Genomic DNA, 144,179 nt, shown 5'->3' with positions numbered 1-144,179 from the left:
ACACCCAAAGATCTGGGATGTGATCGGCTTCACTATCATCACTTTCTTCTGTGTTTCACACCCAGAAGGGAATCTCTGTAATAGTTAGGGTAGTTAATTATGTGTTTTGGCATTTGAAACGCGAAGAAATTTTATGTGCAAACAAATTCTTTCATGCCTTTACTGATTTTTAAAGTTAAGTTATTCACAAACTAGTGATTCACACTAATTTCAAATAATTCAAAATTTAAACTATTCAAATTTGAAAACTACGGGCACTAACAGAAAGTTTGTAATTTTTTGTACCTAAAGCAAAAATATTCACAAAGAAACTCTAAATACACAAAAAACAACTCAAAAATAAATAAAGCAAAAATAAAAAAAAGCCCGCCTACTAGGCCAGAGCGGCCTGCATACGACTAGAAACCCAACCTGTTGTTGGGCGAGGATGCAGGCCCGCAAAGGCCCAGTAGGCCAACAGGGCAGCACAGAACATGTAGGCCCAGTAGGCCTGCTTTGGAGAGGAGCTCGAGAGAGCTACCGCACGGGGGTTTATAAACCAGTGCGGTCGCCCCTCGGCTAGCGAGGTGGGACTAAACTTACACACCGCACCTGCGCCAGTGCACCCCCTTTAGTACCGGGTCGTGGCACCAACCGGTACTAAAGGGGGTCGCTTCCCGCCGCTTGGCCTGGCCAAAACAGGCCTTTAGTACCGGTTGGTGGCTCCAAACCGGTACTAAAGGCCCCTCCTATATAAACAACACTTACGAAAATTTCAGTTTCTCATCTGCTTCTTCTCCTCTGCACCGTCGCCCGCCGCCCCCGTACGTCTCCATCCCTCGTCGCCGCCCCCGTCGCCGCCCCGTTCCCGTCGTCCCCGTCGTCACCGCCGCCCCGTCCCGCGTCGTCCCCGTGCCCGTCGTCGCCGCCCCGTACGTCCCCGTCGTCATCGCCGCCCCGGCCCGTACGTCCCCGTCCCCGTCATCGCCGCCCCGTCCCTGTCCCCGTCGTCGTCATCCCCGTCGTCGCCGTGCCCGTCGCCGTCCCCGTCGCCGCCCCCCGTCGCCTCTCGCCTCGCCGGTGAGCGCACACACACACACATACATTTTTTGTTTTTTAGTTATACAAATAGTTAGAAATTTTTCTGTTTTTTAGAAATTGTTAGAATTGTTAGAATAGTTAAAAATGTTAGAATTTTAGAAATTTTTCTGTTTTTTAGTTATAGAATAGTTATAAAAAGTTAGAATTGTTAGAAATTTTTCTTTTTTCTAGAAATTGTTAGAAATTTTTCTGTTTTTTTAGAAATAGTTAGAAATGTTAGAATTGTTAGAAATTTTTTTGTTTTTTAGTTATAGAAATAGTTATAAAAAAGTTAGAATTGTTAGAAATTTCTGTTTTAGTTATAGAAATAGTATAAAAAGTTAGAAATTTTTTTGTTAGAATATGAATGTATAGAAATGTTAGTTATATAGAAATGTTAGAAATTTTAGTTATCAAAATCCAATCATTAAAAAATGTTACTTTTTGCGGGCATATAGCTAGTATTTGTTCTCGACGATGCCCGGCCCGCATCCTCGCCGTCGACCCGTCCGCGACGACGTCCGACTGACCCATGTCCGGGACTGGGCTCCGCCGGGCTGGCACTGGGAGGTGCTGCCTGGAGGGGCGCGCCGCTTGATGAGGAACCCGTCCCCGGGTCCCGTCGTCGACCCTGATCTCGTTTGGTGGCGTTCGCGTGGGCCAGTTTCGGTGCGGAGGGAGCCGGCCCCGCGGGAGGTGGTACGTCGCCGTGTCAGGGAGGAGGACGAGCACGTCCATCGCTACATGGTTGCGTTAGAGGGCGGCAGGTTCTCCAATCCCTGGCAGTTTCTTCAGGGATCTCACTTCAGCTATGATCCTGTGAGGGTTCCTTCTCTTTGGGTGTCCACCGCCCGCGCCGCAGGAACCGCGAGTGTCCTAGATTCTTCTGTAGTATTCGATCTTTAATTAGCTACCTAGCCAGTGATGTACTATTCAATATTATATATTATTCGAGATTATATCTATTATTCGATATGATGTATTCGAGATTATATCTATTATTCGAGACGATGTATTCGAGATTATATCTATTATTCGAGACGATGTAATTTGAATATTAAATTGTTTTATATTTCTTTTGGCATAGTTAAATAAAAGCTATGGCGGACAATACCGACAAAGAGGGAGAACAGACCATGTTCGATATAATACGCGGGCGAGATGATGATCAGAATGAAGAAGAGTATGATGGCTCCGAATTTCTAAACAACAGCGGAGAGGGTGATATGATATTCGATCACGACGACCGAATTGATGAAGTCATGAACTACGATTATGACAACACCGGAGAGGTATATATATTTATATAAGTAGGCATCTGGTGATCATCACATGTTTTAAATGAGTTGAAGATATATTAACGAATCGATCTTTCTTCTTTCAGCCATCCGGATCGAGCAAATCTTCAGGCAACAGGACGAAACGAGGCCCGAACAAAAAGTTGAAGGAGGGCGTAAAGTATAATATCGAGGCAATCAAACCTAATGGCGAATCATTATCACCTAAGAAGATTGCGGACAAGTTCGTTCGTCAGTGCGGAGTTCTTGTGAAGGACCAACTCCCGATCTCCCTTCAAGAATGGAGAGAGCCAGCAAAGCCACGTCCAGATCTTACTTTTGTCGACGACAGACAAAAAAGTCTGCTTTGGGATACTCTCATGGAACATTTCACCCTACCAGATCATTTCACAGAAGCAGATGTGCAGAAAGTCAAGGACGCTGCTCTTAGGAAGATGGCGGTTGCATTCAAGAACCACAAGAATCGTAAATGGTACAAGTACGTCAAGGGAGGAAGGAAGACTCCAGTATTCGAGGGAATACTAGAGAATCAATGTGCTCATTGGAAGATTTCATGAAATTCAAGGATTCAGAATTATCTAAGGAACGGTCAAGAATAAACAAGGCCAATGCCGCAAAAAAGGATAAGTTCCATAAGCTGGGGCCAGGTGGCTATGCGGTGGGAATGCCTAAGTGGGATAAGTCTGAGAAAGAGATGCTGGATGCAAGTGTCACTCCAGAAACATTGAGCTGGCCCCCAGGTGCAGGACTTGGTTCTATGAGCATGGGGGGAGTTGGACCCGAAGACAGGCAAAGTTTCCAAGAAGGCATGTTTGGACGGAGCCGAAGATAAGCTACTTGTTGCAATAGAAGAGGCTCGATCCGGGTTGTTTGAGCCCAACAGAGAGAACGACGAGCTTACGCGTGCCCTGGGAAATCCTGAACACCCGGGAAGAACACGAGGCATGGGCGCTATTCCGTGGTATGAGGGGTTTTCGGACTGGAACGCCGACTACAGAACCCGTGCGAGAAAGAAGATTGCGGAGCAGAAGAAGAGGAAGATGGAGGAGGAGCAGAGGAAGCTCGACTATGAACGCCTTCAAGGCCTAGAATCAGCGCACGCGGACTTGGCAATCAAATTCCAGCGGCAGCAGGAGCAGATCGACTCACTTAGCCAGCAAAGGGGGTCTCAGCAGCTGCAGCAGCGGATGATCCAGCAATTGGATACCACCGCCCCATCCATGCCGAGAAACAGCATGGGTTCCGCCCCGGTTGACGCAATGCTGGATAGATACCCCGTGGATGACATCGCGGATAACACTAACTGCGAGCTACACTTCAAAATTAAGAACATATCCTTGAAGGTGGCGGACGGCCTTGCTTTATACAAATCCCCCTGAGGCAACCTTCCATTGCAACCCGATTCCAGCAGGCTATGCTCGTGTCTTGGTTGATGAGGTGGTGGACCAATATTCGGGGCTAGAGCTTGACATTACCTGGAGGTGACAATGAGCACACACTAGGAGAGGCCAAACATCGTATCATCCTATGGAGAAAGGATTGCATCATCTTTCGAAGGCCACCGACACCACGTCACCGACTCCTCGTCGAAGTCCGCCACTGAGTTAGCAGACTCCCGCTCCTCCAAGTCCACCAACGCGTGAGGCCACTCCTCCTCCTCGAAGTCCGGCAAAGTGTCAGACCACTCCTCCTCCAAGTCCGGACACAGCGTCAGACGTCCACTCCTCCTCCAGTCCGGCACAACCTCAGGCCACTCGCAAGTCGGCACAGCTTCAGGCCACTCCTCCTCGTCCAACTCAGCCCCGTCAGCCGTCTCCGTCGCCTCAGCAATCGCAGAAGAGACACCCCACAGCTATGGTGCGTAGCGGTACGAGTCGAGGTCATAGTACAGGAAGTACAGGCGGAGGCAAGCGATATAAATATGGTCCAAACCTCACTACTCCTCTTCCTGAGAGGGCTTACGACAGGACCGAGGAGCAAACCAATGCCATAGTGCGGGCAGAAGTCGACGCCCATTTTGGACCGAAACCGCCACCGCCGCCAAGGGAGAAAGTGCCTGTGGAAGTAGTTGACCACTTCATTCGTATGGCTCAACCACCAGCTCCTAAGCTTGTTGACACAGACTATGAGCGCCACATCAGGAAGTTACATCGACAACATCTACAGAAGGAGGCGAGATCGAGCTCGAGCAAACAACAAGCATCTGTCAAAAAATGCGGGAAAACCGTTGCCTAGCTGGGAGAACAGGCGGCGCAATCGATCCCCCCGCTTGTTGTGCCGCCAACAATACGTGACAGTACGCGCGCCCAATATTATTATGGCTAAACAGTTTACGTTCCCGAGGTGGGCGATGTGGTAATAACCCAGGAGCATATAATGCAGGCTGAAACTCTCAAAATCACTGTTGGACAACTCCTCGAGATCGAGGACATGCCTGTGCTTACAGAGGAGGAAATAGAACGGAAATATGCCCGGGGCCAACCTTTGGTCAAGCCAGAAGAGGTCAAGAAGCTCCCAACGAGAATGTATGAATTTGATCAATGGTACATGGACATTACCAAGAGATCCGATCGAGAGTCCCTCATGGTGCAAGTCAAGAAGGATCATTACTAGCATGAGAAACCTGTGACCGTTGAGTATTCTGCACTATTTCAGTTATACAATCAAGACGCACTCGACAAATCTATCGTCAGTTGCTATTGTCTGTAAGTGATTTCTTTCTGTAATTTAAGTCTCAAGCTAGCTGTAGCGGTCCTTTTGATCAATCATTACCTGTAATTATCCTCACTATATTCTTTTCTGTGGTATTATACAGGATGAAGATGTATGAAATGAGAAAAGGTGGACGCTATGGCATTGGGTTCATTGACCCAAACACCATTAATGAATACACATGGACAATAAACAAGCATCATGAAAAGCAGGTAGAGGACAGCATGCTAGAGTTCTTGAAGCGCCTCAAATACAATGAAGATATACTACTTCCTTACAACTTCCAGTGAGTCACACTTTCTTGTACTACCAATTCTCTGTTTTTGCCTACTAGCTAGCTACATGTTTTTCTTACATATGCCCGCTTAATTAAGACATGCAAACGTGTGTGCATACATATTTCACTGGATCTTGTGTATCATTAAAGTTGACGCTGGAACAGTTCAAATACTGGACTCACTACTCAAAGCAAATAGAGAATATAACATCTTGTTTGGGATAGTCAACAGGTAATTTCAATCATTATTAACTATATATCTCGGCCTATTTAGTTTGTCATTTTATGATATGAACTATTTAATAACCCCTTTATTCATTTTCTTTGTCGGCGGGCAGGACTTGGGCAAGGTTCATCAGCGTCATGGAAGGCGAATGGAAACGACAGCTGAAATGGTTTCGACCCAAGGTAAGTAATTAAGTAGTACTAGCTAGCTAGTTAGCTGCCACCTCTTTAATTATCATGCTTGATTAATTATTAATTATCTGATCAAATTAAATTCCATTCTCGTAATAAAGGCCCTGAAGCAGGCGCAGGGGACTAATCTGTGTGCATTCTGCGTTTGCGAGAACATTCGCATGATGGCGTCCGAAAGGAGCAGATCTCTAAGACAGGAATGAGTACGCTTGTCAGAACACTATTCACAATTTTTACACCATTATCGATATCTAGTCACACAACTAATACACATGCATATTGATCTCCTTCATAACAGTTCAAAGAGGTGCGAGACAAGCTCCTAGAAATGGAGCGCGTAGAAGCACTTCAAGAGGAAATAGCAGGATTTTTGCTCGACCAGGTCATAAATCCGAAGGGAGAATACTATTACCCGCTACCGCCCCCATCGACCAGGTCATGAACCACTTCCAATTGTCATCGTGCTCCGAAGGCACCAATTAGGCTAATGCCACTGGCTCCCGAAGGCAACATGCATATGTAGGAGAAATTGTATATAGCTATACATGTGTGTATGTGTGAATTATATGGTGGTTTGTGAGACATTTGATGATATATATATGATTGGTTCTACTAGAAATTCTATTTATATATAAACCTAATTCTATATAGCTAATGTGTACAAATTAGTAATAATGGAGGAAAAAAACTTACTGGGTAAACAAAATCTTAAAGGAAAAAAAAATCAACCCCAAAACAAAGGGTTGGGACAGCCAATGGACTAAGGGCACTCCCCCGAAGTTCATTGCAACTTGTTGCCCACAACCTAATGCTACCAGGAAAAGGGGAATCAGTGACTTTGTCGTCCGATCCGGCTACGTGATTCTGTAGGTAGGATAAACACGTTTAATCAATGGTGGATATTAAGATCATAGCTTTAGCGCGAGGCCCCTGCAAACACAATAGCACCGAGATAACGTGCTACTTAAAACTATGATTGACATGCTATATCTTTAGGCGGGAAAACAGAAGGTGGGTGGTAACTCGAAATTCAAAACTGGTGTATTCATTATAGTAATATAGATCGATGTTATTATACATAGAACACATATGACACTGCAATGATCAAGTAATACTTATGTAGCTCCATAGCATACAAAGAATTGAATAATAATCCAGTGATCTAAGTCTGAATTCAGAGGTTCAATACAGATCTAACGAAATTTAGCATAGTAACATACAGTGCATTATTAAGTTCAGTCACACAGGCAAATTAAATTATGAATTCAAAAAATTTCACTATAAATGATTAAGTTCAGATCAAACCATAAATGATAAATCTAGGGAAGGGACTGATTTACTTAATTAAGTTGACAATTAAGCCTTTAAACTGTTTGACTCAGGAACACATCTCCCAAATCAACCACGCCTCAAATAGAAGAAACTCGTACTGACCTTGCGCCATTTACACCTAAATAAATATAGCCGAACCATTGTTCTACATCTATCCACTCGGGAACTCAACCCGAGAATCATCATCAGATATGCAACAGGAGTCCTAAACATGGGGTCCGTCTAATCCTAACTAGCAGGCTACTTTACGCTCACACTAGAAAACACGTACTCCCTAGGTCTAAGGGCGTAAGGCAGAATGCACCTGCGAGCAGGGGGGCGTTGAACGCGGAAGGACGGACGGACGACGCAGAAGGAGTATCCGTCGGCGAGGAATGGGGCATTTGCGGCGAACACGAGGCCGTCATGGGCACCACGGAAGAAGGGGCGCGCAGCCCTCGAGACCGCCATCGCGGCCTCGGCGGTCACCATGCTAACGCTGTGGGCGTCGGTCGCGCGCGGTGAGGGTCGAGGAGCGAGGGTGAGAGGCGGTAGCAACAGGGGTCGTCCGTCCGTGCGCTCTGTCTTGGTCTCGCCGGGTTTCGGGGTTCTGGAGAAGTGCATGTTTATTGACGAATTGCTCTCAACGTTAGGCTTCTTGGGTAGCAATAGGCAGCGTCCTTACCAACCAAATAAGAAATTCCATGTTACCAGGCGTGGATCCGGCGGCAAGCAACGGAGGGAGCAAGGGCGGGTCGGGAGTCCAGATGCGGTGACCAGCGGAGGCAGTGACGCTGGGTCATCGGACGTCGGAGGAAGGTCCGGAGACTGCGGCGATGGGAGGGTGTCCTGGGGGCATCGACGCCGCGTCGGACGGTGCGGCGGTGGGGCGACGGCGCTCTAGAAAGAAAGGGGACGAGCGAGAGGAGGCTGCATGGGGGGGGGGGTGATAAAACAGGCTACCATTAACTGAGATCTGGCAATATCTTTTTTCTTATTTCTGAGAATGACTCGGGTTGAAATGAAATGACTCTGGGGACTTATCTGTCCTCCAACCTAGATCCAGCGGTCAATAAAGAGTCAAAGAGAAATATTTAGTTTCAGTTCCCAGCGCGTCCATCGTCACCTTGAACTAGCAGTGTTACCCGCACAGTTGCGTCGTTAAACTTTTTTTTACATATGTGTTATTTGTATGTAATTGAACATCAAGAAATCATTACATCAAGCATGGACATTTACTTTTGCACATTAGTATAGTGTTCTGTGGAGATTGAAAATATGGGATTTTTTTAGTTATTAAGTCAAAATTATATGCCAAACAGAAGCTTGGTCTGATATATTGTTTTAGTTGGACAATATAACCAACAAAAACAACATTCATCTAGAAAAAATAATTATGTGACAACATTGACATACTATGTGCTATACGTAGTGACCAATGAAGAAACTCCTATTCATGTGATAGAAGTGAAGAGAAATCAAAATTCCAGTACTCTAGTTATCCAGATCTAGTATGTGAATAATAGAAGAATGATTACAACACATTTGAAAACATGTCCATTTGAAGATAGGAAACTATACCCCAAATGAGTTTAATCAATACTCTTCTGAAAATCAAACATGATTTATTTATATCTCATACATAAGCACAAATGATCTTCATTTATAATTTCCACTAACCTATAGATATCTTTCTATTATAGAAGAATGATACGTGGATATTGATAAATCAGTTACCTACGAATGTACATAAGTCTATACTCAAGTAGAATCTGCAAGACAAAAAACATTTTCAGCTCCATCAATAGTTTGGACCAGACTGGCCGCTAGACATAATTGTGTTATACACATACACTAGTAGAAAACAGGGCTATGGTCCAGGCCGGCTCAGCCCATTAGTCCCGATTCAGTGTAGAACCGGGACCAATGTGGGCATTGGTCCCGGTTCGTGAGCCCCGGGGGCCGGCCGGGCCACGTGGGCCATTGGTCCCGGTTCGTCTGGACCATTTGGTCCCGGTTGGTGGGACGAACCAGGACCAATGGGCCTCGCTCCTGGCCCACCACCATTGGTCCCGGTTGGTGGCTTGAACCGGGACCAAAGGCTCCCCTTTAGTCCCGGTTCATGCCACCAACCGGGACCAATGAAGTGCCTATATATACCCCCTCGCGCAAGAGCAGAGCACAGTGCTCTGTTTTTTCTGGCCGAGGGGGAGAGGGCTTTGTGGTGCTCTAGCTCACCTCCTATGCACATGAGGTGTTCGATGGAATGCCCGAGCCACACTACTTAAGCTTTCTCCTCTCGAAGCTCGACCTCCAAGCTCCATTTTCCTCGAGATTTGTCTAGATTTAGCGGTCCGTCACGCCCCGTCCCCGTCTTCACCGCCGTCGATCACCCGCGCCGATCTCATCACCGACACCACCGTGGTGAGCCTCTTGTTCTTATCTTCTTTCTGAAAGGAAAAATATTCTTACTTGTATGTTTAGATAGATACTTGTATCATTTTCTTACATTTATTATTGCATCTTATATAGTGCGATGGTTTTGGTATCCGCCCCCGTCGGCCCTCGTCCTGTCTATGATTCGGATTTGGTATGTATATTATCTTTATAACTATTGGTTCATTTATTGTTTATGAAAATTATGCCGACCAACGTGACATAGATTTTATTTATCTAGGATGTATGTGAATCGGAAATGCCAACCGACCCTATTGTCGAGAGGTTAAATTTAGTTGAAGAAGAAAACAATTTGTTGAAGGAAAAAATAAAAAAAATTGAGGAGGAGAAGATGATATTGGAGTTGCATGTTGCGGATGTCGTCGATGATCACAAGATCAAGATGGATGCAATGCGCTTGAAGATTAGAAAGATTAGAAAATATGCCATTCATACCGAGGCTTGGTATCATTATGCCGTTGGATCAATTGTTACCTTGGTTGCGATTATGATCGCATTTGTTTTCGCATTGAAATGTTTTACATAGTTTCAATGTATGGTTTAATTAATTAGATGCTCTGGAGAGCTATATGTTGTTAGATGAGAACTATGTATGCACTTTGGTTTTAATGTGATGATGAACTTCTATTAATTTGGACACTTAATTATATATAATGCACGCAGATGAACCGGCAATGGATGTACGGTGACAGACACACCCGCGAGTACATTAAGGGCGTGCATGAGTTTCTCGATGCGGCTGAGGCAAACAAGCAGAATGGTTTTATGTGTTGTCCATGCACTGAATGTGGGAATACGAGGTCTTACTCTAACCGGAAAATCCTTCACTCCCACCTGCTTTACAAGGGTTTCATGCCACACTATAATGTTTGGACGAGGCACGGAGAAATAGGGGTTATGATGGAAGACGGCGAAGAAGAAGAGTACGATGACAACTATGTGCCCCCTGAATACGGTGATGCTGCAACGGGGGGAGCTGGTGAAGATCAAGAGGAACCAGACGATGTGCCCAATGATGCTGCCACGGGTGAAGCTGCTGAAGATCAAGAGGAACCAGACGATGTGCCCGATGATGATGATCTCCGCCGGGTCATTGTCGATGCAAGGACGCAATGCATTAGTCAAAAGGAGAAGCTGAAGTTCGATCGCATGTTAGAGGATCACAAAAAAGGGTTATACCCCAATTGCGAAGATGGCAACACAAAGCTCGGTACCGTACTGGAATTGCTGCAGTGGAAGGCAGAGAATGCTGTGGCTGACAAAGGATTTGAGAAGCTACTGAAAATATTGAAGAAGAAGCTTCCAAAGGATAACGAATTGCCCGACAGTACATACGCAGCAAAGAAGGTCGTATGCCCTCTAGGATTGGAGGTGGAGAAGATACATGCATGCCCTAATGACTGCATCCTCTACCGCGGTGCATACAAGGATCTGAACGCATGCCCGGTATGCGGTGCGTTGCGGTATAAGATCAGACGAGATGACCCTGGTGATGTTGACGGCGAGCCCCTCAGGAAGAGGGTTCCTGCGAAGGTGATGTGGTATGCTCCTATAATACCACGGTTGAAACGTCTGTTCAGAAACGAAGAGCATGCCAAGTTGATGCGATGGCACAGTGAGAACCGAAAGAAAGATGGGAAGTTGAGAGCACCCGCTGACGGGTCGCAGTGGAGAAAAATCGAGAGAAAGTACTGGGATGAGTTTGCAAAGGACCCAAGGAATGTATGGTTTGCTTTAAGCGCGGATGGCATTAATCCTTTCGGGGAGCAGAGCAGCAATCACAGCACCTGGCCCGTGACTCTATGTATGTATAACCTTCCTCCTTGGATGTGCATGAAGCGGAAGTTCATTATGATGCCAGTTCTCATCCAAGGCCCTAAGCAACCCGGCAACGAAATTGATGTGTACCTAAGGCCATTAGTTGAAGAACTTTTACAGCTGTGGAATGGAAACGGTGTACGTACGTGGGATGAGCACAGACAGGAGGAATTTAACCTTAAGGCGTTGCTGTTCGTGACCATCAACGATTGGCCCGCTCTCAGTAACCTTTCAGGACAGACAAACAAAGGATACCACGCATGCACGCACTGTTTAGATGACACTGAAAGTATATACCTGGACAAATGCAGGAAGAATGTGTACCTGGGCCATCGTCGATTTCTTCCGACCAACCATCAATGTCGAAAGAAAGGCAAGCATTTCAAAGGCGAGGCAGATCACCGGAAGAAGCCCGCCATGCGCACCGGTGATCACGTGCTTGCTATGGTCAATGATTTACACTACGTAATCTTTGGAAAGGGTCCCGGTGGACTAGCTGTTCCGAATGACGCTGAGGGACACGCACCCATGTGGAAGAAGAAATCTATATTTTGGGACCTACCCTACTGGAAAGACCTAGAGGTCCGCTCCTCAATCGACGTGATGCACGTGACGAAGAACCTTTGCGTGAACCTGCTAGGCTTCTTGGGCGTGTATGGGAAGACAAAAGATACACCTGAGGCACGAGAGGACCTGCAACGTTTGCACGAAAAAGACGGCATGCCTCCGAAGCAGTATAAAGGTCCTGCCAGCTACGCTCTTACGAAAGAAGAGAAAGAAATCTTCTTTGAATGCCTGCTCAGTATGAAGGTCACGACTGGCTTCTCGTCGAATATAAAGGGAATAATAAATATGCCAGAGAAAAAGTTTCAGAACCTAAAGTCTCATGACTGCCACGTGATTATGACGCAACTGCTTCCGGTTGCATTGAGGGGGCTTCTACCGGAAAACGTCCGATTAGCCATTGTGAAGCTATGTGCATTCCTCAATGCAATCTCTCAGAAGGTGATCGATCCAGAAATCGTACCAAGGCTAAGGAGTGATGTGGCGCAATGTCTTGTCAGTTTCGAGCTGGTGTTCCCACCATCCTTCTTCAATATCATGACGCACGTCCTAGTTCATCTAGTCGACGAGATTGTCATCCTGGGGCCCGTATTTCTACACAATATGTTCCCCTTTGAGAGGTTCATGGGAGTCCTAAAGAAATATGTCCGTAACCGCGCTAGGCCAGAAGGAAGCATCTCCATGGGCCATCAAACAGAGGATGTTATCGGGTTTTGTGTTGACTTCATTCCTGGCCTTAACAAGATAGGTCTCCCTAAATCGCGGTATGAGGGGAGACTGACTGGAAAAGGCACTCTTGGAAGAGACTCAATAATATGCAGGGACGGATATTCTTGGTCTCAAGTACACTATACAGTTCTACAGAACTCTACCTTGGTGACCCCGTATGTCGATGAACACAAGAACAGTCTGCGCTCCAAACACCCGGAGCAGTGCGACGACTGGATTACATGTGAACACATCAGGACTTTCAGCAGTTGGTTGGAAACACGTCTCAGAGGTGACAACACTGTTTGTGATGAGTTGTACTTGTTGTCCAGGGGACCATCTTTGATTGTATTGACTTACAAAGGATACGAGATAAATGGGAATACATTTTACACGATCGCCCAAGATCAAAAGAGCATCAACCAAAACAGCGGTGTCCGCTTTGATGCAGCAACCGAGAGCGGAAAGGACACATATTATGGTTACATAGTGGACATATGGGAACTTGACTACGGACCTGATTTTAAGGTCCCTTTGTTTAAGTGCAAATGGGTCAATCTATTAGGCGGCGGGGTACAGGTAGACCCACAGTACGGAATGACAACAGTGGATCTGAAAAATCTTGGGTACACTGACGAACCGTTCGTCCTAGCCAATGATGTGGCACAGATTATCTATGTGAAGGACATGTCTACCAAACCGAGAAAAAGAAAAGATAAGGAAGCAAATACATCATCCGATGAGCCAAAGAGCAACATAGTTCTTTCAGGAAAAAGGGACATCCTGGGAGTGGACGGCAAGACAGACATGTCTGAAGATTATGAAAAGTTTCATGAAATTCCTCCCTTCAATGTCAAGGCTGACCCAAGCATCCAGATAAACAATGAAGATTATCCATGGTTACGGCGCAATAAGCAAATGACACAAGCGAAGAAAAAGTGAAGACTTTCTCCCGCAACTATTATGATGATACCATGCCAAATTTGTAACAGACGAACATGCTACCATTGTCCGTTTTGTACATGCACATGCTATGTGGGTGAAATTATGATACCATCCCAACTTTCAACTTTTTCAGAGTTCATTTGAAATGCTTTCATGTCTTATGGTTCGAAACTTTGATACTTCGAAAGTGATTGTCCATTTTGTACACGAAGTGCATCAAGTTTTTGTCATAACCCTCTCTACTTTTTGGAACATTCTATGTGGGTGAAATGATGATACCATGCCAACTTTCAACCTTTTCAGAGTTCATTTTGAAATGCTTTCCAATTTCAGAGTCATTTAGCTCAAAGAATGAATTAATAGCAAACAGAATGAACTACAAAACTTTTATGAAAATAAAAACAATCAATTAAAATATTATGTTATGATCAACTAAAATAAAACTATAATATTCTTCAATAGCAAAAAGAATATAATTTTTGTGACCTAAAATCAAACTATAAGTATTTAATTGTAAGTATAAATAAAAAATAAATAGCAAAGAAGAAAAAAATTCTATTTTTATAGTAAAGTTATTCATAAACTAGTGATTCACACAAATTTTTAAAAATTCAAATTTAAACTATTCAAAATTTAAAACTAATGGCACTAACAGAAAGTTTATAATTTTTGTGACCTAAAATCAAAAAGAAATCACTAAAAAACTATAAGTATTTACTTGTAAGTATAAATAAAAAATAAATAGAAAAAGTTCTATTTTTCTAGTAAAGTTATTCATAAACTAGTGATTCACACAAATTTTTAAAAATTCAAATTTAAACTATTCAAAATTTAAAACTAATGGCACTAACAGAAAGTTTATAATTTTTGTGACCTAAAAGCAAAAAGAAATCACTAAAAAACTGGAAGTATTTAGTTGTAAGTAGAAATAAAAAAATAAAAAACCAAAAAAAATGTAGAAATAAAAAAGAAAAAACCAAAAAAATGCCTCCTACTGGGCCTCCACGGCGTGAATACGACTAGAAATCCTACATGGGCCAGGATTCAGGCCCGTAGAAGGCCTAATAGGCCCACAGGCAGTAGCAAGTTTAGGCCCGAAAGCCTGCATTAGAGAGGAGCTCGAATGGGGAGGCACACCCGCGCTTATAAACCAGTGCCGGCGCCCTTCAGCTAGCGATGTGGGACTAAACTTTTGGGCGCGGGGCAGCAAAGGCCATTGGTCCCGGTTGGTAGCACCAACCGGGACTAAAGGGGGCATTGGTCCCGGTTCGTGGCACCAACCGTGACCAATGCCCCCCTTTAGTCCCGGTTGGTGCCCCCAACCGGGACCAAAGGCCGCCGCTTCCCGCCCTTTCGGCTGCTGAAAATAGGCCTTTGGTCCCGGTTCGTGGCACCAACCGTGATCAATGCCCCCCTTTAGTCCCGGTTGGTGCCCCCAACCGGGACCAAAGGCCGCCGCTTCCCGCCCTTTCGGCTGCTGAAAATTGGCCTTTGGTCCCGGTTCGTGGCACCAACCGGGACCAAAGAGGGGCATTAGTCCCGGTTGGTGTCACGAACTGGGACCATTGCTCTGGCTATATAAGCCAACACTTGTGAAATTTTGGCCAACCGCTCCCATTCGCCCCCAGGCCGTTCGTCGTCGTCGTCGCCGCCCCGAGCCCGTCGTCGCCCCGCACCCGCCGCGCGCCGCCCCGAGCCCGTCGTCGCCCCGCGCCGCCCCTTCCCTGTCCCCGTCGCCGTCGCCGTCGCCCCGCGCTCGCCGCCGTCGCCCCGCCCCGTCCCCCAGCCTGTCGTCGAGCCCGTCGTCGCCCCGCCCCGTCCCCAAGCCCGCCCCGCCCCGTCCCCGAGCCCGCCCCGAGCCCGTCGTCGCCCTGCGCCGCCCCTTCCCTGACCCCGTCGCCGTTGCCGTCGCCCCGCACCCGCCGCCGTCGCCCCGCCTCGTCCCCGAGCCCGTTGTCGAGCCCGTCGTCGCCCCGCCCCATTCTCGAGCCCGCCCCGCCCCGTCCCCGAGCCCGCCCCGTCCCCGCGCCCTCGCCCCGCCCCATCCCCGCGCCCTCGCCCCGCCCCGTCCCTCGCCTGCCCCCGCGCTGTGAGCCGCCTCCCGGCTTTGTTTTTTATTTTTATTACTTTAATTTTTTTGTTCATATGTGATGTATATGTGTATGTGGCTATAATGTATATGTGTATGTGAACAATGCAAAATATTGTTTTTTAGAAAAATTAGGATTTTTTTCTGTTCATAGATTTTTTTGGTGATATTAATTATTGTAAATATGCAAATGTTTGTATATTCATATGAACAATGAATTAGGCAATACTACTTCTTGTATTTTTAAGAAGGAAGAAGAAGAAAAAGAATGAGAGGCGAGGAAGAAGGGGAAGAAGAGGGAGAAGAAGAGGAGAGGAAGAAGAGGAAGTCTTCTCCTCTATTCTTTCTTCTCTTCTTTTTTCTTCTTCTTCTTCCTCTTTATTTTATCGGGAACGAGGGTCGTCGAGAGGTCGAGGAGCGGTAGAGGAGAAACCCTAAATAGAAAGTATCGTCGGTGTGAGATACATGCACCGTCGGTGTCGGACACTACACCCACATCCCACAAGTGGCGCGGGCTTCGACGCCCACGTCACTTGTGGGACGTGGATGTAGTGTCCGACATCGAAGGCCACATGTATCTCACACCCACGATACTTGCTAGCTATTTAGGGTTTCCTCTACCGAAAAGAAGAGGAGAAATAAATAAGAAGAAGAAAAAAGAAGAAAAAGAAGAGGAGAAGAAGAAAGGAATAGTGGAGAAGAAGAGAAAATAGAATATATTCTATTTTCTCTTTTCTCCACTATTCCTTTCTTCTTCTCCTCTTTTTCTTCTTCTTTTCTTCTTCTTCTTCTTCTTCTTCTTCTTCTTCTTCTTCTTCTTCTTCTTCTTCTTCTTCTTATTCTTATTAGCCGGAAGTAGAGAGAGGTTTCCTAGTGTCAAAGTATTGAAGAAATCCATGCCTTCATCATTAGCCGGAAGTAACTAGGGCATGTTGGTACGAAGTTCTACAAAGTTGTTCTGGAATGGAGTCCCGGATAGAATAATCCGCCTTTTGGTACGAGTTCAGCAAAGGCCTTCCAAATAGCGATATTCAGAAGGCTCTTGCTGAACTTTGTACCAAAAAGCGAATTATCCTATCTGGGACTCCGTTCCAGAACAACTTTGAAGAGCTTCGTACCATCATGCACATGTTACTTTCGCCTAATGATGAAGACATGGTTTTGTTGAATCCCTTGACACTAGGCAACCTCCCGACCCCTCGGCGATCCTATCGAACATTAGAGGAAGAAGAGGATAAAAAAAGAAGAGGAAGAAGAAAACAAAAGAAGAGAAGAAAGAATAGATGTAGTGTCGTTGTTGTCGATATATACCCCCTCCCGATAGCTTACTATGATTAGGTAGCTAGTTCTACGTTTGGCACTAATATATCCATCTGTCATGTTTGAATAATAATTGCCATGTTGTAAATATTTGTAGAAACTATGGACACCGCCCTAGACGAAGCAACAAAAGAAGCATTGTTGAGGGACATAATCGCAGAAGGAAGTGATGCCATCTCGTTGTTTCTCAACGAAACCGATGGTCTGGAAGGAGAGGGTGAACAAGCTGGCTACGGTGACCTAATGCCGGTGCAAGAAGAAGAACATGAGGACGGCTCCGGTGACCCAATGCCGGTGCAAGAAAGAGACCGTGATGACGGCTCCGGTGACCGAACCGAGTCCGGCCAGGTATATATATTAGTTAAGCCTATGTTGACTAGTTGATTGATGCATTCATTGTTTTGGTATGTACACATATTAATTAAGTCTTTGTTCTTTTTTCTAGCCCTCCGAATCGAGCACAACTTCGGTAAAGAGACGAGGCCCGAAGAAAAAGTTGAGCTCGGATGAAAAGTTTGAGATCATAGCAATCGCGCCCGACGGCCAACCTATTGAACCCCTCCGGACAAAGAGCGCATTTGTTGCTCAGTGCGGGGTTCTGGTTAGGGACAAGATCCCGATAAGCATCCAGCAATGGTTTAAGCCGGCTACAGAAGACCCTGAGGTGTCTTATGTCAATGATATGCAGAAAAATGATCTTTGGACTGAGCTGAAGTCAAATTTCACCCTACCGCTTGAGGATAATCCAGAGAACCCAGTTAAAGAGAAATTAATCAAGTCTTTTGCTCTGAAGAGGATGGCAGAACTATTCAGGAGGTGGAAGAAAGAGCTGAATAAGTTTGTCAAAAATAATGAGACACCAGAATTCAAGGGCAGATATGAGAAGATCAGAGATCACTGGCCCGTATTTCTGGCCCACAAGACATCAGAAAAGAGTAAGAAGATGTCAGCGACAAACAAGCAAAGTGCTGCGAAGAAGAAGCTTCACCATCGCACGGGGTCAGGTGGCTACCTCGTAGCCCGGCCTAAGTGGTCCAAGACTGAGAATGATCTGGTTCATAAAGGGATCGAACCAGAGACAATTAACTGGCCAGACCATTGCCGGACTTGGTTCTTCGGGGCTGGCGGAACACTAGACCCTGTAACAGGGAAGTGCATTTGGACGAACGATCAAATGGACATACCAGTCAGTAAGCTTAAGCAGTATATCGAAGCAGCGCAGGAAGGGACGTTCTTTCCAGACAGAGAGAACGACGAGCTCACAATGGCCCTCGGGAATCCTGAGCACCCTGGACGGACACGAGGCATGCCAGGCTCCATTCCGTGGAAGGTTGGGTTTCCGGACGCAGGCGGTTACAAATCCCATGAGAGGAGGAAAAAAGTGCAGCAGACCCAAATACAGGTGCTGCAAGAAAGGGTAGACGCGATAGAGGAACGAGAAGCAAATCGTAGCAAACGTACTGCCGAAGCCTCCCCCGAAGCTACCCCGCCATCTCAGCGCAGAAGCAGCATGGCTTGCACCGAGCTGCTTCAGCTGGAGCATGCCTTGACGGCTCCTGCCAGCTATCCCGTGGATGCTATAACGGAGTCTCAAAATTGCCACCTTATGACGCAATGGATGAATTTGAAGGTCAAGGCGGCTGTTGGCTCTGTTTATCCTACTGAACCCGGTGCAACTTTTCACTGCCGGCCGATTCCAGAAGGATATGCTAGGGTGATGGTGGATGAGATAACGGAGGGATTTGAGGACCTCCAGCTTGACCACCCTACCGGTGAAGGGGAGACTCAGCTGGGGTCTGCTCTGAAGACTCCATGCCTATGGTGGAAGGAGCTCATCAACCTTCCGAACTGGAGGCCACCGCCTCCTCCTCCTCCTCCGGCGAGTCAGGGCACTCCGCCTCCACCGCCTCCTCCTCCGGCGAGTGACGATCAGGGCCCTTGGCCGGCTCCTTCTCCGGCGCGTGGCGGCACTCCGCCTCCTTCTCCGCCTGCGCCGACGCGCCCGAGTAGCCAGCCTCCTCCTTCTCCGCCTCGTCAGCAAGGGCGGAAGAGACCTGCCGCCGCTTCAGCTGCTCCGGCGCGTCGTAGTCCTTCTCCTCCGCCGCTTAAGCAAGTAAAGAAGACAACCGCTCCGTCTGCTCGGTCGGCGTCTAGCAGTACAACCAGAGGCGGGAGGACATACAGATTCGGTCCTTCTCTGAAGACTCCAGAGAAGTTACCATATGAGAGGACCCTGGAGGAGAACGCCGAGATCGCGCGAGAAGAAGTGAGGAACTTCTTTGAAGGGGTGAAAGCAAAGAAACATCCACCTCCGGAGGAGAAGGTAGATCGGGTGAAAGTGAAGCGCACTCTGGCTGCCCTGACAAAACCACCGAAGTCTGATCCGCCGAAAGGAAACTATGACCGCATTATTGGAAAGGAATTTGCCGAAGCGGAGCGGTCGGGAAGTACTGTCAGTGATCAAAGGCTGAAAGAACATCGAGCTGGGAAACAAATTGCCAAGCTCGGCGAACAAGCAAAGCAATCGTGCCCCCCGCTCAAGGTGCCTAGCCACAACGTCGATAATGATCCGAGGATGGTGCCCGGTTATAGCAATCTTGCAGATTACCTGCCCGACGAAGTACATTATGAACCCATGGAGGTGCAAATACAAAGATACGAGTAAGGGAAGCCTCTCGTCAAAGATGAAAGATCTCTATCAACGATGATGCGAAGATTGCATGATTGGTACTTGAAAATCTGCAGAGACTCTGGGGGAGGAGTACTTTGTATGTGAAAGTTAAAAAGGAGCATGACCTCGTTGGAATTAATCTGTTGCCTGTTCCATTTGAGGAGTTCTATCAGTTTTTCAATCAATTGGCCCTCGATAAAACAACGGTCGCCTGCTACTGTCTGTAAGTACTACTACTTCTGTCATTAAGTTTCTCTATATAGGTTAGCTCTTTCATTGCATGTATTTATAATCATCCTCACTATATTATGCAGATTGAAGATCGCCGAATTGAAGAAAAAACAAGTCGGTGATATTGGGTTCATTAACACACATCTCATAGATGCAACTCAGGTTAAACTTTATGCCGCAGCTACCGAGGCCAACTTGCTATGATCGTTCGTAATAAATCAAAACAAAGATATAATACTCTTTCCTTACAACTTCAGGTGAGTGTTACTGTCTTGTGCGTATTCGGTTTCCCTTATATATTAGTCAAGGTTATAGTAATGTAATTCATGAGTTATGCATGTGTGTGCAGTTTCTACTATATTCTCCTAGAGATTAAGCTTGAGCAGGGAGTAGTAACCGTCTTGGACTCTAAATGAAAAGATCCCAAGGAGTATGCGGACATGACTGAAATCCTCAAGAAGTAAGTTAAATCGATCATTATCCACCATATCAGCAGCTTTGTTCATTTCCTGATATCAAGTAATTGTTTTCTTTGTCCGGCAGGGTTTGGAGAAAATTCACCAAAATAGTTTCGGGACTGCCGAAGGAGCTGGAATTTAGACACCCGAAAGTAAGTACTATAGTAGCATGTTCCGCGCATCTCCTAGTGATTCAAGCGCTAGTTTCATCAATACCATTTAGCATTCTTGCTTATCAGTTTGATTGACCTCTATTTCTTGTAAAGTGGTTGTGGCAGGAACAAGGGAATGATTTCTGTGGATACTACATCTGCGAGTCCATCCGCCACACGACCTGTGAGCGGGGCGGGTACTCTAACGAACAATATGAAGTACGTAAATAACAACATTCACAATTTTATTTTATTACCATCATTTGTGTTGAGTTTCATTCATTTATATATATATATATATATATATATATATATATATATATGTATTGACCCCCTTCTTCAAATTAGATGTTTCGGAAGCGGGATGAACTCCTAGCACCAGCTCGCATGCGAGCAATTCAAGAGAAATTGGCGGCATTCTTTCTTGACCACGTGATCCCTGAAGACGAAGAATTCTATGTGGACCCTGAGTCCGTATGATTATATTTGTAAGAGATAATTATTGTATATATGTAGCCGGTAGTGTCAGATAGATATACGAGAACTTGTTGTTCGACCAATCTCTCGGAGAAGGAGAGGTGGTCGATATCACTTCTCTCTGTATATATGCATATATGTTCATGACGATCTTCTGTTTCCTTCGTTTGCTTACTAGCTAGCTAGCGTGTCTAGTCCTCTCTATATACGTATGTATAGTACGTAGCATCGACCAAGCACGGACATAACAGAGGACACTTCTCTCTATTAATTATAACTAGCTAACACAATATATGAAACACCTAAATTAACCCCCCAAAACCCCCAAACCCCCCCCCTTTCAAAAAAAAAACAAAAACCCCAGCCACAGAAGTGCTGACGCGTGGATGCCTATTGGTCCCGGTTGGTGCCACCAACCGGGACCAAAGGGTCTCCACGTGGGCAGTGCGCAGAGCCCAGTCAGGAGACCCTTTGGTCCCGGTTGGTGGCTCCTGACTGGGCTCTGCGCACTGCCCACGTGGAGGGCCTTTAGTCCCGGTTCTGGATTGAACCAGGACTAAAGGGGGGAGGCATTAGTACCGACACTTTAGTCCCGGTTCCGGAACCGGGACTAAAGGCCCTTACGAACCGGGACTATAGGCCCTTTTTCTACCAGTGATATGCATGGACATTCTAAAGGCTTCACGGGTACTATATGAATAATTTAGAATATATGTCATCACCCATAGGCATAGAAGTTTTTTGCTACCTTTTTCTGAAGCTTCAGCACAAACAGCGGTTTCAATAAGTAAATTTAATGGCAATGCATATATATTTCTGATTATGTAATCTTGTCTAACATTAAATATTTCCTTAATATTTCACATAGCATAAATTTTTCTCGTATTTCTTTAGACCATGTTTAATAGTTTATAATATATCATGGTAGATATGTCTGTTCGGTTGTAATAATGTCGCAGCCTATGCAAAAATATAGATTGCTATCTAGAGTACTATGTTCTACAAAAGATTGGCTACATATAATGATTTCTTCAGTATAAAACAAAATTGTTATCTAACTGAATAATCCGTTTTCCCTGAAGTATTCTAAATATTTCGAACAGTTGGAATTCAGACCTGTAGGCAACAATATAGTAATGTATTTTTCAAATATCATCTATCAAGTGCCCTTTTAACTATTGTGCATAATAAATAGAAGCGAGTTTTGTAGATTGACAATGGTCTATATACTGTCAAGTAAATATGTACACACCCAATCAGTAGATTTATGACTTAGATATACCATGATGATAATCACAAATTTATACTTCATATTCGGTAGATACACATTTAAACATCCAAATCAATTCCACACACTAAGGACTCCAAAAGCAACTAATTCGTTTGTTGATTACAGGAGAAGTGGAGTCTTAAATAACTGAAAAAGTAGTAGTTCACATCATCCCTATATTCAGATTGAAGTGTAGTCAAAGGGAAGATGTAACGTGTGGTTACTCTAGCCTGAAAAGGCACATGCATCAAAGGATTACACAAAAATCATCCATCGGATAAGAATACCATTAATTAGTGTATGTATTGCCATTATGAAAATTTCCCTTTAACTGATATAAGTATTCCCATGGCGGAGATTACCGGGATGAAGGACTTTATTCCTTCTTGAGAATAAAAGGCCATGAAAGCTAGCCATCATGATTATGTCTCGGCTACCAGATGTAATAGCATCAGATATGCTTCTTTAGAGAATGATGTTAATTATATTCAAAGTATAGTAATATATAGAGAGGTTTCCTGCAAAAACATATAGAGTTAAATATTTATCTTTAGAAAGTAAGAAAACTTACAAATGTCATGCACCACTACAGTGTCTTCTAACATATAATAGGATGGGGGGTTAGACCACCTCTACATGCAATTGCAAGGAAATATTGGAAAGAAATGTTTCAAAGAGAATTATCGAAGGGGGAAGGATCAATACATTCCTTAAAAATTATTGCATACATATATAAATAATGTATGCACCTTGATGCTCAGAAAATGTAGAAGAGTAAAAGTTACGACGTCTTCTATATGTTAATATGAAAAAAACCTGGCCAATTTCAAGTGTGGTGCAGACACTTTAAAATTAATTCAATTAAGAAAGACCTCAAGCACTTCATACAATTACCCAGAAATTGCCCAACCCTTCATCTGCCCAAACCTCACACTTTGTATTACATTTTTCCTGTGCTTTTCCATCTCATCATCAAAGGGAATGACAAGAGCTGTCATGGATACACCATCACTCTGGGACATATCAAATGGTTGCACATTACCATCTCTACCATGTAGGATGAAATCGAGGAGTTTCTTGCGGCATATCTTATCTTTAGTTCATGTTCTTGTCAACCTAATAGCCTCTATTTCTTCTTTAGTCTGAATTTCCTTGATTTTGACAAATGAAGCTTCTTCAGATAAGTCAATTGCCTTCTCTTTGAAATTCAGGCAAACAACAACTCTTCTTGGTCTCTTGCTGGCAATTTCCTCATGACCAATGTTTGGGTAGCATTCAGGCAAACAACCTAATAACTCTTCTTGGTTTGATGCATGAGAAAAGTTAAGGCCGAGAGGGCCAGAGAAAACAATGTAGCGTGTGTGTGCTCATCGGGAGAAACATAGCAAAGCTGGCTTTCTCCACGGTGAGGTGTGTGTATGTGTGGTTTTCTCCTTCTTGTGGGTTCTTGAGAGAAGCAACCAGAGAAGATGAGAGAGTTGTGTGAGACAAGTGAGAGGTGAGAGGTGGAAGAAGAAGAAGAGGCGCTGCGAGGAGGCGGCGCCAACACTCCCGACAAACACTGAGTAGCCACCCAAGTGGGTGACGGCATCCCAACATGGTTGGCGCTCGGGATAATATGTCAGAACAAATATTACATTCTGCTCTACCCAGCGCTGACCACTGCCCGTTGGCAGCTGCAAATTGACCCTGCAGCTCGCATTCCTCCCGATTTGATAGAGGTTGGCAGGTTGCCCTCGCAGAAGACAAGGTGCTTGGCGCAATGGCGCTAGTGAAACCTGACAGTTTGCCGTGGAACGGTGTAAAAATGGTGGCGGGGTCGAACGGAAGGTTATTGGAAGACAATAAAGGCTCGACCATGGTCGCCGGTGCCGGTCCAATCCGGCGCCGCTGGACATCTCCACACCAGGTGAGGTAGTATACCGTGTTGGGATTAACCATGACGTGGTGCCCCTGTCCGGCACGGACTAGTAGCAGTCACCGAGTAGGTATAGGAATTCATGTACGAGTAGGTTACTTGCATGTATCGTGTAGGACTAGGATTAGCAGACCGAGTAGTAGTGCTCACGTAGCTATCCTAGGCTATATATACATGTAGCCTGTACCCTGTAACAACCAGACCGTGGATCTGATTTGAAGCAATAAAGTAGGAGGAACGACACGTTCCTGTAGCCATCAAACAAGCTATTCTAGTGTGCGTGCGTGTGTTCCGGCCGGCTGGCCGTTGTGTACGTACAGGAGGCGTTCTACAGATCGATTAGCTAGAACAGGCTAGCTTTGGTCTGTGCTTGCTTGCGGAGGCTTTGTGTGTGGATCGATCAAGGTCTGGTGCTAGCTTTCAACGTGAGTTGAGACTAGCTTTGCACTACGGTGCATCTCGGCGTAAAGGAACTTCGTTGAGTTTGTCAGCGAGCTTCGTTTGTCTTCGTCGTTCGTCGTCAGTCGTATCGCCGTCGTCAGAAAGTACTTGATGCCGGGTCTGGGCCAACAATTGGTATCAGAGCAAGGTTGATCTTCTAGTAACGAAGGATCATGACGGATGACGAGAAGACCAAGCAGCTGGCGGAGTACTCCGGTGCGGCTAAAGTATTTGCTGCTCCGGCGAGTTCGTCATATCCACGGTTTGATCGTGAGAACTTCGGGGTCTGGAAGGCCCTCATGGAGTGTGGTCTCCGCGCCAATGAGCTATGGGACGCGGTGGATCCCGGAGGCGACGCATTCAAGAAGGAGGGAGCCGAGCACCGGAAGGATCGGCAGGCGGCGTCGGCGATTTACTCGGTGATGCCGATGGATGTCCTCCAACACCTAATCGCCAAAGCAACGACGAAGGAGGTGTGGGATAGCTGAAGCTCATGTTCGAGGGACACACCCGTGTCAAGCAAGCCAATCTCCAAAATCTCCTAAGGAACTACGAGACTTTGGTCATGGGCGACAATGAGTCCGTGGATGCGTTCGCTTCACGGGTGGCTACTCTCGTCAATCGGATCCGCGCGCTTGGAGAAAACCTCACGGAGACCTCGGTTGTCCGGCGGTTCTTACGCGCGGCCCCTCCCCGGTACCTGCAAATTGTCACAGCGATCGAGCAGTGCGTCGATCTCGCGACTCTCTCCATCGATGATCTTGTCGGACGGTACAAGGCTCATGACGAGCGGATGCGGTACAGTCTTGGGGACGGGAGGAACGACGAGCTTGTGATGCTCACAAGGGCGCAGTGGGTCGCTTTGTCAAAAGAAAAGCAAGGCAGATCCACGAGCAGCAGCAAGAAGAAGGGGAAGCAGCGTTCGGTGAGAAAGAACTTCGCTGACTCGGACGACGAGTCAGACAATGAGGCTGCACCACCACCGAGGGAAAAGTTTGACATCAGAAAAGTGAGATGTTATAATTGTGGACTCCTCGGCCACTTCAAGGCTGACTACGAGGAAGCACCGAAGCAGAAGGCGCTCATGGCCCAGCAAGGAGATGATAGTGACATGATGTTGATGTGCGAACTCGTGGATAAGAAGGATCCAGTTCTTCGAGTGCCGGCTAAAGAAACTGTCGCGCTCGTGGAAGAAAAAGTTTGCATTCATGATCATGATTCAGAAACTCGTGTCGATAATATAGATGCGGGAGGTGATTCTAAAGTTTATGTCTATGCTACGGACGTAAGTGCTAACTTTGCTGGAGCAGATGCGGCAAAAGCTGCCTGTGCACAACCATGGAGAAGCAGTCAGTATCCTGATCGACTGAAGGATTCTGAAACTCGTGTCAAAGTTATAGACACGAAGATGGATGCATGTGCGTCGAAAGAAGACCAAGACGTGGTTGTCGCGACTGTCAAGCCAGCGGGAAAAGGCAGTCGAGGCGCCGAAGGAACAGGAGCACTTGGTCTCCCGGTGAACGAATCTTGGAGAGCTGCGCCTAGTAGCGCAAGTGCGCACAATTCGAACTTGGTAGGAGGCTGGCCAGTAAGCAGCCCGACAGAGGGTTTTTTTTTGGAGGGATTAAGCCTAATCTTTATTGCTCAAAGTTGACAATGAGTGGGATTTTGTTTACATCATGTGGTTGGCCAAACCATACATGACGCCCAGGGCCTAAATTCAAAGCGTATCTAGCTAACTTATGAGCTTCCATATTACATGCACGACCTTCATGAATAAAACTACAAGAAAAGTTGATGGACCGAAGCTTGATCTCGTTGATAATTGCGCCATGCCTTCCCTGCGTACCTCGGTTGATGTCTTGGACTACCCCTTTTGCATCTGAGGATACTACAAAGCGCTGTAAGAGGAGGTCATCGGCAATGCAAAGTGCCTCCCTGCATGCCAATGCTTCCAGCGTCATCGGGTCATCTACGCCTTGCACCACCAGTGCACTGCTGCCTAGATAGTTTCCTGCTGAATCGCGGCATACTACTCCAGCAGAACCCCCCAGGCCTGTCCTCACTGCTGCATCAACATGGACCTTGGCGTAAGTTGCTGGTGGGGCTCGTGATCGGGTTCGCCTGTTTCTTTCCACATGTGTCCTTGGGGCCCCTTCCGGTTTGCTTTCCTTTATTTGATCAAGCTCACCAATGAACCTTGTTGTGAACGAGTACACCGTTTGTGGGCTCTGGAAGATCCCTTCATGAATGGACTTTCTTCTGGACGTCCAAATTGCCCATAACGTGACCTCCAGTTTAACAAAAAGGGCATGTGATAACGTTTCCATCTGTGCAAACAACCAGTATTTTGCGTTGGGTTTCATATTTTCCACAAGTGACTGCCGGATTTCATTCTCTACTAAAGCCCAAACACACCTGGATGTCGTGCACTCAAGTAGGGAGTGTCGCCATGAATCCGGTGATCCACAGAATCCGCATGTCTAGGAGTCAGACATGTGTCGATGAGACCGAACATCTTCGGTTGGTAGGGATTGTTTTGAGAGCCGCCACAGAAACATACGGATTTTCCCGGGAACTTGGGTCCTCCATAGTGTTTTCCACTCCTTCTCTTCCTCCCTTACGCCTGACGAACCTGCGTGACCATCCAGCCAGGCTTCCCGGCGTTGCCTCGTCGCTACAAGCATATTGTATGCCGATCTCACACTGAAAAGGCCATTTTTCTCAAAATGCCAAGCCCAGAAATCTGACATGTTGCGGGTGCATAGGGGTATGCTGGTTATTACTTTGGCATCAAACGGCAAGAAGACTTGTCGTACCTTCTGAATGTCCCATGTGGCTGTCGTTTCATTGATGAGTGCTGAAACGAACTGGGGAGGATTCGCTGACAAGCAGCCATTAGGGCGAAGCATTTCACTTCGCGGAAGCCAATTTTCTGTCCAAATTCTGGTGCTTTCTCCGTTGCCTATTCTCTTGATGATTCCCTGCTTTAGTGTGTCTCGGCCTTCTACTAAGGATCTCCATATTTGGCTCGGGTGGGATCCCAAAGTAGCTTCCAAAATTGTCACGTTAGGGTAGTATACAGCTTTCAAAATGCGAGCACTCAAAGAGTCAGGGTTTTGTAATAAACGACATGCTTGCCTGGCTAGCATAGCAATATTAAAAAGCTCAAAATCCTTAAAACCCAAACCCCCCATGCTTTTTGGTTGAGTCATATCCTTCCAAGATACCCAATGTGGTTTGCGTTTGCCTTCCTTGTTGCCCCACCAAAACTTCCTTATGAGTATATTTAGTTTCTCACACAACCCTCTCGGCAGCTTGAAGCATGACATGGAGTACACTGACACCGCTTGTGCAACCGCCTTAACCAAAACCTCTTTCCCGGTCGTGGAAAGTGATTTTTCAATCCATCCTAGGATCCTACTCCACAATCGATCCTTTAAATACTTGAAAGCACCATTCTTTGAGGAACCAATGTCAGAAGGCATCCCCAAATATTTTTCATTCAAAGTCTCATTTGGAACATTCAGCGTAACCTTTATCTCGTTGTGAGTCGATTCCGGAACCCCTTTGCTAAAAAAGATGGATGATTTTGCATAATTTATTCGCTGGCCGGAAGCTTGACAGTAAGTATCCAACACCTGGTTTACCTCTGTAGCACCCATACCATTCACCTTGAAAAACAGCAGGCTGTCATCCGCAAATAATAAGTGATTGACCGGGGGCGCCGAGGCTGCCACCTGAAGCCCACTTAAGTTTGATGACTGACTTCTTGATTTTAGGAGGCACGAAAGGCCCTCTGCTGCTAGCAAGAACAAGTACGGAGACAGTGGGTCCCCTTGTCGGATTCCTCGAGATGGTTTAAACTCTTCCAATTTCTTCCCGTTGAACAGAACAGAAAAATTTACTGAACTCACCATATTCATAACAATGTCCACCCACTTGGTAGTGAAGCCCACCTTTAGCATTATTGCATGCAGATAAGGCCATTCAACCCTGTCGTACGCCTTCATCATGTATAGTTTTAAAGCACCGGACTGATGTTTCTTTGCCTTGTTCCGTTTCATGACGTGGAGGCATTCGTATGCTGTGATGATATTATCCGTAATGAGTCTGCCAGGCACAAACGCAGATTGCTCCTCCGAGATTATATCCGGCAAAACTTGCTTCAAACGATTAGAGATCACCTTCGAAACTATCTTATATAACACATTGCAAAGGCTTATAGGGTGGAACTGAGACAAAAGTGTGGGGTTTTTTTACCTTAGGGATAAGAACCAGGGTTGTTTTATTTAAGCACTCCGCCGTCTCAGTCCCTTCTACTATCCTCAGGACTACCCTTGTTACCTCCTCGCCACACATGTCCCAGTGACGCTGAAAGAAATGAGCTGGAAACCCGTCGGGGCCCGGAGCTTTAATCAGAAACATCTGGAACAACGCCGTTTTTACTTCCTCCTGGCTATACGGGGCATTCAGCAAATCATTCATGGCAGGCGTGACCTTTGTTGGGACGGTATCCAATACGTGCTCCATATTTTGGACCCCCTCTGAAGTGTATAAGGCTTTGTAAAAATCGGTTGCCAAACTTCCATCTCCTCCCTCTTGTCTGTCATATTTCCATCCGGGAGCTGTAATTGTTTGATCTGATTCTTCCGTCGTCTTCTACTGGCTCGGAGGTGAAAAAAGTACGTGTTTTTGTCTCCATGTACCAACCAGTCTAGCCTAGTTCGTTGCCGCCATAAAATCTCCTCTCGGTGGAACAACTCCACCAGCCGATCCGATATTTTAATCTCCGCATGTGACGGGCCCGTGCGACCTGGGAACAGGCGCAAGGTTTCCAACTCGTTTTTTAATCTCTGGATCTCTCCTCGTACACTGCCAAAGTGCTGTTTGTCCCAGTCAGACAGGTCACCCGCCAATCGCTGCATCTTCGCATGCAGATCATCCACAGAATTCCCCGCCGTCGCTGTCCAGCTAGCCCCCACCAACGCCTGTAGCTCAGGGTCTCTTTCCCACATTAATTCGTATTTAAAGCTTCTTTGGACCCGCTTGCATGCGCCATGCACGCCGGCCAGGTTCAGCTGTATTGGAGCGTGATCAGATGAGGCAGCCGATCTGTGAATTAGCTCTGATCTTGGGTACGCTAACGACCACTCCTGATTTACAACACATCTGTCCAGCCGAACCCTTGTGAATGTCCCACCTGCCACTTTCTTTTCGAAAGTCCAGCTAGTGCCCAAATAACCAATATTAGACAATCCGCAGATGTCAAGAGCATCTCTAAAGGCATCCATTTGTGCTTGGCTTCGATTGCCCACTCCATCGTATTCATGAGAGTGTAGTACCTCATTAAAATCATCAAGAACAGCCCATGGTGTATTAGCCCGACAGAGGTGGCTGGGGCGCCATCAGCTGAAGGTCCATCAAGTAGCGCAGAGTGCAGGCCTAACAGCAGCAGTCCAAGCGCTGGGCTTCAAAGTCTAGAGTTCAGTAGCGAGAGGAGCCTAGCAGAAGAAACGTTGGAAGGCTCACGTGGTGGGCTAGGCCAACCAAACCAAAGGACCGTGCTAGAACGGCCAGAACATGGAGGATGCAGCCCATGTGTTACGGCTGGATTTTTTGCTTCGCCAAAAGAAACGCGTGCAGCAGAAAACTCCTCGTCAACTATGGTAATGAAGGAAAAGGCACTAGAACCTACACCCGTACCGCTACAACCGGTGTCCGACATACATCCGGAGAAGTCTCTTCGGACAATTGATCCGGAAAAGGTGAACGGGAGTGGATGGCAGTGTCTATCAAGTGCCGATGAACTGGCGGAATTTGTGGACACAAATATGAAGGAGTGTTGGCGTCATGCTATGAAAGAAGAATTGGGGTCGATCCATGATAATAATTCATGGGAGCTTGTGGATCTCCCCAACAATGAAAAGGCTATGGAGCTCAAGTGGGAATTCAAGGTCAAGAAAGATGTTGAAGGGTGCATGAAGCACAGAGCAAGGTTTGTGGCCAAAGAGTACGTGCAAGAGAAAGGTGTGGACTTCGAAGAAGTGTCCGTTCCCGTTGCAAAGATGGAATTGGTGAGTTTACTCATCGCTCTCGCGGCTCAGGAATCATGGAAAGTACATCACATGGATGTAAACTCCGCGTTTTTGAACAACGAGATATATAGAAGGAGATGTGTATGTGAATCAATCAACGGGTTTCATCAAAAAGGGGGAGGAACACAAAGTACTGAAGCTACACAAAGTCTTGTATGGGCTACCGCAAGACCTCAGGAGTGAAACATCAAACTTGATCGGACATTAATTTCTCTTGGATTTGAGAAAGCCCCACTAGAATATGCAATGTACAAGAGAGGTGAAGGAAGGGATCGTCTACTAGTTGGCATCTATGTCAATGACCTGCTAATAACTGGAGCAGATGAAAAGGTGATTGCAAAGTTCAAGCTACAAATGAAGGAGCTTTTCAAGATGGATGATCTTGGTATTTTGAGTTACTACCTCGGGATGGAGGAACATCAAAAGCCGGAGAGGATCACACTATGCCAGGAGGCATATGCAAGGAAGGTACTTGAAAGCAGTGGCATGAAAGATTGCAATCACATTGTCGCTTCAATGGAACCTCGTCTTGAGCTGAACAAGAAGGAGATGATGAAACTACTTGGCTACAGTGGTAGTGACAAGGAAGGAATTGTCGACGACCGTAAGAGTACTTCGGCCGTGGCATATTTTCTTGGTGGAAGCGTAGTAAGTTTGCTATCACGAAAGCAGAAAATGATGACATCGACTTCAAGTGAAGCAGAGTGTCAAGGTGTGTGGCTAGGGAGGCTACACGGTGATCTCATGGAACGAGAACCGGAACAAGTGGTGCTCAATGTTGACAGTGAGTCTACAATCTTTCTACTTGAGGATCCAGTGCGTCGTGAAAGGAGCAAGCACATTGATACAATGTATCACTATATAAAGGACTGCGTGAAAGAAGGGAAGACAAAAGTCAACTACATTTGCACCGATGATCAGCTGGCGGACATCCAGACCAAGGCTTTGGATCGAGAGAAGTTCTTGGAGATGAGAACAAGGATCGGCGTCCGAGCTGTGACATGACGACGTCGTGTTTAGGGGGGCGATTGTTGGGATTAACCACGACATGGTGCCCCTGTCCGGCACGGACTAGTAGCAGTCACCGAGTAGGTATAGGAATTCATGTACGAGTAGGTTACTTGCATGTACCGTGTAGGACTAGGATTAGCAAACCGAGTAGTATTGCTCACGTAGCTATCCTAGGCTATATATACATGTAGCCTGTACCCTGTAACAACCAGACCGTGGATCTGATTTGAAGCAATAAAGTAGCAGGAACGACACGTTCCTGTAGCCATCAAACAAGCTATTCTAGTGTGCGTGCGTGTGTTCCGGCCGGCTGGCCGTTGTGTACGTACAGGAGGCGTTCTACAGATCGATTAGCTAGAACAGGCTAGCTTTGGTCTGTGCTTGCTTGCGGAGGCTTTGTGTGTGGATCGATCAAGGTCTGGTGCTAGCTTTCAACGTGAGTTGAGACTAGCTTTGCACTACGGTGCATCTCGGCGTAAAGGAACTTCGTCGAGTTCGTCAGCGAGCTTCGTTTGTCTTCGCCGTTCGTCGTCGGTCATATTGCCGTCGTCAGAAAGTACTTGACGCCGGGTCTGGACCAACATACCGTACACCTTTGCCATGGAAGAGGAAGTCGGTGAGCTGATATCTTGCGTGAAGGCAGAGGGGATTGATGATTGTCCACGCCTTGTCCCCTGCGACGACGTAACCAAGCCTATTGACCCATGCACCCAACAAATGGCGGCGGCGGTGAAGTCGTCCTTGGCGGGGCTGGGTGTGAAGACGACCTTTGGTGACGAGCCTGCTCTCCCACCCGAGTAGCAGCAGGGAGATATCGACGGCGGTCATGGGGTTGAAGAGGCTGAACACGCAGAAGCCGAGCCACGACCAGGGCCAGCAATCAGAGAGGTAGGCGATCCACCCGGGTGATCTAGAGTTTCCTTCTGAAGGTTCTAGAGGACCAGGGTGATCTCCACCTGCCATATTCGGCTCGGCAGGACGGCGGTAGGCTTTAGGTCCTAGATCGAGAAACGCCCAGCTAGAATTGAGATGTACGAGTGGAAACGCTGCAGACAAATAACAAGAGCTAGCTTGTTTCCTCAAAAGTGTGGCTTACACAAGTTGATGTCGGAGCGCAGATTCCTAGATTTGTGGCCCCAAAATCATCCAGAACATGGTGGGCGCCCCATACTGAACATAGCACCTAGTGAAGGCACGGTTGGGCAGGATACATTGCAACACTATTTCGTTGAGGAGTGATGGTGTGTGGAAGGGGTGTCAGCGACATCCCTAGAGTTGTGGCACCAAAACCATTCTTTTCACAGTGTACTGCCCCTGTTGGTGAAGCTTGTGAACAAAACTGAGGAGGCATTTATTTTGCCACCAAATAGGTCTCTAACGCCGAAGATTCTCTCATGATTAGACAACAAAGCTTTGTGTGGAGCAATTAAATAGCATGCGAAACAAATGTCCTTCGCGGTCCGAGAGAAAGACGTTGCCACATATTTATAGCCTCAACCACACCATCATGAAGACTGAATTAATGAGCACATAAAATATGCAAGGAGATTATTGAGGATGGCATCTTACAACATTAAACGACAACCGGAGAATAGCATGAGATCATGCCTCATAAGAGGTAACAATCGAATCAACTGATAAGAGGACCAAAGGCATAGACAGGAAAATTAACAGGGAGAGAGGGGCAAGCCGAGGTACGATTGAGGGAAGGACACTGGGCTACTGAGGGTAGTGTTGTCACCAAGTACACTATCATAACCTTGTTGATTTGCTTGTCCGTAACACTTATAATGAGGCTTGCAATTGCAAGACATGTTGGAATAAAGCCATGGTGTCAGACGAGCCGGGCGCGTGGGCGAGTCGGGTGCGCAGCGGGACGTGCTGGGCGTGCGCGTCGTGGGCACGAGCGGATCGCGGGGCAGCATAGGAGTAGGGGGCGTGGGTTCGTACCCGGCTTGGGCTCCTGTATAAAGCTCGTGTTGGTCGCCATTGTAACGTGTGCTGAGTTGTGTGGAGGTAAACAGAAAACAGAGGTGTTTGTACTCCGGCAAATCTTGTGTCCACCTTGTCTCGCTAAACCGACGTGTCTCCGGTGATCACCGGCGTTGGGGGGTTCCATTTTTGCACCAACATTTGGTACCAGAGCCAGGTTCTGAGAAGCTCGCCGGCGATGGCGCTCGTCCCGTACAGCGGCGGATCGGGGAGCACGGTGTCGCAGCCTGTCCCGTTGCTCACCGGTGACAATTACACCACTTGGGAAATCAAGGTGGAGGCCGACCTGGACGCTACCGGGCTGTGGGAGGCGGTGGAGCCGGCGGAGGACGCGGCGGCGGCCGTGACTGCCAAGAAGGACAAGCAGGCGCGGGCGTACCTGTTCCGCGCGCTCTCTGAGGATCTTCTGCTGCAGGTTTCGTCCAAGAAAACGGCGGCGGAGGTGTGGGTGGGCCTCAAGGCGAGGTTCGTCGGGGTGGACCGAGTCCGGGCGGCGCGGCTGGGCACTCTTTGAGGGGAGTTTGAGAGGCTGCGCATGGTGGAGGGCGACACGCTGGATGGTTTCGCCGGCAAGCTCGGCGGCATGGCGGCACGCTTCGCGGGACTCGGGTCGACACTGGACGACGCCGCGATGGTGAAGAAGCTCCTCGACTCCGTGCCGGATCGCTTGTACGCGGCGGTGGCCGGAATCGAGCAGTTTTGCAACGTCTCCACCATGCCGTTCGAGGACGCGCTCGGTCGCCTGAAGGCCTTCGACGAGCGGGTTCGGCGCCGTGGACAAGACGGCGGCGAACGTGGGGGCGAGCAGCTGCTGCTGACCATGGCGCAGTGGCGGGCGCGGGAGCGGCAGCGGGGAGGAGCTCGCCATGACGACGACGGGCGGAGCGTGGCGTCGGGCAACGGCGGCGACGGGAAGCGGCGCGGCCGCTGTCACAACTGCGGGGAGCACGGACAATTCCGTCGTGTGTGTCCGCAGCGGCGCAAGGAACCGGCGGCGGAGCAGGCGGAGCTGGGCGTCGCTGGGATCGAGTATGAAGGACTCCTCTAGGCCATGGCCATGGCTTAGGGGGTGTGTTGGAATAAAGCCATGGCGTCAGACGAGCCGGGCGCGTGGGCGAGTCGGGTGCGCAGCGAGACGTGCTGGGCGCGTCGGGTTGCACAGCGGGACGAGCTGGGCGCGGCTGGTTCGAGCCAGGGATCGACCGTGGCGTGTGTGTGCGTGAACGTGGTGCATGGGGGTGTCCGTGCACGCACGGGTGCGTTGGGTCTGCGTTGGCGAGATGTGCGCGAGTACCTGCGGGGCGATCGGGTCAAGCTCACTGTGGACGGGGCGCGTACGGTGTGCGTCGTGGGCACGAGCGGATCGCGGGGCAGCGTAGGAGTAGGGGGCGTGGGTTCGTGCCCGGCTTGGGCTCCTGTATAAAGCTTGTGTTGGTCGCCATTGTAACGTGTGCTGCGTTGTGTGGAGGTAAACAGAAAACGGAGGTGTTTGTACTCCGGCAAATCTTGTGTCCACCTTGTCTCGCTAAACCGACGTGTCTCCGGTGATCACCGGGCGTCGGGAGGTTCCATTTTTGCACCAACAAGACAGTTGTCTGGTGTTTCATCCTTGTGTTTATCTGAACCAGCTTGCTCATCGTCACAAATCCACTTCCCTTTATTCTTTATTGAAGCAGGCGCCTTCCTTGCCAGGGTGAGCTTAACATTGGTCAGTAGCTGGTTCATAGACAAGGCAAACTCAATCAACTATATGAAGAAGTTTGTCAACAAGATGAGATGAACACAAAATTAAATTTGGCAATATCATTCTGACCTGCTCGAGAGCCCCAGTGCCAGGATCATATAAATGTTCACAGTAAAAGGCGTGCTGAACTACTACTAGAAGATTCGAATTTGGAAGGTCATCCTTGTTAGGTTTAATCTTGATTTCATATCTGCATGTGTTTTTGCTTTTGCAGTGCATGTAGTTCATTAGGTGAGTCGTGGGTAGGAGTCTTGGAGTAGCAAGTGTGCAAGGCGAGATGCCAGATCGTGTGAAGCGATGTAGATGGTGAGATGCCCGGTGTCGTGTGAATCGGCATGCCGCCGTGTGAAACGGCAAGCTGAAGCCAAGGCCCTGAGGAGTAGACGGGTGAGTTTGTTAGTATTGCGTGCCAAGTCTTTACGACCCTGGAGAGAATCCAGGAAGAAGATTAGCCGCATGGGTTAGTTGGTTAGTGGTGCATGGGTTAGTGCCACAAAATCGAGGCGGGTTTGCCCCGGCTGAGTGCGTGCGTATGTTTTTTTAAAGAGCGTATATTAATATCGCGGAGATACCAATTATACCCAGCCTCCGCACTAACAAAATGTCACAAACGACATCTAGGATGCACACAGCCTGAAAGCGTGCGTATGTATGTGTTTTATTTAAGAGTTGTACGCCATGTTTTCTTTGAGAAAGAGAATACGGAGAAGAGAAAATGGTCGGCTGTGTGATACAGCGGTCACCAAATAACTCTGTTCTTGTTCTTCCGTGAGCTTTGAGAGGAAGCTAGAGGAAGAAGAAGAGGAGATGGCGATCAGCTCCAACAATTTGCTGTAACCTCACATTTTTCCTCTATCATCGCAACAGGCACACTAACTATATTTTCACAATAGTACACCTGGATCAAACAACAAAGAAAACTAGATTAAAGTCCAAGTGTAAAAAACATAAAGTTAGGTGGAAACACAGGCACAATATGATGGTAGTGATGCACATAAAAAAAGTGGTAAACATAAGGCAGAGTGCCAAACCTCTCTGATATCTGAAGAGTAAGCTTTATCCAATGAAATATCATTGGGCCTGTATAGCCTTCTTGCACTGACTTTTGTTGATTTCCGATTAGCTTTATGAGATCCAGCAGCAGCATTGACACTCTACAAACGACATACCATATAGGGCTTCAGGCTCACATTTCTTCCAGCCCTATAGTGACATTCTTGACGGGAGAGAAAAACTCAGGCCTGATATACAGGAAGTCATGAACATTGTATGTGACATTCTTGAGGACAAAGCTGGTCTTTGACAGTATTTTGAACTCATCACGGACCGCTTCTCGCTCCTCAAAAGAACTGCAAGCGCTGGTTCCGGCGCCCATTTTCTCATAAGGGAGGGAGAAAAAGGCACCTTTCTCAGGACAGTACAGGCTTTTGCAAATGTACTCCAATGGCAAACCCTTCTTCATGTCCTCTGCCCTGGCCCTTTCCATCCTAATAGCTTCCAACTGCTCTTTTCTGCACTTGTGGCCCCAGGGAATCAGCTGGATATTGACACTCAATGATTCTCTCATGTCACCTACTTTGGAATCTAATCAATCATTGGTAAACAACACCTCTCGTTCATTTGCAGCATTGGCGAGGACAGTGTGTGAACCATTTTGCATAACTCTACCATGGATCATATGTGTGCCATCATGTGTCTCATACTGATATACTCAACAAAACACATGATGGCTTCTCCTGAATCACTTTCCAATGTGAGTGCCCCACCAACAGCAACACTGAGATCTCCAACTCTCACACTTCTGTACAGAGCTTCTCCAGATGGTGTTTTCCCAAAGGCTTGACCTTCCCATTCTATTTCTTCACAAGCATCTGAAGATGTATTTCTAGACCTTGTTGATGGCGAGGTCCTCGAAACATGTTCCCCGCCAACTTCAATGTCTCCCTAACATCATCTTCCTCATTTTCTTCCTGTTCCTCCTCGGATACATTTTGCTCATCATTCTCATCCCCCTCCTTTGAATCCTCTGGGAAATGGGTTGCACAGTAATCACCCCATATCCTGCTGACCAACTTTGTGGTTGTCGCACGCATAGGATTTCGTTTTCATATTGGGGCCATTTTTTGCACTTGGGTTCAGATTCTCTCACTTGAGATTTCTTCTTCATTGCTAGCTTCGTGCCCTCTTTCTTACCTCTTCTCGACAAGGCTTGTGACGAAGGCGCACTGTCGAATGGACTCATCTGGATAATTTGCAAACTGTTGAAGGACTATCCGTCCATGCACCACAACATATCTTTCAACATGTGTTGCATCTGTTGAAATGAATGCATGGCGCCCTCTCTCAAATTCTGCTACTCTCTTGGTAACATCAGCGAAAGAAAGTTTTGAAGCGCGAGTTTGTTCTTTCAAAATGGTGATGATACTAACGGTCAATCTTGCTGTTTTAAGGACAGCGTCACACCATGGCGCATACTGCTTCGTTGGCTGAAGTAACTTGTACTTGACATAATTGAAATTCATATGTAATTTAGAGGGAGGTTTGATATCAAGGAATCGCAAGGTTTCATGCATAAATAAAATGCAAATTTCAAAACATGATAAGATCGGAAATGCAAGGCAAGTAATTGTAACATGTGTTCATATAGTATACATAATGGATTAGAGCTGCAGGAGTACTTACCAAGCTATGTCGGTTCGAATAGATATGCAGATCATCAAGCCACCAAAATCTACAAGCCATTCCTTGATTGGACTTAGAGGAACTGGAATCCCTTGATCTTCCTGGTCAAATTTACTCGAGGAAGAAGATAACTCTGATGGCTCAGCTGTTGAACAGAAAGTACCATTATCGTCTCTCATACAACCAGACCCAAAGATAACAGTATCATTTTCAGCACATGGTTTCATAGGGATGAGCTCCAAAGACATGAATTTGGAATCTGAATTATATAGAGCCCAATTGTTGAGTATTCTTACTCACAGCCTGCCATTTCACTGTCAAACATGTACTCATCCATTTCTATATCGCATGGTCTATAGTATGCTGGCAGTAGGTAGTCATTGGCAATCTCAGCTTCACTGATCTTGATGTAGGCATTTTTATTTTTCTGTGAGCTTCCACTCTTGGCACTCGTCTTCTTCATTTTCCACTCTTCCTCTTCTTGCAACAACCTTGCCAGTTTCTCCTCTTCATCCTCGTTCTCGGTCACCTGCACCTCCTTGCACCGCCCATGGTGGCGGTCAGTTCATCAAGCACCGGCAGCTGCTCGTGGACGCGGGTCTGGTCCACGCGACGCCATGTTGCGACGGGACCGAGTTCATGGGTTCTGTGGAGTCCGTGGTGTCGTTGTTAATCTGCCGTCGCAGCACATGAATCGCCAGGTGATGAGCCATTCGTGGACGTACGTCTGGTCCACACAACGCAGAGTTGCGACCGGAGTGAGTTTGTCGGTGCCAGAGGTGTCCGTGGAGTTTCCAGCAATCAGCTGCTGCAACACATGGACCGTCGGGCGTCAAGAGTGATCGTCCCCAACAACAGGGGCAGACTCTGATTTGTCGACACCATGAGTGGATCTCGATGGCTCATGTGGAGTTTGAGATTTCAAGTGACGACGGAGGCAAGTTTGGTTGTGGTGAATATTGTGGATCAGATGATCGGTGTTTTGCAAGAGTACCGGCTAGCAGGCGCAACAACACATGTGGACTTCTTATTGGTGGTGCTCTTTGGGCACAAAGTCTCGACTTCCGGGGTGAAAACCCTTGGTCCGACCTTCACTGGTTGTACCTGGCAATGGCGGATCTCTATTCGTCTCCTTGTTGAAGGCATTGCTCTGAGTTCAGTTAGACTTTATTCAGGGTGAAAACCCATGATCTGTGATCAGGCGACGACTGTGTTGGTGCACGGTTTCCTTCTTGGAGGCGTCGTTCTTGAAGAACCTTTTTTGCAGTCCTTGTGTGGTCTCTGGTCGTGGTAGTTCCTCCTACTTCACTGATCTGTTCGGCGTTTTCCTTTTCTTTTTTGTTTTGACCGTGTGCATCCTTGATCTCTCGACTAGTTCTTGACATTATGTTGTTGCAGAGGCCGGGTATAATTAATATCCGCTTGATATTAATATATTCCCATTATCGAAAATGTACGAACTCTCCGATGGATATCACAAAGTCCTTTCTTACTGTTCCATTGAAGCCATTGCTCAAATTAATGGAACGGACTACACTGACAAGCAGCTCTTCTAGGCTCAGCAAAGGGTTTTCACTGACCGATCTAGCTAGCTTCCTGTAAACTTCAACACAAACATGAGCTTTCTGGCCAAAAAGATCAAAATGAGACCTGTAGCTTCTTGTGGGCTTCACACATATATAGTCAGCTAGTTCTGTTTAGAGCCAAATTACGGCAGCGCCTTCCTTATAGCCGGAAATTGCCCATCCCTTGATCCGCCAAAATCTGACACATCATATTCCCTTTTTCCTGTCCTTTTCGATATGAGCATCAAATGGCATGACAAGAGCTGTCATGGAGACACCATCACTCCGAGACATTTCAAACGGTTGCAAATTACCATCTTTACCATGCAGGATGAAATCGATGAGTTTTCTGCAGCATTGCCCATCTTCAGGTCCTGTTCTTGTCAACCTAACAGCCTCTGTTCCCTCCTTAGTTCTGATTTCCTTGGTTGTGACAAGTGAATCTTCTTTCGATAAGTCAAATGCCTTCCCACTGAAATTTGAACGGGCAACTTCTCTCTTTGGTCTCTTCCACCCAATGGCATCATGACCAATGTTGGTGGTAACATTTCTCTCCTCAATTATATTCTCATTATCGCTTTTAGGCTTTGCTGGGCGCCTCTTTGTTCCTGAAAGCGACAAAAATGTTGGACACATTTTTGATTGAAATGTTAGACACATTTTTTAACAAAAATGTTGGACACACTGAATGAACTAAATGCAGTGCAAGTATGTATGCATCAGATGAATCCCATACATAAAATATTAAAATGGCGGTTTAACTACTCATTCTTTGATCGACCCAATATGATTATGCTCTCTTACTGCACACAATGGCCTTGTCAAATATATTGTTGAATGATTAGTTAAATGCATGAGATGGCAAATGTACCAATAAATAACAATGGTGTCCTAATCCATAGTTTCATATACTACACCGCACATCCAACTTATAAAAATAATAATATTATGGCCGTGTAATTTGCTAATGTGGAGAAGTGCAATGTTTTGGAAACTATAGCGTCCCCAGGAATAAGTTTATCTAAAATTTGGGAACCAAAATAGCAAGGTAAGCATATATACCTGCAGTACCAGCAGAATGTGGAGAGTTCGACATAATTCCCCTGTAAAGTTTAGAATCAAGTAGATGTGTCAGTTAGAAGTTTAGATCAATATAGCAACCAAATTACATAATCAAGAGTTTAGTGGTTACACTGCAAAGCAACAATTCGGTAACACATTTTCAAACAAGGACATATATGGCTGACCTAGACAAGGTGAAGATATAGCGGGGGATCTGGCGGGGTGGCGGATCTAGCGAGCACAGCGCTCGCGACAACAGATCTAGTCGGCTCATGGCGGCGCAACCAGCAGGCGTGCGTGAGGCGGTGGAGGTGGAACACCGCTGCTGCACCGCTGGCTGGTGCATTCGGTTTTTTTATTTTATAAAATTATACCAGTGGACGGTGAATATTGACGTCCGCCATTGGTAGTGTGTGCGGTTAGTGCTGTCAGTGGTCATTACTAGTGGCAGGCGCTAGGTAATGTCCGCCACTTCTATGGCTTTACAACTAGAATGCCCTGCTAGCGGTGACGGGAGGTCAGTGGCGGGTTGCCCTGAGAGCCTTGCCCGCCACTGCTGGGCTTTTGGCGCATGCCACTAGTAGCCATTCCTGAAGTAGTGTGGCTCAGGAACAGACGAACTATATGCTATAGTGGTCTCCAGAGACACTGTAGTAGACGGCGGCGACCAGCTCAACGCAGTGGAGCTCCTAGTGGCGGTGGCTACCGTTGGGGACGACAGAGTCGATGGCTAGGGCTCGCCGAAGTTGGGTGCGGCGCTGGGTTTCCTTGGGTGCGGATGCGTCACTCCATTGTGTGCTCTCCTGGTCGTGCAAAAGGGTTAAACCGGCGCAGTGGTGCACGAACGACAAGGTGGCACGGTCGAACTCGTGCTTACCTCGCCGGGGACAATGGCGTGACAGTGGTGGGGTTCGGTCGACGAACTCGAGGTTCCAGGATGATCCAGTCGTGTGGTGGTTGTCTAGTAGGTACACACGGGTGCACACTTGCATTGGTGGTAGTGCCATAGTATGTGGGGTACGAGCTTGCCGGAATTTGGCCGGCGTTGGAGATGACAGAGGTGTAGATGGTGTGTAGTTTTGGCAACAGTCTGGTGGTGATGTGGCGCACTAAGTGGGGCAAAAATGGAGAGGGCTATCAGGGTTATTTATCGGGCATGCACGGGAGGTGGAGAACATACGTGTGTGGTCATGCGTGCGAGGTCGTGGGTGCGGGCCTTGCGGTTGGAGGTTGACCAAGATGGAGCCTATAGGTGGGCCCCGTCGGTCAGCAAGAGAGGGAGAGAGAGAGAGAGAGAGAGAGAGAGAGAGAGTTGCGGGTGCGTACTGGCCGTTGGATCTTGATACACCACCTCAAGGACTCAGAGCCAAGACCCAATAAGGATCACTAACGATTAGATTTTGTTATGCACTATGGGGCAATTGTGGAGAAGTCTCAGAGTAAGTAATATATTATGTTACACAATAATAGCAAAAAATAGAAGAAAAAAAACATTGCAGTGTGGCGGGCATAATCTAGGGCCCGCCACTGGTACCGCTTGCGATCTGATTGGCCAATCCAATATCCCAGGAATTTATGAGGTGGCTATCATCCAGCCATCCACGCCCAACATGAACGCACAGATCGTCACCGTCAATCCCTTCTCTTATCTCTCCCTTATCCTCTCTCTCTCTCTCTCAATCCCTTTGATTTACTTGACCTCCGGCATGTCTCTTCCCATGGACGTCTACAAGAGTTCAGCATCTACAAGCAACAGAGTTCGAAGCCACCTCTCCCGCGGAGTTTCTTCCTACCAGCGAGGGCGGCGACGAGTGTAGCGGGCGTGGCAGATCCGATGGACGAGACGGCAAATGCGGCAGGGTGGCAGATCCAGCGAGTTAATTACACGGGCCAGTGGATCCAACGAGCTTGCGCGGGGCGGCAGATCCAGCGCGTGCGATGACCGATCCAGCGGGCACGACGGGGGATCTAGCGGGGTGGTGGATCTAGCGGGCGCATCGCTCGTGATGACAGATCTAGTCGGCTCGTGGCGGCGAAATAGTAGGCGTGCATGCGCGGTAGATCCAGCGTGCGCGGGGTGGACGACCGCTGCTGCGCGGCCGGCTGGCACATTCGTTTTTTTATTTTATAGAATTATACCTGTGGTGGGTGAATATTGACGCCCGCCATTGGTAGTGTGTGTCGTCAATGGTCATTACTAGTGGCGGGTGCTAGGTAATATCCGCCACTTCTAGATCTTTACCACTGGAATGCCATGTTAGTGGTGGCGGGAGGTCAGTGGCGGGTGGCCCTGAGAGCCTTGCCCACCACTGCTAGGCATTCGGTGCACGCCACTGCTAGCCATTCTTGCAGAAGTGTGGCTTAGGAACAGACGAAATCCATGCTACAGTGGTCTCCGAAGACACTGGAGTAGACAGCGGTGAGCAGCTCAACGCGGTGGAGCTCCTAGTGGCGGCAGCTACTCTTGGGGATGATGCAGTCGACGGCTGGGGCTCGTCGGAGTTGGGCGTGGTGGCGGGTTTCCTTGGGTGCGGATGCATTGCTGGATTGTGTGCTCCCCCGGTCATGCTAAAGGGTTAAACTGATGCGGTGGTGCAAGACGATGCCAAGATTTGAATTAGGAAAGTCATCCTTTGGAATAACCTCACATTTTCTCTCTATTATCGCAACAGGCACACTCACTATATCTTGGATGTAGTATACCTGGATTGGAACAAAAAAAATACATATTAAAGATGACATGTATAAAACAAAAACGGTGGAATCAAAAATTTGTTGATTCTAGATTAGCTTTCTTAGATCCAGCAGGAGCAGCATTGATACACTGCAAATAGCATACCACATAGGGCTTCAGGCCCACATTTCTTCCAGCCCTATAGGTCACATGCCTCTCGAGGGGAGAGAAAAACTTAGGCCGGATATATCTTGAGGACAAATCTAGTCTCTGATAGCATTTTGAATTCATCACCAACCACTTCTCGCTCCTCGCAAGAACTACAAGTGCCAGTTCCATTACCCATTTTCTCGTAAGGGAGGGAGAAAAAGGCTCCTTTCTCTGGGCAATATAAGCTCTTGCAAATATACTCTACCAGCAAAACTCTTTTCTTCCTATCCTCTACCTTGTCGCTCTCCACCCTAATAGCTTCTAACTACTCTTTTCTACACTTTGTCCCCTAGGAATCAGCTAGAAGTTGACATTCACTGATTCTTTGATGTCACCGACTTTGAATTCCAAATAGTCATTGGTAAAGAATGTTGGAAATATTTCCTTGTTCATGATAATTGTCTATTGTTCATGCTATAATTGTGTTATTGGGAAATCGTAATACATGTGTGAATACATAGACCACAATATGTCCCTAGTGAGCCTCTAGTTGACTAGCTCGTTGATCAATAGATGATTATAGTTTCCTAACCACACTACTAGGAAAAGGCCTACTAATGGCACACCAGTTTTGCCTACTAATGGCGCATCACTGGTGCGCCATTAGTATCACGCTACTAGTATTTATTACTAATGGCGCACCACTGGTGCGCCATTAGTATACTCATTAGTATCTGGTATACTAATGGCGCACCATCCAGTGCGCCATTAGTATATAACACCATGCGCCATTAATATGCCTCCCAAGGGCCATATTTAACCATGTGCTTTGGCACACTAATGGCGCACTGCGGATGGATGTGCCATTAGTATACTTGGTATACTAATGGCGCACTATTTGGTGATGCGCCATTAGTATACTTTGGCATACTAATGACGCACTCTATAGTGATGCGCCATTAGTATGAATATTAGGGTTTTTTTACTTTTCTGATTTTTGCACAGGTTACAAAATATATTATTTGACAGAATATAGACAGTAGCACACAACAACAGTAGATTCATCGAATACAATAGAACATTAGTCTCCGAATATAATTCATCATATTAGTCTCCGAATTCAAAAGACCGAACAAAGATAAAACATTACAAGTCTCGAGACCGCGAGTATCGAGTTTGTCGGAAGTAATACTAATCCTAACAAGTCCTACTAATCATCATCATACAACTTCTACTCGTTATTAATAACAAGTCATACGATCATCATCTTGATAGTCATCGAACCAACCCTACTTAATTGTTCTTAGCACATGATCATCTTAGTATTAGGCAGGACCTAAATACCCTATTTAAGCTAAAATAGCATAAAATAATATAGACCCTGATTCTCCATTATGGAGAATGGAGAACATCCTGTCTCCAATTCTTGCGCTTCGCTTCCTTTTGCTTCCAAGAACCTCCTTACGACTGTCCATACATTTTTTCTATCCTTTGATTTTCATGTCTCAACTTTTTTTAGAAATCTCGTATGGACAGTTGAGATTCGTAGGATGATCTGGCTGTATGTTCAAAACATTAATACTACCTTTTTTATACATCAAATGAGGCACACAATTCTCTGGGATTATCTGTTGAAAAACATAGTAATAACTTCATAGTTAGCAATGATGTACTAGTTTTAGAAGTATGCAAAAGATGCACGGATGTCGTAATAGTAAAAATCTTACCAGGGTATCTTCATGGTAGTTACCGTAGTTGAACACATGCACTAGTGGCACGTATTTACCATAATGTTGAGGAGTTTGATTGTGGATATTGTAATTCTCAATGTCAGTACAAAATCCGACCAGATGATTTTTCTCCTTGTAAGTTGTTAATTTGGAGCCATCGGTGTAGTGGGTTTTGTCTACCATCTCCCACACATTCTTTGAACAATAAAAATAAGCTGTCAATGGAAATAAGTTGTCAACTATTTTGAAATAAACAATATAAATTAGTTAATAATTAATTATGTTTGAGAAACTCACATAGCGGTAGAACTGGAGGCGTATCAACAAGGACCCAAATGTCCATATTGTCTTGGTTGATGTCGAGATTACCAAGATCCATGGTGATAAGCATACCCTCATCAAAACCATACATCTTGCAAAATGCTTCCCAATTTTTGCAACCAAAATGGGTTACGCTCTCAGAATTATATAGATTTACTTCAAAGTCCACATCGTGATGAGTCCTTAGGTGAATTTTCTTTGTTTCAGAAATTTCATGGTCTTCAAAATCCATCCTCTCCAAGACATAGCGTCTTGCGTGGCATGGGATAAGCTATACTCGAATTGTAAAAGATGAAAATTACACGTTGAAATAGTTTAAGTCATGCTTAATTATGAAAATAACACTTGTCGTCGTTGTGTACCATTTCAACTTCGAAGGTCTCCTCGAGCTTAATGTTGAAGCACCGATCATCGTCCAGGTGAGGCATATCGCACAGACTTCGATCGTCGTGGCACCAGTCGCACTCCTCCGGGAGACTTTCGTCGTCCGATGACGACATATCCTACGTTCATAATTCAAAACTTCATCATTTAGGGTTTGTCGACACCGAGGCATCCTAAAAGCTAAGCTTTTATCATTTAGGATTTGTCGATGCCGAGGCACCCTAAAAGCCTAAGCTTTCATCATTTAGGTTCTTATCGACACCGAGGCACCCTATAAGCCAAGGTTTTATCATTTAGGGTTTGTCGACGCCGAGGCACCCTAAAAGCCTAAGCTTTCATCATTTAGGTTCTTATCGACACCGAGGCACCCTAAAAGCCAAGGTTTTATCATTTAGGGTTTGTCGATGCCAAGGCACCCTAAAAGCCTAAGCTTTCATCATTTAGGTTCTTATCGACACCGAGGCACCCTAAAACCTATGGTTTAATGCAGCAAGAATAAAGGGGCAGTTGATCCTACTTAATTAAGTACTAAGATACCCCGGCCCATGCATTAGTCACAAGTAACCCATATGTCCTATTTTTAGCAAAATCATGCTAAAATTCACGGGAAATTTCAGCATGACCTTTGCTGAAAATAGGACATATGGAGTACCCAAATTTGCCGGAACAGAAGTTAATCGACATTCCAGCAAACTCAAGGGCCTCTCGGGGTACCTGCAAATTCATCACGACACGATGGTCGGAGACAAAACCCAGCAAACTAGCAAAGTTACTGACGTGTTTACAGAAATTGTTTTCTGTAAAAGATGATCATCATCTTTACAAGTCTTTCTCAATGTGATCACAAGTAATTCAGAGGCATCACAAGTAATTCCCTGTCCATTTGTCCCTCCCCAACTAGATACTAGAGTAGCACTGTTGATGCCCTGTTATTGCTGAACTTTATGACAGTATATACAACAACTTATCCTAAATGTGGCTAGAACTGCAGATTTACAAATTAAAGGACACAAACTCAAGCAAGCTTCCTGAACAATACCCTGACAGAAAACATAGGACAATCAATGAATTTCTATAACCAGTAAGAACAAGGGGATGATTTTAGCAAGTTAAGTGCAGCTCTAGCACCCTGTGCATGAAATGTATCATGTATCAAACCATCAATTAACTGCTGAACCTAATTGGCTACTACTCCCTAATGCACTCCAGGCTGTCAAAGTATAGCACAGGAGCAACGATATTAAACCTAGTAGCACTACTAAACCTAATTGAACCTAGGCAATACTCCAACTGAATGATGGACCATGCATGTTCTATCTCACTACTAAACCCCAAGAGAAAAATTCAGTAACAAATGGAGTAATAGATTAACAAATTACAATACACAAGAACTAAATTTGGTTAACTGAATGCATTAGCTACTGAGTTGTCCAGATTAACAAACTACGGTGCACAAATCGCATGTCATCATCAGTAAGAAAATTCAGATTAACAGATTACTTCCACATGTCAATTTTAGAAGAAAAGGAACGAATTACTGGCATTGCATCTCTACTGAACTGAACATGTGGCAAATGACAAATGTTGTCTGATGTTGAACAAATGGCATGAAAGACATTGTCTATCTAAACCTAGGAACACAGTCATTACTGTCTGTCTATCTAAACCTAATTGAACCTAGGCATTACTGTCTGTCTAAACCTAGTGCACAAACCTAATTGAACCTAATCGAACCTATGAACAAATGGCACTACTGAACCTAATTGAACCTAGGCATTACTGTCTGTCTAAACCTAGTGCACAAACCTGAAGTGTTGAGACACAAGACACGGTCGAGGGTAGCTAGGGAGGGATGGAATGGGGAGGAAGGGTGGAGAGGGAGGAAGGAGGAAGGAGGAGAGGTACCTGGGCGGGCGCGGCCGGTCGCCGGAGGGGTCGGGGTCGGCGGCGGCGGTGGCGTCGAATGGATGGCTCGAGGGCGTCCGAGCTCGTCCGGGTCCTCGTAGTCGAAGAGGAAGACGGTGAGGGGCCGACGCGGGGAGGCTGTCGGCGACGGCAGGGTCGTGAAGGCGTCGGCGATGGCGGAGCTGCAGTGGTGGGGAGCGCGGGGGCAGCGGTGGGTCGGGGCAGCGCGCGGGGGAGGGAGCTGGATTTGGCGAGAGGGAAGGACGAAGGGGTCGGGCGAGTTGGAGCTAGGGGGAAGATTACTAATGGCGCACCCCCGAGCGGTGCGCCATTAGAATGTTTTTTTATTTTTTATTAGAATGTTTTTATTATTTTTATACTAATGGCGCACCGTGGCATAGTGCGCCATTACTAATTTAAACTAGTAATGGCGCACTATGCAACAGTGCGTCATTAGTAGTTTTGCAAAAAAGTAAAAAAAATACAGTAGTGGCGCACTCTATGGATGGTGCACCATTAGTAGTTCTAACTACTAATGGCGCACTCTGCCCGGATGCGCCATTAGTATGTTTGAAAAAATGAAAAAAAAAACATTTTGTTACTAGTGACGCATCGTGTGCCTGGTGCGCCATTAGTGTCTTCCACACTAATGGCGCATCTTCACATGGTGCGCCATTAGTATATACTAATGGCGCACCACATGTCTAGTGCGCCATTAGTGTCATTTCCATCTATAGCCCTTTTTCTAGTAGTGCCATGGACATAGGATGTCATTGATAATGGGATCACATCATTAGGATAATGATGTGATGGACAAAACCCAATCCTAAGCATAGCACAAGATCATGTAGTTCGTCTGCTAAAGCTTTTCTAATGTCGAGTATCCTTTCCTTAGACCATGAAATTGTGAAACTCCCGGATACCGTAAGGGTACTTTGGGTGTGCCAAACGTCAGAACGTAACTGGGTGGCTATAAAGGTACACTACGGGTATCCCCGAAAGTATCTGTTGGGTTGGCATGAATCGAGACTGGGATTTGTCACTCCGTATGACCGAGAGGTATCTCTGGGCCCACTCGGTAGGACATCATCATAATGAGCTCAATGTGATCAAGGAGTTGTTCACGGGATGATGTGTTACGGGAACGAGTAAAGAGACTTGCTGTAACGAGATTGAACAAGGTATCGGTATACCACGATCGAATCTCGGGGAAGTATCGTACCGATAGACAAAGGGAATTGTATACGGGATTGATTGAATCCTCGACATCGTGGTTCATCCGATGAGATTATCATGGAGCATGTGGGAGCCAACATGGGTATCCAGATCCCGCTGTTGGTTATTGACCGGAGAGTTGTCTCGGTCATGTCCACGTGTCTCCCGAACCCGTAGGGTCTACACACTTAAGGTTCGGTGACGCTAGAGTTGTAGAGATATTAGTATGCGGTTAACCGAAAGTTGTTCGGAGTCCTGGATGAGATCCTGGACATCACGAGGAGTTCCGGAATGGTCCGGAGGTAAATATTTATATATAGGACGTCCAGTTTCGGCCACTGGGAGAGTTTTGGGGGTCACTGATATTGTACCGGGACCACCGGAAGGGTCCCGGGGGTCCACCGGGTGGGGCCACCTATCCCGGAGGGCCCCATGGGCTGAAGAGGTATGGGAACCAGCCCCTGGTGGGCTGGTGCACCCCACCCAAGGGCCCAAGGCTCCTAGGGTTGGAAACCCTAGGGGGCCGTTGCCCCCCGAGGGGGCATGGGCCCCCTGGTTGGAAACCCTAAGGGGGTCGTTGCCCCCCGAGGGGCCGCCCCCCCTCTAGATGGGATCTCCAAGGGGGCATGCCCCCCTAGCCCCTATATATAGTGGAGGGGAGGGAGGGCAGCCGCACCCTAAGCCCTGGCGCTTCCCTCTCCCTCCTGTGACACCTCTTTCTCCTCCAGTAGCGCTTGGCGAAGCCTTGCTGGAATCCCGCTGCTTCCACCACCACGCTGTCGTGCTGCTAGATCTCCATCAACTTCTCCTCCCCCCTTGCTAGATCAAGAAGGAGGAGACGTCTCCGCTCCGTACGTGTGTTGAACGCGGAGGTGTCATCCGTTCGGCGCTAGGATCATCAGTGATTTGGATCACGGCGAGTACGACTCCATCAACCCCGTTCTCTTGAACGCTTCCGCTCACGATCTACAAGGGTATGCAGATGCACTCCTCTCTCTCTCGTTGCTAGATGACTCCATAGATTGATCTTGGTGATGCGTAGAAAATTTTAAATTTTTGCTACAATCCCCAACAGTGGCATCATGAGCTAGGTCTATGCGTAGTTTCTATGCACGAGTAGAACACAAGTTGTTGTGGGCATCGATTTTGTCAATTTACTTGTCGTTACTAGTCTTATCTTGATTCAGCGGCATCGTGGGATGAAGCGGCCCGGACCGACCTTACACGTACACTTACGTGAGACAGGTTCCACCGACTGACATGCACTAGTTGCATAAGGTGGCTAGTGGGTGTCTGTCTCTCCACTTTAGCCGGATCAGATTCGATGAAAAGGGTCCTTTTGAAGGGTAAATAGAAATTGGCATATCACGTTGTGGTTTTGGCGTAGGTAAGAAACGTTCTTGCTAGAAACCTATAGCAGCCACGTAAAAATTTGCAACAACAATTAGAGGACGTCTAACTTGTTCTTGCAGCATATGCCGTGTGATGTGATATGGCCACAAGGATGTGATGAATGATATATGTGATGTATGAGATTGATCATGTTCTTGTAATAGGAATCACGACTTGCATGTCGATGAGTATGACAACCGACAGGAGCCATAGGAGTTGTCTTAATTTATTGTATGACCTGCGTGTCAATGAAAATGCCATGTAATTACTTTACTTTATTGCTAACCGTTAGCTATAGTAGTAGAAGTAATAGTTGGCGAGACAACTTCATGAAGACACGATGATGGAGATCATGATGATGGAGATCATGGTGTCATGCCGGTGACGATGATGATCATGGCGCCCCAAAGATGGAGATCAAAAGGAGCAAAATGATATTGGCCATATCATGTCACTGTTTGATTGCATGTGATGTTTATCATGTTTTTACATCTTATTTGCTTAGGACGACGGTAGCATAAATAAGATGATCCCTCATTAAAATATCAAGAATTGTGTTCCCCCTAACTATTCACCGTTGCTAAGGTCCGTTGTTCCGAAGCACCACGTGATGATCGGGTGTGATAGGTTCTAACGTTCGCATACAACGGGTGTAAGCCAGATTTACACACGCAATACACTTAGGTTGACTTGACGAGCCTAGCATGTACAAACATGGCCTCGGAACACAGAAGACCAAAAGGTCGAACATGAGTCGTATAGAAGATACGGCCAACATGAAGATGTTCACCGATGATGACTAGTCCGTCTCACGTGATGATCGGACACGGCCTAGTTGACTCAGATCATGTATCACTTAGAGGACTAGAGGGATGTCTATCTGAGTGGGAGTTCATTAAATAATTTGATTAGATGAACTTAATTATCATGAACATAGTCTAAAACTTTGCAATATGTCTTGTAGATCAAATGGCCCATGCTAATGTTGCCCTCAACTTCAACGCGTTCCTAGAGAAAACCAAGCTGAAAGACGATGGTAGCAACTACACGGACTGGGTCCGTAACCTGAGGATTATCCTCATAGCTGCCAAGAAAGCATATGTCCTTGAAGCACCGCTAGGTGATGCACCTGTTTTCCCAGCAACTCAAGACATTATGAACGCCTGGCAGTCGCGTAGTGATGATTACTCCCTGGTTCAGTGCGGCATGCTTTACAGCTTAGAACCGGGGCTCCAAAAGCATTTTGAGCAGCACGGAGCATATGAGATGTTCCAAGAGCTGAAAATGGTTTTCCAAGCTCATGCCCGGGTCGAGAGATATGAAGTCTCCGACAAGTTCTACAGTTGTAAGATGGAGGAGAATAGTTCTGTCAGCGAGCACATACTCAAAATGTCTGGGTTGCACAACCGCTTATCTCAGCTGGGAGTTAATCTCCCGGATGATGCGGTCGTTGACAGAATCCTTCAGTCGCTCCCACCTAGCTACAAGAGTTCTGTGATGAACTTCAATATGCAGGGGATGGAAAAGACCATTCCTGAGGTATATTCAATGCTGAAATCAGCGGAGGTGGAGATCAAAAAGGAACATCAAGTGTTGATGGTGAATAAAACCACTAAGTTCAAGAAAGGCAAGGGTAAGAAGAACTTCAAGAAGGACGGCAAGGGAGTTGCCATGCCCGGTAAGCCAGTTGCCGGGAAGAAGCCAAAGCATGGACCCAAGCCTGAGACTGAGTGCTTTTATTGCAAGGGAAACGGTCACTGGAAGCGGAACTGCCCCAAGTACTTAGCGGATAAGAAGGCCGGCAATACCAAAGGTATATGTGATATACATGTTATTGATGTGTACCTAACCAGTGCTCGTAGTAGCTCCTGGTTATTTCATACCGGTGCAATTGCTCATATTTGTAACTCAAAATAGGAGCTGCGGAATAAGCGGAGACTGGCGAAGGACGAGGTGACGATGCGCGTCGGGAATGGTTCCAAGGTCGATGTGATCGCCGTCGGCACGCTACCTCTATATTTACCTATGGGATTAGTTTTAAACCTCAATAATTGTTATTTAGTACCAGCTTTGAGCATGAACATTGTATCTAGATCTCGTTTAATGCGAGATGGCTACTCATTTAAATCCGAGAATAATGGTTGTTCTATTTATATGAGAGACATGTTTTATGCTCATGCCCCGCTAGTTAATGGTTTATTCTTATTTAATCTCGAGCGTGATGTTACACATATTGATAGTGTGGATGCCAAAAGATGTAAGGTTGATAATGATAGTCCCACATACTTGTGGCACTGCCGCCTTGGTCACATTGGTGTCAAATGCAGGAAGAAACTCCATGCAGATGGACTTTTGGAGTCTCTTGATTATGAATCATTTGACACGTGCGAACCATGCCTCTTGGGCAAAATGACCAAGACTCCATTCTCCGAAACAATGGAGCGAGCAACCAACTTATTGGAAATCATACATACTGATGTGTGCGGTCCAATGAGTGTTGAGGCTCGTGGTGGTTATCATTATGTCCTCACCCTCACTGATTACTTAAGTAGATATGGGTATGTCTACTTGATGAAACACAAGTCTGAGACCTTTGAAAAGTTCAAGGAATTTCAGAGTGAGGTTAAGGATCAACGTGACAGGAAAATAAAGTTCTTACGATCAGATCGTGGAGGGGAATATTTGAGTCACGAATTTGGCACACACTTAAGGAAATGTGGAATTGTTTCACAACTCACACCGCCTGGAACACCTCAGCGTAATGGTATGTCCGAACGTCGTAATCCCACTCTATTGGATATGGTGCGATCTATGATGTCTCTGACCGATCTACCGCTATTATTTTGGGGTTATGCTATAGAGACTGCCGCATTCACTTTAAATAGGGCTCCGTCGAAATCCGTTGAGACGACAATGTATGAATTGTGGTTTGGGAAGAAACCTAAGCTATCGTTTCTGAAAGTTTGGGGATGTGATGCTTATGTCAAGAAACTTCAACCTGAAAAGCTCGAACCCAAATCAGAAAAATGCGTCTTCATAGGATACCCTAAGGAAACTATTGGGTATACCTTCTACCTCAGATCCGAATGCAAGATCTTTCTTGCCAAGAATGGATCCTTTCTAGAGAAAGAGTTTCTCTCAAAAGAAGTAAGTGGGAGAAAAGTAGAACTTGATGAAGTATTGCCTCTTGAACTGGAGAGTAGCGCAACTCAAGAAAATGTTTCTGTGGTGCTTGCACCGACTAGAGAGGAAGTTAATGATGATGATCATGAAACTTCAGATCAAGTTGCTACTGAACTTCGTAGGTCCACAAGGACACGTTCCGCACCAGAGTGGTACGACAACCCTGTCCTGGAAATCATGTTGTTAGACAATGGTGAACCTTCGAACTATGAAGAAGCGATGGCGGGCCCGGATTCCGACAAATGGCTTGAAGCCATGAAATCCGAGATAGGATCCATGTATGAAAATGAAGTATGGACTTTGACAGACTTGCCCGATGATCGGCGAGCCATAGAAAATAAATGGATCTTTAAGAAGAAGATAGACGCGGATGGTAATGTAACCATCTATAAGGCTCGGCTTGTCGCTAAGGGTTATCGACAAGTTCAAGGGGTTGACTACGATGAGACCTTCTCACCCGTAGCGAAGCTGAAGTCTGTCCGAATCATGTTAGCAATTGTCGCATTCTATGATTATGAGATATGTCAAATGGATGTCAAAACGGCATTCCTTAATGGTTTCCTTAAGGAAGAATTGTATATGATGCAGCCGGAAGGTTTTGTCGATCCTAAGAATGCTGACAAGGTATGCAAGCTCCAACAGTCGATCTATGGGCTGGTGCAAGCATCTCGGAGTTGGAACATTCGTTTTGATGAGATGATCAAAGCGTTTGGGTTTATGCAGATTTATGGAGAAGCCTGTGTTTACAAGAAAGTGAGTGGGAGCTCTGTAGCCTTTCTCATATAATATGTGGATGACATACTATTGATGGGAAATGATATAGAACTCTTGGAAAGCATAAAGGCCTACTTGAATAAGTGTTTTTCATTGAAGGACCTTGGAGAAGCTGCTTACATATTAGGCATCAAGATCTATAGAGATAGATCGAGACGCCTCATTGGTCTTTCACAAAGCACGTACCTTGACAAGATATTGAAGAAGTTCAATATGGATCAGTCCAAGAAGGGGTTCTTTCCTGTATTGCCAGGTGTGAGATTGAGCACGGCTCAATGCCCGACCACGGCAGAAGATAGAGAAAAGATGAGTGTCATCCCCTATGCCTCGGCCATATGGTCTATTATGTATGCCATGTTGTGTACCAGACCTGATGTAAACCTTGCCGTAAGTTTGGTGGGAAGGTACCAAAGTAATCCCGGCATGGAACACTGGACGGTGGTCAAGAATATCCTGAAGTACATGAAAAGGACTAAGGATATGTTTCTCGTTTATGTAGGTGACGAAGAGCTCGTCGTAAAGGGTTACGTTGATGCTAGCTTTGACACAGATCTGGATGACTCCAAGTCACAAACCGGATACGTGTATATTTTGAATGGTGGGGCAGTCAGCTGGTGCAGTTGCAAGCAAAGCGTCATGGATGGATCTACATTTGAAGCGGAGTACATGGCAGCCTCGGAGGCAGCACATGAAGTAATCTGGATGAAGAGTTCATTACCGACCTAGGAGTTATTCCCAATGCGTCCGGCCTGATGACTCTCTTCTGTGACAACACTGAAGCTATTGACCTTGCCAAGGAGCCCAGGTTTCACAAGAAGACTAGACATATCAAGCGCCGCTTCAACTCCATTCATGAAAATGTTCAAGATGGAGACATAGAGATTTGTAAAGTGCATACGGACCTGAATGTCGCAGATCCGTTAGCTAAACCTCTTCCACGTGCAAAGCATGATTAACACCAGAACTCTATGGGTGTTCGATTCATCACAATGTAACTAGGTTATTGACTCTAGTGCAAGTGGGAGACTATTGGAAATATGCCCTAGAGGCAATAATAAAATGGTTATTATTATATTTCCTTGTTCATGATAATTGACTATTGTTCATGCTATAATTGTGTTATCCGAAAATCGTAATACATGTGTGAATACATAGACCACAACATGTCCCTAGTGACCTCTAGTTGACTAGCTCGTTGATCACTAGATGGTTACGGTTTCCTAACCATGGACATAGGATGTCATTGATAACGGGATCACATCATTAGGATAATGATGTGATGGACAAGACCCAATCCTAAGCATAGCACAAGATCGTGTAGTTCGTCTGCTAAAGCTTTTCTAATGTCGAGTATCCTTTCCTTAGACCATGAGATTGTGCAACTCCCGGATACCGTAAGGGTACTTTGGGTGTGCCAAACGTCACAACATAATTGGGTGGCTATAAAGGTACACTACAGGTATCCCAAAAAGTATCTGTTGGGTTGGCACGAATCAAGACTGGGATTTGTCACTCTGTATGATGGAGAGGTATCTTTGGGCCCACTTAGTAGGACATCATCATAATGAGCTCAATGTGATCAAGGAGTTGTTCATGGGATGATGTGTTACGGGAACGAGTAAAGAGACTTGCCGTAACAAGATTGAACAAGGTATCGGTATACCGACGATCGAATCTCGGGCAAGTATCGTACCGATAGACAAAGGGAATTGTATACGGGATTGATTGAATCCTCAACATCGTGGTTCATCTGATGAGATTATCATGGAGCATGTGGGAGCCAACATGGGTATCTAGATCCCGCTGTTGGTTATTGACCGGAGAGTTGTCTCGGTCATGTCTATGTGTCTCCCGAACCCGTAGGGTCTACACACTTAAGGTTCGGTGACGCTAGAGTTGTAGAGATATTAGTATGCGGTTAACCGAAAGTTGTTCGGAGTCCCGGATGAGATCCCGGACGTCACGAGGAGTTCCAAAATGGTCCGGAGGTAAAGATTTATATATAGGAAGTCTAGTTTCGGCCACCGGGAGAGTTTCGGGGGTCACCGATATTGTACGGGACCACCGGAAGGGTCCCGGGGGTCCACCGGGTGGGGCCACCTATCTTGGAGGGCCCCATGGGCTGAAGTGGCATGGGAACCAGCCCCTGGTGGGCTGGTGCACCCCACCCAAGGGCCCAAGGCGCCTAGGGTTGGAAACCCTTGGGGGCGTTGCCCCCCTCGGGGCCACCTATCCCGGAGGGCCCCATGGGCTGAAGTGGCGTGGGAATCATCCCCTAGTGGGCTGGTGCACCCCACCCAAGGGCCCAAGGCGCCTAGGGTTGGAAACCCTAGGGGGCCGTTGCCCCCCGAGGGGGCATGCGCCCCCTGGTTGGAAACCCTAAGGGGGCCATTGCCCCTCGAGCCCCCCCCCCTCTAGATGGGATCTCCAAGGGGGCATGCTCCCCCCTAGCCCCTATATATAGTGGAGGGGAGGGAGGGCAGCCGCACCCTAAGCCCTGGCGCCTCCCTCTCCCTCCCGTGACATATCTTTCTCCTCCAGTAGCGCTTGGCGAAGCCCTGCTGGAATCTCGCTGCTTCCACCACCACGCCGTCGTGCTGCTGGATCTCCATCAACTTCTCCTCCACCCTTGCTGGATCAAGAAGGAAGAGACATCTCTGCTCCGTACGTGTGTTGAACGCGGAGGTGCCGTCCGTTCGGCGCTAGGATCATCGGTGATTTGGATCACGACGAGTACGACTCCATCAACCCCGTTCTCTTGAACGCTTCCGATCGTGATCTATAAGGGTATGTAGATGCACTCCTCTCTCTCTCTCGTTGCTAGATGACTCCATAGATTGATCCTGGTGATGCATAGAAAATTTTAAATTTCTGCTACAATCCCCAACAATGAACACCTCCCTTTCATTTGCGGTGTTGCCAAGAACAACATGTGAAACATTTTGTAGAACTCTTCCATGAATCATTTGTGTGCCATCATGTGTCTCATACATATACTCAATTAAGCACATACTATCTTCTCTTGAATCTTCTAATTTGAGTGTCCCACCAACAGTAACACTGAGATCTCCAACTCTAACACTTTTGTTTAAAGCTTCTCCAGATGGTGTATTTCCAACTATTTGACATTCACATTCGATTACTTGACTAGCATCTGGGATTCCTAGACCATGTTGATGGCGAGGTCATCAAAACATGTACCTCGTCAACTTCAACCTCCCCTTCAACATCATCTTCTTCATTTTGTTCTTCTTCCTCCACAATTTCCTTCGGCTCATCATTTTCGTCTCCCTCAATTGAGTCTTCCGGAAAATGGGTTGCATATGAACCACCCCATATCCTTCTGATCAACTTTGTGTTTGTCGCACGCATAAGTGTTTGTTTTGATATTAGGGCCTGATACGTCTCCAACGTATCTATAATTTATGAAGTATTCATGTCATGTTTACAATAATTTTATATGGTTTTGGTATGATTTGGATGGAACTAACCTGGACTGACGTTGTTTTCAGCAGAACTATCGTGGTGTTGTTTTTTGTCCAGAAATAAAAGTTCTCCAAATGCAACGAAACTTTTTGATGGTTTTTTTGGAGCAAAAGAGGCACTAGAAGCTTCGTGGTAGGGCCAGCAGAGCCACGAGGTGGGCATAACCCACCAGGGCGCGCCAACCCCCCCCCCCACCCCTAGGCACAACCTGGTGTCTTGTGGGCCCCTCATGGCCCATCTTCGCGTGATTATAACGCTGAAAAATCCTATAAATATGGAAACCCCCAGAAATAACCCTAGTTCAGAAGTTCCGCCACCGCAAGTCTCTATTGCCATGAAAAACCAATCTAGACCCATTTCAGCACCCTACCGGAGGGGGAAATCATCACTGGTGGCCATCTTCATCATCCCTATGGCCACCATGATGGGGGGAGTAGTCCACCCTCGGGGCTGAGGGTTTGTACCAGTAGCTATGTGTTTAATCTCTCTCTCTCTCTCTCTCGTGTTCTTGATTTGGAAAGATCTTGATGTATTGTGAGCTTTGTTAATACAGTTTTTTTTACTTTTAAGACAGTAGGAAAGGCTCCTACTGCATGTATATTAATATAATGGTGTGGTACAATTTACATGATGGAATGTTACACAGGGGAAGATAGCTTGAGTATTCAGAACTATCAACTAATGTATGGAATCTAGGAGGGCAGTAATAAACTGCACTTTGGAGTGTTGCACTCTATATCTAAGATTGGAGAAGTCAGACTTCAATCTTTGTTTCCATGCTGCTACAGTGGGCTTCACTTTTCTGAAATGGTGGTTTTTGCATTCTTTCCAGAGGCTCCAAGCAGAGATCAACAAAATATCCATCCACATCTTTCGGGGGTGAAGGTTTTTCTGGTGACTTATCAGCTGTAGTCTACGGTTATGTGTGGACCAGTGGAATCCGAGAATTCTCCAGCATTCTTGGATAAAAACACAATGAAAGAATAAGTGTTCCACAGTCTCTTCTACATGTTGGCCACAAAGAAGGAAGCCTAGGTTGGTACCAATGTTGTAATGTCTTCTGTTGAGCATGTTTCTGGTGTTGAGGCGATCAGACGGTAGGAACCACCGAAAAACTTTGATCTTGGGTATACATTTGGCTTTCTAGAGCCACTTGAATGCCTCATGAGCAACCACCTCTCTAAAGAAGAAATTGTAGTAGAAAATGGTTTTAAAAGTGTCACCCCCCAGACGCATTTCAAAGTGTCATGCATGTTAAGTGGGGCGACTGTGGCCACCTCAGATTGAATTTGCCTCAGCTCTTCTCTTGCCTGTATTGAGAGTGGAAGTTGAAAGTTTGCATGCAGGTCAGCAGATTTCAGGAGTTCTTTAACCGAGATGTCTTCATTTAATGTGTAGGACAAGCCCCTGGGATATTCCTCGGCATAAATTGATTGGTTCCAATTGTCTTCCAGAAGAGGGCCGAAGACCCATTCCCTATTTGAACTTTTGTCACTCCTCTGTAGACGGGATGAGTTGGGTCAGATCTTTCCACCAAAAAGTACCACAAGGGTCTTTGGCATGAGGGACTGTGTTGTTGTAATAAGACTCCCAAATTAAATTTACCCAGGGTATATCTTGTCTGTTGTAGAACTTATGCAAGAACTTGAGCAGCAAGGCATTGTTTTGAACACGTAAATTAATGATCCCCAAGCCTCCACTCTTCTTCGGTCTGCACACCATGTCCCAGGCCGCAAGAGAGTTGCATTTTACCCCATCATCAGTCTTTTCCTCCACAAGCAGTGTCTTTTGATCTTATCTAGTTGAGCCACAATTTTTGGGGGGAGCCTAATGGTGCCCATCGAGGACATAATCAGAGAGGTGATCATCGAGTTCATGAGGGCCAGTTTGCCAGCATATGACATCAAGGACATGGCCGCTATAATATTTCTCTCTGCTTTGCAAACCAGTGGTGTCATGTCTTGGACAGTTAGTCTGGTGGTGCCCAACGGGACCCCGAGGTACGTGAAAGGCATGGCGCCCATAGTACAACCAAATAAAGTAGATAGATCATTACACTTGTCAGTTGGAGTCTTGATTGGGATGAGTGTGGACTTATGAAAATTAATCTTGAGCCCAATGGACGTGGCATAGTCATCAAGTATCTCTTTTATCGTTTGTGCTTGGTTCAGACAAGCCCGCGTGATTATGACTGTGTCATCGGTGTACTGTATAACCAGATAGTCACCATTATAAGATGGTCTAATGGGGTAGTCCAAGAGGTTCCTACACAGAGCATCATTGATTGCAGTCTGAAAGATCCGCGGCAAGGACAAAGATCGGAGGAGACAGCGGATTGCCTTGCCAGCCACCACACAAGCAGTGAAAGATTTTTCCAGGGGTGCCATTGAGCAGTATCGAGGATCTTCCTGAAGAAAACATGCATTGAATCCATTTGATCCATGTGTCATTGAAACCCATGTTATTCATAATTTGCAGCATGGTAGAGTGTTGGATGGTGTCAAAGGCTTTGGAGAAATCTAGTTTGAGCATAATCACTTCTTTTTGCGACGTCTGGCATTGATGTATGTACTCGAACGCCCACGCCAGATAGTCATGGATAGATCTCCCTCAAAGGAATCCGTATTGGTTGTGATGAACTATCTGCAAAATAACTATCTGAAGACGATTTGCCAGAATCTTGGTGATCATTTTAAGGCAGCAGTTGAGCAATGTGATCGGGCGAAAGTCATTGATTGTTTCTTGCAAATTATTCTTCGGTATTAGTGTGATGTAGCCATAGTTCAAACTTTCTAAGTCAAGTTCTCTTTTATGGAATTCATCACATAATCGGTAAAAATCAGATTTGATGATCAGCCAGCAAGCTTTCAGAAAGGCCCCATTGAAACCATCGGAGCCAGGAGCCCTGTCAGGAGGCATTTCATTTATCGCAGCATCCACTTCAGTATGGGAAATGGGGGTGGTGAGGCTGTCAAAATCCATATTTTGTCCGAGAAGGGCCGACAGGTTAAATTTCATGTGTGGAGTGGAGCGAGTGCCTAAGCGTTGTTTAAATGCCTCAAACAGGATGGCTTATTTTCCCGCGTGGTCGTCCACAAGAATTCCATGATATGATTTCAGTGTTGCAATACAATTACGCTTGAATCTCTCTTGCCACTATCTGAAAGAATTTCGTGTTCTCATCTCCAAATTTGATCCATCGAATGGTACATCTTTTATTCCAAGTACTCTTTTTGATATTGAAGTAATCTAAGGAGATGATGCTTGAGGATGTTTCTAGAATTACCTTTAGGTAATGTGAGAGTTGTGTTCCTCAATGGAAACAAATTCAAAAATAGCTTTATTGGTGTTTTCTATAGCAACCTTGAGACGAGAGATCTTCTTGCTCCAGTGACTGAGGGCTTGTCGCACTGCTTTGAGATTTTGACAGAGAATGGCAGCAGAGTTCTTGTTTTTGCCAAACTTGATTGGTTTATTCCAGGCCCGTTCAACTACATCCATGAAGCCCGGATGAGCAATCCAATATGACTAAAATCTGAATATTTTTCTCTTAGGTATTTTGGTTTGTATAACAATAGTGCAGGGAATATGGTCAGACATAGGGCGACCCAAAGGATTTACCATAGTGTTGGGGGAGGAGATGGTCCAGTTCAGAGTGGTGAAGAACCAATCAAGCTGTTCGAGTAGAGGGTTTAGCTGCATATTGGACCAGGTATATGCTCGACCTTTAATAGGTAGTTCAGTGACCTCTTGGGCACGTATGAAATCATTGAAGGTAAACATGTCTTGGGAATTTCCGCCGGGCATATTACGATTATCAGGGGCGCAGATGTAATTGGAATTGCCGAGAAGTAACCAGTCTATCTTGTTTTCCCTTGTTAATATAGTTGGATCATATGGTGTTTTCCCCTCTCTATCTTGTTGTGACGAATTGAGTTTCCCCTTTGAGATTTGTTTTATCGGATTGAATACTTTTATGGATTTGAGAGCACTTGATGTATGTCTTGCATATGAATACCCGTGGTGACAATGGGGTATTATATTGATTCACTTGATACATGTTTTGGCACTCAACTCGCGGATTCCCGAGGTGACATTGGGGAAATCTATGCATAGGCGTCGATGCATGTTTTCGTCTTACTTTCTCCGGTAGAAATCTTGGGGCACTCTTTGAGGTTCTTTGTATTGGATTGAGTATTACGAATCTGAAATTGTTTGATGTGTATCGTATAATTAACTCATGGGTACTCATGGTGACATTGGAGTATCTAGGTGACATTACAGTTGGTTGATGTGTATCATATGGTGTTATTTTAGTACGAACTCTTGGCTAGATCGATCGGAAAGGATAACTTGTTGTTATTTTAGTATGAACTCTTGAATAGATCGATCAGAAAGAATAACTTTAAGGTGGTTTCATACCCTACAAACAATTTCTTCGTATGTTCTCCGCTAGATAAGAACTTTGGAGTGATTCTTCATCGCACGTTGAGGGATGGTTATATGATCCAATTATATTAGCATTGTTGAGAGATTGCACTAGCGAAAGTACGGACCCTATGCCTTTTTTCAAGCATTGCAATACCATTTGTGCTCACTTTTGTTACTTGCTACCTTGTTATTTTTTATTGTTCCTATTACAAAAATAAATATCTACTATCATTACTACACTTGTATCACCATCTCTTCACCAAACTAGTGCACCTATACAATTTACCATTGTATTTGGTGTGTTGGGGACACAAGAGATTGATACGTCTCCAACGTATCTATAATTTTTACATGTTGTGATATTATCATTGTTGGATGTTTTACAATCATTTTATAGCAACTTTATATAATTTTTTGGGACTAACCTATTAACATAGTGCCCAGTGCCAGTTGTTTTTTTCTTGTTTATTACTTCGTAGAATATCAGTACCAAACGTAGTCCAAATGCAGCAAAACTTCTTGGAGATTTTTTCTGGACCAGAAGACACACAGTGGGTCAAAGAAGTACCAGAGAGGAGGCCCATGGGGAGCACAACCCACCAGGGCGTGCCCAGGGGGGTTGTGCCCCACACGGAGCCCCCTGCACCACCTCTTCGCCCTATAAATTCCCAAATATTCCAGAAACCCTAGGGAAGTCGAGGAAACACAATTCCAGCCGTCGCAAGTTACAGAACCACGAGATCCAATCTAACATAATTACGGAGGGGTTCATCATCCTCATTGGTGCCTCCGCGATGATGCGTGAGTAGTCCACCATAGACCTACGGGTCCGTAGGCAGTAGCTAGATGGCTTCCTCTCTCTCTTTTGATTCTCAATACAATGGTCTCTTGCAGATCTATTTGATGTAACTATTTTTGCGATGTGTTTGTCGGGATCTGATGAACTTTGAGTTTATGATCAGATCTATATCCATGAATATTATTTGAGTCTTCTTTGATCTCTTATATGCATGATTATATATAGCCTCGTATTTCTTCTTTGAATCTTTGGTTGAGTTAGGCCAACTAGATCGATTTTTCTTGCCATGGGAAGAGGTGCTTTATGATGGGTTCGATCTTGCGGTGTTCTTTCCCAGTGAGAGAAGGGGCAGAAAGACACACACGTATAGTTGCTATTAAGGATAACAAGATGGGGGTTATTTAGGGCTGGAAAAAAAGCTCGAAGCTCGTGAGCTAAACGAGTAGCTCGTGACTCGGCTCGAATCGACTCGAACTCAAAGAATAACGAGTCGATCCGAGCTTTAGTTTAAGATCGTTTATAGAGAAAGTTAGACAAGACAATCTCATGAGTACTCGTGTAACTTGTTAGGCTTGGTACAAAAGATCAGCCACTTCCAATACAAAAAAAAGACCAGCCACTCAGCACCCTATGTCCCAGGCGCAGAACACAAGGCTTAGCCATTGAAGGTCCAACCTCCTAGGAGACTCATGCGTTACAGGGAAATTACTATTGTTTAGTGGTATATATGTTTAATATATACATAATAATTTTTATAATATTTGAGGGTTTTATGTTCATATCTTTAATGAGCTTAACAAGCTAAACGAGCCAGCTCGCGAGTTATACGAGTCGAGCCAATCTTGGATTTGAGCTTGTTATAATAATGAGTCAAGTCGAGCTAACTCGTTAACGAAACAAGCGCTGGCGAGTCCAGTTGAGCTGGCTTGACTCGACTCGAATTCCAGCCCTAGGGTTATTCCTACATGAATAGATCTTTTCTACATCATGTCATCATTCTTATTGCATTACTCTGTTTCTCCATGAACTTAATACACTAGATGCATGCTGGATAGCGGTCGATGTGTGGAGTAATAGTATTAGATGCACGCGGGAGTCGGTCTACTAATCTTGGACGTGATGCCTATATATTGATCATTAACTTGGATATCGTCATAATTATTCGATCTTATATCAATTGCCCAACCGTAATTTGTTTACTCACCGTGTGCTATTTCTTGAGAGAAGCCACTAGTGAAATCTACAACCCCCGGGTCTATTCTTTATCATATTTGCTTTGAGATCTATTTTTATTCACTTTTGTTTTCAGATCTATTATTCCAAAACCCCAAAAAAACCTTGCAGCACTTTTTATTACTTATTTTATTCCATGTTTTTATCGAGATCTATTTATCCAATCTGCCATAAATTTTATCCCGTCAACTTGACAACTTCTAGCGCCGTTACCCGAAGAGGGATTGACAACCCCTCATACGCTACGGGTTGCAAGTATTTGTTCTTTGTGTGTACGTACCGTTTACATAGTGTTGATTGGTTCTCCTACTAGATTGATACCTTGGTTTCACAACTGAGGGAAATACCTACCGTAGTTGTACTGCATCATCCCTTCCTCTTGGGGGAAATACCGATGCGGTTGCAAGAGACATCATTGGGCAATTGATAGAAAAGCAAATAATTATGAAGATATCCAAGGCAATGATCATGTATATAGACATCATATACGAGACAAGTAGACCGACACGATTCTGCATCTACTACTGTTACTCCACACACGGGCCGATATCCAGCATGTATCTAGTGTATTAGGTTCATGGGAAAACGGAGTAACGCCTTAAACAAGATGACATGATGTAGACAAGATAAACTCACGTAGGAAAAAAATTCAATCTTTTTACCCTGCTACCTTCTTGAGCACTGCGTTGGTTTTCCCCGAAGAGGAAGGTATGATGCAGCAAAGTAGCGTAAGTATTTCCCTCAGTTTTCGAGAACCAAGGTATCAATCCAGTAGGAGGCTACGCGCGAGTCCCTCGCACCTGCACAAAACAAATAAATCCTCGCAACCAACGCAAATAGGGGTTGTCAATCCCTATAGGGCCACTTACGAGAGTGAGATCTGATAGATATGATAAGATAATATTTTTGGTATTTTTATGATAAAAGATGCAAAGTAAAATAAAGGCAAAGTAAATAGCAAAGGAAATAACTAAGTAGTAGGAGATCAATATGATAAAGATAGACCCGGGGGCCATACGTTTCACTAGTGGCTTCTCTCAAGAGCATAAGTATTCTACGGTGGGTGAACAAATTACTGATGAGCAATTGACAGAATTGAGCATAGTTATGAGAATATCTAGGTATGATCATGTATATAGGCATCACGTCCGAGACAAGTAGACCGACTCCTGCTTGCATCTACTACTATTACTCCACTCATCGACCGCTATCCAGCATGCATCTAGAGTATTAAGTTAAAAACAGAGTAACGCCTTAGCAAGATGACATGATGTAGAGGGATAGACTCATGCAATATGAAGAAAACCCCATCTTATTATCCTCGATGGCAACAATACAATACGTGCCTTGCTGCCCTTACTGTCACCGGGAAAGGACACCACAATATTGAACCCAAAGCTAAGCACTTCTCCCATTGCAAGAAAGATCAATCTAGTAGGCCAAACCAAACTGATAATTCAAAGAGACTTGCAAAGATAACCAATCATACATAAAAGAATTCAGAGAAGATTCAAATATTATTCATAGATAGACTTGATCATAAACCCACAATTCATCGGTCTCAACAAATACATCGCAAAAAGAAGATTACATCGAATAGATCTCCACAAGAGAGGGGAAGAACATTGTATTGAGATCCAAAAAGAGAGAAGAAGCCATCTAGCTACTAACTATGGACCCGTAGGTCTGAGGTGAACTACTCACACTTCATCGGAGGGGCTATGGTGTTGATGTAGAAGCCCTCCGTGATCGATGCCCCCTCTGGCGGAGCTCCGGAACAGGCCCCAAGATGGGATCTCGTGGATACAAAAAGTTATGGCGGTGGAATTAGGGTTTTGGCTCCTGTTCTGATCGTTTGGAGGTACATGGATATATATAGGAGGAAGGAGTACGTCGGTGGAGCAACAGGGGGCCCACGAGGGTGGAGGGCGCGCCTGGTGCGGGTGGGCGCGCCTCCTACCTCGTGGCCTCCTGTTTCCTTTCTTGATGTAGGGTCCAAGTCTCCCAGGTCTTGTTCGTTGAGAACATCACGTTTCCGAAGGTTTCATTCCGTTTGGACTTTGTTTGATATTCCTTTTCTTCGAAACCCTAAAACAGGCAAAAACAACAATTCTGGGCTGGGCCTCTGGTTAATAGGTTAGTCCCAAATATAATATAAAAGTGGATAATAAAGCCCAATAATGTCCAAAATAGTAGATAATATAGCATGGAGCAATCAAAACTTATAGATACGTTGGAGACGTATCAAGCATCCCCAAGCTTAATTCATGCTCGTCCTCGAGTAGGTAAATGATAAAAACAGAATTTTTGATGCGGAGTGCTACTTGGCATAATTTTAATGTAATTCTTCTTAATTGTGGTATGAATATTCATATCTGAATGATTCAAGACAAAAGTTCATATTGACATAAAAATAATAATACTTCAAGCATACTAACAAAGCAATTATGTCTTCTTAAAATAACATGGCCAAAGAAAGTTCATCCCTACAAACTCATATGGTTTAGTCATGTTTCATTTTCGTCACACAAGAATGCTCTCGTCATGCACAACCCCGATGACAAGCCAAGCAATTGTTTCATACTTTAGTAATCTCAAACCTATAAACTTTCACGCAATATATGAGTGCGAGCCATGGACATAGCACTATAGGTGGAATAGAATATAATGAGGGGGGTTATGTGGAGAAGACAAAAGAGGAGAAAGTCTCACATCAACGAGGCTAATCAATGGGCTATGGAGATGCCCACCGATTGATGTTAATGCAAGGAGTAGGGATTGCCATGCAACAGTTGCACTAGAGCTATAAATGTATGAAAGCTCAACAAAAGAAACTAGTGGGTGTGCATCCAACTTGCTTGCTCACGAAGACCTAGGGCACTTGAGGAGGCCCATCGTTGGAATATACAAGCCAAGTTCTATAATGAAAATTCCCACTAGTATATGAAAGTGACAAAACAAGAGACTCTCTAACATGAAGATTATGGTGCTACTTTGAAGCACAAGTGTGGCAAAGGATAGTAACATTGTCCCTTCTCTCTTTTTCTCTCATTTTTATGGCCTTTCTCTTTTTTTAGCCTTCTCTTTTTTTATGGCCTTTCTCCCTTATATATATATATATATATTCCTCACTTGGGACAATGCTCTAGAAAATGATGATCATCACACTTTTATTTATTTACAACTCGATACTAGAACAAAGTATGATTCTATATGAATGCCTCCGGCGGTGTACCGGGATATGCAATGGACCAAGAGTGACATGTATGAAAGAATTATGAATGGTGGCTTTGCCACAAATACTATGTCAACTACATGATCATGCTAAGCAATATGACAATGATGAATGTGTCATGATGAACGGAATGGTGGAAAGTTGCATGGCAATATATCTCGGAATGGCTATGGAAATGCCATAATAGGTAGGTATGGTGGCTGTTTTGAGGAAGATATAAGGGGGTTTATGTGTGAAAGAGCGTATCATATCACGGGGTTTGGATGCACCGGTGAAGTTTGCGCCAACTCTCAATGTGAGAAAGGGCAATGCACGGTACCGAAGAGGCTAGCAAGGATGGAAGGGTGAGAGTACGTATAATCCATGGACTCAACATTAGTCATAAAGAACTCACATACTTATTTCAAAAATCTACAAGTCATCAAAAACCTCGGTACTACACGCATGCTCCTAGGGGGATAGATTGGTAGGAAAAGAGCATCGCTCATCCCCGACCGCCACACAAAAGGAAGACAATCAAATAACACCTCATGTTTCAAATTTGTTGCATAACGTTTACCATACGTGCATGCTACGGGACTTGCAAACTTCAACACAAGCATTTCTCAATTTCATAACTACTCAACTAGCACGACTTTGATATTATTGCCTCCATATCTCAAAACAATCATCAAGCATCAAACTTCTCTTAGTATCCAAAACACTCTTAAGAAAATTTTACTAATCTTGAATACCTAGCATATTAGGATTTTAAGCAAATTACCATGCTATTAAGACTCTCAAAATAATCTAAGTGAAGCATGAGAGATCAATAGTTTCTATAAAACAAATCCACCACCGTGCTCTAAAAGATATAAGTGGAGTACTAGAGCAAAACTATATAACTCAAAAGATATAAGCGAAGCACATAGAGTATTCTAAAAAATTCCAAATCACGTATGGCTCTCTCAAAAGGTGTGTACAGCAAGGATGATTGTGGTAAACTAACAAGCAAAGACTCGAATAATACAAGACGCTCCAAGAAAAACACATATCATGTGGTAAATAAAAATATAGCTCCAAGTAAAGTTACCTATAGAAGTAGACGAAAGAGGGGATGCCTTCCGGGGCATCCCCAAGATTTGGCTTTTTGGTGTCCTTAGATTATCTTGGGGGTGCCATGGGCATCCCCAAGCTTAGGCTCTTGCCACTCCTTGTTCCATAATCCATCAAATCTTTACCCAAAACTTGAAAACTTCACAACACAAAACTTAAAGTAGAAAATCTCGTGAGCTCCATTAGCGAAAGAAAATAAAAGATCACTTCAAGGTACTGTAATGAACTCATTATTTATTTATATTGGTGTTATACCTACTGTATCCCAACTTCTCTATGGTTTATAAACTATTTTGCTAGCCATATATTCATCAAAATAAGCAAACAACACATGAAAAACAGAATCTGTCAAAAACAGAACAGTCTGTAGTAATCTGTAGCTAGCGCAAGATCAGGAACCCCAAAAATTCTAAAATAAATTGCTGGACGTGAGCAATTTCTCTATTAATCACCTACAAAAATAATTAACTAAATAGCACTCTCAAAATAAAAATGAAAGCAGTTCTCGTGAGCGCTAAAGTTTCTGTTTTTTACAGCAAGTTCAACAAGACTTTCCCCAAGTCTTCCCAACGGTTCTACTTGGCACAAACACTAATTAAACACAAAAAACACAACCAAAACAGAGGCTAGATAAATTATTTATTACTAAACAGGATCAAAAAGCAAGGAATAAAAATAAAATTGGGTTGCCTCCCAACAAGCGCTATCGTTTAACGCCCCTAGCAAGGCATAACAATCACGAATAGATCTAGGTATTGGCATCTTTGGTTTTCAACTTTTTAGCGGAATCAAGCTCAAATCCGGGAGGTTGTTTACGTTTCCCTTCATATTCTGAAATTTTTAGATCTAATGAATCCAATCGCTTATTGCAAAGGTTAATCAACATATTCATGCGGTGAATATTTCCACTAATGTTCTTAAGAGGTTCAAGAGATTTCTGCAAGATTTTAGTAACTTCACAATTTTTTTCAAAAACTTGTGCCTCTTCCTGAGTAGGATGAGGCCCCTTTTGTTGAGGTAGTGTTCCCACTATACCTTCTATAATTTCAAGTGCAATATTGGGATCGATTTCTATAAAATTGCCTTTGGCAACGCAATCCAAGAGTTGTCTATGAGACATATTTAATCCAACATAAAAATTGCGAAGAAAAATTCTCAGGTTTATTTCAGAGGTACAATTACGATAAGACTCCATTATTCTCAACCTAGCATCTTTTAAGTTTTCTCCTAGTCTATGTTTAAAGTGAAAGAATTCGAACTCAGGAGTCAGCGGAGAAGATAAGGGACTAGCCATAACGACAAGCAAACAAACTAACACACAAGTAAACAAAAATCAAGCGGGCAAAAAGAGGCCAATAGAGAGGGAGGATAGAGAGAGAGGGAAAATAAAACGGCAAGGGTGAAGTGGGGGAGAGGAAAACGAGAGGCAAATGGCAAATAATATAATGCGGGAGATAAGGGTATGTGATGGGTACTCGGTATGTGACTTTTGCGTAGACCTCCCCGGCAACGGTGCTAGAAATCCTTCTTGCTACCTCTTGAGCACTGCGTTGGTTTTCCCCGAAGAGGAAGGGACGATGCAGCAAAGTAGCGTAAGTATTTCCCTCAGTTTTTGAAAACCAAGGTATCAATCCAGTAGGAGGCTACGCGCGAGTCCCTCGCACCTGCACAAAACAAATAAATCCTCGCAACCAACGCAAATAGGGGTTGTCAATCCCTATAGGGCCACTTACGAGAGTGAGATCTGATAGATATGATAAGATAATATTTATGGTATTTTTATGATAAAAGATGCAAAGTAAAATAAAGGCAAAGTAAATAGCAAAGGAAATAACTAAGTAGTAGGAGATCAATATGATAAAGATAGACTCGGGGGCCATAGGTTTCACTAGTGGCTTCTCTCAAGAGCATAAGTATTCTACGGTGGGTGAACAAATTACTGTTGAGCAATTGACAGAATTGAGCATAGTTATGAGAATATCTAGGTATTATCATGTATATAGGCATCACGTTCGAGACAAGTAGACCGACTCCTGCCTGCATCTACTACTATTACTCCACTCATCGACCGCTATCCAACATGCATCTAGAGTATTAAGTTAAAAACAGAGTAACGCCTTAAGCAAGATGACATGATGTAGAGGGATAGACTCATGCAATATGAAGAAAACCCCATCTTTTTATCCTCGATGGCAACAATACAATACGTGCCTTGCTGCCCTTACTGTCACCGGGAAAGGACACCGCAAGACTGAACCCAAAGCTAAGCACTTCTCCCATTGCAAGAAAGATCAATCTAGTAGGCCAAACCAAACTGATAATTCGAAGAGACTTGCAAAGATAACCAATCATACATAAAAGAATTTAGAGAAGATTCAAATATTATTCATAGATAGACTTGATCATAAACCCACAATTCATCGGTCTCAACAAACACACGCAAAAAGAAGATTACATCGAATAGATCTCCACAAGAGAGGGGGAGAACATTGTATTGAGATCCAAAAAGAGAGAAGAAGCCATCTACCTACTAACTATGGACCCATAGGTCTGAGGTGAACTACTCACACTTCATCGGAGGGGCTATGGTGTTGATGTAGAATCCCTCCGTGATCGATGCCCCCTCCGGCGGACCTCCGGAACAGGCCCCAAGATGGGATCTCGTGGATACAGAAAGTCGCGGTGGTGGAATTAGGGTCTTGGCTCCTGTTCTGATCATTTGGGGGTACGTGGATATATATAGGAGGAAGGAGTACGTTGGTGGAGCAACAGGGGGCCCAAGAGGGTGGAGGGCGCGCCTGGTTGGGGTGGGCGCGCCCCCTACCTCATGGCCTCCTGTTTCCTTTCTTGACGTAGGCTCCAAGTCTCCCGGGTCTTGTTCTTTGAGAAAATCACGTTTCCGAAGGTTTCATTCCGTTTGGACTCTGTTTGATATTCCTTTTCTTCGAAACCCTAAAACAGGCAAAAAACAACAATTCTGGGTTGGGCCTCCGGTTAATAGGTTAGTCCCAAAAATAATATAAAAGTGGATAATAAAGCCCAATAATGTCCAAAACAGTAGATAATATAGCATGGAGCAATCAAAAATTATAGATACGTTGGAGACGTATCATACCCTTAATATCAACGATACATACGTGTCACGTCCCTTTCTGTCACTGGGATTGAGCATCGTAAGATCGGACCCATTACAAAGCACCTCTTCCCATTGCAAGATAAATCAATCTAGTTGGCCAAACCAAACCAACAAATAGAAGAAGAAATATGAAGCTATAACAATCATGCATAAAAGAGTTTAGTGAAAACTCAAATAATATTCATGGATAGATTTGATCATAAACTCACAATTCATCGGACCCCAACATACACACCGCAAAATATCATTACATCGAATAGATCTCCAAGAACAACAAGGGGAACATTGTATTGAAGATCAAATAGAGAGAAGAAGCCATCTAGCTACTAACTATGGACCCATAGGTCCGTGTTAAACTGCTCACGCATCATCGGAAGGCAGCAAGGATGATGTAGAGCCCCCTCCGTGATCGAATCCCCCTCCGGTAGAGTGTCGTAAAAGGCCTCCAGATGGGATCTTGTGGATCTGAAACTTGCGGCAAAGGAAAATTATTGGGTTTTTTACATCTGTGCCCCTGGTTCCTTAGCTCTACTCATTCATCCCCGTGGTCTTAACTTCTGCTCAGTTTTCCCCACTCCCTTGCCAAAAACCCTCAGAACTGGTCACAACAGATGTTGCCGTCAGGTCAATGGCTTGACCGTTAACTCTAATGAGTTGGGCCGCGTTGGATTGTGTCGTCCGTTGGCCTGACAAGTGGGGCCACGTTGGGCGGTGTTGTTGTTCGACCATTGGGTCGTGGTTTCATTGGGCCGTCCCTTGCATTAAACACCTGCGCGCGCCGCTTGGACAGAAGCATGATATGCATGCACCCAGCAAAGCCTGCATGCATGTGTCGATGCGCGCCACCACGATGCGCCGACCAAGCATGCATGTGCTGATGCGTCCGCCACAATGCATTGACCGAGCAGATTTCTTGCACACCAGCTGATACGTCTCTGTCGTATCTATAATTTTTGATTGTTCCATGCCAATATTATACAACTTTCATATACTTTTGGCAACTTTTTGTACTATTTTTGGGACTAACATATTGATCCAGTGCCCAGTGCCACTTCCTGTTTGTTGGATGTTTTTTGTTTCATAGAAAATCCATATCAAACGGAGTCCAAATGGGATAAAAAGATGGAGATTTTTTGGAATATATGTGAATTTTGGGAAGTGAAATCAACGTGAGACGATGCTCGAGGGGCCCACGAGGCAAGGGGAACGCCCCAGGGGGGCAGGCGCGCCCCTGACCCTCGAGGCCACCTCGTAAGGCGGTTGTTTCCCTTGTTTCGCCGCAACAAACCTAATATCCGGATAAAAATCATGTCCAAAATTCAGCCCAATCGGAGTTACGGATCTCCAGGAATATAAGAAACGGTGAAAGGGAAGAATCTGAGAACGCAGAAACAGAGAGAGACAGAGAGACAGATCCAATCTCGGAGGGGCTCTCGCCCCTCCCATGCCATGGAGACCAAGGAACAGAGGGGAAACCCTTCTCCCATCTAGGGAGAAGGTCAAGGAAGAAGAAGAAGAAGAAGGGGGGCTCTCCCCCCTCTCTTCCGGTGGCGCCGGAACACCACCGGGGCCATCATCATCACCGCAATCTACACCAACAACTTCACCGCCATCATCACCAACTCTTCCCCCCTCTATGCAGCTGTGTAACCCCTCTTTTACCCACTGTAATCTCTACTTAAACATGGTGCTCAATGCTATATATTGTTTCCCAATGATGTATGGCTATCCTATGATGTTTGAGTAGATCCGTTTTGTCTTATGGGTTAATTGATGATCGTGATTGGTTTGAGTTGCATGTTTTATTATTGGAGCTGTCCTATGGTGCTCTCCGTATCGCACAAGCGTGAGGGATCCCCGCTGTAGGGTTTGCAATATGTTCATGATTTGCTTATGGTGGGTGGCGTGAGTGATAGAAACACATACCCGAATAAGTATGTTGTTTCCGTATGGGAATAAAGAGGACTTGATGCCTTATAATGCTATGGTTGGGTTTTACCTTAATGATCTTTAGTAGTGGCAGATGCTTGCTAGAGTTCCAATCATAAGTCCATATGATCCAAGAAGAGAAAATATGTTATCTTATGCCTCTCCCTCAAATAAAATTGCAATAATGATTACCGGTCTAGTTATCGATTGCCTAGGGACAAATAACTTTCTTGTGTGACAACAAGCTCTCTACTAAAGTAACTTAGTTGTGCCTTCATCTAAACAGCCCCTAATTTTTATTTGCGTGCTCTTTATTATTTTGCAAACCTATCCAACAACACCTACAAAGTACTTCTAGTTTCATACCTGTTCTAGGTAAAGCGAACGTTAAGCGTGCGTAGAGTTGTATCGGTGGTCAATAAAACTTGAGGGAATATTTGTTCTACCTTTAGCTCCTCGTTGGGTTCGACACTCTTACTTATCGAAAGAGGCTAGAATTGATCCCCTATACTTGTGGATTATCACCAGCCGCCATGGATGCAGCGGCGGTCGCTGCCGCTTGTTCCTCTCTTCTAGCTAGGTGGCTACATATTTGTGGATTGTGTAAAAAAAGAGAAGTGTTCGTTGTGTCTGCATGCACTAGCTGGTTACTAACAAGGGAACCCTACTAACAAAGCGAGCTCTCTAAGAAAATAATCAACAAATATGTAGTCCCAATATGTAGATAGGGCCAACAAGGCCATAACACGATCACATAGTTCAAACTAGGAAGAACTTAATAATAGAATAGATAGCAAACTTAATAATAGAACTTTAGACCTTAATAAAAGGGCCAACAAGCCCATAGAAGCTCCAACATAGTTCAAATACAACTTAACATAACATAGACTAAAAAAGATAGAGGGTTTAGAACCCTAGCCGCTACCTTCTCCACCTCGCTCCTCCTCCGGGCGCCCTTTTCACTGCTCCTCCGGGGCGTTGTCGATGGGGTATGGAAGAGTGTGCATGCGCGTCGCGGTGGGGAAGATGTTAGTTTACTCCATGAACCTGATGTGGGTGGTGAAAGCGATGAACTCGGAGCCACACCAAAACACCCGGCCGAGGAGGTAGAAGGCGTCGAATGTGTTGGTGAAGTGGGTAAGGAGAGCAACCACCACCCCCTTTTTGGATGACCTCCTCGACGCGGAACATTGTAGGAGATCCCCGCGGGATGTGGTGGTAACCGGATGCGAGGAAGAACTCGGTGAAGTTCCTTGCAGTCCTCAACCTTGATATCGCCCACACACGTAGTGTGCGATCAACGTACACGCCGGTAGAGTAGAGCCTCTCCGGCACGATGGGTGGGAAGCGGTAGGTTGGTCTGGTGTACTGCATGGCTGAGGGATGTGTAGAAGAAGGAGAAGGGGTCGAAGAGCAAGAAGAGCAGATGGCAGAGGATGGGAGATGGATGAAGGATGGCAGAGGCAGAGGGTGGCTTAAATAGCCATAGTGCTAAGTGTTATTTAGTCGTGGCAATAACGGGGTCAAATGTGAAGTAGCTCATTTTCAAACCCACCGCAACATCGGGAGTGTTCGTGCGTGGGAAACCGTAGTTTGAAAAGAAGAAGAAACAGAAGCTAATTGCATGCGTGAGAATTTGTGGTCATATATATTATATGAACAAAAAGAGACAATTTTGAATAGTTTGTGGCCATTTTGCATGATAAAACTAAATTTGGCCCTTATAAATTTGGTCATTTTGCATTTGTATAGAACAAAAAGAACTAAATTTTCTACGCAATGTCAATTGTTGTGTAATGTCAAACGATGCAAAAAACAGAGCAAAAGTGAGCAAAAAAACAGAGCCAGCACGTTCACAAAAAACAGAGAAAACGATGCAAAAAAACGACGCAATTCGACGGCCCAACTAGAGCTTGGTTTCCTTTTGGGCCCAATAACAATGTTTTTTTCACAGAGTCAGTGGTGGGCAAGCAGCTGAGCACAACCAACAGGATCGCCTCGCATGGATCGCCCCATGATCCAATGATGCGGAGCCGTCGTTGTGATCGAATGGCGTGGAGCCTGCATGCAGCCTGCCCACCGAATTCCTTCTAGAAGACCACATCTAAGGGTTGTCGCTTGGCGCCAGGGTATGATCGGATAGCTGACATTCGGAGCTAGGGTAAGGCGAAACCCTGTGGGGTTTTGAGGGGTTTTGAGCTGGTCAACGGGGTTTCCAAGGCTTTGACTGAGCATAACTAATTTAAAAAATTCGAAAAAATATGAAACCTTCGTCGTTCATCGTTTTATAAGACACACTAACGAGGAAAAATACTAAAGTTGGTCTATGGTCATTTTCATGAAAAAACCCTAGCTGGCACGACCGAGGTCAAATGAGCACCATTAATTTAAAAAAATCAAAAAAATAAAAAAACTTGCGCACAATGTTGTCTTATGTGATATGTTACCAACCAAAAAACATAAACTTGGTATATGGTCATTTTCATGAAAAAAGTTTCACACATATGAGCTATCACATACAAGATTTCATAGAGTTCAAGTAGAGGAGGTAGGGTTACCATCTGTTTTTGAAAAATTAAAAAAAATCAAAAAATCACCAAAGCTTTATTTCAAAGTTAATAAGAAGGATCTAAACTTAGTTTTCCGTTTTCATATTTTAAACGTGTTTTAATAGTTTTTATATTAAAGCATATTTCTTTACAAGAGAATGTAAAAATATGAAGATTAATTCAAAAAATAGTGAGACTTCGAATCTACAATTTATAGATTGGATAGGTGTTCATAAAAAACATTTGGATCATTTAGAGTAGGTCCAAAAAACTTGATTACAAATGGGTTGTTTACCCTAGTCTGGGAGCTCATTTGGAGCACATTTCTCAAATTCAAATTTCTTTGACCTCCTCTAAATCACCTTAAATTTTGCACACATGATCTCCTCCACAAACAAAGATAGTTTGCCAAGGTTTTATTTATTTATTTTTTGCATTTTTTTTGAATTTATATTGTCCTCTCGAATGTCAGTTCAAAACATCGGATAATGAAACATGCTGGTGGGAAAAAGCATGCATTTGATTTGATTAATAAACATTGAAAAAGCAGCATGTCTAATCAGTGAAGCAACACTGAAACAACATGTGTGATCATTACAGCACCTAAACTGGTGAGAAAAAGTAACATGTCTGATCAGTGAAGCAACACTGAAACAACATGTGTGATCATTGCAGCACCTAAACTCATAGTTCACAACATCTAAACAGAACTAACCATACACCATAGGCAAAATTAAGGACAGACAAATATAGATAGCATAATACATCACTACCATCACCATTGATTCAGTTCACACACCATAAACAACCACATTCAGTTTACCAAAAGTAACCCAAAAGATAAAGATAAAACATGGGGTCTGCCCCATTCAGTTCATCACATCATCACATCACACTGGAGTCAGGGCCTTCGCGAGGGCAGCATGTTGCCCCCTAATCATGTAGTCCTCCCCACGAATCGCTACATCCTCTGCATGAGACACATGGTGATTGAAGTAGCCATCCTTTGGCTTTGGCTTGGTGGTGCAGTAGGGGCAGTACCACTTCTTGATCTTGCGGTTGTAGAAGGAAGCAACTCCCTTGGCCTTGATCTTCTCCACCTCCTTCGTTGTGAAGGATGCGATGTTGCCCTTGTACACATCATCTCCAGAATCATACTGCACACATGAATGAATTACATCAATACATTATAGTTTCATATACACCATGTAAAAGGAACTAAATGAACAATCTAAATTTCAAGTAGGCTCACCTCATATTCTGAGTCGTCACTAAACTCTAGATCGTACGATGGGATGTTTCGGGCATGTCCCATGGACACGTCCTACCCCACGACCACGGTAAGTTGCATGCGCCCATGTATATGAATACCGCTGTACGGTCAGCATACAAAACCACTATATGGGTAAACGGTCAAAGGTGGACTCGACCCTACGCGGCCCCACTCGTCAGAATTAACGGTCAAAGGCATTGACCCCGACGACAATGTCCGTTGTAACCTATTATGAGGGTTTCGGGCAAGGGTGTGGGAGTGGGGAAAAGTGAGCAAAAGTTAACATAGTGTGGATGAATGAGTACAACTAACGAACCAGGGGCACAAAAATAAAAATCCCAAAATTATTTCGTGGACTCCTCTGTTGGTTTCACAATTTTAGAGAATTTATAGAGGCAGAGTTATGTCAAACAGAGCCACATGGGCTCCACAAGCCACCATGGCGAGCCTATCCCCCCTAGGTGCACCCTGGTGCCTCGTGGGCCCATGGTTCATCATCTAGTCTTCTCCCAAAGCTTCTAGTGTCTCTTCGGTCCAGAAAAAATCTCTAAAAAGTTTCGTGGCATTTGGACTTCGTTTGGTACTGATATTTAGCACTGGGCACTAAGTTAATAGGTTAGTCCCAAAAATGATATATAATTGCTTGAGAGTGTATATAAAACATACAAGATTGATAATATAATAGCATGAAACAATAAAAATATATAGATATGTTGGAGACGTATCAGGCTCGCTCTTGGGATCGAGCTCATGGAGAAGTAACTCCTTTCCCTTTTTGTTGTGATGTTGCAGCTTTCTTTCCATTCTTGTTGGCGACCACCCTCCCTCTCTGAACAAATGTGCACTACTAGGAAAAATCCTAGCAGTAGCACGGGTTTTCGGTGTATCAGTAGCGCGGGTACCCACGCTACTGATACGGTGCTACAGCTAACGCTTACCAGTAGTGCGTTTTGACACGCGCTACTGCTATACCTACTTACCAGTAGCGCTTTCCATACCAGTGCTGCTGCCAAGTACTTTAGCAGTAGTGTTTTCCGGTCCAGCGCTAAATAGCGCTACCACTACATTTTCTCATATCTTTTTTGCTACGTATTTGCAATGTTTTTGTACAGGTTTTATACAGTATTCTAATCATATCATAAACATGCAATATGCTCATCATATCATATATATAATAGTCTCATCATATCATCCAACACAAATCATGTCGTCACATCATAATCACAATATAGCGATACAAGTTAACTGACATGTCATACATAATGTAGTACTTCTTGAGGCATTGGTTCGGATCCCTCTGTCGCACTACCGTGAACCTAAACTAACTACTGGTTGTTGCTCGGAAACTGGAAACCGGTACACCTGGGCCTGACACTCCGGCCACTCGTTGTATACTCCTGGCCTAGCACTTCTTCGACATCGATGATCTATGCACCTGCATCGTCACATGAGTTGATGATATGCAACATATATAGTTGAGCAACAGAAAGAGACAGACTTGGCAAAAATAGAAGCAACATATCATAAGCATAAATAACAAAGTTCATCGTACCCAAAATGCCCTAACTAGAGTGATGTTTGCTAGTTGAGGAGGACGGTGTAATTACATCACAAATAATGTTTCATCGAGCATAACTCAATGTTTCGTCATAGAGAAAGTATGGACTAAACGGACACATTGTCATATATCGTCAATCATTCCAACATGTCGTGCCATCCATCCATGTCAGGGAGATAGTCCCCGAGTGAAGTGAAAGGCTTCAGGTCAAGACGCTGAGCGGCTACACGTGTTCGGACGTCTTCCCGCGACATTTTCCCTTCTTCGTAGAACATCCTTGTTTTTTTGAGGTCCTCCTTGCTGATGATTTGGCCAAGTTCACGCTGGATGTTATAGAACTTAGCTCGGAGTTGATGATCCGGGATATCTCCTAGGTTCTTTGCCCATTGCAGAATATGGGCATCGCTAGATCTAGGTGACATGCAAAGGTTCTGCTGATCTCGTCTATACTCCAGCATGTGGTGGAGGACATAGAATCCATCACTGAGAGTACCACTTGGTTGCTGGATGCAGCAGAAGTCGGTCTAATGGCCGAAGCAGGGCTTGCGGTTCCTTGTCTTCCTGGTCGTGATCTCTCCACCCCATATGTCGTATGTAAAGATAGCACTGTCGAGAACAGACTTGATGTGTGTGTAATCCTTTTTCGCCATGTTCTTCGACGAGTCCAAGTAAAGAGTGTGGGAGAATTGGGGGTTAAGGATGATGAGGACGGTGCACCCATCGCTGCACAAAATAAGTACACCTCAAATTAGCCTCCACGCGTGCAAATGAAAGGATTGAAATCGAAGGAAGGATATCCGCACGGATGACTTACATGGGATGATAAGGCACGAGAATCGTCTCCTTGTCCTTATTGCCGACCATGAAATTGGCGATGTAGTTACTCGCGTATTCACGATGCTTTTCACAGACTTACAAGAAGCTCTCGTGCATGAAGTATGGGTCAGCGACACAGATATAAGGTATCTGCTCAATCCTGATGATGTAGTTCATGTACAATGCAAAACGGCAGACAAACGTAAAATCCAGCTTTTTCAAGTGAAACATGTCGAAGATGTAATCAAATCAAAGGAAGAACTTCTCCGCGGGGAATGTGTCGACGTACAACCTTTGCTGCGGCACGTTTACCACATAGAGCGGGTATCCCAGATTTTTCAAGGTGATGAAGCTTTTCTCTCTCCGCAGCACATCATCATCAAGTCTTCTTAGATCGCCGTATATGGCCTCTACCACTGCCTTAGGCAGGATTGGATCATTGGGGATATGGAATTTCGCAGCACCCATGACAGGTATACAGTCTTGAACCCGAGGCTGCGGAGGCGGTTCGATCATAGAAGCAACTTTGTTGCCTTTCCTCGCTCTCTTCTGATACGTCCATTTTGCATCATGCTTTTATATCGATATTTATTGCATTATGGGCTATTATTACACATTATGTCACAATACTTATGTCTATTCTCTCTTATTTTACAAGGTTTACATGAAGAGGGAGAATGCCGGCAGCTGGAATTCTGGGCTGGAAAAGGAGCAAGTATTAGAGATCTATTATGCACAATTCCAAAAGTCCTAAAACTCCATGGAAGTCAGTTTTGGATTATATAAAAAATATTGTGCGAAGAAAGCACCGGAGGGGGGCCACCCACCGTCCAAGGGGGGTGGGGGCGCGCCCTACCCTCTGGGCGCGCCCCCTGCCTCGTGGGCCCCCTGGCAGGCCTCCGGTGCCCATCTTTGGCTATATCAAGTCTTTCGCCCTGGAAAAAATCATAAGCAAGCTTTCGGGACAAAGCACCGCCACCACGAGGCATAACCTTGGCGGAATCAATCTAGGGCTCCGGCGGAGCTGTTCTGCCGGGGAAACATCCCTCCAGGAGGGGGAAATCATCATCATCGTCATCACCATCAATCCTCTCATAGGGAGGGTGTCAATCTCCATCAACATCTTCACTAGCACCATCTCCTCTCAAACCTTAGTTCATCTCTCGTATCCAATCTTTGTCTCAAAACCTCAGATTGGTACATGTGGGTTGCTAGTAGTGTTGATTACTCCTTTTAGTTGATGCTAGTTGGTTTATTTGGTGGAAGATCATATGTTTAGATCCTTTATGCATATTAATACCCATCTGATTATGAACATGAATATGGTTTGTGAGTAGTTACGTTTGTTCCTAAGGACATGGGAGAAGTCTTGCTATAAGTAGTCATGTGAATTTGGTATTCGTTCGATATTTTGATGAGATGTATGTTGTCTTTCCTCTAGTGGTGTCATGTGAACGTCGAGTACATGACACTTCACCATTGTTTGGGACTAGGGGGAGGCATTGGGAAGTAATAAGTAGATGATGGGTTGCTAGAGTGACAGAAGCTTAAACCCTAGTTTATGCGTTGCTTCGTAAGGGGCTGATTTGGATCCATATGTTTCATCTATGGTTAGGTTTACCTTAATACTTCTTTTGTAGTTGCGGATGCTTGCAAGAGGGGTTAATCATAAGTGGGATGCTTGTCCAAGGAAGGGCAGTACCCAAGCACCGGTCCACCCACATATCAAATTATCAAAGTAACGAACGTGAATCATATGAGCGTGATGAAAACTAGCTTGACGATAATTCCCATGTGTCCTCGGGAGCGTTTTCCTTTATATAAGAGCTCGTCCAGGCTTGTCCTTTGCTACAAAAAGGATTGGTCCACCTTGCTGCACCTTGTTTACTTTTGTTACTTATTACCCGTTAAAAATTACCTTATTACAAAACTATCTGTTACCAATAATTTTAGTGCTTGCAGAGAATACCTTACTGAAACCCGCTTGTCATTTCCTTATGCTCCTCGTTGGGTTCGGCACTCTTACTTATCGAAAGAACTACGATAGATACCCTATAATTGTGGGTCATCAAGACTCTTTTCTGGCGCCGTTGCCGGGGAGTGAAGCGCCTTTGGTAGGTGGGATTTGGTAAGGAAAAATTTATATAGTGTGCTGAAATTTACTGTCACTTGTTACTATGGAAAGTAATCCTTTGAGGGGCTTGTTCGGGGTATCTTCACCCTGAATAGTAGAGCAAAGAGTTGCTCCTCAACCTACTGAACCTACTGAAAATGTTTATTTTGAAATTCCTTCGGGTATGATAGAGAAATTGCTAACTAATCCTTTTTACAGGAGATGGAACATTGCATCCCGATTTGCACCTAATCTATGTGGATGAAGTTTGTGGATTATTTAAGCTTGCATGTATGCCCAAGGATGCTATCAAGAAGAAGGTATTCCCTTTATATTTGAAGGGAAAGTCATTGACATGGTTTAGGCTATGTGATGATATTGGATCATGGAACTACAACCGATTGAAATTGGAATTTCATCAGAAGTTTAATCCTATGCATCTGGTTCATCGTGATCATAATTATATATATAATTTTTGGCCTCGCGAGGGAGAAAGCATCGCTCAAGATTGGGGGAGGCTTAAGTCAATTTTATATTCATGCCCCAATCGTGAGCTCTCAAATGAAATTATTACTCAAAAAATTATGCTCAGCTTTCTCTCAATAATCGCTTCATGCTCGATACTTCTTGTACTGGTTCTTTTATGATGAAGACTATTGAATTCAGATGGGATTTATAGGAAAGAATTAAATGCAACTTGGAAGATTGGGAACTCGACGAAGGTAAGGAGTTAGGTATAACATGTAAGTTTGATTGTGTTAAATCTTTTATGGATACCGATGCTTTTTGTGAATTTAGCACCAAATATGGACTTTACTCTGAGATAGTAGCTTCTTTTGGTGAATCATTTGCTACTCATGTTGATCTCCCTAAGGAGAAGTGACTTAAATATCATCCTCCCATTGAAGTAAAAGTAGTTGAACCTATTAAAGTTGAAGAAAATACTATCACTTATAATGCTGACCCTATTGTTCCTACCGCTTATATTGAGAAACCACCTTTCCCTGTTAGAATGAAGGATCATGCTAAAGCTTCAATTGTGGTCAACAAAAGTAACATTAGAACACCCAAACCCTCTAAGCAAATTAAAGTTGAACCTAGTATTGCTATGGTTAAAGATCTTTTGGTCGATAATATTGATGGGCATGTTATTTACTTATGTGATGAAGCTCCTAGAATTGCTAGACCCGATACTAATAATAAACATAAACCTATTGTAGGCATGCCTGTTATTTCTGTTAAAATAGAAGATCATTGCTATAATGGCTTATGTGATATGGGTGCTAGTGCGAGTGCAATACCTCATTCTTTATACGAAGAAATTATGCATGATATTACACCTGCTGAGTTAGAAGGTATTAATGCTACAATTAAGCTTGCCAATAGAGATACTATTTCACCGATTGGGATTGTTAGAGATGTTGAAGTCTTGTGTGCGAAAGTTAAATATCCTGCTGATTTTCTTGTTCTTGGTTCCCCACAAGATGACTTTTGCCCCATTATATTTGGTAGACCCTTCTTGAATACTGTTAATGCTAAGATAGACTGTAAAAAGGATATTGTTTCTGTTGGTTTAGGGGACATGTATCATGATTTTAATTTTGCTAAATTTCATAGACAACCCCATGATAAACAATTGCCTAGTAAATATGAAATTATTGGTCTTTCTTCTATTGCTGTGCCTCCTAATGATCCTTTAGAACAATATTTGCTAGACCATGAAAATGATATGTTTATGAATGAAAGAAGGGAAATAGATGAAGTATTATTTAAACAGGGACCTATTTTGAGACACAACTGGCCTGTTGAAATTCTAGGGGATCCTCCTCCACCCAAGGGTGATCCCATGTTTGAGCTTAAACCATTGCCTGATACTCTTAAATATGCTTATCTTGATGAAAAGAAGATATATCCTGTTATTATTAGTGCTAACCTTTCAGAGCAAGAAGAAGGGAAATTATTGAAAACTCTGAAGAAGCACCATGCTGCTATTGGATATACTGTTCATGATCTTAAGGGCATTAGTCCCACTCTATGCCAGCACAAAATAAAATTGGAAAAAGATGCTAAACCGGTTGTTGATCACCAACAACGGTTAAATCCTAAGATGAAACAAGTGGTAAGAAAAGAAATACTAAAGCTTCTTGAGGCAGGTATAATTTATCCCGTTGCTAATAGTTAGTGGGTAAGTCCTATCCATTGTGTCCCTAAGAAAGGAGGTATTACTGTTGTTCCTAATGATAAAGATGAATTGATCCCACAAAGAATTGTTACAGGTTATAGAATGGTAATTCTCTTCCGCAAATTAAATAAAGCTACTAAAAAGGATCATTACCCTTTACCTTTTATTGATCAAATGTTAGAAAGATTATCTAAATATACACATTTTTGCTTTCTAGATGGTTATTCCGGTTTCTCTCAAATACCTGTGTCAAAAGAGGATCAGGAAAATACCACTTTTACTTTCCCTTTCGGTACCTTTGCTTATAGACGTATGCCTTTTGGTTTATGTAATGCACCTGCTACCTTTCAAAGATGGATGATTGCTATATTCTCTGACTTTTGTGAAAAGATTGTTGTGGTTTTCATGGATGATTTCTCCGTTTATCGAACTTCTTTTGATGATTGCTTAAGCAACCTTGACCGAGTTTTGCAGAGATGTGAAGAAACTAATCTTGTCTTGAGTTGGGATAAGTGCCACTTTATGGTTAATGAACGTATTGTCTTGGGGCATAAAATTTCTGAAAGAGGTATTGAAGTTGATAAAGCTAAAGTTGATGCTATTGAAAAGATGTTGTGTCCAAAGGACATTAAAGGTATAAGAAGTTTCCTTGGTCATGCCGGTTTTCATAGGAGGTTCATTAAAGACTTCTCAAAAATTTCTAGGCCTCTGACTAATCTCTTACAAAAAGATGTTCCTTTTGTCTTTGATGATGATTCTGTGGAAGCATTTGAAATACTTAAGAAAGCCTTTATTTCTGCACCTATTGTTCAGCCTCTAGTGATTATTCTGTAGGGACTATTCTAGGACAAAGAGTTGATAAGAAATTAAATGCTATCCAATATGCTAGTAAAACTCTGGACAGTGCCCAAACAAATTATGCTACTACTGAAAAAGAATTTTTAGCAGTTGTATTTGCTTGTGATAAGTTCAGGCCTTATATTGTTGATTCTAAAGTAACTGTTCACACTGATCATGCTGCTATTAAATATCTTATGGAAAAGAAAGATGCTAAACCTAGACTTATTAGATGGGTTCTCTTATTACAAGAATTTGATTTGCAGATTATTGATAGGAAGGGAGCTGAGAACCCCGTTGCAGACAACTTGTCTAGGTTAGAGAATGTTCTTGAGGACCCACTATCTATTGATGATAGCTTTCCTGAACAATTAGCCGTCATAAATGCTTCTTGTACTACTCCATGGTATGCTGATTATGCTAATTACATTGTTGCTAAATTTATACCACCTAGTTTCACATACCAGCAAAAGAAAAAAATTCTATGATTTAAGACATTACTTCTGGGATGACCCACACCTTTATAAATAAGGAGTAGATGGTGTTATTAGACGTTGTGTACCCTGAGCATGAACAGGAACAGATCCTACGCAAGTGTCACTCTGAGGCTTATGAAGGACACCATGCCGGAGATAGAACTGCACATAAGATATTGCAATCCGGTTTTTCTTAGCCTACTCTCTTCAAAGATGATCGTAAGTTTGTCTTGTCTTGTGATGAATGTCAAAGAATTGGTAATATTAGTAGACGTCAAGAAATGCCTATGAACTATTCACTTGTTATTGAACCATTTGATGTTTGGGGCTTTGACTATATGGGACCGTTTCCTTCCTCTAATGGGTATACACGTATTTTAGTTGTTGTTGATTACGTTACTAAGTGGGTAGAAGCTATTCCAACTAGCAGTGCTAATTAAAACACCTCTATTAAGATGCTTAAAGAAGTCATTTTTACGAGGTTTGGAGTCCCTAGATATTTAATGACTGATGGTGGTTCACATTTTATTCATGGTGCTTTTCGTAAGATGCTTACTAAGTATGATGTTAATCATAGAATTGCATCTCCATACCACCCATAGTCTAGTGGTCAAGTAGAATTGAGTAATAGAGAGATTAAATAAATTTTGCAAAAGACTATTAATAGATCTAGAAAGAATTGGTCCAAGAAACTTGATGATGCATTATGGGCCTATAGAACTGCATATAAAAATCCTATGGGTATGTCTCCGTATAAAATGGTTTATGGAAAAGCATGTCACTTACCTCTCGAACTAGAACATAAGGCATATTGGACCATTAAAGAGATCAATTATGATTTCAAACTTGCCGGTGAGAAGAGACTTTTTGACATTAGCTCACTTGATGGAAAAGCATGTCACTTACCTCTCGAACTAGAACATAAGGCATATTGGGCCCTTAAAGAGCTCAATTATGATTTCAAACTTGCCGGTGAGAAGAGACTATTTGACATTAGCTCACTTGATGAGTGGAGAACCCAGGCCTATGAGAATGCCAAACTGTTTAAAGAAAAAGTTAAAATATGGCATGATAAAAGAATACAAAAGCTTGAGTTTAATGTAGGCGATTATGTTTTGCTATAGAACTCTTGTTTAAAATTTTTTTGGCAGGAAAACTCCTCTCTAAATGGGAATGTCCTTACGTTATCGAGGAGGTCTATCGTTCCGATGCCATAAAAATTAACAATTTCAAGGGCACGAATCCGAAGGTGGTGAACGGTCAAAGAATCAAACATTACATCTCGGGTAATCCCATAAATGTTGAAACTAATGTTATTGAAACCGTAACCCCGGAGGAATACATAAGGGACACTTTCCAGAATGTTTAGGACGACCATCTCTTCGTTGTCTTCGGCTGAACGCGGTCGGCACTCTGTGAATAGGCCACACGATTGGGACAGGAATTTTACCAAGCTACTACTGCTTACTATGCTTCTGTTTCTGAAACATTTCTTCTTCTTCCAAAAGCTGCGTCGGCGCCAGCGTGCTCTAGGGTGGTGACCGCGCCGGCCGGCTGGCGCGCCCTTGATCGGTTCACCGTTGTCTAGTTAGTTTTTTTGGTGTGTGTGTGTGTGTGTGTGTGAAGAGTGAGCCAATGATTATCCGCCCATCTGACCGAGACAGCTAATCGGGTCAATAGTCAACCCATCTCCTGCGCCTGATTGGAGCACATAGCGTGCAATGCATCGTCTGTTTATCAATGCACCGTGACGGAGCATGCAGTGCATGTGCAGAACACACGCTGAGCAAGTGACAGTAAGTAAACCGACTCCAAAATAGTTCTAATAGCAATTTTTCTCCATTTTGGAATATTTAAGAAAATAGGAAAATAAGAAGTAGTCCGAAGAGGACACGAGGCATCCACAAGGGTGGAGGGCGCGCCCTACCCCCCTGGGTGCGCCCCCTACCTCGTGGGCACCTTGAGTGCCCTCCGGACTCTGTTTTCTTGCACGATACTTCTTTTGGTTGGTAAAAATTTACTATATAATCTCCCAAAGGTTTTGACCACCGTACCACGCAAATATCCTCTGTTTTTGTTTTGATATATTTTCTGCCAGAGTTGTCAAGGCCAAGCATCATGTCATCCCCCTCCCCCAACATTGAGGGCGACGATGCTTGGCTAATGAAGATAGATCTGAAGAGAGAAGAACCCGGGGAGATCAACAAGGATGATAGGATCAAGAAGGCAACGGAGGATCAAGCTCTGGCAGCGGAAGAAGAAGACATCCTTCAACCTCATTATAATCTTCTTACCCCACTGAGATTGAAGCTTCCAAGATGATTGAGTTAGCTCGCATACAAAACAAGTATCTCACACGTGAAAATATTTTGTTGAAGGAGCATATCACCACACTCAAGGGCATTATTTGCAAATTGGAGGATATCCTACGCTCGATGTGCGACACTACATCATCAACAACTCCTTCATCACCACCTCCGAAGAAAGAGTCATAAACACATGGGTTTGGGCACTCCCCTTGGCAACTGCCAAGCTTGGGGGTGGTGCCCCAGTATCATATCACCATCATATTTCTATCTTTACTATTTTTCTTAGTTCAATCCTTTTGGTAATATCTTGATCTAGTAGAATAAAGTTTTAAATATGATCTAGTTTTGAGTTTTGCTTTATGTTCTTTCTATGTAATAGAGTCTGTGAGCTATATACAATAAAGATTAGTTTTAAGTCAAGGGCTTGATTATCTTGCTATGATCTTGAGGGAATAAAAATAAAAGAGAAGAGAAAGAATAAAAAGAATTAAAGAGATCATAAGGATCTTATGGAGAGTAATGACTTCACATATAAAGAGTATGATGAGTAAAAGTTGTTGAGAGTTGACAAACATAGTTTTGGTCATCGTTGCAATTAACAGGAAGTCATAAAGAAAGAGAGGTTCTCACATATAAACATACTATCTTGGACATCTTTTATGATTGTGAGCACTCATTAAAATATGACATGCTAAAAAGTTGATGTCGGACAAGGAAGACAACGTAATGGGTTATGTTTTCTTATATCTGAGATAAAATATATTGTCATGGATCATCCAACATGTTGAGCTTGCCTTTCCCCTCATGCTAGCCAAATTCTTGTACTTCCGAATATCCTTAAACCCAGTTTTGCCATGAGTGTCCACAATAACTACATATGGATTGAGTAAGATCCCTCAAGTAAGTTGTCATTGTTGCGTGGAATAAAAATTGTCTCTAAATATGTATGATTTATTAGTGTGGAGAAAATAAGCTTTATACGATCTTGTGATATGGAAGCAATAAAAGCGATGGAGTGCATAATAAAGGTCCATATCACAAGTGGCAATATAAAGTGACGTTCTTTCGCATTAAGATTTTGTGCATCCAACCATAAAAGCACATGACAACCTCTGCTTCCCTCTGCGAAGGGCCTATCTTTTATTCTTGTCTTGTACCTTATACAAGAGTCATGGTGACCTTCACCCTTCCTTTTTATATTTTATCCTTCGGTAAGCACATTGTGTTGGAAAGATCCTGATATATATATCCAATTGGATGGAAGTTATCATGAACTATTATTGTTGACATTACCCTTGAGGTAAAGGTTGGGAGGCAACACTATAAGCCCCTATCTTTCTTTGTGTCCGATTAAAACACCATACCCATAAGTATTGTGTGAGTGTTAGCAATTGTCAAAGGCTAAATGATAGTTGAGTATGTGGACTTGCTGAAAAGCTCTTATATTGACTCCTTCCGATGTTATGATAAATTGCAATTGCTTCAATGATTGAGATTATAGTTTGTTAGTTTTCAATGAAGTTTCTGATTCATACTTTACATTGTGAATAGATTATTACTTTAGCATAAGAAATCATATGACAATATATATATATATGTTGCTATTATAAGAATGATCATGATGCCCTCATGTCCGTATTTTATTTTATTGACACCTCTATCTCTAAACATGTGGACATATTTTTCGTTATCGGCTTCCGCTTGAGGACAAGCGAGGTCTAAGCTTAGGGGGGTTGATACGTCCATTTTGCATCATGCTTTTATATCGATATTTATTGCATTATGGGCTGTTATTACACATTATGTCACAATACTTATGACTATTCTCTCTTATTTTACAAGGTTTACATGAAGAGGGAGAATGACGGCAGCTGGAATTCTGGGCTGGAAAAGGAGCAAATATTAGAGACCTATTCTGCACAACTCCAAAAGTCTTGAAACTCCACGGAAGTCAGTTTTGGATTATATAAAAAATATTGGGCGAAGAAATCACCGGAGGGGGCCACCCACCGTCCAAGAGGGTGGGGGCGCGCCCCTGCCTCGTAGGCCACCTGGCAGGCCTCCGGTGCCCATCTTTGGCTATATGAAGTCTTTCTCCCTGGAAAAAATCATAAGCAAGCTTTCGGGACAAAGCACCGCCGCCACGAGGTGGAACCTTGGCGGAACCAATCTAGGGCTCTGGCGGAGCTGTTCTGTCGGGGAAACATCCCTCTGGGAGGGGAAATCATCATCATCATCATCACCATTGATCCTCTCATCGGGAAGGGGTCAATCTCCATCAACATCTTCACCAGCACCATCTCCTCTCAAACCCTAGTTCATCTCTTGTATCCAATCTTTGTCTCAAAACCTCAGATTGGTACCTGTGGGTTGCTATTAGTGTTGATTACTCCTTGTAGTTGATGCTAGTTGGTTTATTTGGTGGAAGATCATATGTTCAGATCCTTTATGCATATTAATACCCCTCTGATTCTGAACATGAATATGGTTTGTGAGTAGTTATGTTTGTTCCTGAGGACATGGGAGAAGTCTTGCTATAAGTAGTCATGTGAATTTGGTATTTGTTCGATATTTTGATGAGATGTATGTTGTCTTTCCTCTAGTGGTGTCATGTGAACGTCGACTACATGACACTTAACCATTGTTTGGGCCTAGGGAAAGGCATTGGGAAGTAAAAGTATATGATGGGTTGCTAGAGTGACAGAAGCTTAAACCCTAGTTTATGCGTTGCTTCGTAAGGGGCTGATTTGGATCCATATGTTTCATGCTATGGTTAGGTTTACCTTAATACTTCTTTTGTAGTTGTGGATGCTTGCAAGAGGGGTTAATCATAAGTGGGATGCTTGTCCAAGGAAGGGCAGTACCCAAGCACCGGTCCACCCACATATCAAATTATCAAAGTAATGAACGTGAATCATATGAGCGTGATGAAAACTAGCTTGACGATAATTCCCATGTGTCCTCGGGAGCGTTTTCCTTTATATAAGAGTTCATCCAGGCTTGTCCTTTGCTAAAAAAAGGATTGGGCCACCTTGCTGCACCTTGTTTACTTTTGTTACTTGTTACCCGTTACAAATTACCTTATTACAAAACTTTTTGTTACCAATAATTTCAGTGCTTGAAGAGAATACCTTACTGAAACCCGCTTGTCATTTCCTTCTGCTCCTCGTTGGGTTCGACACTCTTACTTATCGAAAGGACTATGATAGATCCCCTATACTTGTGGGTCATCATCTTCCTATGCTTCTTTGCTACTGGAAGGTCGTCCATAATACTTTCAGCCGCCGGCAATTTAGGCACCGACTCATGACGCTCAAACCCTGAGTACTCATACTGCTGAGCCATCAATCCTCCATCGTCATAGGCGCCAATCATTGTTAAGGAGATCATTAACTGGTAGTTGCTCGGTTGGCTAGTGAGTAGGGGATCAATCCGCTAATCGGCCATTTAATTAATTAATCGGACGATTTTCCGGTTTATCGGCTACTCGGTGACCCTATGAGTAGGGATTAATTGGCAAGTTAACTGGTTAATCGGATGAATTCTTGAACAGGGGCGCCAATATTTAGATACTGTAGAGTGTCATCATCATCCTCATCGATGGCATCGATATCATGCATTGCTTCTTCGATGGCGGTGACGTCATTAGTGACTTATGGAGCCTCTTCCTCACCCCGTCTGCTATCACCCGGCATGACAGGCGATGCTAATTGGGTAGGTGGGGTGTTGATGTTCATACCTTGCTAAGGCTGCATGGTCGTGGGTGTGCTCCTGGAAGCCTCCAGATGAAGCATACTCTTTGGCCACAACAGGACCCACCTCTTACAATCGCCAAGCCGCCGTGGGGTCTCGTCGTCATCTCCCCCTAGTACCGGAGGAGCCAAATTCTTATGGCCCAGTTTGACACTAGCCACGGAAACCTTGAAGACGTCAGGGGGATCGGCCGGCTGTGGAACAATTGTTCCTTCGGCTTCACTATCATCGCCTTCCCCACGTCCACCTTCTGGCCGCTAATGGTGTACAATATGGTGCACGGGGTTACGTCGGCCTACAAAGACATGTCCGCGACGTGATACATCTGAAAGGCAACAAAAATGGGAGATTATCCATCTATTGAAGAGGGCCGGTGTGACAGGTACCGTGAGGGCTTCGAGCTCAGCCAAATATGAAGCACCGCCGAGCACGTCCGAGACGGAGGATGGGCTGCTATGAGCAGGTGTGGGAGCCGATGTAGGAGTTGGTGCGGGAGCCAGTGCAGGAGCAGGTGCTGGAGCAATGCTAGTCGAGCTGCTCCCGAAGAAGTTTGCAAGGGGAAAGTCCGCTGCATCTTTATTTGGATTTTGCCTGCTCCAATTGACGATAGCCGGAAGCAACACACCATATGAAGCTGCAATCTCCTATTTTGCAGTAGCTACCGCTGCTGCGACTATCTCGGTTGATTTCTTATCAACCGCAATCGCAACCTTCTTATCGATGTTTTCTTCATTTTAACCTCCGTCTTTCCTTTCTCTCCTCCGTGGTCTCACGGTAGTACTTCTTCCACGTGGCGCCATCTCCGACGCCATGCACGCGTCCATGCATACGACGACCAAGTGTCCACCGAGAGTCCTTTCAATATGTTCAAGGCCTGGTTGAATGGGGTGTCCCACTTGGGCCTCGCCAACACCTCAGACAGCGAGTCGCTTTCGGCTGCGATCCTATGATGCTCTCTCTGCAAAAGGAACAAGGATCGTTTACAAATATGATTAAACATGCAGTTGAATTGATCAGAAGCTAAAACTAGGGGGTAAATTAAAAATTACCAGCAATCTCATGAACTCCGTCGTGACCGCGTCCATATCGAAAACCTTCTTGACTGGGTCCCAATGGTACCAGTCCCTAAGGATGTCACACTCTTGCGGGACGGTGAACTCTGCCAAGGGGTCTGGGATGCCTAGACTTTTGCGTTCCGCGTCCTCGTTGGCCCATATGGACCTCTTCCCCGTGTAACCACGGCTTCCGAGGTGGTGGCACCCCATGTTCCTCTCTTGAAGCCCCTTCATGTACTCCAACTTTTCTTTGGCAGCTTTGGCATCACAAGCTGCCTTGAATATTTCAAACTGCTCTTCCATAATTCTCGGATTATCCTTTACAATCTCGGAGTGGGGTTCTGATACATCTCCGTCGTATCTACTTTTCCAAACACTTTTGCCCTTGTTTTGGACTCTAACTTGCATGATTTGAATGGAACTAACCCGGACTGACGTTGTTTTCAGTAGAATTGCCATGGTGTTATTTTGTGCAGAAATAAAAGTTCTCGGAATGACCTAAAAATCAATGGAGATTATTTTTGGAATATATAAAAAATACTGGAAGAAAGATCCACGTCAAGGGGGCCACACCCTGTCCACGAGGGTGGGGGGCGTGCCCTACCCCCTGGGCGCGCCCCCTGCCTCGTGGGCCCCCTAATGCTCCACTGCGTCCACCTTGACTCCATATATTCACTTCGGGGAGAAAAAACCAGAGAGAAGGATTCATCTCGTTTTATGATATGAAGCTATCGCCAAGCCCTAAACTCTCTAGGGAGGGCTGATCTGGAGTCCGTTCGGGGCTCCGGAGAGGGGAATACGTCGCCATCGTCATCATCAACCTTCCTCCATCACCAATTTCATGATGCTCACCGCCGTGCGTGAGTAATTCCATCATAGGCTTGCTGGACGGTGATGGGTTGGATGAGATTTATCATGTAATCGAGTCAGTTTTGGTAGGGTTTGATCTCTAGTATCCACTATGTTCTGAGATTGATGTTGCTATGACTTTGCTATGCTTAATGCTTGTCACTAGGGCCCGAGTGCCATGATTTCAGATCTGAACCTATTATGTTTTCATCAATATATGAGAGTTCTTGATCCTATCTTGCAAGTCTATAGTCACCTATTATGTGTTATGATCCGTTAACCCCGAAGTGACAATAATCGGGATACTTACCGGTGATAACCGTTGTTTGAGGAGTTCATGTATTCACTATGTGTTAATGCTTTGGTCCAGTAATCTCTGGAAGCATCCTCTTAATAGCCCATCCTGAAACTGTTATGATTTCACTGTTGATCCTGAGATAATTACTTTGGTTGAATCTAATCCTTTTTATGGCTATGAATCTGAAATTGTTGTGGCACATCTTACTAAATTAAATGATATAGCTACCTTGTTCACTAATGATAAGAAAACTCGCTATTATTATATCCATAAATTATTTCCGTTCTCATTAAACGGTGATGCTAAGATATGGTTTAATTCTCTTGATCCTGGTTGTGTGTGTAGTCCCCAGGATATGATTTACTACTTCTCTGCTAAATATTTCCCCACTCATAAGAAACAAGCTGCTTTAAGGGAAATATATAATTTTGTGCAAATTGAAGAAGAGAGTCTCCCACAAGATTGGGGGAGGCTTCTCCAATTACTTAATGCTTTGCCTGATCATCCTCTCAAGAAAAATAAAATACTTGATATCTTTTATAATGGACTAACCGATGCTTCCAGAGATTACCTGGATAGTTGTGCTGGTTGTGTTTTCAGGGAAAGAACAGTTGATCAAGCTGAAATTCTATTGAATAATATGTTGACCAATGAAAATAATTGGACACTTCCTGAACCAACTACTAAGCCAACTCTGAAGAAAAGGGGTATTCTATTTCTCAGTCCTGAAGATATGCAAGAGGCAAAGAAATCTATGAAAGAAAAAGGTATAAAAGCTGAAGATGTTAAGAATTTACCTCCTGTTGAAGAAATACATGGTCTTAATTCATCACCTATTGAAGAAATACACGGTCTCGATAACCCGACACGGGTAGTAAAGGTAAACTCTCTCTATATATATGATAAAGCTGAAATCCCTCCTGCTAAGTTTGCTAGCCAATGTTTGGATGAATTTGATAACTTTATGGTTAAGCAAGAAGATTTTAATGCTTATTTTGGTAGATAGCTGAAACGCCATGCTTATATGATTGAACACTTGAGTGATTATATGGCTAGTGTTAAAGGTGAACTTAAACTTATTAGTAAACATGCTTCTATGGTTACCACTCAAGTAGAACAAGTACTTAAAGCTCAGAATGATTTGCTCAATGAATTGAATAGTAAAAATAATGACTTTGCTGTTAGAGTTGCAATGAGGTGATAAAGTGACTCAGGAACTTTGTATCCTGAGGGTCATCCTAAGAGAATTGAGCAAGATTCTCAGAGAATTAATATTGATGCACCTAGTCCTTCTAACAGGAAGAAAATGAAAAATGATAGGACTTTGCATGCTTCTAGTGAACCTGTTGTAGACACACCTGAGAATCCCAATGATATTTCTATCTCTGATGCTGAAACACAATCTGGTAATGAACATGAACCTAGTGATAATGTTAATGATGATGTTCTTGTTGATGCTCAACCTAGTAATGATAATGATGTAGAAATTGAACCTGTTGTTGATCTTGATAACCCGCAATCAAAGAATCAACGTTATGATAAGAGAGACTTTGTTGCTAGGAAGCACGGTAAAGAAAGAGAACCATGGGTTCAAAAACCCATGTCTTTTCCTCCTAAACCATCCAAGAAAAAGGATGATGAGGATTTTGAGCGCTTTGCTGAAATGATTAGACCTATCTTTTTGCGTATGCGTTTGATCGACATGTTTAAAATGAATCCTTATGATAAGTATATGAAGGATATTGTTACAAATAAGAGAAAGATACCGAAAGCTGAAATTTCCACCATGCTTGCTAATTATACTTTTAAGGGTGGAATACCAAAGAAACTTGGAGATCCAGGAGTACCAACTATACCATGCTCCATTAAAAGAAACTATGTTAAAATTGCTTTATGTGATCTTGGAGCCGGTGTTAGTGTTATGCCTCTCTCTTTATATCGTAGACGTGATTTGAATAAGTTGACACCTACTAAAATATCTTTGCAAATGGCTGATAAATCAACTTCTATACCTCTCGGTATTTGTGAGGATGTGGCTGTTGTGGTTGCAAATGTTACTATTTTAACGGACTTTGTTATTCTTGATATTCCCGAGGACGATAGTATGTCTATTATTCTTGGAAGACCCTTTTTGAATACTGCAGGGGCCGTTATTGATTGCACCAAAGGCAATGTCACTTTTCATGTTAATGGTAATGAGCATACGGTACACTTCCCGAGGAAACAACCTCAAGTCCACAGTATCAATTCCATTGGAAAATTTTCATCGATTATTTTTGGAGGTTTTGAATTTCCTCTTCCTACTGTCAAGAAGAAATATGATATTCTTATCGTTGGGGATGTGCATATCCCCGTTGAGGTAACCTAGTGTTATTCGAAAATTCTCTGGTTTCATGTTATTTGAAATGAGTTAGTTAACAAGACCTGATCAACCTTGTTAGTGGATTCCTTTTGATGAGCATGAGATGGATGAATTTAGAAAACACAACTCTCTGTAACCTCTTTTTACTTTCTGATATTTATATTAAATAAAGCAAAAATAGTATTTTTTTCTGTCTGTTTTCTGAATTATCCATGCAATAAAAATACCCCAAAAATAAAAATTCTCCAAATGCGCTGAAAATTAAATATGTTTTTTCTAGAATATTTGAGAATATCTGGCACTAAGAACACACCAGGGGGAGCAAGAACCTGGCCATGATGGTCCAGGGCACGCCCACCCCCCTGGGCGCGCCCCCTGCCTCATGGGCCCATGGTGGCTCCCATCCACTTATTCCAACCACCACACACTCCTTCCTCCCAAAAAAATCACCAGCCAGCTCAAGCACGATTTCTAGCTCATCTTGCTGCCATTTTTGATCTCCTAGCTCAAAGCTCCATTCACAAAACTACTTTGGGGGATTGTTCCTTGGTATGTGACTCCTCCAATGGTCCAATTAGTTTTTGTTCTAGTGCTTTATTCATTGCAATTTTTGCTGCTTAGGTGACCCTGTTCTTGAGCTTACATGTCAAATTTATATGGTCAAAAGTAGTTTTAATGCATGATATTGCCTCTAGGCACTTCTAGGAGTAGTTGCTATCAATATTGTTGAGTTTGGTTCACTTTTATTTTGAGTTACTAAAAATTTCAGAAATTTTTCAGAGGAAGAAATATGTTTAGGAAAATGTACCAAGGTGGTTCTTCAAGGAAGCAAGGACCCAGACCCGCAGTACGCGATGCGGACGATGAACCACCAAGATATGCTCAAGTGCGTCCTTGTGAATGGCCGTCAGAGGACTTCATGGTTCAAGCAGGAATCAAGGAGAAATTTGAAGCATATGTGTGTAATGCCGATCTTGATATCTTCATGGCAGATAAGTGTCATCCGCACTACTACCTCACTGATTCCTTTGTGAGAAGGTTTGAATTTTCATCATCACGCAATTCTCAAACTGTCCTGTTTGACCTTTATGATAAATCTTATACCATGGACTTAGAAGATTTTAACACTGCTTGTAAACTCCCATAGTGGGGTAATGTTAGTGAACCTCGCAAATCAGAATTTAGAGATTTTCTTGCTAGAATTACAGTGGGGGAATCTAGAGATATAACACAAGCCACCATAGGGAGCATTCATTTTCCTGCTATACATTATTTTGCTCTTTTCATAGGAAGGTGCATAAACGGTAAAGATGAAACATGTCACATGTGTGTACTTGATCTTAGCGTTCTCAAGAGCGCTGTTTTAGGAGATAAACAATACAACTTGGAGGCTATTGTTGCACGTAGGTTGCATAATAATCATATTCATGGAGATTTCTTTGGTGGAATTTATGCAACTTGTATAGCTAACTTTCTTGAGATACCCATACGTGGAGACGATATTGAGTTGCCTCCTTCTTATCTAGATTATGATGCTATGGTTCGTCATCAGTTTGTTGAGAGGAATGATCAGTTCCTCCAGTACTGAATAATCTTTGACAGACGACGCACCTATCATGTCGCTCTCCCTGCTCCTACTTTCTTTGACTTTTAGGCAAAGGGGAGATATTTCATAACCAGGGAGGAGGCGACCGAGTACGAAAGAAGGGCGGAGACAGCTCGCCTCCAAGCTATAGCTCATCAGGCAATTGCCGCTGCATCTCAGTATGACCCCAGCTACAACTTTGGATATCTGCCAGACCAGCCGTGGCCATAGGCCAACTTAGGCCAAAAGCCTAAGCTTGGGGGAGTACGTATCTCTCACTGACATTACATTCCTGTTCACACACTCATGCTAGTTGTCGGTGCTCATACTTTTTCATTGTATCATCCATGCTAGTTTATTTATCTTTTATGCTTTCTTCTTGTGTGTTTGATAAACCTTAAGAAAAACCAAAAAAATTAGTTGTAGCTTTTATTTAGTTTACTTTCCATGCCTATAGTGGTAGTAATTAAAAGAAAACCCAAAAAGATTTCTCGTTCTTCTTTTGCTTGTTGGGAGCTTTCCCGTGTAGATAGTTTTGTTTCTTTTCTTTGGGGCTTGAGAGGAGAAGACCATAATGAAAATGTTGAGTGGCTCTCATATGCATTATTGTTGATCTAACAAAGAGCCCATATTACCTTGTCTTCTCTCTTGAATTGAATGCTTGCAGATTCCAGCTTAGTCCAATGCACGTGCACTATTATTATTATCCACACTATTCGGTCGTGCAAGTGAAAGGCAATAATGATGATTATATGATGGGCTTATTGAGATGAGAAAAGCTGGTATGAACTCACCCTCTCTTGTTTTTGTAAATATGATTAGTTCAGCGTTCCTGATTCAGCCTATTATGAAAGAAACATATTTGCAATGACAATTAGAGATTATAGTTGCTTATGCCATGCTTAATTAGCTAGGAGTTTATAATGGTTTACCTTGCGTGACAACATTCTATTAAAATGGTTGTGATGTGGTATGATAGGGTGGTATCCTCTTTTGAATTATCCGAGTGGCTTGACTTGGCACATGTTCACGCATGTAGTTGAAAGAAAATCAACATAGCATCTACGATATTTATGTTCATGGTGCATTATATCCTACTCATGCTTGCATTCGGTGTTGATTAATTTTAATGCATGTTCATGACTGTTGTCGCTCTCTAGCTGGTCGCTTCCCAGTCTTCTGCTAGCCTTCACCTGTACTAAGCGGGAATACTGCTTGTGCATCCAATTCCATAAACCCCAAAGTTATTCCATATGAGTCCATCATACCTACCTATATACGGTATCTACCTGCCGTTCCAAGTAAATTTGCATGTGCCAAACTCTAGACCTTCAAATAAACATCATGTTTTGTATGCTCAAATAGCTCATGTATCAACAAGGGTTGTCTATATCTTCCATGCTAGGCGGGTTATTCTCAAGAGGAGTGGACTCCGCTCCTCACTCACGTGAAAATGGCTGGTCACCTGGATGCCCAGTCCCATGATTTATGCAAATCAAATCAAAATAACTGCAAACAAAACTCCCCCAGGACTCTTGTTAGTTGGAGGCACTCGTTGTTTTGAGCAAGCCATGGATTGATGCTTGTTGGTGGAGGGGGGGGGTATAAACTTTACCATTCTGTTTGGGAACCACCTATAATGTGTGTAGCATGGAAGATATTGAGATCTCTCGGTTGTTATGTTGACAATGAAAGTATACCGCTCAAAATATTATTCATATCTATTTCAAAACCGAGCTCTAGCACCTCTACAAATCCCTGCTTCCCTCTGTGAAGAGCCTATCCATTTACTTCTATGTTGAGTCATCATCCTCTTATTAAAAAGCACCAGTTGGAGAGAACCGCTGTCATTTGCATCCATTACTGTTAGTTTACATTGAGTATGACTTGACTGGATCTTTTTTACCATGAATTACAATGTCTAGTCAGTCCTTGATCTTTAAAGGTGCTCTCCATTTATGTTTTGCGCTCTCAGAGAGGGCTAGCGAGATACCATCTTGTTATATCATATCATGATTGTTTTGAGAAAGTGTTGTCATCCAAGATTTATTATTATTGCTCGCTATTTGATTATGCCATTGATATGAGTAAACATGAGACCTCAATGTTATTGTGAATATGGTTAGTTCATAATCTTTGATGAAAACTTGAATGCTGGCTTTACATATTTATAACAACAAGAGCAAACAGAGTTTGTAAAAGTTATTCTTTATCACTTTTAGTTTATCAACTGAATTGCTTGAGGACAAGCAAAGGTTTAATCTTGGGGGAGTTGATACGTCTCTATCGTATCTACTTTTCCAAACACTTTTGCCCTTGTTTTGGACTCTAACTTGCATGATTTGAATGGAACTAACCCGGACTGGCGATGTTTTCTGTAGAATTGCCATGGTGTTATTTTTGTGTAGAAATAAAAGTTCTCGGAATGACCTGAAAGTCAACGGAGAATTATTTTGGAATATATAAAAAATACTGGAAGAAGAATCCACGTCAGGGGGGTCTCCGCCTATCCACGGGGGTGGGGGGCATGCGTGCCCCCCTGGACGCGCCCCCCTGCCTCGTGGGCCCCCTGATGCTCCACCAACCTCAACCTTGACTCCATATATTCACTTTCGGGGAGAAAAAATCAGAGAGAAGGATTCATCGCGTTTTACAATACGGAGCCGCCGCCAAGCCCTAAACTCTCTTGGGAGGGCTGATCTGGAGTCCGTTCGGGGCTCCGAAGAGGGGAATCCGTCGCCATCATCATCATCAACCTTCCTCCATCACCAATTCCATGATGCTCACCGCCGTGCGTGAGTAATTCTATCGTAGGCTTGCTGGACGGTGATGGGTTGGATGAGATTTATCATGTAATCGAGTTAGTTTTGTTAGGGTTTGATCCCTAGTATCCACTATGTTTTGAGATTGATGTTGCTATGACTTTGCTATGCTTAATGCTTGTCACTAGGGCCTGAGTGCCATGATTTCAGATCTGAACCTATTATGTTTTCATCAATATATGAGAGTTCTTGATCCTATCTTGCAAGTCTATAGTCACCTACTATGTGTTATGATCCGGCAACCCCGAAGTGACAATAGTCGGGACCACTCCCGGTGATGACCGTAGTTTGAGGAGTTCATGTATTCACTATGTGTTAATGCTTTGGTCCGGTACTCTATTAAAAGGAGACCTTAATATCCCTTAGTTTCCAATAGGACCCCGCTGCCACGGGAGGGTAGGGCAAAAGATGTCATGCAAGTTCTTTTCCATAAGCATGTATGGCTATATTCAGAATACATGCCTACATTACATTGATGAATTGGAGCTAGTTCTGTGTCACTGTAGGTTATGACTGTTACATGACCGATCGCATCTGGCATAATTCTCTATCACCGATCCATTGCCTACGAGCTTTCCATATATTTTTCTTCGCTTATTTACTTTTCCGTTGCTATTGTTATCACCACTATAAAACACCAAAAATATTACTTTTGCTACCTTTACTTCTGCTACCGTTACCACTACTATCATATTATTTTGCTACTAAATACTTTGCTCCAGATATTAAGTTATCCAGGTGTGGTTGAATTGACAACTCAACTGCTAATACTTGAGAATATTCTTTGGCTCCCCTTGTGTCGAATCAATAAATTTGGGTTGAATACTCTACCCTCGAAAATTGTTGTGATCCCCTATACTTGTGGGTTATCAGGTTCCTTTTTGTCAATGATCCTTGCTTTCACCCTTACTTTCCAGGTGGACAACGTGCCGCTAAACTTGCCCATGGCGCGTCTATTTATCTTCTTCATTGTCGGGTCTTTATATGGATTTTTATATTTCTTTTCATCCCAGCCCAGGAACAAGAACACCTGGTGCAGCTTCGTTAGGAGGGGCTGCTTCATATTTGGTATCTTCCTTTAGTTTTGCATCGTTGATGGTGGCGGTTACCCATAGGATGCAGCATATTTGATTGCCGTAGCACGCGCGCGCTTCTATGGGCTCTTTTGGCTCAAAATTGCCGTCATCCACCTCCGTGGCCACCAGTCTAGTAGTGATGAGCTGGTTTGGGCGCCGTTGCCTCTTTGGTTTCAGTTCTATACCGGCTTCACCATTCTTGGTGCCGTTCTCGGCGCCGGTCATGGTGCCCATGTCAGTCTCAGCACCGGTCTCGATGTCGGTGTCAGTCTCGGATGTGACAGGTGGGTCTTGTGACAACCATTGCTCATCGAAAATGTTCAAATAGGCGTCTGCCGCCGCATAGACATTGCAATCACGAGAACCCTGTCCTTCATCATTGCTAGTCGTGTTTCCTACGATTAAATCTAGTCAATTAATTCAAGACCTAATAAAATGAATAATGACATAAAAAAGGTCAATGTTTTGCAGGAATATTTGTTCATTCCCATTGCAGCAAATCCCGGGCACTCGATATGTCCTAGTTTGTAGCACATGTCATGCCAAAAATCACGAAATTTTTTGGCATGACCTTTGCTACAAACTGGACAAATAGAGCGCCTGAAATTTGCCGGAACGGAAATGAATCAACATTCTGGCAAAACATAGGCCACTCGGAATCATTCCCTCCAAACAACAAAAGGCCACTTGGGCACAATCGAACCACTTCAATGTTGCATATAACAGGACCACTTAAGAACATGTACATGAGCAACTACAACAGTAGATAAACATGAGCAAACACTATTGAGAAATTTGCATATAACATGACCACTTCAAATTTGCATCTCGTAGTGTTTGACACTTCAAGAAAATCTACACAAATCACATGCTCTCTCAAATTCAATTCAAAAACCAAATATAGATGTATGCACCCTAGAAACCTAGAACCTTTACATATTTTTGTCCTAATAAAAATTATGAACCCTAGAACTCAAATTTTGTCCTAATAAAAATTATGAACCCTAGAACTCAAATTATGTCCTAAATTTTTGTCCTGATAAAAATTCACTAAAAATTAAGAACCTACTAGACTTGCAGCATTAATAGAAATTTATATTTTTATATTGATTTTTTCTCTAAACTAAATCCTACTACCCTAGTTAACATCTAGTTAAACCTTACTTTCCTAACATTTGTAATTAAACCCTACAGCCCTAACCCTACTGCCCTAGTAAAGCATGTACAATTTTTTTCCTAAAAGTTATATTTATTTAACTACTGAACTAAATTTTACTCTAAACTAAACCCTACTCCCTAATTAACATCTAGTTAAACAAACTCAATTCAAAAACTAAACCCTACTAAACTAATTAACATCTACATTATCTACTACTTAACATCTATTATTACCCTAACTAAAAAACTTCTACTATTAACCCTACTACCCTATTTAACTAGTAACACCACTGCTACTAATTAACATCTACTACTACTAAAAAACATTATCTATGAACCCTACTACTAATTAACATCTACCACTACTAAATAACATGGCAGGAAGAACAGGCAGAGAGAGAGGAGGGGTGGGGGCTTACAGAGAGGGGAGAGACAGTGGCGGGGAGGTGCTCGGCGATAGAGGCAGGGCGGCAAGGGCGCGCGGCTCCGTTGGTGGCGGTGGAGGCAGTGGCGGCGACGGAGGCAGGGCGGCGAGGAGCGAACGAGGGAAGCAGTGGCGGCGAGGGAGGCAGGGGCGTCGAGGGCGCACGGCTCCGGTGGCGGCGACAATGTCGGCTTCGGTGGGGAAGGGGCGGCAAGGGAGCAGTGATGGTGAGGGAGAGGCGGTGATGGAGGAGATTGATGGGGAATTGGGGGAAAAGAGTTAGCAAAATTTTGAGCCCACGCGGGGTTAAGTCAATGTAGCAGTAGTGTTGGTAGGCAAACAGCGCTATAGCTAAGCTAGCTATAGCGCTTTCCACAAAAACGCGCTACTGCTATAGGAAGTAGTTATTTATTTTCCTTTTTATTTTCTTTTTATCTAAGGAATGTAGCTATAGTGCAGGATTACAAAAGGAGCTACTGCTATAGTAACTACGGCGCTTTGTGGCAACAAGCGCTACTGGTATGCATTTCTCCTTTATTTTTCTTTTCTTTTGTTTATCTTTATATTTTCTTTTGTTCATTTCTCCTTCTTCTACTTCTTTCATTTTCATTTACTTTTCCACATTTTTTCCATTTTATTTTCTTTTTTTAGCAGTAGCGCTCTACACAGGAAACATGCTACTACAAGGCAATTAGCGGTGGCGTGCTTTTTGCACCCTTGCTACTACTATTCCTAGCCTGGCAGCAATATTGAGGGAATTATGGTAGTAGCGCTTTTACATGCAGAAGCACTACTGCTACAACCATAGCTGTAGTGCCCTTTATTGACACACGCTACTACTAAGTAGTAGTAGCGCTGTGTTCCAGACAACGCTACTGCTATACCTCTGTGTATAAGGTTTTCCCTAGTAGGGGTGCCGGTTGTCCATCGCTTGAACACATAAAGGTGCCAATTGGTGCGCATTTATATTAGGAAAAGTATATATGGTATATTTGGAAAACAATTACGGCAATATGAAAATGACTGTTTCATTTGGGCGCTGTGATGTGAACATCTGGACCTTCTCTTCTTCCTTGGGTCGATTGGCTCCCCACCTACCACTGCAACTGACCTCAGAGCGGCCGCCTCCACTACAAAAAAACACTCCCGTGATGATATGTATTTGTCATAGTATGTCACATTTTCTGTCATGCATGTACATCCATGATGATTTTATGAAAAAATCAAGATAGTCATACATTTGTTGTCATAGAAGTGTTCCATGACAATACTCAAATTGTCATCATGGAAGTGTCCACTTCCATGACGATAAATGACGTGTGATGAAAATGCTTTCGTCAAGGGTAACCGACATGTGGCATCCACCGTAATGGGTCACCGTTAAGCTATCAGTTTCGGTTTTGGATCCGATAACCCGTTAATAGCCACGACCAATGGCAATTTTCCACATGTAAAATTCTCATTGGCCGAAGGAAACACGTGTTGGCTTTGTGTTGGGCCAGATGTCATCCATCCAATGGAGGAGACGTGCCTATGATACGTCGACACGTGGCACATCCCAACAGAGGCCCATATATGTGCTACTTCTTGAGCTTGCGTTGGTTTTTCCCTTGAAGAGGAAAGGGTGATGCAGCAAAGTAGAGATAAGTATTTCCCTCAGTTAAGAACCAAGGTATCAATCCAGTACGAAGAACACACAAGTCTCCAATGATAGACCTACACAAACAAACAAGTACTTGCACCCAACGCGATAAAGGGGTTGTCAATCCCTTCACGGTTACTTGCAAGGATGAGATCTGATAGAGATAGGTATAAAAGATAAATAAAAGTGCAAAATAAAGTAAAGGTAAATAATTGCAATGAGTTATTTTTCGGTTTTTGGTTTTATAGATCTAAAAATAATATGATAAGAATAGACCCGGGGGCCATAGTTTTCACCAGAGGCTTCTCTCTTGAAAGAACGCATATGGCGGGTGAACAAATTACTGTTGATAAATTGATAGAAAAGCGAATAATTATGACGATATCTAAGGCAATGATCATGAATATAGGCCTCACATCTATGAAAAGTAGAGCAACTCCTGCCTACATCTACTACTATTACTCCACACATCGACCGCTATCCAACATGCATCAAGTGTATTAAGTTAACAAGAATGGAGTAACGCCTTAAGCATGATGACATGATGTAGAGGGATAGATCCAATCAATATGAACAAACCCCACCTTTTTATCCTTAATGGAAACAATACTATACGTGTCATGTCCCCTTCTGTCACTAGGAATAAGCACCACAAGATTGAACCCAATACAAAGCCCCTCTCCCATTGCAAGAAAAATCAATCTAGTTGGCCAGACCAAATCAATAGATCGGAGAGAAATACAAATCTATCTTAATCATGCATAAAAGAGTTCAGAGAATGCTCAAATAATATTCATAGATAATCTGATTATAAACCCACAATTCATCGGATCTCAACAAACGCACCGCAAAATAAGATTACATCAAATAGATCTCCAAGAACATCGAAGAGAACATTGTATTGAAGATCAAAGAGAAAGAAGAAGCCATCTAGATACTAGCTATAGACCCGTAGGTCTGTGGTAAAGTACTCACATATCATCGGAAGGGCAGCAAGGTTGATGTAGAGGCCCTCCGTGATCGAATCCCCCTCTGGCAGAGTATCGGTTCAGGTCTCCAGATGGGATCTCATGAGGACAGAAGCTTGCGGCGGTGGAAAAGTATTTTTGGTGTGCCCTCTGGTATACGTGGAATATTTGGCTATTTATAGAGAAAAGATTATGGTTGGAGAGGCATCAAGGGGCCCACAAGCCTGCCCCCCTAGGGCATGCCTCCTGAGCTTGTCGCCAATTGGTGGCCCCTCTGAGCCCTCTTGAAGGTTCCTAGGTGTCTTCTGGTCTAGGAAAAATCCTCAAAAATCTTTGTTTCGTTTGGACTCCGTTTGGTATTGATTTTCTGTAAAAGACAAAAACAAGGAAAAAAATAGCAACTGACACTTGGCACTAGGTTAATAGGTTAGTCCCAAAAAATGATATAAAATGGCATAATAATGCATATAATACATCCAAGATGGATAATATAATAGCATGGAACAATCAAAAATTATAAATACATTGGAGATGTATCAAGCATCCCCAAGCTTAATTCCTGCTCGTCCTCGAGTAGATAAATGATAAAAACATAATTTTTGATGTGGAATGCTACCTAACATGTTTATCATGTAATCTTTCTTTATGTGGCATTAATATTCAGATCGGTAAGATTCAAAACAAAAGTTTAATATTGACATAAAAACAATAATACTTCAAGCATACCAAAAAACAATCATGTCTTCTCAAAATATAATGGCTAAAGAAAGCTATCCCTACAATATTATATAATCTTGTCATGCTCTATCTTCTTAACACAAAGTATTTATCATGCACAACCCTGATGACAAGCCAATCAATTGGTTCATACTTTTAAAGCTCTTAAGAATTTTCAACTCTCACGCAATACATGAGCATGAGCCATGAATATAGCACTATGGGTAGAATAGAATATGATGGTGGAGGTTGTGTGGAGAAGACAAAAAAAGAGAAAGTCTCACATCGACAAGGCTAATCAATAGGCTATGGAGATGCCCATAAACTTATATCAATGCAAGGAGTAGGGATTGCCATGCAACATATGCACTAGCACTACTAGGGAAAACCCTAGTGGTAGCGCTGGTTTTATAGCTACTAGTAGCGCTTGTACAAGCGCTACCAGTAAGGCGCTACAACTAACTAGTAGCAGTAGCGCTGGAAAGCGAGCGCTATTGTTGTGCCTAGTTAGCACTAGCGCTTTGTAGGGGAAAACGCTACTAATAATAGTAAGTAGCAGTAGCGTTTCTTTTGAAAAGCGTTGCTGCTAAATTTTCCTGTATTTTTGAAAATGGTGCTTATTGTCACTTTATTTGTATAGGTTTTACTAGCACATATGCCCATGCGTTGCAACGGGAGAGTTTTTTTGCGAGAAGATTTGGGAGAGATAACTGATGTGTCCATCAAAACGTTCTTCACAACAGTGGCGCTACAGAGCGGAGAGCTGTAGTGTTCTCGTTGGTCATGTTTGGTCCGCGACATGTTTATAGTAGTGGGGTTGGTCCGAGTGACGGCCACTACCCAACTCGTGCCTTTTTTCCCTTCAGGTCCACCTCCTTGTCGAGGTTGTGGTGACCTCCAGATGTTTTTTAAAACATATGAGCATTTTTTTTGGAAAAAGCGTTAATTTCTAGAAAAGGCAAAAAACTTGAAATAGGAAGATTTTTTTAAATTCACAAATATTTTTTGAAAACAAGACCATTTTTAAGGCGGAGAGACGGACATTTTTCGAATTTGTGAAACATTTTTTTAAATGGAAACATGTTTTGAACTTTCAAAACCATTTTGAAAAATGTTTTTTATCACGAACATTATTTTGAATTTGTAAACATTTCAAAAAAATAATATTTTTCGAATTACTATTATTTTAATAATATAATTTTTTTGTAACTCTCGAAAAAAATTATTTTTGTTTTTAAAATGCGAGCATTTTTCAAGTTTCGAGAAAAAATTTAAATGAAAATATAAATTTAAAGTTCCAAATAATTTTGAAAATGGGAACAAATTTTGAAATTTTAAGATTTAACTAAAATTATTACAAGAAACGAAATTTGGTAAAATTAAAAAAATAAAATTATAAAAAAAGGAAATATATCTTGGAAGGGAAAATTGAAAAATAGAAAAAAAAACACAGAAGAAACGGAAATGAGCCGGCCAAACATTGGGAGACAGATGGGAAGCTCCAACTATATGTGGTTCTGTGCGACAAATAAGGTTCCCCAGCAGCGTGCGCAGGATATAAATGTGGGGCTTTTCTGGGCCTTAGCGCGCGCAGCCCACGTACGAAATTCTGGACAAAACCTGTTGTTTTCTGACCACAAAAGTTTAGTACCACCTTGAATATAAAAAATTTATTTTCGACGGTGAACGGATGAAAAAATTGACGAAACGCATCTTGCTTTATTAGTAGGTATAGATATACAATACTTTCATCATATGATTTTGTGACCATGATTAGTTATTATATATAACAGTGGATGAAATGGACGTGGATTAGATTCAAGTGGAGGCAACATATGGTGCACATCGAAAGTACTACTAATCCAAACTAGATCAAGTTTGGATTAGTAGTACCTTCGACATGCACCACATGTTTCCTCCACTTGAATCTAATCCATGTTCATTTCACCCACTAATATATATAATAACTCATCATGCTCATATAAAAACTTAGCATCATGCATCATCGATCATAATAATAAATAACTCATCATTGGTATCATAATAACAAGTCATGCTCATCATCATCATACAACATCATCATCATACAACTTCTAATCGTTATCATAATAACAAGTCATACTCATCATCATAGTCATCTAACCAACCCTACTTAATTATTCCTAGCACATGATCATGAGTATTAGCTAGGACCTAAATACCCTCTCTAAGGTAAAATAGCATAAAACAAGATAGGCCCTGACTCTCCATTATAGAGAATGGAGATTATCATGTCTCCAATTCTTGCTCTTCACACAATGTTGCTTTCAAGTAGCTCCCTACGATTGACTATACATTTTTTCCAATCTTTGATTGCCATGTCTCCATCGGTTTTAGAAATCCAGTATGAACAACGGTGTTGCATAGGATGACCTGGCCGTAAGCTCATAACATCAAGGCGACCTTCCAAAAACATCAGATGAGGCACACAATCGTTCGGGATTTTCTGTTGAAAAACATAGTAATAACTTTGTAGTTAGCAATGTATTTGAGTTTTAGAAGAATTTATGCAAAAGTTGCACGGATGTCGTGATACTAAAAAATCTGACCATGACATCTCCATGGATGTTACCGTACTTCAACGTGCACTAGTGGCACGTATTGACCATAATGTGCAGGAGTTTGATAATAGATATTGTAATTGTCAAGCATTAATAAATGAGATCAGATGATTTTTCTCTTGATAATTTAATTCTGAGCCATCAGTGTAGTAGGTTCTGTCTACCATCTTCTGCACATTATTTGTAGAATGAAAATAAGTTATCAATGGAAATAAGCTGTCAACTATTTTGAAATAAACAATATAAATTACTTAATAACTATGTTTGAGAAACTCACATAGTGGTAGAATTGGAAGCGTATCAACAAGGACCCATATGTCCATATTGTCTTCGTCGATGTCAGGATCACCAAGATCCATGGTGACAAGCATACCCTCATGAAAATCATACGTCATGCAAAGTGCTTCCCAATTCGGGCAACCAAAATGGGATACGCTCTCAAAATTGTATAGATTTACAGCAAAATCCATACCATGATGGGTCCTTAGGTGAATTATCTTTGTTTCCATATTGTCATGATCTTCAAAATCCATCATCTCCAAGACATAGCATCTTGCATGGCATGGGATAAGCTAGTCAAATTTTAAAACACGAAAATTACACGTTGAAGAAGCAAAAGCCGTGCTTAATTACGAAAAAACACTTGTCGTCGTTGCGTAGCGTTTCAAAATCGAAGGTCTCTTGTAGCTTAATGCTAAAGCCCTGACCTTCTACCAGGTGAGGCCTTTTGCACAGACCCCGGTCGTCGCCGCACCAGTCGCACTCCGCCAGGAGACTTTTGTCGTCCGACGATGACTTCAATGGCATTTCCTATGTTCATAATTCAAATATTAAACTTGTACAGTTAAATATATGTACTACAAAAACTAGATTAGATCATTATTTTCATCATGGGTTGACTATCGGTCTGTCGAATCTTTTCTTGAAAACTCTCCGTTGGTGATGGTCGCTCCTCCTTTCGTTCCCAAGTGCATTACACCAAAATGTCTAGCACACGGGAACGAAGGAGAAGCGACCCCCACAACAATAGCCGGGATTCTTCGACCTTCCACATATGGTGGAGACTCTCCCTCACTGATTCCTCTCTGACATTTGCGACCGTTGGTGATGGTCGTTACTCCTCCTTTCCCTAGTGCATAATGTTGAGTATAATGTTTATTAGGAAAGATGAGATAGACTAGGATTTGTTCTCACTTGTCTTGTACTCCAAGTAGATGATTGTACTCCAATATATATATGTCCACGAGACTCAAGCAATACAACAACTATTCCACCAATCATCTCTCCCTTCTAACATGGTATCCGTTTCCGGGTTCTAAACCCTAGCCGCCGCCGCATCCGCATCCGCGCACCGCCCCTGGGGCGGTCGGCCTCCATGACCGCTATCGGGGACCGCACCGCCCATACCTAGGGTTCATCCACCGGTCATGTTAACCGGCTGCCCTAGAGTCTTTTCCTCGAGCCCTTGCTCCGGGTTTTTCTCTCTCCCGCCAGTCATCTTGATTGGCGATTTCTTTTTGGTTTTCTGATCTAATCTTGATCGGTTTGCGTCGCCCACCGCCGCCATCGACCCCGTGCGCCTCTACTCCAACCTGGCGCGATCGGTCGGCTACATCACCGACCCGGCGGCCTCGCGCGTCGTCCGCCCGTCTGCCCGCCGGTCGCCCCGACACGGCGGCCTCGCGCGTCGTCCGCGCGTCTGCCCACCGGTCGCCCCGACCGGGCGGCCTCGCGTCATGTGGCGGCCCTTCACCGCCACCGTTCGCGCGCCGGCCCGCCCGTCGATCTCCATCGGCCGTCACCGCCCTGCTCCGACCGAGACTCCTGCATTACCCCGACCCGGCGGCCTCGCGCCATGCGGCGGCCAATCATAGTCGCCCTGCCGCCCGCCGTCGCCAGCTTCATCTCAGACTCCGCCGCCACCCCGTCTCCACCGAGCGGCGTCCCCTACCTCGCGAGCGATCAGATTGATCACCCGCCCGCCGCCGCGATCCGCCTCATCTACGCCGTGCGACCAACCTGGCCCGTCGGTTGCGCGCTCCTTCGCAGACCCCGTGAAGATTGTCCCGAGTTCAGCGTGCCCCTCTACCGATCGAGCAACGGGTTGCCGCTGCGTCACCCCATCAGACCGCAGCGCCGCCACCCCGTGGTTCTTCTCACGGCTGCACCGACCCGCAGTCCACTGCTGCCAAGAGGCCATCCGCTCCAGGTTGTCCTTGTGGCTGCACCGACCCTCGCGCCGCCGCTGCGTCGCCCCGTCGGGCCGTAGAGAGCGTGGCACGCGGTCCATGCCGCCGTCCCGAGGCCGTCCCCATGGTTGCACCGACCCGCGTTCCGCCGCTGTGTCGCCCCTTCGGGCTGTAGCGTCGCGGCCCGCGGCCCCTACGACCGCCCCGAGGTCTTCCGCCATCGCCCTGACCTGCCCGCCGCCGCTGCGTCGCCCCTTCGGGCTGTAGCGCCGCGGCCCGCGGTGCACCACCGTCGCTGCGCGTCGACTTCTCATGGTATGTGTCGCGCCGCTTCCCTTGGCGCGGGAACACCATCGTCTGCGTCGGTCTTCGTCACAATGTCAGGATTCTTCGCCTACTTCGAGCACCACCGACGTGCTCCCAACCTAGCCACCACCGCCATTAGGCCGCCACCGCCGCTCTACTTTGGCCGCTGCCACCGCTACCCCCATAGCAGCCGCCGCCGCATGTCCACCTCCTTCGTCTTCGTCCAGCACTAGCCCGTCACCAGCGTCGCCGTCATCTGCCCCAACCACTTCATCTACTCCGACAACCACGGGCGACATCGGCCCCGTGCCGATTGGCACCGCAATCATCGTCGAGTTCTTCTCTGCTGACCCCTTGGACTTCTTCGACATGGCGTACAGCTCGTGCAGGTCCCAGTCCACGCATGCCCGATGCTGGCACCACCGTCGTGTGCCTTTGTCCACGACGTGTCCCTGGGCCTGGCAAGCCTGGTGTGGCGCTTCATCAACTTCGTCTTCGTCCATCTACGCATGCCCGGTGCTGGCAACACCGACGCATGCCTTCGTCTATGATGTGTCCCCGCGTTTGGCAACCCCGTCATGACGCGTCATCAACAATGTCTTCTTCCCGGCGCACCACTACTTCGACACCACTATGCCCATGACTGACTCGGCGCCTCCTTGCGCCCGCGGCTCCACGGCGACTTCATCGACACCGGCTACCCTGACTCAACATCGACCACGGCATTTTTCGCATGGCTACCTCAACCACAGATCCATCACCCTACGCTCTCTGCTACATCGACAAACGACACAAAGGGCTACCGCCTTGCTTGAGCAACCTCGTCGGTTTCTACTCCAGCCATGACTTCCGTGATGCATCGACCGTTATGACTATGGGGGGTGTCCGTCGGCTTGCCTTCAGATTCTACTCCAGTCTCACCATCTGCGTCGCTACCTTTGTGACTGCGGGGGGATGTTTAGTATAATGTTTATTAGGAAAGACGAGATAGACTAGGATTTGTTCTAGCTTGTCTTGTACTCCAAGTAGATGATTGTACTCCTATATATATGCCCACGAGACTCAAGCAATACAACAACTATTCCACCAATCATCTCTCCCTTCTAACACATAACAAAGGTCTAGCACAAGGAGAAGAAGGAGAAATGACCCCCACGACAACAGTCGGGATTTTTCGTCATGTCTCATATATGGTGGACACACTCCCTCAATGATTTTTCGACCATCGGTGATGGTCGTTACTCCTTCTTCCCCTAGTGCATGACAAAGGTCTAGCACCCGGAGAAGCAGGAGAAACTACCCCCACGACAACAGCCGGGATTCTTCTTCTCCCATATATGGTGCAGACTTTCTCCCTCACTCATTTGTTGACTGTCATGTATGAAGCCCCGACAGACTTAAAGTCAACCCGAAATGATGTTTAATTATCTTTCTACAAAATCTGGGCGACTCGATATTTCCTACATATTCTAGCACAAGTCATGCCAAAATTCATGAAAAAAATCCGGCATGGCCTTTGCTAAAAAGGACATATATCGAGCGCCTGAAATTTGCCGGAATGGAAATTAATCAACACTCTGGCAAAACATAGGCCGCTGTCATCAGGTTTTCCCTGCAAACATAGGCCACTCATGTAGCTACTACTCTTCTACAACTATAAAAACATTACATCATCATCGACATGGGGATAGCGCTCTTTCTTACCTCGAGGACGGAGGTGGTCGGTGATGGGGATGATAGCGGGGATGATGCAGGGGCTCCTTGATTTATGCAAAAACAAAATATAAACAAAAACATTATTATCCTCATATTAGGAATTAGTGAAACCCTATGTCTAAAACATCCTACTTCTAGCCCTACCATTTACTGAAAATAACTTGTTCTAACCCTAAAAGTTGAAAAGACCTATACATTTACTAAAAATACCTTAGTTCTAGCCCTAACATCTGTTCATCCATCTATCTATATAGCCTCATAAACCCTAGAAAATGCCCTGATTTTTTAACTACTGTCTACTTCTTGAATCATAGAACAATGCCCTAGTTTCACATAACTTAGAGTTTGATTGCTGAAATATATTTGAAAATATACTATGAACCCTAGAAAAAGTCCCGACAGACAATTATATTCAAATAATCTACAATACTGAATATCTTATAACCCTATATTTACTAAAAAATTACATTCTACATTCTATTATATTTGAAAAACATTTTAAAAACCTAAAATCTACAAGAACAGAGGGAGGAGGGACGTAGGAGGGAGGAGGGAGGGAGGAGAGAGAGGAGGAGGAGGAGGGAGGATGGTGCTCGGAGGAGGAGGGAGGGAGGGAGGAGAGAGAGGAGCGGGGCGGCCGACCGAGGAGGGAGAGATCAGGAGGAGGGCGGTCGGCCGAGGAGGAGGGTGGCCGGCCAGCCGAGGAGGAGAAATGAGAGAGTAGGAGGAGAGGGGAGGAGGAGAAAGGAGAGAGCAGGAGGAGGGAAGGAGGGGAGGAGAAAGGAGAGAGCGGGAGGAGGGAAGGAGGGGAGGAGGGAGGCGGCTTGCTGACGAGGAAGGAGGCGGCGATGGCGGCAGTGGGCGACGGCGGCGGCGCGACGACGACAGCGGGCAGTGGCAGTGGTGGTTGGATGATGAGAGCGTGAGAGGGAGAGTGATCGAGCCAACAGGAAGAGGATAAGGTAGCATTAGCAGTAGCGTTGGTTCACCGACAAGCTCTACTGCTAAGTTGAGCCCACCGTGCAGACTTAGCGGTAGCGGATGGCTGGTGGCCCAGCGCTACTGATAGGTCTCTAGTATTAGTGATGGTTCCGGCTGACCGCTACTACTACATGTAGCCCTTACCGGTGGCCATGGGACTACTTAGCAGTAGCACTGCAATAGGTCCCAGCGCTACTGCTACTTTTGTACCAGTAGCGCTTGTTGCCAAACAACGCTACTACTAAGTGTCAGTAGCGTTGTACCCATAACTAGTGCCACTACTAGTGCCCTACCTATAAGCATTTCCCAAGTAATGTAGAGCTATGAGTGTATGAAAGCTCAAAAATAAAACTAAGTGGGTGTGCATCCAACTTGCTTGCTCACGAAGACCTAGGACATTTGAGGAAGCCCATCATTGGAATATACAAGCCAAGTCCTATAATGAAAAATTCCCAGTAGTAATATATGAAAGTGACAAAATAGGAGACTCTCTATCATAAAGAAGATGGTGATAATTTGAAGCACAAGTGTGGAAAAATATAGTAACATTGTCCCTTCTCTATTTTTCTCTCATTTTTTTCTTTTCTCCTTTTGGGCTCGTTGGCCTCTTTTTTATTTTGGGTTCTTTGGCCTCTTTTTATTTATTTAAGTCTGGAGTTTCATCCCGACTTGTGGAGGGATCATAATCTCCATCGTCCTTTCCTCACATGGGACAATGCTCTAATAATGATGATCATCACACTTTTATTTACTTACAACTCAAGAATTACAACTCGATACTAGAACAAAGATATGACTCTATTTGAATGCCTCCGGCGATGTACCGGGATGTGCAATGATCTAGCGTGACATGTATAAAAAATATGAACGGTGGCCAAGCCACAAATACTATGCCAACTATATGATCATGCAAAGCAATATGACAATGATGTTATGTGTCATAATAACGGAATGGTGGAAGTTGCATGGCAATATATCTCGGAATGGCTATGGAAATGCCCTAATAGGTAGGTATGGTGGTTGTTTTGAGGAAGATATAAGTTGGCTTATGTGTGAAAGAGCGTATCATATCACGGGATTTGGATGCGCCAGTGGAGTTTGCACAAACTCTCAAGGTGAGAAAGGGCAATGCACGGTACCAAAGAGGCTAGCAATGGTGGAAGGGTGAGAGTCCGTATAATCCATGGACTCAACATTACTCATAAAGAACACACATACTTATTGCAAAAGTTTATTAGCCCTCGAAGAAAAGTACTACTATGCATGCTCCTAGGGGGATAGATTGGTAGGAAAAGACCATCGCTCGTCCCCGGCCGCCACTCATAAGGAAGACAATCAAAAATAGTGAAGGAAATATGCCCTAGAGGCAATAATAAAGTTATTGTTTATTTCCTTATAATCATGATAAATGTTTATTATTCATGCTAGAATTGTATTTACCGGAAACATAATACATGTGTGAATACATAGACAAACAAAGTGTCACTAGTATGCCTCTACTTGACTAGCTCGTTAATCAAAGATGGTTATGTTTCCTAACCATGAACAATGAGTTGTTATTTGATTAACGAGGTCACATCATTAGTAGAATGATCTGATTGACATGACCCATTCCATTAGCTTAGCACCCGATCGTTTAGTATGTTGCTATTGCTTTCTTCATGACTTATACATGTTCCTATGACTATGAGATTATGCAACTCCCGTTTACCGGAGGAACACTTTGGGTACTACCAAACGTCACAACGTAACTGGGTGATTATAAAGGAGTACTACAGGTGTCTCCAATGGTCGATGTTGGGTTGGCGTATTTCAAGATTAGGATTTGTCACTCCGATTGTCGGAGAGGTATCTCTGGGCCCTCTCGGTAATACACATCACATAAGCCTTGCAAGCATTACAACTAATATGTTAGTTGTGAGATGATGTATTACGGAACGAGTAAAGAGACTTGCCAGTAACGAGATTGAACTAGGTATTGGATACCGACGATCGAATCTCGGGCAAGTAACATACCGATGACAAAGGGAACAACGTATGTTGTTATGCGGTCTGACCGATAAAGATCTTTGTAGAATATGTAGGAGCCAATATGGGCATCCAGGTCCCGCTATTGGTTATTGACCGGAGACGTGTCTCGGTCATGTCTACATTGTTCTCGAACCCGTAGGGTCCGCACGCTTAAGGTTACGATGACAGTTATATTATGAGTTTATGCATTTTGATGTACCGAAGGTTGTTCGGAGTCCCGGATGTGATCACGGACATGACGAGGAGTCTCGAAATGGTCGAGACGTAAAGATTGATATATTGGAAGCCTATATTTGGATATCGGAAGTGTTCCGGGTGAAATTGGGATTTTACCGGAATACCGGGAGGGTTACCGGAACCCCCCGGGAACCATATGGGCCATCATGGGCCTTAGTGGAAAGGAGAAAGGGGCAGCCCAAGGGGGCTGCGCGCCTCCCCCCTTCCCCTAGTCCTATTAGGACTAGGAGAGGTGGCCGGCCACCCCTCTCCCTCTTTCCCCCTTGGGAATCCTAGTTGGAATAGGATTGGGGGGGGGAGTCCTACTCCCGGTAGGAGTAGGACTCCTCCTGCGCCTCTCCCTCTTGGCCGGCGCCCCCTCCCCCCTTGGCTCCTTTATATACGGAGGCAGGGGCACCTCTAAACACACAAGTTGACACAAGTTGATCCACGTGATCGATTCCTTAGCCGTGTGCGGTGCCCCCTGCCACCATATTCCTCGATAATACTGTAGCGGAGTTTAGGCGAAGCCCTGCTGCTGTAGTTCATCAAGATCGTCACCACGCCGTCGTGCTGACGAAACTCTTCCCCGACACTTTGCTGGATCGGAGTCCGGGGATCGTCATCGAGCTGAACGTGTGCTCGAACTCGGAGGTGCCGTAGTTTCGGTGCTTGATCGGTTGGATCGAGAAGACGTACGACTACTTCCTCTACGTCGTGTCATCGCTTCCGCAGTCGGTCTGTGTTGGGTACGTAGACAATACTCTCCCCTCGTTGCTATGCATCACATGATCTTGCGTGTGCGTAGGAATTTTTTTGAAATTACTACGAAACCCAACAGTGGCATCCGAGCCTAGGTTATTGATGTTGATGTTATATGCACGAGTAGAACACAAGTGAGTTGTGGACGATACAAGTCATACTGCCTACCAGCATGTCATATTTTGGTTCGGTGGTATTGTTGGACGAGACGACCCAGACCAACCTTACGCGTACGCTTATGCGAGACCGGTTCCCTCGACGTGCTTTGCACAGAGATGGCTTGCGGGCGACTGTCTCTCCAACTTTAGTTGAACCAAGTATGGCTACGCCCGGTCCTTGCGAAGGTTAAAACGGAGTCTATTTGACAAACTATCGTTGTGGTTTTGATGCGTAGGTGAGATTGGTTCTTACTTAAGCCCGTAGCAGCCACGTAAAACAAGCAACAACAAAGTAGAGGACGTCTAACTTGTTTTTGCAGGGCATGTTGTGATGTGATATGGTCAAAGCATGATGCTGAATTTTATTGTATGAGATGATCATGTTTTGTAACCGAGTTATCGGCAACTGGCAGGAGCCATATGGTTGTCGCTTTATTGTATGCAATGCAATCGCGATGTAATGCTTTACTTTATTACTAAACGGTAGTGATAGTCGTGGAAGCATAAGATTGGCGAGACGACAACGATGCTACGATGGAGATCAATGTGTCGCGCCGGTGACGATGGTGATCATGACGGTGCTTCGGAGATGGAGATCACAAGCACAAGATGATGATGACCATATCATATCACTTATATTGATTGCATGTGATGTTTATCTTTTTATGCATCTTATCTTGCTTTGGTTGACGGTAGCATTATAAGATGATCTCTCACTAAATTATCAAGAAGTGTTCTCCCTGAGTATGCACCGTTGCCAAAGTTCGTCGTGCCCAGACACCACGTGATGATCGGGTGTGATAAGCTCTACGTCCATCTACAATGGGTGCAAGCCAGTTTTGCACACGCAGAATACTCAGGTAAAACTTGACGAGCCTAGCATATGCAGATATGGCCTCGGAACACGGAGACCGAAAGGTCGAGCGTGAATCATATAGTAGATATGATCAACATAACGATGTTCACCATTGAAAACTACTCCATCTCACGTGATGATCGGTCATGGTTTAGTTGATTTGGATCACGTAATCACTTAGAGGATTAGAGGGATGTCTATCTAAGTGGGAGTTCTTAAATAATATGATTAATTGAACTTAAATTTATCATGAACTTAGTACCTGATAGTATCTTGCTTGTTTATGTTGATTGTAGATAGATGGCTCGTGTTGTTGTTCCGTTGAATTTTAATGCGTTCCTTGAGAAAGCAAAGTTGAAAGATGATGGTAGCAATTACACGGACTGGGTCCGTAACTTGAGGATTATCCTCATTGCTGCACAGAAAAATTACGTCCTGGAAGCACCGCTGGGTGCCAGGCCTGCTGCTGGAGCAACACCAGATGTTATGAACGTCTGGCAGAGCAAAGCTGATGACTACTCGATAGTTCAGTGTGCCATGCTTTACGGCTTAGAATCGGGACTTCAACGACGTTTTGAACGTCATGGAGCATATGAGATGTTCCAGGAGTTGAAGTTAATATTTCAAGCAAATGCCCGAATTGAGAGATATGAAGTCTCCAATAAGTTCTATAGCTGCAAGATGGAGGAGAACAGTTCTGTCAGTGAGCATATACTCAAAATGTCTGGGTATAATAATCACTTGATTCAATTGGGAGTTAATCTTCCGGATGATTGCGTCATTGACAGAATTCTCCAATCACTGCCACCAAGCTACAAGAGCTTCGTGATGAACTATAATATGCAAGGGATGAACAAGACTATTCCCGAGCTCTTCGCAATGCTGAAAGCTGCGGAGGTAGAAATCAAGAAGGAGCATCAAGTGTTGATGGTTAACAAGACCACTAGTTTCAAGAAAAAGGGCAAAGGGAAGAAAAAGGGGAACTTCAAGAAGAACGGCAAGCAAGTTGCTGCTCAAGAGAAGAAACCCAAGTCTGGACCTAAGCCTGAAACTGAGTGCTTCTACTGCAAGCAGACTGGTCACTGGAAGCGGAACTGCCCCAAGTATTTGGCGGATAAGAAGGATGGCAAGGTGAACAAAGGTATATGTGATATACATGTTATTGATGTGTACCTTACTAGAGCTCGCAGTAGCACCTGGGTATTTGATACTGGTTCTGTTGCTAATATTTGCAACTCGAAACAGGGACTACGGAATAAGCGGGCACTGGCAAAGGACGAGGTGACGATGCGCGTGGGAAACGGTTCCAAAGTCGATGTGATCGCAGTCGGCACGCTACCTCTACATCTACCTTCGGGATTAATATTAGACCTAAATAATTGTTATTTGGTGCCAGCGTTGAGCATGAACATTATATCTGGATCTTGTTTAATGCGAGACGGTTATTCATTTAAATCAGAGAATAATGGTTGTTCTATTTATATGAGTAATATCTTTTATGGTCATGCACCCTTGAAGAGTGGTCTATTCTTATTGAATCTCGATAGTAGTAATACACATATTCATAATATTGAAGCCAAAAGATGCAGAGTTGATAATGAAAGTGCAACTTATTTGTGGCACTGTCGTTTAGGTCATATCGGTATAAAGCGCATGAAGAAACTCCATGCTGATGGACTTTTGGAACCACTTGATTATGAATCACTTGGTACTTGCGAACCGTGCCTCATGGGCAAGATGACTAAAACACCGTTCTCCGGTACTATGGAGAGAGCAACAGATTTGTTGGAAATCATACATACCGATGTATGTGGCCCGATGAATATTGAGGCTCGTGGCGGATATCGTTATTTTCTCACCTTCACAGATGATTTAAGCAGATATGGGTATATCTACTTAATGAAACATAAGTCTGAAACATTTGAAAAGTTCAAAGAATTTCAGAGTGAAGTTGAAAATCATCGTAACAAGAAAATAAAGTTTCTACGATCTGATCGTGGAGGAGAATATTTGAGTTACGAGTTTGGTGTACATTTGAAAAACTATGGAATAGTTTCGCAACTCACGCCACCCGGAACACCACAGCGTAATGGTGTGTCCGAACGTTGTAATCGTACTTTACTAGATATGGTGCGATCTATGATGTCTCTTACTGATTTACCGCTATCTTTTTGGGGATATGCTTTAGAGACGGCCGCATTCACGTTAAATAGGGCACCATCAAAATCCGTTGAGACGACGCCTTATGAACTGTGGTTTGGCAAGAAACCAAAGTTGTCGTTTCTTAAAGTTTGGGGCTGCGATGCTTATGTGAAAAAGCTTCAACCTGATAAGCTCGAACCCAAATCGGAGAAATGTGTCTTCATAGGATACCCAAAGGAAACTGTTGGGTACACCTTCTATCACAGATCCGAAGGCAAGACATTCGTTGCTAAGAATGGATCATTTCTAGAGAAGGAGTTTCTCTCGAAAGAAGTGAGTGGGAGGAAAGTAGAACTTGACGAGGTAACTGTACCCGCTCCCTTACTGGAAAGTAGTTCATCACAGAAAACTGTTTCAGTGACACCTACACCAGTTAGTGAGGAAGCCAATGATAATGATCATGAAACTTCAGATCAAGATACTGCTGAACCTCGTAGATCAACCAGAGTAAGATCCGCACCAGAGTGGTACGGTAATCCTGTTCTGGAGGTCATGCTACTAGATCATGATGAACCTACGAACTATGAAGAAGCGATGGTGAGCCCAGATTCCGCAAAGTGGCTTGAAGCCATGAAATCTGAGATGGGATCCATGTATGAGAACAAAGTATGGACTTTGGTTGACTTGCCCGATGATCGGCAAGCAATTGAGAATAAATGGATCTTTAAGAAGAAGATTGACGCTGATGGTAATGTTACTGTCTACAAAGCTCGACTTGTCGCAAAAGGTTTTCGGCAAGTTCAAGGAATTGACTACGATGAGACCTTCTCACCCGTAGCGATGCTTAAGTCCGTCTGAATCATGTTAGCAATTGCCGCATTTTATGATTATGAAATTTGGCAAATGGATGTCAAAACTGCATTCCTGAATGGATTTCTGGAAGAAGAGTTGTATATGATGCAACCAGAAGGTTTTGTCGATCCAAAGGGAGCTAACAAAGTGTGCAAGCTCCAGCGATCCATTTATGGACTGGTGCAAGCCTCTCGGAGTTGGAATAAACGTTTTGATAGTGTGATCAAAGCATTTGGTTTTATACAGACTTTCGGAGAAGCCTGTATTTACAAGAAAGTGAGTGGGAGCTCTGTAGCATTTCTGATATTATATGTGGATGACATATTACTGATTGGAAATGATATAGAATTTCTGGATAGCATAAAGGGATACTTGAATAAAAGTTTTTCAATGAAAGACCTCGGTGAAGCTGCTTACATATTAGGCATTAAGATCTATAGAGATAGATCAAAACGCTTAATTGGACTTTCACAAAGCACATACCTTGACAAAATTTTGAAGAAGTTCGAAATGGATCAAGCAAAGAAAGGGTTCTTGCCTGTATTACAAGGTGTGAAATTGAGTAAGACTCAATGCCCGACCACTGCAGAAGATAGAGAGAATATGAAAGATGTTCCCTATGCATCAGCCATAGGCTCTATCATGTATGCAATGCTGTGTACCAGACCTGATGTGTGCCTTGCTATAAGTTTAGCAGGGAGGTACCAAAGTAATCCAGGAGTGGATCACTGGACAGCGGTCAAGAACATCCTGAAATACCTGAAAAGGACTAAGGATATGTTTCTCGTATATGGAGGTGACAAAGAGCTCATCGTAAAAGGTTACGTTGATGCAAGCTTTGACACTGATCCGGACGATTCTAAATCGCAAACCGGATACGTGTTTACATTAAACGGTGGAGCTGTCAGTTGGTGCAGTTCTAAACAAAGCGTCGTAGCGGGATCTACATGTGAAGCGGAATACATAGCTGCTTCGGAAGCAGCAAATGAAGGAGTCTGGATGAAGGAGTTCATATCCGATATAGGTGTCATACCTAGTGCATCGGGTCCAATGAAAATCTTTTGTGACAATACTGGTGCAATTGCCTTGGCAAAGGAATCCAGATTTCACAAAAGGACCAAACACATCAAGAGACGCTTCAACTCCATCCGGGATCTAGTCTAGGTGGGAGACATAGAGATTTGCAAGATACATACGGATCTGAATGTTGCAGACCCGTTGACTAAGCCTCTTCCACGAGCAAAACATGATCAGCACCAAAGCTCCATGGGTGTTAGAATCATTACAGTGTAATCTAGATTATTGACTCTAGTGCAAGTGGGAGACTGAAGGAAATATGCCCTAGAGGCAATAATAAAGTTATTATTTATTTCCTTATAATCATGATAAATGTTTATTATTCATGCTAGAATTGTATTTACCGGAAACATAATACATGTGTGAATACATAGACAAACAAAGTGTCACTAGTATGCCTCTACTTGACTAGCTCGTTAATCAAAGATGGTTATGTTTCCTAACCATGAACGATGAGTTGTTATTTGATTAACGAGGTCACATCATTAGTAGAATGATCTGATTGACATGACCCATTCCATTAGCTTAGCACCCGATCGTTTAGTATGTTGCTATTGCTTTCTTCATGACTTATACATGTTCCTATGACTATGAGATTATGCAACTCCCGTTTACCGGAGGAACACTTTGGGTACTACCAAACGTCACAACGTAACTGGGTGATTATAAAGGAGTACTACAGGTGTCTCCAATGGTCGATGTTGGGTTGGCGTATTTCAAGATTAGGATTTGTCACTCCGATTGTCGGAGAGGTATCTCTGGGCCCTCTCGGTAATACACATCACATAAGCCTTGCAAGCATTACAACTAATATGTTAGTTGTGAGATGATGTATTACGGAACGAGTAAAGAGACTTGCCAGTAACGAGATTGAACTAGGTATTGGATACCGACGATCGAATCTCGGGCAAGTAACATACCGATGACAAAGGGAACAACGTATGTTGTTATGCGGTCTGACCGATAAAGATCTTTGTAGAATATGTAGGAGCCAATATGGGCATCCAGGTCCCGCTATTGGTTATTGACCGGAGACGTGTCTCGGTCATGTCTACATTGTTCTCGAACCCGTAGGGTCCGCACGCTTAAGGTTACAATGACAGTTATATTATGAGTTTATGCATTTTGATGTACCGAAGGTTGTTCGGAGTCCCGGATGTGATCACGGACATGACGAGGAGTCTCGAAATAGTCGAGACGTAAAGATTTATATATTGGAAGCCTATATTTGGATATCGGAAGTGTTCCGGGTGAAATCGGGATTTTACCGGAATACCGGGAGGGTTACCGGAACCCCCCGGGAACCATATGGGCCATCGTGGGCCTTAGTGGAAAGGAGAAAGGGGCAGCCCAAGGGGGCTGCGCGCCTCCCCCCTTCCCCTAGTCCTATGAGGACTAGGAGAGGTGGCCGGCCACCCCTCTCCCTCTTTCCCCCTTGGGAATCCTAGTTGGAATAGGATTGGGGGGGGGAGTCCTACTCCCGGTAGGAGTAGGACTCCTCCTGCGCCTCTCCCTCTTGGTCGGCGCCCCCTCCCCCCTTGGCTCCTTTATATACGGAGGCAGGGGCACCTCTAAACACACAAGTTGACACAAGTTGATCCACGTGATCGATTCCTTAGCCGTGTGCGGTGCCCCCTGCCACCATATTCCTCGATAATACTGTAGCGGAGTTTAGGCGAAGCCCTGCTGCTGTAGTTCATCAAGATCGTCACCACGCCGTCGTGCTGACGAAACTCTTCCCCGACACTTTGCTGGATCGGAGTCTGGGGATCGTCATCGAGCTGAACGTGTGCTCGAACTCGGAGGTGCCGTAGTTTCGGTGCTTGATCGGTTGGATCGAGAAGACGTACGACTACTTCCTCTACGTCGTGTCATCGCTTCTGCAGTCGGTCTACGTTGGGTACGTAGACAATACTCTCCCCTCGTTGCTATGCATCACATGATCTTGCGTGTGCGTAGGAAAATTTTTGAAATTACTACGAAACCCAACAAATAGATCATGCTCCAACTTCACCACATAACGAGAGACCATATGTGCATGCTCCGACAATCACAAACCTTAACATAGATATTCTTACTAAACCACAATTACTCGCTAGCATGACTCTAATATCACCATCTTTATATCTCAAAACAAATGCAAGGAATCAAACTTCTCATATATTCAATGATCTTCATGAAGTTTTTATTATATCCCTCTTGAATACCTTATCATATTAGGACTAAATTCATAACCCAAGCAAATTGCCACACTATTTGTAAAACTTATCAAAATAATATAAGTGAAGCATGAGAGTTCATTAATTTCTTCAAAATAAAACCACCGTTATGCTCTAAAAGGATATAAGTGAAGCACTAGAGCAACTACCTAGCTCAAAAGATATAAGTGAAGCACATAGAGTATTCTAATAAATTCACAATTAATGTGTGTCCCTCTCAAAAGGTGTGCATAGCAAGGATGATTGTAGCAAACTAAAAATAAAAGACTCGTATAATACAAGACGCTCCAAGGAAAACACATATCATGCGGTGAATAAAAATATAGCCTTTACCAATGGATCATAGACAAAAGAGGGGATGTCAGTCGGGGCATCCCCAAGATTAGATGCTTGGTTGTCCTTGAATATTACCTTGGGGTACCTTGGGCATCCCCAAGCTTAGTCTCTTTCCACTCCTTATTCCATAGTCCATCGAAACTTCACCCAAAACTTGAAAACTTCACAACACAAAACTCAATAAAAAACTCATGAGATCCGTTGGTGAAACAAAGCAAATAACCACTTTTAGGTACTATTGTAAACTCATTCTAATTGTATATTTGTATTTATGTCTACTGTATTCTAACTTCTCCATGGCTCATACCCCCCGATACTGCCCATAGATTCATCAAAATAAGCAGACAACACAATAAAATAGAATCTATCAAAAGCAAAACAGTTTGTAGTAATCTGGACGTTAGCCAACCAAAAATTCTGAAAAATTAGGACAACGTGGGCAATTCATATATTTGCGAAGGGCCTATCTATTTACTTTATTCATTTTTTTATTTTTATTTGAGTCTCCTTCCTCTCTTATAAAGCACCAACTAGGGAGCACTATGATCATACTTGTGCATTGGATGTAGCTAATATTCAAGTGTGTTTCATGAATGGGTCAATGATTGAGTATGATAGGCTAAGTATAACTTTCTTTAGTGTTGATATTTTGAAAGACATGGTTGCTTGTTGATATGCTTGAGTATTAAAGTCTTCATGTCAATTATAGACTATTGATTTGAACCATCTAAAAGTCCAAATGTCCATGCTAAAAAAAGAATATGTGACGAACATGTTAGGAAGCATTCCACATCAAAAATTCTATTTTTATCATTTACCTACTCGGGGACGAGCAAGAATTAGGCTTGGGGATGCTGATACATCTCAGAGGACTTGCTTGAGACGTCATGTTATTTCCTAAAGTGGCGCCATAAATCCACTCACCCCTCTCTCACCACTCATTCTCCCTCTCTCTCTCACCACTCATTCTCCCTCTCTCTCTCTCCACTGCCACTCTCTATCACCGCCAACCCGACAAGCATCGGCGGTTGGAACATCTGGACGGCAAGCACCAGCGGTGGGAATATAGACAACGACCATCGGCTTCATCACCCCTTAGTCAAAGGCAATAAGCTCTTTCTCTGACTGATTTAGGGATTGTTGTAGGGGTAAATTTAGACTTCGAGCTTTGATTTATGGTTTGATAGGGCTTGATATGGTTGTCCATTTGGGCACGCATTTAGGCTTCTGTGTAGGCTTTGATTTAGGGATAGATTTAGGGAAGATCAGATCGATTTGGTGGTACGTCAGTTCAATTTCGTTGTAAATCACTTATATTTCATTGTAAATTAGTTAGATTTCGTGGTAGAGCAGTTCGATTTGATGGTACATCAGTTCAGTTTCGTTGTAGACCAGTGCCATCTTCATTGTTGTGCAGTCTGTCTATTAGGGTGATGGTTGGTACAAGGGTTGGTTCTACACATTATAGTGGACACCAATCAAGTTCCGCTCGGGCTGCAAATCAGATGAGTGTCTTCTGGGATGTGCTATTAGTGTGTAAACTCAGTGACTTAGTCTTCTCTAGTTTTCCTTACACATACAATAATGTCCCATGCCACACTTTTAACATGTTTGTATGCCTAGATCAGTCCTATGTTGAAGAAGCCTGGTGCTCGTGATTTCCATCATCATGTGTCATGTATCTTGTGACCTCTCGGTCGGATCACTGCCCACTCATATTGCATTGCGGCCGAGGCTATGGATGTCTGTTGGCGGCCGGTAGCACAGTGTGAAATCACCTAAGAACATGACCTGACACTCACCGAGAATGTTGCCAATACATGGGACATGAGGTTACCAGCAAATGGCCTAGGTTTGGTTGCTACCTCACTCAAAGAAGTCATGAAAGGGTTGAAACGGTGGAGTAACTTGAAGTATGACAATGTTCTAAAGCACATTGAAGGGATACATAAAGATCTCGAGGAACTTTAGTGGAATGATGCTATGACGCAAGACAAAATGTTTAACCTTGATGAATTACTTTACGGGGAGGATATGTTTTAGCTCCAAAGGTCTCGAATCACATGATTTAGCAATTTTCCATATCCTATTTGCAGATGATTCCATTTTATTCTTCGCGTTAGTGAGGTGCAAAGTAAGCATTGTCAAGGATGTTTTGAACACTTGTGCTGCTACGATGGAACAGCTCATTAATCCATCCAAGCGCTCAACCTATTTTTTGACAATTGTTAGTTGAATGTCTCACAAGAGGTGAAGAATATTTGGCAGTGAGAAAAGAGATTTTTGAACCATGATATTTTGGCCTACCAGTTCGCGAGGGTAGAATGCATAAGGGGAAGTCCAACTTCGCAATCCAGTCTTAGTAAGTGTTTGATGGACTAGAGTGAATCCCTTTGTAAAGAAATAGAAGATCATTTAGATCACTAAACGATCTTCTATTTCTTCACAGAGGGAGTACATGTCATCGTCAAGTAAAATGTCCTCATAGAAGTTGTGGCCCAGGTGATTCCTAGCTATGTCATGAGCATGTCTAAACTTCCTTATTTAGTTTGTGATGACCTAACACGCGTGGTTCAGCAGTATTTGTGGGGGTGTGAAGAAGGGCCTCACATTTTCATTTAGAATACCAGACATACAAGATATAAGAGCATCATGATGCAAATTTGGAGATGTAAAACTGGGTGTTGTATAATTAACATCACCACAAAGTGCTTGCTACATCTCTGAAAAAGTCCTAATTCCAACAGATGATGTATATTTGGTGAAGTAAAAGTCCTACTCCAACAGATGATGTATTTCAAGATGTAAAACTATTTCAACTACTACATCACTTCGAACATAATTCAAACATAGCAAGTTCAACTACTACATCATTTCAAACATAATTAACCATAGTTCTAATTAAAACATAACTAAGCATACTTCTAATTAAAACATAAATTAAACATAGTTCAAACTAGTACATTAATCAAACTACTACTACTCCAACGACTACTACTAGTTCAAACAACAACTTGAACTACATCAAAGATGAAACTACTCCTCATCAGAGCTCTTGAACTGCTCCTAGAACTCCTCCTTGCTCGGGTCGTCGCAACCCTCGTCGTCCTCCTCAAGTCACCCCACTCCTCCGAGTCAGACTCGACGGGGATCATTGTCGAGGGTCGGCCTCACCCTCCATCTTCACCCTCTTCTTTTGCTCATCCTCGTGCTTCCAGTAGAACTCGCGCTCGGCCTAGAGACACTCAGAATGCTCCCACGCAAGCCTCGCCATCGTCCCGTCGCCGTTATCACCGGGAGCAACTCGAATGGTCGGCTTCTTCTTCTTCTTTATCAACATCTCCTCCATCCAGAAATTCTCCAATGCGAGGAACTCCACATCAGTCTGGGTCTCAATCTCTGGGAAAAGTCGAGCTCTGTCCTCGGCCTCCTGCCATGCCATGCTACCACATTGTATGCACGCGCGGGCTCGTCGATGGTGGGGTACGTCCCGAGCCAGAAGCAGGGGCTGTCATAGGAGAACTCGACGCCAAAGTTGTTGAACAGCTTCGCCCGCACTCTGAAGAGCCATGTCTTGCTCTTCGAGAGCTTCTTCAGCGACATGGCAACGGTGGGGTGACGGTGGCTGTGCGGCGCTCAAATCGGCCGGCGACGGTCGTAAGACGTGTGGCTGGTTGTGGCTAGGCATCGGGCTGGTTGTTGTCATAGTGGCGGGTGGGGCGGGTGACGAATGGGCGGTGGGGGGCTCGAATCGGACGGACGGCACGGCAGTGGGGGCGAGAAGAAAAACTGGCTGATTTGGAAGCGGGCGACGGAGGAGAGACGGCGGAACCGGCGGTGGGGCGGCCGGATCCAGTAGTGGGATAGTGCGGCATGGTGCGGTGGGTGGGCGATGCGGCGGCGGTTGCACGGCTGAAGGAGGGGTCCCTATCACGCGGTGGGTTGGGATGAAATGAAGCGGCAGTTGGCCGTTCGCGCACGACTACACTTTTACATCACTTGGGAGGTGAAGATGCAAATTTGCATCTCCAAATATTATATTTTGCATCATTTGGAGGAAATTGTGTTGTTTTTTTTTTTTTTTTTGCATCTACATCATCCGTTGAAGCTGCCCTTTTATGCTTTCGTGATGTAATTCTTGGTCCTCAACGTTCGCTTTTTTCAAAGGAGATATCTTTGACCGCACATATTGCATACTGTAAACAACTCTGTACAGCAAATTGATTGACATGAACCATAATCCGAAGTTGTTCTTTAAAAAACTGACAAAAGAAATAGCATCTGCTTGCGATATGTAGGTTGATATCAACGACTGAAGATTAACTAGAGCACAAAAGGCAACAACAATAATGTCAACAAACAGAGACAAATCTAACTTTCTCCTCTAGAGCACAGCCTAAATCAATGTTGCAAGTAGAGCAATGGAAGATCTCCTTATTGAGGAATTCCTCGGATATGCACTTTCAGAAAACTGATAAAGGTATAAAATCAATGTTTGAAGCACAAAAATGGAAGAACCAATTGAGATTTGCTAACCACTCAAAAGGCTGAACCACGCAGAAATGCAAGAAGATAAATAAAAAATGCTTGCTCTTTTCCGAAGATAGATGACAATATTGGCTTTGCAGTCTCCAATATCCTTAACCATTTTTTAGGAAAATAAAGTACTATGTTACAAAAAGGATTATATTGTAAAACAATTTTTCATGACAAATCCTATGGTGAAATCTTCCACTAGCCAGCCTAAATAATTTTGGAACGGAGGTACTAATTATTTATGAATCTAGTGAAGGTAAGTTGGTCATATAATATGGGGAATTGTCTCTGCACACCATCAGAAGAAAAGGGTCGCGCTATTCGTCACCCTAGGTGCGGAATAGTTATTCTGCACCCCATCTCTATTTTGACATTAATGCATCGTATTTTTACTTTTCATAAATTTTGTCTTATTTCATACATAAAAAGAGAATGTAAGTAAATATGTACTTGCCGTAAAAAATATTTTATGTTACGTAAAATTACGAATATAAAAACATAATGTAAAACATACATAAAATGTGATTTTGCTGGTCTTATAACCTATATTTTTGTTTTTTATATCAAATTTTACATATTGAATCAGTATGCATGTAACCATTTATATTCTAAACGTAATTTATTTAGGAAGCGATCCTAAGATTACCTCGGGTGAAGAATAATGTATTTTGCACCCTGGATGATGAATAGTAATACTATATAATAGTTACATGCATATTGATTCAATATGAAAAATTTGATATGAAAAAACCAAAATATAGGTCACAAGACCAGAAAAAACACATTTTATGTATGTTTTACATTAAGTTTTTACATTCGTAATTTTACGTAACATAAAATATATTTTATGACGAGTACATATTTTCTTACATTCTCTTTTTATGTTTAAAATAAGACAAAATTTACGAAACGTAAAAATACGATGCATTAATGTCAAAATAGAGAGGGGGTGAAGAATAACTATTCCTCAACCAGAATAACGAATAGCGCGACCCTATATATATATTATGGTTTGGTTGATTTAAAATAGTTATCCTAATTAAAACACAGCCCTAGCGAATAATCTTTGAGTACAGTCAGGTGGGCACCTCATCGTCTCCTGTTTTTTATCACTAGTAATACTAATACGAACAATGTCCGGAGTATTTCAACAATTTCAGTAGTACACATAAATTTAAATATTTTTCAAAAAATGCAAGTAGTTAACTAACTTCAAGTGAACATTTTGTCCTTTTGGCCGAAACGCAAACCGGAATCATTGAAATTCAACTAGAAAACATAAATAATACTTCTAGAAAACATACAATGAAGGAATTTTCAAGTTGGGGCGAGAATACAATTGACATCCCAGGACGATATTAAAACGACAAAGGTTCGGTAAACACATCACAACGAACATCTATGTACAGGGTATGGAGAGATTACCTTAAGGGTTTCCATACCTCTGTACTAACACTCAATCTGACAATAAAAGAGCTATCACGATACAATCATAGAGGTAGACACAGATAAACGCGGCTCGGGAGATGACGAGTCTCAAAGCTAGCGGCGGTGATGACTAACAGGCATCAATCGTCGAGCCATCCGCAGTTCCCTTGAGCAGGGGTACGAAATAGGGCGGCCGGGGCGAAGCTAGAGATGCCGGCCGTGGCGGGTGCTGCAGCAGGCGCCGGCTGGTCCGCCTGGGTCTCCTCCTCCTGTGCTGAGCCCCGAGAAACGTTGCCCGCCGGTATCGGCTCCGGAACTGGTGGCGGTGCCCCGCCGTGAAGGCGCTCCTCCAACTCCACAATGTGCCGCTGCGCGTCCTCAAGGCGGTGGTAGACGTCAGTGAGCTCCTCTGCGACAGACTCGGCCACACGGCACTGGGCTCGAGCAAGTCTCCCGAGAGCGCGCATGGCGCCTCCTTCTGCCTCACCCATCTCCTGGTGATGCGGCGCAGTGTCGGGGACGGGGACGGGGATGCAGGCGTCGACCAAGTAGCGGTACTCCGTCCCGCGGAGCAAGTCCAAGTGGGTGGCAGAGAGGCGGAGCAGGGCACGGCGTGCCAGGTCTTGGACACCCATCTCAAAAGAGCAGCGACGAACCGTCAGGTTGATGTTGTCCCGGCGGGGGTGGTGCTGCTGCACGGAGCGGAGTCGCAGTTGGGTGACGACTCCCACTTGGATCCCATCGGTCTCCTGGCGCCGGGAACGGTACCTCGGCTGCTCGTAGCCTCTCCAACTCCTCCGCGTAGCCTCCAAAACGCTGGCCAATTGTCTGAGCCATCTGGTGACGAGAAGAGACGGGGTAAGCAGCCAAGATTTTATAAATGTGCCAAACGTGAATAACAGTGCAGCATGGAACAAAGATGCACACATGAGAATAAACTAGTTTGACACAAGAGAATTGATAAATTTTATCAAAATTACACACACGCGATTCCTGCCGGGTCGGCCGGCGATCATCCGCACAAACGCTACAACGCCCAGCAGAGATCCCGGACAAAAGCATAGTGCACACAGGCGCGTAAGCGAGGTAGGGGGCCACATGGAAAACCGGTGGCCGGAACCGCCGCAGGGCGCGGTGGATGATCTTCCGAGCGACCAGCCCATGGTCCTCTACCAAAACACTCCATAGAATCGGGGCAAGTCGCGTGGCATCAAAGGAGTGTACGCCGGCGCGACCAGCAAAGCGACCAAGAACCAGAAACCAGATACTCTGCGAAGCGACCAATCCACCTACACCGACCATGGCCCTCCACCAAAACAAGGGCATGGCGTGCAAGGAGTACACGCCGCCGCGACCAGCAAAGCGACCAGAAACGAAGTGCTCACCAGAACGAGAATGTCCAAACCCCTACCCCGAAAAACACACACGGCCAAGCAACCAAACCGAGATTAGAGACGGCCAGCGAGCACGCGATTATACTACTCTACGTCTTACCGCGGCAGGCAGGTGACGAGGAGGCGGCCGGCTACTCCCTCCGGCGACGAGAGAATGGAGAAGATGGAGGCGGTTCGGAAGGAATCGACGAGAGGAGACGAGTGTGGGGGAGAGGAATGGAAGCGGGGCGGGGTATAAATTGAGCGAAAATCCTAGACTTACGAGAGGCGTCCGTCCATTAGGCGAAGGGGCGCGTCCGTTTCTTTCCGTTTCAGACGCTCCCTCGCTCTCACACGTGCCAGCCCATCGCTCCAAGGCAAAGAAATGTGCCAGTGCTGTACATTTATTAGGAGATAAACATAGGACACCGATAACTGCCACACGTGTGGGCTGTAAGGTTTAGTGCCGCACGATTCGTTCGGCAACAACACTTGCCAGCCCGCACACCCCCGTGCGGGCGCAGCTACCAGCGCCCGAACGATCGGGCAGCGACATATGTGGCCCGCACACCACCGTGCGGCAGCAATTGCCAACGCCCGCACGTTGTCAGCTGCCCCAAAAACGATTGCCCGCAAAATTTCCCTAACCCCTCCTCCAACTCCTTCGTCTACCTCTGCCCCTGCTCGTCTCGTTCACCTCCGCCGATCTGCACCCAAATCGCCATGGCAACAAGGTCGGCTACGTCAAAATCATAGACCAAGAACACGTCAACGAACCCGTTTTTTGTATGTACGTCCCGCAGTCGCCGCCCTCACTCTATCGTCCCTACACTCTCATCTTCGAAAATTTGGGATCTGGCGAATTGCCATGCCTAACGCACGAATTGAGATCGAAGGGGTGACTACTGTCTCTAAAAGCCAGAATTGCCACCCGGATTCATCCAGAATTCTCCTAGATCTGCTGGGATGTATGGCAGTTGGGTGTATTGGTAGATATGGGGGAGAGGGGAAAATTAGTTGCCGTTTTGCATCACCTAATCTTCCATGTGGTTCCAACTCAGTAGTTGCCAACTAGTGAAATTCAAGTGGATTGCTCTCGGAGAAACACTGGGCATGTATCCGAATGGAAAAAAAATTAGTTGCCACCTTGGACCACAAGATTTGCCATGTGGTTCCAACAGTATTTGCCTCATTAGTCTGGACGAATTTGCCATCAGGCAGCCAATTGCCACCCAAAATCAGCTTGATATGTGAAAATCAGATGCTACATTTTTTGCGATGCTCATTGAAGATAGGATATGCAAGGTAGAATGCAAACTAACACAACAGGTGTCTGTTCATTATGCATCTAGGTTTTGGGGACTAACAAAAAGGAAGGATGGAGCTAGGCGAAGGTTCAAATCCTTGGTTTTTCAGACAGCCGCAATCGACGCCATGGGATGCGTACAACAACCTCATTTCATCGGGGCCATTGCTACCTCTACTGTAAGAATACAGAGACATGCGGGCTTTCCGTATCGAGCAAAAAGGATAGTTTGCTATGTTTGAAGGCAAAATAATGGCAAACATATAATGTTCGTTCTACACATTTGCATGGAATTATAGTTTGCCATTAGAGGTCCCATGGCAAAACTGCGCCGGGAGTAAATGCGAGTGCCTCACAATCAGGACAACGGCATGGGGACGAAAGAGAATGCAAATCAAGGTAAATTATGAAGAAAAAACATATTATGAAACAGGGAAACTTACTAAAAAATATGACATTTGCAGCAATTGCGTGTAACGCATGGCAACAGCTAACAATGGGATACCTGCCATCAACGTATTATGCAGGTGAGAACAAAAGTGGAGAAAGTAAATGGTTAAATGAATGCATTTGCCATCCCAAGGCAACAACAGCTGCCATGAATGGTCAAGGGACAAAAATAACTTGTGTATTCAGAATGAACTGCCATGTGGTGATGGTCTAGTAGTTGCCAAGCTATGGCAAATTCAATTGCCATGATGTGGTACCTACATTTTCCATGTTGTGGTACCTACATTTGCCATCATGTTTCACTGCTCTTGCCATCATGTGGCAACTGCAGTTCCATCATTGATCATGTTTCAGTTGCCATCACTAGTTATAAGAACTTGCCATGTTATGATAACTGCAGTTGCCATCATATTTGCAGGGATACTGCCATTATGTGGCAACTACAGTCTCCATTACTAATGAAATGTGTAGTTTCCATAACTGCTTACTTGCAGTTCCCATGCAAGCATAACTACATTTGTCATGATGAAAATAATAGCTACAATTGCCATGCAGGAGGTTCAACTTTAGACACAAACAACGAAAAATGCTTGTGCTGCGTACACCTCAGATCACCCAGGAGGGTCGCTACAATATCTGGTCAACCACCCTATGTGGGTTGGAGATGCAATTGGCAAAGCAAAGAAAAACCAACCTCCTTCGCAGGTTTATTGGCACCAGCCACAACGTTCCATGGGGGTGGGTCCACAAAGTCATCGTCATCGCCGTCCTGACGGATGCGAACCATTATGCTGTAACAGACGGCAAATGCACATTAGTGGGTACTCATAAAATAGGGTACATTTCCCGTGAGCACCAGCAAAAAGTCTGGCAAATTGATAATTTTCATCATCGCGGTGAAAATTGCCATGGTTCAAAAGATGAGAAACAAGGCTTAAGTATGAACATTTGCAAAAATGAACTGCATAGATGTCATATGTTACAAAAACGGAATGGCAACCACAAAGATGGGGATATGTTATTATTTGCCAACAAACCCCATGGCAACTAATATACTGTAATCAGATATTGAGTTACCATCTGTTAGGGAACCAGAATGGCAACAAATTAAACAGACACACTCAAATATCATGTTGTCGTATGATGACAAACACCATGGCAACTAATTTAACTTGGGACAAAGATTGACTTGCCATCAGTACACACACAGACAAACATGTAGTTGCCATTCTGGTAGGTAAACAGAACTACAAAAATATAGTGATGGCAATGTTCAGATACCAGTTGCCATGTGTCGACGAACACCACATGAACTAAATTAAAATGAAAATGAACTACATAGTTTCCATATGCTACAAAAAACAGAATGGCAACCACAAAAGGTGGGTATCTTTTATTGTTTGCTATGTCCTGACAAACGCCATGGCAGCTAATGTACTAAAATCACCTATTGAGTTGCCATCTGTTAGGAAAATAGAATGGCAGCAAAGTAAACAGACACGCTCGAATATCAAGTTGACGTATGCCGACAGACACCATGGCAACTAAGTTAACTTGGAACAAGATTGACTTGCCACCAGTACACATAGAGACAGGGCAACTAGTGTTTATGGGGAACATTAGAGTTGCCATCTAAATGTGTGAAGGGTACAGCAACTTCAAGCACAATCAACATATGTAGTTGCCATGTTTGGGTATACGGCATAGGCAACTAATTATGATTAGCACACACAAACACTGTAATCAAAACCTAGTTCAAAATCAAAAGAAACTAGAATCTACATAAAATGGATCTAGGGTTCACGCTGTGTTCTAGACCTTCACTGCATCAAAATACGACGACCAAAGGACGGGAACACACTGATTCACTGCATCACTGCTCTGGTTTCACAAAACGAGGGGTAGTGCCAACCATTGCTTGGCAACCATAGAAATGGATGAAATCCAGAAGGGGAATGAACTCTGCGATTCAAAGCAGAGCGTGCATCCGCAGGGCGACTAAATGAACCAACCAAATGGTCCAGTGCGGTGACCAACGAGCCGCCCCTACGTCCCACCGGCGACTCCTGCAGAATCCCCACCAAATAGAAACGAAGATCGCCATGGAATCGCCTTCGATTTGAGACGCAAAAACAGATATTGAGGGGGAGTGGAGACGATTTCGAGCACATTACCTCCTCTCCTGTGGTCTCCGGCGACTCTTCAACGCCTACTCGAGCGTAGCCGCCTGTACGACGACTCCGCGAACGCCGCCGCCGTCTCGCTGTTGAATCGCCGCGAAATCGCCTCTGCGCCGCCGCCGAAGCGCAATGAGAGAGAGAGAGAGAGAGAGAGAGGAGGAAGACAGAGGGGGAGCCGCAGTGAACTGCCGCGATGTGGAGAAAAGAGGGTGCGGGCGTGGCGTTCGTGGGCGTTCGGGCGATGTGGCAACCGCCCGCACGGCAAGGGTGACAACCGTCGCCCAATCCGCCGCGGGTCCACCGTTCGAGCAAGTCGAGAAACTGCCTAACAACGACCACACATGACGTGGCATGCGACCTCCCTCCTCCTTGCTCCAAGATTCAAGCAAATACATCTGACGGCTCCAGACGCGTTCGGCCCAAGTTGCAAATGCCCACACATGTGGGTGTTAACATTTCCGTAAACATAATCCTCAAAATAAAGAAATAAATATATGGTATACATGGAAAATGATTGTTTTCTGTGCGCGCGCTGCCGTGTGAACATATGAACCCTTTCTTTTTTTGAGAGAGAGTGAGAGAAAAATGAACCCTTTCTTCTTCCTTGCATCGGCTGCCTCTTGCTTGAATATGGTCCATCGACATTTTTGAATCGAGGCACACCCTGCGACCCAATAGGGCATCATATCATCTCTTACGCCAAACCTTTTTTAAGGCGTAATGCATTTTATTCAATTGAAGAAACTTAAACAAAGTCTAGGATCTCGTCTGCAACAACCTGCAGAATACAATATGGTGGCACATCAAGCCCGTCTTTATTCATCTTAATGCTAACCCCCTCCTTAGCTAGTCTATGCGCAGCACCATTTGTTGTTCTTCTTGCCCGACACACCTAGGCTTCATGTTGAGTCCGTAGTAACGCTTTGACTTCCTCTACCAGTGGGCCTATAGCCGAGAGGTTCTTGTTGTCGTTCATCGTCGCCACCATCCCTTTGCTATCGAGCTCGAGGTGGACCTTCTGGATGTTTAGTTCTACTGCCAGTTGCACCGCCCACCGACATGCCAGGACTTCCCCTATATGCACCAGCATGGTCCCGTGGAATCACTCCTCCTTCTCCTTTAACTTGCGGTGTTGAACTAGCTCCATCGGTGTTTACTTTCATCTAGCCTAGCTCGGGTGGTTGCCATCCCTCTAGCTGCTTCTGCTGTGAAGTCTTGATGTGTCGCTCGTGCACCTCCCGTCACTCCCGCATATGATCATCTACCCTCTAGGCCACTGCCTTTGCATCCAAAATTCTCTTGCCTTTGTGTGCCTAATTTCTTGCAAGCCAAAGGCCATATAGGCCCTAAATCATCGTCTCTCTTTCAGCATCGCTTGCACCAGCGGGCCATTCTTGCAACCAAGTGGAAATGGCACTTTGGGACCCATTCACCTCCGGTGGAATGACTACAGGAACTTCTCCGACCGGGGCACCTTCTAGAATTGTTTGGAATGCGGGCAACCCCAAAACCGGGGTAGATGGATTTCTTTCTGCCACATGCTGCATAGAACACGCCCCCTTTGATTCTCTTACCATGCAGTTCGGCCACGACTACTAGCCCGTTCCTCAACAGCCTCCGGGTATGGATCTTTGCCTTATTCGGAGCATTTGTACCCAATAGTGCCAGCCAACCCTTGTGTTTTTTGAGCGAGGGCGAACTGCCCAGCCATCTGGTCTTCACCCCGTTGATGCTCATCCGCAAGTGGTACGCCGTCTTGATAGTAAACTAGCCATTCTTTGTGAAACAAGGAGACCTCGTGAAGAAGGTGGTGGATGAGAAGGATTATGGCATCTCTAAATGCATTCATCAAATGATGGCCCCCATTTGTCCGCGAACATGTCAGGACATGTTTGTGGATACCCCTATTGTATAGAGAAGATGGCATCACCCAGAGAGTCCTCACGTTACCATGTCATTTGACAAACATAATGATAGCCTAAGACACTGATGCAACACAACATCGGGGTGAGGAGTTATATATAGTGTCATGATGGCAGAAGAAAAAGGGAAGGAGATTGAGGAGCACTGGGAGAACAATGGGTAGGAGGAAGTGATGTGAGAATAAGGGCGGATAAGAGAGGGCAGAAAAAAAAAGACGGAAAGAAAGGGCGAAATAGTGGAAATTAAAGGGGCGGATAGGGAGGAGATTTTATTTTTCAAATTGTATGTTCTGTGTAGAAAATGTTAAAAAAAAACAGGCCTACAAAAAACTTAAGTATGTTTCCACAAGAAGGACCTAAAATTTGTACCACATCTGAAAATTTTCAAATAAAAAAGTTTGCCGAGTGCCACTCAAATAACAGTGGCAAAGTTGAACATAACGTACTAATAGCTTAAAACTATGGCCTGTCTTGACCGAAAACGCGGCCATGTCCAACCCCTTTGTAGTGTACCAGAAACATTCCGCCGGATGTATTTTGTCGGATACTGGCAAAGCTACGGCTATGCCAAGTGACATGCCTTTGCCGAGTGCTTTTCTTGCACTTGGTTTAGGCGCCACTATATTGAGTGCGCGACAAAAATCTTTCATTCGCTCTCCTCTAGTTGATATACTCTCGGTCCTAACAGGGTCACTCCTTTGGAAAAAGAAAGAGAACCCTCGCTATACAAACCGGATCTCAAAGGACATCATGTTTGATGATAAGCATGCAACTAACACGGGCAAAAAGAAATTATGAAAATAAAAAATCATGAATTTAAGGTCCATAATAAAAATAAAAAATAAAACCAAAAAGAACGAACAAAAAACAAAAAAGGATAAAAAAATCAAGAATGGGAAAAACAAAAAAATCGGTCAGAAGCTTCAACAAGCAATACAAAATCGGTCGAAAGGGCCTTACATGGGTCGGCCCACTCACAGATGTACCCTAAATAGAGGAGGGCAAGATGCACATGGACTAGTGATAGTTGGCACGAACCTTGTACTCCCTCCGATCCATATTGCTTGTCGCTGTTTTAGTACTTTAAAGTTGTAATAAAGCACCGACAGTAATATGGATCGAAGGAAGTAGCAAATATGCTCGTGTCCTAAGAGATAAATATGACAAGAGTTTTTTTCTTCTTCTAGATCTAGTTATGCTTTAGCAAATCCGACCTATCACGGAAAGGGGTACTAGAGATGCTCTTATACAAACCTGGCCAGGGCCGTGTCGCGCGGACCGGCACATGCATGGGATTTCGGTCCAGCACATGCCTGTCATGCCACGCGATTAAAAGTGTTTGGCCGGCCTTCAACCCACCCCGGGACAAGGCCGATCTGAAAGCCAGGCCTTAAGGTTGGCAGGACACAACTCTTTTATCTGTGGGCATGCATGGCCCGACGCGGCATGCAGCCCATTCGGCTTGTAACTAATTATTTTTCTAAAAAATATATTTGTTTGCATTTCTTAACTTTTGGATTTTTTTCCCTATATTATTTTTGAATTTTTTTTATTATTCTGTAGTTTTTACTTCTGTTTCCGTTTCTTTTTAGTCTCCTTATAAAATTTGTCTTAACTCAAACGTAGTAAAGTTTGAATAAGATTATAGAGAAAATATCAATGATCATAATATAAAATCAATATCATTAGATGCATCATTGAATTAACTTTCATATTATATATCTCCAGTATTGTAGATGTTGATAATTTTTGTTTATAAATTTGGTCAAAGTTTATGAAGTTTAACTTAAGACAAATCTTATATAAAAAGGTAAAAAAGAACAGGAGGGAGTAATTTTTTAGATTTTTTATTGAAACAAAAAAAACCCGGAAGGCTAAAAATAATGAGGGCTACTTGTGCAGCCGTGCCGGCCCGGGATTTATAACTGGTGTGTCGGGCCAATCCCCCCGTGGCCAGGCCTTCGGGCCGTCACTACCCTTTTCTTTAGAAAGAAGTATAGTTTTCACCCTCAACTCCTATCCAATGTCTCCATACCCCCCTAAAGTTGATTTTGGTCTGATTTGGACCCCAAAAATATCAATACCGGTTTAATCTACCCCTAAGCGGTTTAGTGTCACATCAAGAGTGGTTTTGCATGTGGTTTTCATTTATTTGATGATCACTTGGCGCTGATGTGGCAAATGGTCACTCTTTTCCCGGCCAGTGTTTACAATTCATAAATTCCCCAAATGGGCGCTTGAACCCTAAATTCCCCATCGACGCTCGCTCACTCGATTGAAGACCTCACGCTCGAATTCAGGCCTCACTCTTGAATCGGCTGCAGTCCATGGCGTCATCCGCGAGCTTCTCGGCTAGCTCCTCCACATGACACAGGTCCTATTCTAGTGGTATGGTTGCGGTGACACTGTCGCCGGTGCCATATCATGAGGGTCCGTTGCAGTACAAGTTAGTGTTGTGCGGATGCGGAGTGAAAGCCCGTCGGCAGATTACCTGAAGCCTGTTGAATCCAGGGAGGAGGTACCAGGATATCAAAGGTGTGTTCTTGTTGTTCTTGTGTGAGCCTATTTTCTTGGAAAAGTCCATTGTTAGCTGATTGCAATGCAATTTCAGGGTGTGGACTGTTGGTGAATCGTGGCATTACGTTGCTGAATCGTCTGAAAAAAGAGAATATGTAATTGAAGAATCTCGCTCTAGGCTGAAGCTTGCGTGGCGAAGGTAGTTGACTAGAGATGGGCATGAGGTTGTTTGTGAATGAGATGCAATTCAAGCACGCAGCAGCAGGGCCGTTGAGGGGCCCCCAAAATCAAGGGGCCCCCATTTTGGGTCCATATACGTGTATGCATGGTGTGAAAAATTTCAGTTTTTGGCCCAATGTTGCCTCTCTGTCATTTTAGTCTACTTGGGCCTGGTCCGCTCAAGGCCTCGAGCCATATGCTGGGTGGATCGATCCGAGCGATACGAAACGGCAGCCAGCGCAGGATGTGTATGTACGTTCCATGAGTTCCGCCGTTCCCTATTCCGTAATGGCTTCGCTTTCCATCTCATCTCTGTGATCGATCTTTTCGCTTCAGTGGCTCCGCGGCGATCGCTTTGCAGCCAGGAGACAGGCGGAAGCGAAACTGAACCGGACTTGCGAGCACCGGCCGCCGCCGAGCCGGCCAACACTGCCACGGTGCCGCCGAACAGAAGGCCAACCGGTGCCCTAAGCTCCTTTTTTTTTCTAATTTTGATACAAACTGTCAAGTTGTATTAAGATTTCACTAATATGTTTTGGAACAATTGTTTTCTAGTTGTTGAAGTTCAGAAATTGTCATAGATTCAAGATTTTCAATAGTTGCTCGTCCTATGGTCCAAGACCAAAATCAAGGTTCTATCTGATTCTTACTGTTCAAGTCACAAGCCTATAATTCATATGAGTTTACCAGTTCAAATGCATTAATATTTTTTTGTTTGGTTCATAAACAGAAACAATCTTGCATTCTAGTTTTAGAAGAAAGTATGATTTTGTGCCTTAAAGCGTAAGAAGAAACAGTAATTAGAAGAAGATGATCAATCTCAAAGGGGTGCTCTTGATAAATTTGTTGTAAGAATTTGCATTGCTAGTTGAGAATTTTCTAAAGATTGTACTACTAAATAACATAATTATAAATTGTATAATTAAGTGATTATGCTTGAGTTATATGTTATGATTTTTTTTCAAATGTTAGGGCCCCATTTTGCTTTTCGCACCGGGGCCCCGAATTTCTGAAGACGGCCCTGCGCAGCAGTAGTAGAATTAGGTCCTTAAGTAGTAGAAGACTTGCAGATAAAATTAGCAAGATTTAGACGTGAGTAGTGCCTGTTGTAATTCACATGAGTAGTGCTTCATGCTGAGAATTTATAAGAAAATGTCTGTAGGATGTTCAGAAGATTGAATTTTTCAGAAAAAAAATTCCTCAGCGTAAGCACACAATTCTTCATAACTGAGCATAAACACCTCTGCCTCTAGTTCTCCTGAGTAGTCAACCTGTCCATTTTTCCTCTCAAATGAGCCGGCTTAATGATATCTGGTCAACAAGTAATCAAGTGGATCTCGCAGATCCAAACGAGCTGCAAAATGAATGAAATTTCTTCTCAGTTATACTTACAGAGTAAACAAATGCAATCATAATTCAGTCCATATTCTGTCCAAATACACTAGTTTAATTGGGTAAACTAAAACCCTCATTATATTCCCAGAATAGCGGGGATAAACCCCGAAAGTACATCACGTTACAATAGATGGCACCAAGAAAATAAAAATATACAACCATGACACCAAGCATGTGTACACGTACATGAAGATAAATGACATGTACAAAACTTGAAGCTGCAGTCAAAACTACTAAAACTACTGAAAATACAGTCAAAACTACTAAAACTGTAGTCAAATGCAACTGCACTATTGAAACTGCAGTCAAAACTGTACTCAAAACTACTAAAACTACTCTGAATTCAGTCCAAATTCAGACTAGTTATACTGCAGTACTAAAATTACAGTAAAAGTTCTGTACAAATGCTGTCAAAATTCAGAGTATTTATACTGTATACTAAAACAACAGTCAAAATTCAGAGTTAACACTCTTCAGCAGTCAAATTCGGTCAAAAACGTCACGTTCTGTTTCTATAAAACAATCATCACTACAAGCACAATGCAAATTCATCTACTTTATTTCTGAAATTAACAGGCCAGTCATCTGCACGTTCTGTTTCTATAAGACAATCATCAGTACAAGCACAATGCAAATTCATCTACTTTATTTCTGAAATTAACAGGCCGGCCATCTGCAAATTAGCCCATTTTAATATCAAAACAACAGAGCTATCACGAACACATGATGCAATCAAGCCTCGTCCTTAACACGAACATTACTACGGTAAGCATACCTGAAGCCATCGCTTGATTCTGACAAAGATGGACTCGCGACGATTGAGGGCAGCGTAGCCCTAACCGCGGAATACGACAGACCGCGCGCTTCCTCTATCCCATGCTAAGGTGACGTCAAGTGAGAGAGACGGTGGCCGCCGCCGGCGACGACGGGGACGCAATTGCAGTAGGTGTGGATGGCGGCGCTGCGGCCTTTCCGGTTTCCTGTCTGCACTAGGAAGGCGAAACATGACGAAGACGAACGCCCACTTATTTCAGCGACCAGCTGCCATATAAGCACGCCACGTCAGTGACAAATCAGTGCCTAATCGCAAAATCAGATGCAAAACCACTCTTGATGTGACACTAAACCACTCAGGGGGAGATTAAACCGGTATTGACATTTTTGGGGTCTAAATCAGACCAAAATCGACTTTGGGGGGTTACGGAGACATTGGACAGGATTTGAGGGTGAAAACTATACTTCTTTCTTTATGAAAGGGCCGACACGGGCCGTGCCATGTCAGGCCCTTTTACAGCCGGTCCGGCCCACGTGACCCTTTTACACCACCCGCTTCATTCGCTCATTCGCTCAAAAGGAAAAAGAAAAAACACCACCCGCTTCAACGCCGTCAAATCGACTTCCGCCCACAATCCCTAAAAGAAACTTGCGCCCACCAAATCACGCGTTCCCCACTCCGTTCCCCTCATGTCCAGCGCCGGCGACCCCGCCGGTGCGGCGGCCGCGGCGGCGCCCAACCCGTCGGTGCGCGCCCCGAGGCTGCCCCGCTGGACGCGGCAGGAGATACTGGTGCTCATCGAGGGCAAGCGCATGGTTGAAGTCCGCGGCGGCGTGCGCGGCGGGAGGGGGCGCCTGGCGGCGGCGGCGGCGGCCGGGGCAACCGGGGAGGGGGCGGCGGCGGCGCTGGAGCCCAAGTGGGCCGCCGTCGCGGAGTACTGCCGGCGGCATGGCGTGGAGAGGGGGGCCGTGCAGTGCCGGAAGCGGTGGAGCAACC

General features: G+C 44.3%; 1 protein-coding gene and 1 pseudogene across 1 annotated transcript in view; one reads left to right on the top strand and one right to left on the bottom strand.

Annotated features, from left to right (window-relative positions):
• Positions 1-35,242: 35,242 nt before the first annotated feature.
• On the bottom strand, positions 35,243-128,685 carry LOC123101663 (DNA (cytosine-5)-methyltransferase 1A-like; annotated as a pseudogene).
• A 15,099-nt stretch (positions 128,686-143,784) lies between these two features.
• Positions 143,785-144,179, top strand: part of LOC123105431 (trihelix transcription factor ASR3) — a 1,390-nt gene continuing 995 nt past the window's right edge. The window contains exon 1 of the mRNA XM_044527491.1: positions 143,785-144,179. This exon is cut by the window's right edge and continues 995 nt beyond it. Within this exon, the coding sequence (XP_044383426.1) occupies positions 143,873-144,179 (307 nt within the window). The 5' untranslated portion in view covers positions 143,785-143,872.

The sequence above is a fragment of the Triticum aestivum genome, chromosome 5A (genome assembly GCF_018294505.1).
Source record: "Triticum aestivum cultivar Chinese Spring chromosome 5A, IWGSC CS RefSeq v2.1, whole genome shotgun sequence".
In the NCBI taxonomy this organism is placed as follows: domain Eukaryota; kingdom Viridiplantae; phylum Streptophyta; class Magnoliopsida; order Poales; family Poaceae; genus Triticum; species Triticum aestivum.
This window is presented reverse-complemented; position numbering and strand designations above follow the sequence as displayed.